The sequence below is a fragment of the Macrotis lagotis genome, chromosome 1, assembly GCF_037893015.1.
Source record: "Macrotis lagotis isolate mMagLag1 chromosome 1, bilby.v1.9.chrom.fasta, whole genome shotgun sequence".
Lineage (NCBI taxonomy): Eukaryota > Metazoa > Chordata > Mammalia > Peramelemorphia > Peramelidae > Macrotis > Macrotis lagotis.
Window position 1 is genome coordinate 505,568,861 of NC_133658.1, and position 115,496 is coordinate 505,684,356.

Here is a 115,496-nt window from a genome sequence, read left to right on the forward strand (position 1 = left end):
AGAGAAGTGTAAATTAAAACAACTCACATCTATTAGATTAAGAGGAAAATGATAAATGTTAGAAGGGATGTGAAAAATTAGGATACTAATGCACTATGGCTAGAACTGTGAAAAGTAATCTGGAATTTTGGAAAGCAACCTGGAATCAGGCCCAAAGAAAGCATACATAGTTCCCTGAATGATTAATCCCATCATTAGTTCTGTTTCCCAAAATAATCAGAGAAAAAGGAAAAGAAAAAAATATGTGTGTGTGTGTGTGTGTGTGTGTGTATAGCAGCTCTCTTTGTGGTAACAATGGAATGGAAACTGAAGGAATATTCATCAAATGAGCAATTTGATTGTGATGTAATACTACTGCGCCATAAGAAATGATGTGGGGAGGGAGGAAGACACACAGTTTGGAACATAAAATATAACCAAAAACATTTAAACAGATTTTTTTCAATCTATTTGATCCACAAATTCCTCCATTGGCCACCTTCAAAAATAGATGTCCTAGTGTGCACTTGGAGTTACCCTTCATGTCTCTGTCAGGAAGTGTGATGAGTAGTATGTTTGTTTCTAAATCTTATGGAATCCTGTTTGATCATTCTGATAATTAGTTTACTCTCCCCATTTATAAAGAAGAGAGTGATAAGGGTTGTGCTTAGCACCATTGCAATACGTGAGATGAAATCTGCATCTATCCTTGTGCCCTTCTATTGCAACAGCCTCATTTCCTCCCTTTTTAATCCATCCTCCACACAGCTGATAAGATTTTCCTAAAGCACAAGTCTGAACAAGACTCTCTATTCAATAAACTCCAATGGTTCCTTGTTGATTTTAGTATAAAATTTGAGGTACTATTGCTTTTAAAGTCCTTTAAAACTTCAACTTACCTTTCCAGCTTGTTAAATATATTGTTTGGCATGTGTGTGTGTGTGTGTGTGTGTGTGTGTGTGTGTGTATGTATGTGCATGTGTATACATGCATACCACTCAAGTAAAATACATTTTAATTTTGAAAAATTGGGGGGTATGATCAGCTGGGGAGATCAGGAAAGGCTTCATTTACATTTAAAAGGTGGTACCTGAGTAGAGTTTTTAAGGAAACAAGGGATTCTAGAAGTAGAAATGATAAAGGGAATTAGATATTTGACAGTACAGAGAGAGACTACAGCTATAGTTGATAAAGTAAGCCTTTCTCTACAATATTCGATAAAATAACCTTCTGGAGGCCAGGGATTTGTTTCATCTTTGTAATTCTACCACTACTATAACGCTAAGCCTACTACTGGATGACATGTGATGCTTGTCAATTAAAAAGTCAAATTCACCTCTCATTCATGATGAAGTACTGAATGGGATTGTGTGGAAGTGCTTAATAAATGCTAACTTCTTTAAAAAAAATTTTTTGAAACGGAAGATGGAAAGGTCTTCCAGGGATTTTTTGGTGATAGAGTAGCTCCCCAAATTTGGGTTGAAGTCATCTACTTTAGAGTATGCTTCTCTGTTCTTTTCTCTACTTTTCCTTGCCCTTTTCCCTCAAACCTAAACTAAATATCTATCTGTAAGGGGTGGAGAGCTGGAGGAAAATAGAATCACTTTTTTCTATTTTTCCTATGTCCTCTGCTGCTCTGTATAGCCGAACACAAAACACTTCATCCTAATTAAGTAGTTAATCTATTTTGCAGATTATCCTTAGAGTGTCAAGAGATAGAGCCTTCCTTCTATCCCTCATTTTCTCCAGTTTCCCCAGCCAGTTTGGCCATATTTTTAGTTGGTTGTGGAAGATAAATAAATGGAAATTAAGATGTTCAGTCATGTTTTACTCTTTATGACCCATTAGGGGGATTTCTTGGCAAAGATAATGAAGTGATTTGCCATTTCCTTCTCCAATTCACTTCACAGATGAGAAAACTGAAGCAAAAAGTATGAAGTGACTTGCCCAGGTTCACACAGCTAGGGAATGTCTGAGGTCAAATTTTACTCTACTCTGCCACCCAGCTCCCCCCCCCAACAGGAAATAATTCTGTATTTTTCATTTGTTTTGAGTCTCTTTTTACCACTGCCAAAAATATATTGTTATGTTTTTATGCTTACTATCACTATATCCTTATTATTTATATTTGAGCCTTCTTTCTTTTATCCTCTGCAACAACTGGCCTTCAGTAGATGAATATACCCTCTTAAGGATGATTATGCTTTATCATTACATATTTGATTTAGACCTGCTTCTCTAAATTGAAATTTGGTATGGCAGAAATTTGGATTAGACCAACATCTCACACCCTATACCAAGATAATATCAAAATGGGTACAGGATTGAGACATAAAAGACAATATTATAAGCAAACTAGGAGATCAAGGAATAGTTTACCTGTCAGATCTATGGAAAGGGGAGCAGTTTATGACCAAGGAAGAGTTGGAGAACATCATTAAAAACAAACTAGATAATTTTGATTACATTAAATTAAAAAGCTTTTGCACAAACAAAACTACTGGAACCAAGATCAAAAGAAATGTAGTAAATTGGGAAACAATTTTTGCAACTAGTATTTCTGACAAGGGACACATTTCTCAACTATATAGAGAACTGAGTCAAATTTATAAAAAAAAAGGTCATTCCCCAATTGATAAATGGTCAAAGAATATGCAGAGGCAGTTTACAGATGAGGAAATCAAAGTGATCCATAGTCATATGAAATATTGCTCTAAATCTTTACTGATTAGAGAAATTCAAATTAAAGAATTTCTGTGGTACCACCTCACACCTCTCAGACTGGTCAATATGACCAGAAAGGACATTGATCAATGTTGGAAGGGATATGGGAAATCTGGGACACTAATACAGTTAGTGGAGCTATGAACTCATCCAACCTTTCTTTTTTTTTATTAAAGATATTATTTGAGTTTTACAATTTCCCCCCAATCTTGCTTCCCTCCCCTATGCCCACCCCACAGATAGCACTCTGTCAGTCTTTACTTTGTTTCCATGTTTTACCTTGATCCAATTTTGGTGTGATGAGAGAGAAATCATGTCCTTAAATAGAATAGAATTCTCAGGGGTAACAAGATCAGACAATAAGATGTTTTTTTTTTTCCAAATTAAAGGGAATAGTCCTTGTAATTTGTTCAAACTCCACAGCTCCTTATCTGGATACGGATGGTACTCTCCTTTGCAGACAGCCCAAAATTGTTCCCAATTGTTGCACTGATGGGATGAGCAAGTCCTTCAAGGTTGAACATCACTCCCATGTTGCTGTTAGGGTGTACGGTGTTTTTCTGGTTCTGCTCATCTCACTCAGCATCAGTTCATGCAAATCCCTCCAGGTGTCCCTGAAATCCCGTCCCTCCTGGTTTCTAATAGAACAGTAGTGTTCCATGACATACATATACCACAGTTTGCTAAGCCATTCCCCAATTGAAGGACATTTACTGGATTTCCAATTCTTTGCCACCACAAATAGGGCTGCTATAAATATTTTTGTACAAGTAATGTTTTTACCCTTTTTCCTCATCTCTTCAGGGTATAGACCCAGTAGTGGTATCGCTGGGTCAAAGGGTAGTCACATTTTTGTTGCCCTTTGGGCATAGTTCCAAATAGCTCTCCAGAAGGGTTCATCCAACCTTTCTGGAGAGCAATTTGGAATTATTCCCAAAGAGCAACAAAAATGTGCATGCCCTTTGATCCAGCGATATCACTACTGGGTCTATACCTTTAAGAGATCATGAAAAAAGGCAAAAACGTCACTTGTACAAAAATGTTCATAGCAGCCCTGTTTGTGCTGGTAAAGAATTGGACATCAAGTGAATGTCCATCAATAGGAGAATGGCTGAACAAATTGTGGCATATGTACATTATGGAACACTATTGCTCTATTAGAAACCAGGAGGGATGGGAATTCAGGGAAGCCTGGATGGATTTGCATGAACTGATGCTGAGTGAGATGAGGAGGACCAGCAAAACATTGTACACCCTAAAAGCAACATGGGGGTGAGAGCAATCTTAATGTACTATCTCATTCCATTAGTGCAACAATTTGGGACAATTTTAGGGTATCTGCAATGGAGAATACCATCTGTATCCAAAGAGAATTTTGCAGCTTAAACAAAGACCAAAGACATTTACCTTTAATTTTTTAAATTATGTAATTTTGCTGTCTCTTTTATTTTTTCCTTAAGGATAGGATTTCTCTGTCAACACATTCAATTTTGATCAATGTATAGCATGGAAACAATGTAAAGACTATCAGACTGCCTTCTGTGGGGGGGAGGGAAGGGATATTGGGGAAAAACTGTAAAATTCAAAAAAAAGAAAGTGAAATTTGGCACATTCACAAAAAAGAACTGCTTTTCTAATTGTGAGATTTGTCATATTCACAAAAACGAACTGCTTTTCTAATTGTGAGTTGCATTTTTTTTTTATTCCAACTCATTCCAACTGTCTTGTCTTCTCTCCACTATTAGCAACATAAATTATTATTGTTATGGAATGCTAATAGTCATGGGGGGGGGATTTAATTCCAACTAATTTTGAGCTTTTTAAGGCTATCCATGCCTCAACCTTCTTAGCTAAACCAATGAGTGCTGCTGCATGATTCATCTAGGTTATAATATGCGTCTCATTCTCCAACTGTATATCAGATAAAATTTTTGGCATTTAGTTTTACCTGAATTAGCATTTTATTATAAATGTATGTTATATCAAAGTCTTAAATCTGATTGTGTTTGTTCTTTCTCTTCATCACTTAGCAAAGTGCTGGTTACATAGCAAACACTCAGTAACTTGGAATCATAGAACTTTCTGAGCAAATAGCATAATGCATATGAAAACATTTCAAAAAGTTGGGGAGTACGAGCAGTATTATTATGGTGATCTAGTTCAAACCCTGTCCCACTCTCAAGAGAAAACTGAGCCCTAAGCAAGGACAGTTCCCTGTCTGAAGCCCCAGTCACACAATTTTTGTAATAAGACTGGGAATCAATAAAATGCAAACATATCTTCCTTCTGTAGGTAGAAGAGAGGTATGGGTGCTGCTGGAGTGAATAAAACACAGACTTATTTTAAAATAGCCAGAGTTGGGGAATTCTCTCAATGGAGAAATTACATGTCTTGGGAGAGGAAGGAAGGAGGTCTGATCACTGGGAGTCAAAGATTGGAAGCAAAACTGGAATCAAAGAATGTACTCTAGGGGGTGGCTAGGTGGCGTAGTGGATAAAGCACAGGCCTTGGAGTCAGGAAGTACCTGGGTTCAAATCCAGTCTCAGACACTTAATAATTACCTAGCTGTGTGGCCTTGGGCAAGCCCACTTAACCCCATTTGCCTTGCAAAATCCTAAGGAAAAAAAAAAAGAATGTACTCTAGCATAATATGGGAAACTTCTGGTAGCAGCTTCAGTTTTATCCAGTGCAGATTTGGTTTTTAAAACTTTTCAGGCTCACTTACAAATCAGCAGCATTCTGTAGCAACATAGGATGGAAAATTAACCTTTCTAGAGAGAGAAAAGAGGGGATCCGAGGGGTGATATTTGCTGTGAAACTGGCAAGTTTTCCTTAGAATGGGAAAACCTTCCCTTTTGAAGAATCATTCTGGGAGGTGACCGACTACTTATAAAACTATCAAGTAAGTCCATTGAGACAAAACTCACATGTCTCTTATTCATAGACAGCAAATAGTTGTTACCACAGTGGCCCTTGCATTGTTTGTAATATTTTATTTCTCCTTCAAGAGTGGTTGAATTACTTCACCTGGTGGTGAAGGGATAATTCCATTTTTTTCCCCTCACATGAAACAATGTATCAGGAAGGCAGTAGTAGAGATACCTGGTCCAACTTTCTCAATTAGACACGAGGCCCAAACAAGTTGGCACTTGCCTCAGGGTGCACACACAGAGACAGGTTCCGAATCCTGGTGCAGCATTTCTCATCATGCCTATTTAGTCTAGCTGAATTTCCAGTTTCTAGTTATCATAATATATTCTATAAATTAACTTATAACTCATACAACCATTCTCACAGGGGTAATCTCTGCAAGATTTTTTCATAATTCAAAATCAGCCCTCATATTTGAAAAAGATTGGAGAGTACCGTCAGGGTTGGATCTAAAATTAGGCAGTCTATGCTTTTTTTTGGGGGGGGGAGGCGGTGCTTGCAAGACAATGGGGTTAAGTGACTTGCCCAAGGTCACACAACTAGTATCAAGTGTCCGAGGTAGAATTTGAATTTAGATCCTCCAGACTCCAAGGAGATGCAGATTAAAGCATCACCGAGGTACCACCTCAAATCCCTCAGACTGGCCAATATGACCAGAAAGGACAATGATCAATGTCCTGGGACACTAATCCATTGTTGGTGGAGCTGTGAACTCATCCAACCTTTCTGGAGAGCAATTTGGAATTCTGCCCAAAGGGCAGTAAAAAATGTGCATGCCCTTTAGCGCTAACCACCGCACCACCTAATGGCCCCTAGAAACCTATGTTAAATTATGTGTACTGGAACCTCCTAAAACCACAAGCCAAGGCTTGACTTTATTATGTTGCTGATTATGTATAGTTAGGGAAGTGATGGAGAAAATGATAATAAAGGAAATTAAACTTAAAGTTGTGAGCTGCGTCTTTAAGCCTCCAGCACTGCGCTGACCCGGCGCCTCCCCCACAGCCTCGCTGCAGGGCGCGAGGGCAAAGGGCGAGGCGGGTCAGAAGCGGCCCCCGGCTGCCCTCCATCGCCCCGCGCCCGGTCTCTGTCCAGCCTTCTCCCGTGGGGGGCAGCAGCGACGAGGCCTCCGCCCAAACCCAACATGGCAGCGCCCGGCGCTTCACAGGAGGGCGCGAGCCTGGGCCACGTGGCAGGGAGCTCTGCGTCCCATTGGCTCCCGGCGGGGGTGCGGCCGAGGAGCCAGCTTTCACGCCCATCCTCTCTTAAAGGAGCCGCGGTCCAACCCGCCGCCCTCCGGCCCGGGCGAGGGGATGACCCGGGCCCATCCTCCGCCCTCGGGTCTGGCTCCGGCAGGACTGCGCCCCGGGGGCCGCCCCGGCCAGCGGAGGCTCGGCAACGAGGGGGCTCACCGCGAGCGGGGCTGAGGCGGTAACCGTGGGAAGGAGCGGGCCCGGCTCGGGGGGCGCCCGCGCCCCTGGCGGAACGTCGAGGCCCGCCGGCCGCCGCCGCTCCCGGCTCCCCGGGGCGCGCTCGCCGCGGCCCGGCCTCAGCCCGCCGGGCTCCGCGGCCCGGGCCGCCGGCCATGGAGGGCGGCGTGCGGGGGCCCCGCGGCCAGGCGGCCGCGGTGGAAGGGGAGGAGGCGGGGGAGGAGGCGGCGCCGCCGGGCTCGGAGGCGACGCGGCGACACTTCTCCCCGCTGGAGGGGGCGGAGGCCCGGGACGAGGGCGGAGGGGACTGGAGCTTCATCGACTGCGAGATGGAGGAGATCGACCTGCAGGACCTGCCCAGCGCCATCATCGCCTGCAGCCTGGAGCCGCGCGTCTTCGCGGACAGCTTGTGTCGGGTGAGGCGGGGGCGCACCTGGCGGCGCGGGGCGGGGCCCTGGGCAGGGGCGGCGGCCGGGCCGGGCCGGGGGCGCGCGAGCCGGCGGGGGCGTGGTGGCCCGGGGCGGCGGGAGAGCTCCAGCCCAGCTCCTCTCCGCGCGGGGCGGGACGCGCAGCCGCCGCCCGGCCCGCCCGGCCCGGCGCTCGCGGGCCTGCCACTGGACGGGACACAGCGGCCCCGGGGAGCCGCGCGACGCCCGTCCGGGAAACGGGCCTGGGGCCGGGCTTGGCGGCCTCCTCTATTGGCGGGACACCTCGCTGGGCACGAGGAAACCAGCCAATCAGCGAGCCGCTGGGTTCATCGGGCTTTCACCAGGAGCGGGGCGTGCGGGGCGGCCTCGGATGCGGCCTCAGACACTTAATGACCTAGCTGGGCGGCCTGGGGCGAGCCGTTTCCTTGATTGGGGGAAAGGGAGCAAATTTCTAAAATGCTTTTGTTCTTCTATTCAGAAACCAATCTCAAGAAACTTGCTATTGTGTTAGAATGATGTCAGTAACAAGCAGAGTACTAAGAAAATTGTTTGTGGTATTTAATATATCAAAAGTTCATTTAAAAACCCTTTTAAAGTCTTTGAAGGCAGAGATTTTCATTTAAGTAATGAATGGTGCTTATTAATTTTTCACATAAAAGTTTTATTTCTATGTATTCAGCTAGATAGAATTTGGGCACTACAATTCTATAAATGGCATTTGCCTTTTGAGACTTTTTTCTTTTTAAAGTGCTCATGTCCCAAAGGACTGGAGTTTTTTCAGTGTGGATTTTAGGTTACATTGACTATCCACAATTTAAATCTGAAGGCTACTTTCTAAAAAAAATTCCCCTGTGGAATAGATCGTGATTCACATCTTACAAGGTTCATGATATTCCAAGATCTTTTACTCCATTTATATTCTGAAATAGAATGTCATCAATACCTAACTTCTGTTGGCCTCATGAGTACCTTGTTTCATGAGCAAAGTCATGCTCTGCACAATGGTTTTGAAATGTAGATTAGTTTATGTCCATAAAGTCATTGCCCTTTTCCCAAGGAGGGAGAGAGAAGTCACGCCTAGAATCTTTTTTGTAATGAGCCAGAATCATGAAAGTGCCAGTTAATCATCCTCTGTAAAATAAGGAAGTTATACTAAAGAATCTTTAAGGTTTTTTTCAGTTCTGACATTCCATGATATATAAAATTGCCTTTTCACTTTTGTAAAGGCAGTTTTACCTCCTTACTTCTGGCATTGGTCTAAATTAACAGGATCTTCAGAATAAGATACTAGAACCTTTTATCACAGTACATCGAGGTAGAGAAACCACAGACCACTTCATTGTTTTGGGTCACTGAACAAAGAGAGTTTATCCATTGGCTAAAATCACCATGGGAAGATCTCTATCTGTCTATCTCCTGATATACTTTTATATATAATAAGATATATTACATATACATATGTATATGACTCGGTCAATGTAAGGGAAGTGTACATATAAATAATCTATTCTATTTGGAGTAATATATTTTAGGTAGTAAAAGCTAATAGATTCATTTCTTGATATTTTGTTTATATGTGTGTGTGTGTGTGTGTGTGTGTGTGTATGATTGATTACATGGAGAAATTTTCAAGTTAGTAGACATTCATTAAGTTCCTATTATATACCAATTACTGTATTAATTAAGCACTGAGTTTACTAAGAAAGACAAGTGTTTGCTCTCAGGTATGCCTGGAATTGGGAGATGAAGTGACTTGTTCAGGGAACAACAAGGAGGCAAGTATCATTGGGTGTTCAGGAAGGACTAGCTCCTCTAATACAAGGACTTGCCACGTTCTTTTCAGGACTGCTCATTCACCTTTGGTGTCCACCTTGACCCAGCTCTCTCCCGTGGCTCCAAAAAACTGTAGCATGTACAGCAGCCACATCTAGATAAAACTGTCAGGACCAGGTGGGCCAGACCAGATTGAGGGTCATCATCAGGCCTCAGACCTGTTGGTGAGTTAGGAGTATGTCTACCCCAGGCATGTGAAGGTTTCCCTGAGTGGATTGGGCAGATGAGAACAATTTGTTCAACACCATGAAGTCAGCTGAAGCAGCAGCTCTGGAGTGAACCCCTGGATCATCCACCATTGCATCCAGGGTCCTTGTTTGTCTGATTTTTGTTTTGCAATTGGATTTTGATGACTGGAAAGAGAGAGTGAGATTGATAGTTTTGTGCAGCTTTGCCCTGCTTATATCCAGTTCATCTGCAAGTCAAGATATCATCCACGATGTCATTGGTCCTCTTCAAAGTGAAAGACAAACAACAATAAATACAACAGTATAAATGCAAGTGTGATTCTTTACATTTTGAGTTCTCTAATCACTTCCGAGGTTTTCTCTCTATTCATTCAACCTTTCCTACCTCATCTAACCCTTCATATATAGCTGCCCAAACTTCTGCCCTGGGGCAAATGATGCTATAAGAACAATACCAAGCTCAATTGTCTTCTGATTTTTATGTCTTTCCTTTAGCATGCAAGATGAAATGAATAACAGTATTTAAAACCATCAATGTCCACTCTTCACTGAGCCTAAAATTCAGTGCATTCATTTTCTCACCTATATCTTTTTGGAGAAAGAATCAAAACAAATTCATTGTTCTCTTCTGAGAATATTTGAGATAGAAAATATTTTAGTCACCTTTAATTAAAAAGATAATATAACTCTGTAAATCAGAATCCCATTAATTTTCTATGCCTTAGATGCAGTTTTCTTGACTAAAACAATTATTATATTTTATATTATATATTTTATTTTATATTATCATATTATATTATATATATATATATATATATATATATGTTCATTGTCAGGTAGGAAACATTGAATGAATAGAGAGAAAACCTCGGAAGTGATTTCAGAACTCAAAATGTTAAGGTTAAGTGCTTGTATTTATACTGTTGTATTTATTGTTGTCTGGCCTTCATTTTGAAGAGGACCAGTGACATCATGGTTTGGTTAATATAATACATGATACTAGTTTATGATTTTGAGTACTTTAATAGCTGCCCTCTATGCATATTACAGTTAAATTTGTGATGTGAAAAAACCCCTGAAATTCTAGTAGCATGTGAACAGCTGGTTAAAATCCAGACATTCTTAGATTCTTTACACCTAGGTTATGTATGAAATATCTGTCAGACCCTCATTTTCCTCCTATTTCTTTTATTTGGGGAAAATTGGAAGAAAGATAAAATTACATTCTTTCCAATTATCATAGGGCTCCAGAATTTAACTGAAAATTTACAGTGTTTTCCACCCCTATATAAGTAAACACCTGTGTTACATAATTGTGAGGAGGAAATGAAATGACTTATGGAAATCACTCTGAACACTTAAAATACTAAAGAAATATGTTAGTGATTATTATTATTATTACCTAATTCAAAATTATTTAAAGAAGAAGTACAGTGTTCTTGTTCTTACATGAATTTTTCCCCTGTCTAAATATTTTGTTTCTTTTATTTTGGCATATCCTGCTCCTGCAATAAAGTAATTAAAACATTAAAAAAGTTCAAAACCTTACAAAAAATGATAGGCATACATTACTATTGTATATAATTTGGAAAACAAATAAAATGTTAAAAGACAGAAAAAACATTAAAAAAGAAAAGAGTAATGATGGTTTAATATGTTGATGGCTATCATTAAACTGTCTAAATCCCAATATTGTTACAAAGGAAAAGTAAGAAAAAAATTAGGCTTTTCAGTCAAATAGAATAGCTAAAACAGAGAATGTTGATTACAGTGTTTGTATTTCTGGCTGTATTCTTTTTTAAAATTGTAGTCAAATGACATACTTTACATTCTTTTTCTTGTACCTCATTGAGGAACCTGCTTTCCTGCCCCTTTAAAATATGTCACTGGTTACAGTAATAGTTATTGTGTATAACAGTTGAAGTAAAATAGAGCCTTTGGTGTACACTTTTTTTTATGCCCCATTGTATAGAAAGCATTTTAAGTGATGAGTCATTCAAAATACAATTCATCTGTGAAAGTGAAGTGTCTTCAGTTTTTTATTTATAAATACTCATACTGAGCAAAATAAGGAGACTATTCTTAATGAGGCAGTCAGTGCTTTGTGTTGTGGTCCTTGAATAGGGCATATGGTAGTGATAGAAAATAAAACTATCTATTTCTATTCTTCCTAGCAAGAGAGAAGCATTTTTCCAAATGCCATATCATGGGGACAACATTAATTAACTTCAAGCTAAGTTCTGACATTTTCAAAGAACAAAATTATGTTTTGGGAGATATTTTATTGAGAAATTACAATGTATTTTAAAGTACTTTTATTTACATTATTTTTGCTTTCCTCTTCCCTGAATTCTCACTGAAATTAACATTGGATTCAGTGTATTGGAGTTAAAATGCCATCAGTGTTTTCACTGAAATTTGTAATTTAATGTTTAGCATTTTTGCTTCAGATCCAGTTTTTCTTATGAAGTTATTTTCTACATATATTTTAGCACTTAATCTTCAGGCAAGTCTAAAGAACCTAAGTGTTATGCTGAAAGTGCAGAGAAAATACCTAATTTTCATGACAATAGTCTCCAAACCTGGGATTTTATGGTAATTTATTTAAAACCCTCTCCAGTAACATTTATGAACAGTATCAGTATTGATTATACCTAAAGTAATAAAGCTACCAGAAAGGATTGTAGGAAACATATTTCAAAGCAGTAAAAAGCAAATGTTGCCATTTGAGCCTTAAACAAGTCCAATATTTTTCCAAAATGATTTCAGAAGATTCAAAGTACCATTCCCATGTAGAATCATTTTCTTAAATCACTTTTAAGTAGGAAAGGCAGTATTGAAACTAAGCAGTGCTTTCACACTTAAAGATTTCTTTCTTTCTGTTTCAGGGATTATTTTGTTAGAATATTAAGACTGGTTAGGTTTTGTTTGATTGGTTTTCATGTTTGAACAGCTGTTTAATTCAAATAGCTCATTGGGTTTTGTCCCTCCTATTTGACTGAATATTTTCACTTTTCTATCAGATGATTTGACACTAAGGATGCTACTAGAATGTGCATTATATGGCTTATTGATTATCAGACAGATCACTTCACCTGTTTAGGTCTCATTTTTCTCATCTTTAAAATGAAGAGATTGGATAATATTGTTGGTCTCTGACATTAATTTTAATGCTGCTGTTCAGTCATTTCAGTCATGTTGACACTTTGTGTTCCCATCTGGAGTTTTCTTGGCAAAGATACTGGAGGGGTTTGCCATTCCCTTCTCCACTTCATTTTAAGATGAGGAAACTGAAGCAAATAGGGTGAAATGACTTGCCCAGGGTCACACAGCTGGTTAAGTGTCTGAAGCCAAAGTTAAATTCAAGTAGAGTAATCTTTCTGACTCCATCCACTGTGCCACATAGCTTTCCTGAATCTATGATCAATGTAAAAACTTCCCATTTCTTCTTTTATTCTAGATTTATTTTTCATCTGATAAATTCATAAAATATTAAAAGCTATTGAGGATCTCAGGTAGCATCTAATTCAACTCCCTAGTTTAGATTTAATAAACCAAAACCAGAGAGATAAAATAATGATCCCAACAATAACATTTGCTTTAAGTGCTGTGAGATTTAAAAATGCGATTTTTGATCCATACTATGACACATACCTATGAGGTAAGTACTAAGAGCAAAAAATTTAAGACAAAAAGAAATACAGATTAAAATTGAAAAGATTAAGAAACATATGCAACAATCAGCTCAGGAAAGGCAAATATGGTAATTGTGATATCCAGTCAAGGTGAATTTAATCTAGAAAGTTAAAAGAAACAATAACATTGTTATTTCATGTTAAAGAAATAAGAAATGATGAAAATCATATGCCCAACATAATTAATACTTAAAAACTAATCCAAATAAAACTCACAGAAATCTAGTAAAAAATTTTAATAGATATTAATACTTTATTACCAAAATGATAGATTAAACCAAAAGATAATATGTTGAATTCTGCAGTTTCTTTATAATTTATTTAGCAAACTAAAATGAACAGATATTTGAGTTAAATGTTTTAAGCTTCTTTAATAAGGCATTGATTTTTAAAAATCTATTTGGATGAATAGGATACTGTGAGTGTATATGTACATTTTTCAGGACCTGTTGGAATAAACTTCCTATTAAGAAACTCCCTCTTGGGACGGCTAGGTGGCGCAGTGGACAAAGCACAGGCCCTGGAGTCAGGAGTACCTGGGTTCAAATCTGGTCTCAGACACTTAATAATTACCTAGCTGTGTGGCCTTGGGCAAGCCACTGAACCCCATTTGCCTTGTAAAGAAAACTAAAAACAAAACAAAACCCTCCCTCTTGAAGTACAGATTAATGACTAATCTGTAATATGTAATTTTAGTTGCCTGGGGCACCAAGAAGTTAATCAGGGTCATTCCTATAGACTGCCCATGGTGGAGAAAGGACTTAAACTCCAGTCTTCCTGAGTGAGGTTAGCACTGAATCTACTCTTTCAATATTCCTTCTTTGGACATGTATATGGTATGAAGACATCCATGTGTCATTCATTGTATTAGACTTGGAAAACTTCAATGACTAGGCATTGTATCTTGAAATAGAATCCCATATTAGTATTCTGCCCAGTAGAGTAAAAAACAAGTCTACACAATGCAAAACATCTCATTGTGAAGTTAGTAAAATTCATTAAGTTATCTGCCTTTACTGAGTTATCCAGTTGTATGAACCGAGCCTTAAGATGATTCAATATGGATTTAAATGAGCCCTAAGATGATTTGATATGGATTTAATTTTTTAATCTAGTGTTTTAGTGTTCCGTTGACACACTTTTTATGTACCCATTTAGAGATTTAAAATGAGCTTGTATTCTAAACTAATACTGTTCTTGGTTTTGTGTCTTTATAATAAGACAGATTAAGAATCAACCTTAAGGAGGTTGGAAAATTGACAAATATGACAAATAAGGAAAGGAAGGAGGATCACTTCATCTCTAGAGCAATAATAATGGAGGTTCCTCCAACTGGGTGGAAGTAGATTCTGTGAAGAGGAGCAGTGAGAAATTTCCCACATTCTTCAGAATCATAATAAGGATACACTAGTGCCAAGAAGACAGAAGTCATAGGAAAAATGAGCCTTTTTCTAGTTATTAGAGATTTGCTGATCATCTTCATATGAGCAATCCAAGTATGGAAAGACTCCTAGATTTTTGACAAACTTGATATTTCTTAATCTTACTGAATAATTTTGAGGCTTATAGTTTGACATCTTAGTCTTCTTTCCTACTTTTTTCTTTATCTTGAAATTCTGATTTTTGTTCATCCACATCAGTGTTTATCAAAAATTTTTTGGTCTCAGGACTCTTCATGCTTAAAAGTTATAGGAGAACACTCCCCCCCAAAAGCTTTTGTTTATGTGAGTTATATTTATTGATATATACCATATTCAAAATTTAAAATTCTTATAAAAATAATTTTAATTTAGAGGATACCCTGAAAGCATCTTGAGGACCCTTAGGAATTTCTGCAAACTTTCAGAATCCTTGCTCTTGATGGATTTTATTATTTAATAAATTTTGACTTAATAACTTTATCAAAATAGCAGGATATAAAATAAATCATAAAAACTATCAGTCTTTTGGTATATTACCAACAAAACTCATCAGGAAGAGGAATAAAAATTCCATTCAAAATAATTACAGAAGATATAAAATATTTGGGAGTCCACTTACCAAGAAATACACTAAAAAAATTATATGAATAAAACTTCAAAATACTAGACCTAAACAATTTGGGTTATTAACTCATTTATGGGTGGGCAATGTCAATATAATAAACATGACAGTGCTCCTAAGTCAAATTATTTATTCATTGCCATTCAAATCAGATAATTAGAGGATTACTTTATAGAGCATGAAAAATAATAATAATATCCTAAAGCGAGGATAGTCTAATATTTAGAACATAAGCTCCTTTCCCCAAGAATAATTGAGTTAGGAACAACTTTCTTCTCAGCAAAGTAAGGAATAAGGTCACCTAGTAAGTAGAAATGTTTTCTATAATTACCTTCCATTTATACTGTATGTGTGTATACATATATGTATATATATATGTGTGTGTGTGTGTGTGTGTGTGTGTGTATGTATATATTTGCATGTTTTTTCTTAAGTTGTGAGCTTCTTTAAGACCAGGGACCATGTTTTTGCCTTTCTTTAAAAGTGCTTAGAATTTTACCTCATACATAATAAGCACTTAACAAATGATTGTTGACTAACCTCTGAATTTGAACTTAAAGCTTTCATTCTCTATCTTTATTTGGTATACACTAAGAATTTTATACTGTGGAACCTAAATGGAATTTTGCTATCATTGGAGAAGGTTCCATAAGATGAGGGAGTTGCTTAATGTGTTTTCTGGTCGAATCAATAAAACTTGACGAACATGCATGTAGTCAAGGTGTTGATGAGATGTTTTGGTTTGATTTTTCTCTTTAATTTGGAAGCCATAGGAAAGAGATAATAGTAGATTTAAGGCTAAGCAGAACCATAATAGGTTTAAATTATCTCTCTGAAAAATGGCATAATCTACATTCTTTTCATAGTTTACATTGATCATTCCTCTATAATTTCTGGTGGCAGAAATTGGTCCTCAATTGTTTTCATAAATTCCTTTTCAAATTGTTCATACATAGCCTATATTCCTGAAAAATTGGACTGTTCCCCAATTTTAATAAATGTTTTCTACTCTGCTGCCTCTAAATCTCTAATGCCACCTTTTCTGTTTGTACTTTTCTCTTTTCCTTTGTTAAAATCTAGTTCATCCTTAAGGCTCTCTTCCTCTTCCTCAGCCTCCCCAATACCTACATAGTTCCTTTTTTATAGCACTCATCTCAAGCTGCCTTTTATTACACTAATTTGTGCTTTTGTTCTTTTCCTTTTTATATTATCAGATTCCTGTGGAATGGGGCCATGTATTACTAATCCTTGTATCTCCTATAATGTCCATTTTTATTGGTAATAGTTCTTTAATATAGAAGAAACTCAACATAATTTTGTTGAGTGAAGCAAAAAGAACTAGATTGTCTGTTACCATATATTGAGGTTTTATATATAATACCAAATTAGAGGTCCCAAAAGATGAACTTTATTACTTTCCTCCATTTTTAAACCAATTTCCCTCTAAAATGCATATCCTTTAAGGATTTTTTCCTACATAAAACACAAATGATTTGCTTTATGATGACTTCTTCCTTCATTTCCTTTTTTTTTTCTTAGAAGTGTTAGCCCAGTAATGCTAAACAGGTCCTGTAGCAAGTATTCAGCATTAGCTCCATTTGCTTCTAGCCCCCTGAGTTGAAGGAAACTATGTAGAAATTCATTCCCATAGCTCCTGTTTTCTCTGTTAAGATGATATATATTCCTTGCCCTTGCTTTCTCCTGCTTCCTAGTTACTATAAACAGAAGACATATTCATGGATTGAATTCCTTAGTGGCTATAATAGTCACACAGGTTGGAAATTTCTTCTCTGAAACTTGAAAATGGGAATTTAGGAACTTGGGAATGAACAGAAATCATCTTTTCTTCTCTATGCTTGCTGCCAAATCTAATGCAAAAAAATTTACAATCTAATGGAAGAGGTTGAAAATTTAAATACAATATCAAAATGTACATTTAAGTACTGTAGCAAAGGGAATATTACAAAACACTGTTGAATAGTAATGCTGATAGCTTACATTTGTATGTCTTTATAGTTCATAAGTGTTTTACGTAATCATGTTTTATACAGTTGTCCTTTGAGATAGGGAGAATAAGTATTATTATTCCCAATTTACATGAGGGCAGCTAGATGGCACAGTGAATAGAGCCTTGGACCTGGAGTCAGGAAGCCTGAGTTAAAATTAAGCCTCAGACACTTACTAGCTGTGTGACCCTGGGCTAGTCACTTAGCCTTCAGGGTGGGTGTGAAGTTGAAATGAAATAACTGTAATGGCATAGTGCCTGGCACATAGTAAGTGCTACATAAATGTGAGTTTTCATTATATGAAGACGTAGGTTCAGATTACAGAATGAAATCTTGGAAAAACATATCCCTCCTTTTCCCAAAAGAAAAGAAAAGAAAAGAAAAATTGTTATGTAGGAAAGAAGGGTTAATATGGTAGTCTGATAAAACAAAATGTTAGAACTGGAAGGAACCTTATAAAATAACTAATCCAACCCCTAATTTTATAGTTAAAGAAATTGCATATAAAAAGGTAGAAAAGACTTCTCCATATAGCTTGTTAATTACAGACAAAAGTCAGTAATCCAGGTCTCCTGATTTATAATCTACTGTTTTTATCACTCTATCACATTTCCTTTTATTTAGTATATGTAAATCATGCTTTACCTCCAAAAAAGCAAAACAGCAAAAAAAGGAAAAAACCTCACCTGCAACAGTAAAAAATAAAATATTATAGAACATTGTTTAAGATAAGGGTTAGATCTGTTCCCCAAAATCAATATTAAAAGATGCCATGTGTCACACCTAGTATACAAGCATCCCTCTGTCAAATACTTTTTAAAAAAATTACATGTAGCTTGTGAGGAGAGGATAAAAGTTCAGTACACACCACTAGGGGGCCAAGTAACTTCATTTATGTTCTGTCCTGAATCCAGTCTGGTAAATTACATTGCTTTTACTTCATCTAATAGGGAAGAAAAGTATAATTTTAGGTGTTAAGGTTATATGAAAGTGTTCTAGGAGCAAAGATGTTATCAAAATCTGCATACAGGTAGAGTTTAGAATTATGTAAGAACCAAAATTATAAGTGATGTGCCAGAATAAAGGAATCCTCTGAGTTTGGTAGGCTACTCCTAGGGGATCCAGTGTAGAATAGAGATCTCATGATACTATAGTTTTGTTAGAAAATGAAAAATAAAGGTAGTTTATATAACTAAAGGAAAGCAAGACAGCTAACTTGACTCCAAACATGTCCCTATATAAATTTTTAATCCATTTACTTAAATGTAGTTTTGGTTATTTTGTGACTTAAATTACTACTTAAGAAAAAAGAAAGTTCAGACAGAGAAAACTCATCTACTGGAGCAAATACTTAATTCAGGGATAATGAGATTTCCCCAGAGCATCTTTGGGAATTAATCAGGTTTTACATAGATTTAATGTTAAGAGCAATAACAAAAACAACAAAATAAACCATCCTCCCCCCACCAAAATAATTGTAGGGGCACTGGGACTTTAGAGAAGCAGTAGGCAATGATGGAAAGTTTTCTCTCACATGGGAGCCTCTGCCCTCAAATAGTCCTGGCATTAACTACTTTCCAGAACTGCATGCTGTCAGTATTTCTCTCTTCTATAGCCAAGATTCTGGTGAACTAATACAGCTCACCACTACTGTTGTTAAGACATCTACTTTTCCAGTGGTTAGTCCAGCCTATGGCCCTCTGGTGGCTATTGGGACCTCCTAAGACTTAAGTCAGCAGATAATGTTGAAGTTCCAAAACCAGAGTAACCTTTGGAACATTTAACTGGGTTAGTTTTCATGAAATAACCTTAGAAAATCTTTCTTTTCTGTTTTAAGTTTAGTTTTAATAGTTATTCAGTCCTTTTATTTATTTATACATATTGGGAGGTTGCATGGTGCAGTGGATAGAGAACTGGTCATGAAGACCTGATTTCAAAACCCACCTCTGACATATGTAGGCTGTGTGACTCTGGGCACCCACCCAATGGTCTAGACAGCTTTCTAACAGTTTAAGTTGCAGAGAAGTTCATTATTAGAGTAAGTTTCCTTGTTTGAGTGTTCCCTTTATCATAGAAATTAGAAGTCCATTTTAGACAGAGACAGACACACACACACACTCACAGACACCTTAGAACATGTATTTAAGTCAAATCTTAATTGAACCCGATCACTTGCATTACTCTGTTTACAGAATGACTTTGCTTTGGGAACCAGCCATAAACCTATAGGAAATGTATTTCTCTAAAGTATTTTCATAAATTTTCCAAGTAGCTATACTTTTTTTTTCCTTTAACCTTCTACCATCTGTCATTTAGTTCTCCTTTACATGTACAGTAATACTATTTATATATCATTTGTTATACAGGAATCTGTGATTTCACTGGTATGGAACAGAGGTATCAAACTCCCATGGGCCAGGGAGCAAAACTCTAAAGAATAGTCCAAGTGAAATAAAAATGTGGTTAGAAAATGCTTGATAAAATAAAAATACAATAAAACATAGATATTTGTTTGACACCAGTGGACCCTAAAACTACTCTTGGGTAAGGAAATTCTCTTTCCCAAATTAGATCAGCAATTATTATCTAAGTTTATAGTCTTAGAAAGTTGCCTGATCCACTGAAACATTAAATGACTTTCCCAGGATCACATCACATAGCTGATAAGGAAGTTTAACCTGATCATTCCAATACCAAGGCTGGCTTTCTATCTACCACACATTTCTGCTTTTCACTTGTTACATCTGATAATTTCTTATTCTTTAAGCACATTTTAATTATTCTGTTCTGTAAAGTGAGCCATGTCTTTCAATAATCTGAATCTATTTTTGCATATTATAGATATATATGTATAAAAATAATAACTGACTTGTTATAGCACTTATTATGTGCCAGGCACTATGCTAAGAACTTTAGGAATATTTCATTTAATCCTCACAAAAATCATAGGTGTTACTATTATTATCTCTATTTTACAGTTGAACAAATTGAAGCAAAATTGAGATTAAGGTTTTTTCCAGTGTCCCATTACCAGTGTCTGAGGCTGGATTTGAACTCAGGTTTCCTGACTCCAGGCCCAGCACTCTATTCACTATACTTAATTGCACTTTCTAATTTAATCTGTTCATACATACATGCATATATGTTTGTATGTATATGTGTATTTATTTGCAGTAAAAAAGGTAGTTGCCATTTTAGCTTGCCTTAAATGTCAAGGATCTCATATTCCTTTTGGTAGCCAACATTACATATACAGAGTAGAGAGGTCATATTTTTGATTGAACTTTTTTCCTAATTCTTTCTTTGAATAACATGATCTTTGCTCTGTAGCTCTATTTGTTAGGTCACACAAGAACCACATCAACAGTGCTAAATAGTCATTCTTGCTACAAGTTTATAGTCACTACATAATTAGTAGTATTGATACTATGTTATTTATATCTGAAACCTGATCAAGAATAAAATAACAATATGTTTTTATAAATATATACTTTCTTCCAAAATATGGACCCAAATATCTGACTCATTTGGGGATTCTATATTTTAAAATTCAGAGATTAAAATAAGCAACATCAAAATCAAAATGTTATTGTAAATCTGACCATATTTTCCCAAGAGCAAATAAAGACATCTTTTAAAGCTTTACAAACAGTTTTGACCCTTTAGAATTATATGTGGTCATTAGCATTGTTTAGTAAAATCAAGTCATCTCTTTGACATGAGCTGTCAAAATAGGGCTTATTTGAGTTAAACATTCTTTTAGTTGACAAAAGTATCTTTGTATATTTATTGTGTGTGTGTATATGTGATATAAGTGTATGTGTGTGTGTTTGTAAATATGCCTCTCATCAATCACAATGTTTGCTCCTTGAGAAGAGGTCCTGTTTTGCTTTTTCCAGTGTCCACATACCTAGTAAGCAACTAATAAAGGACTTATTGATTGATTGAAAAAGAGTCTTGTTTCACTGTTGTCTACTTTTCCCTTTCTCCTCCTCTTTTCATTGTGTTTAGGATTCTTTCACAGGAGAAACACAAAACCTTTCATTTGTACTTGGAGATCTGTTAGATGCCAGACATTCTCTGCCTTATCTAGTCAGGAGGTAAATCCTTATCTTCTTATCACTGAATGCTCTTCTAGTTTTCCATTAGATTGTGCCAGGAAAAATGATCTTCCTCTTGGTTACTCTGGAAGTGGCCTGCTGTGCTTTTATTTAAATAAACCCAACAACAAATCTTTATTTCTATCCCCTTTTATTTGTCAAGCTAATATAATATAAAATAATATAATATAATATAATATAATATAATACTATAATGTAATGTAATATAATATAATAATAATATAATAAATATAATAAGTAATGAGGAAAGAAAAAATATTGTATAAAAAGCTGACCTCAAAGCTTACAAGGTCCTGGATTCAAGTTCTACTTGTGATCTCAGCTGTACCCATGACCAATTAACCTCTTAGTGTTCCAGGCCTCTCTCTAAATCTATAACAGTGAAGACATTTCCCAACTGGAAGCTCCCTATTCTAATGAAATCACAATTCTGAACCAAAAACAAAACATAACATATTGTAGGGACAAGAGTTGGAAGTTGTCATAGGCCAGGACTGTTTTAATACCTAGGTTCAAGATTGGAATGCATTGAGATCTGTATTCTCCATTCTTTTCCTTGTAAGACATTGAAAGTGTCCTTAGAGCTTAATTGACTCATGGTAGGGGAGGGTAGGAGGAATGTTACTGGGGCCTCTGATCATCAGAGAATAAAGCCAAGAGAAGCTATTATAGCTGGGCCCAAGGTTTGATCAGAGAACCATTATCTGTCCAATAATAGTTGTCTAGGGAACAGAATGGAAGGGAATAAACATTTACATCATGCCTACATGCACCAAGCTCACCAAAACAAATATCAGCTCTACAGGAGAAGTGACATCAACCCCTTTTTTTGAGAAACTAGTTGCCTAGGTTCTTACAATAAGTATCTGAGGCTGAATTTGAACTCAGGTCTTCTTGATTCCAGGCCCAACTCTCTGTGTGCTGCACTATCTAGCTACCTCAATAGGAGATTTGTTTATCATAATAGGGAAACGTTATTCAGCCAGCATTCAGCATTGATTGAGTCAAGCACAGCTTCCCTTCCTGATTGTTGCACATAATGGCTCTCTGGTCAAACCTTGCATCTAACTTTACTTTCTCTAGGCTTTGCTCTTTGATAACCAGGAAACTATATCAATACTCTCAGTATTATTCAGTATTATTCCTTTCTCCCTATTTTAGGAGCCAATTAAATTCCAAGGGATAGTTTCAATGTCTTACAAGGAAAAGAACTAGCTACCATAGTAGATAAATAATTTTGGCATCTTCTGATTTTATAAGGTCAGACTATGCCAGTTTAGAGTAGAACCGGTAACTCATTTTGGGATCTGAAGAATGGCTTGGTGAGCTCTGTTATCTTTCTCATCAAAAGGACTTATTCAATAGAAAGTATGAAAATACAATAATAAAAGTAAAACTCTCCAGTTGTATTTGTCTATATTATTTCAAAATGAATTTTTATTGGCATTAGGGGAATATGTCTAACATTTCTTGTCTGTTAAAGAATCTGGATTATTATGTGATTTAAAAAATTTTCAACCTAGTTCCCTGATCATGCTAGCTTTTTACTTACTGCAGATACAGATATTCACAGAGAGACTCTAAATTAATCTTTTCATTAGTTTTAAGACAGTTAGACAAACATATTATTATATTGATTATCAGTAAAAAGCAAGAAATAAATAGGTCTTCAATGTGATTTGCACTTTATTGCTATCAAAGTCCTTTAGAAATCTTTGCATATGACTAAGGGTATTCAAGAGAGAACTCAGGAGGAATAAAATCACATTATACAATAGGGTCCCTTGAAATATATATATATATATATATATATATATATATATATATATATATATAATCATATCCTCTCTCTTATATTTATATTTCAGTCAGCAGTTGAGATACCCTTTGGTATCCCTATCTGTTTCTGTGTTTATGCTGTTATTACAATTAGATGGTGGCTTCAGCTCTTTGTGGTGGCCAGAAAAGAATTATCATTTCCTTTACTTTGTGGTTCTGGGGAATTCTTAGGAAAATGAACCAAAAGATCGATAACAAATGGGCCTAAGGGACAATTTTAATGGCTCTATTTTTTTCAAGAGATAAATCAGGGGAAGAATGATTTCTTACTTGCTCAATATGATGACCCGTCTGCACTTTGGTTTTCTATATGATATATGCTCTGTGACTGTAGCTATTTATGAGAGCAGGAATGTCCCTAGTTTCAATTCCATAATGCATAACAAATGTTAATGGTTTTGGTAAAAATAATTGAGGAATAAGTACAAAATGAACGACATAAAGAGAATATTCTTGTTTTTCTTGCAAGTGCTTAGTCTGGATTAGAGACACTGGATATGGCTTGATGCATAGCCTCTTACAGCCTAGAGTTAAGTTCTCTTTTTTCTGTCCATGGAGTGATTGTGTATTAAGAACTTTGGAGAATCTATTAGGTATTTTTTAACAATCTGCTACAAGACAGAGAGATCGCCTAACAGCTTGATAGTTGAAACACAGGCAAGATTCTTAACCTTACAATCAGCCAAGGTAATTCCAGGATACCTGATATCAAAACAAAAAAAAAATTAGCATCTCTAGAACTCTTCCCTCAGTCAGACTCAATATTGAGGCTCTTCTGAAACACTTTCCCCCAGATTTAGTGTGCTCTGTGGATCTACACTCCTACAACTACAACTAGGTTCCAGTAGTAAGCTTGTCATAGTCAGCCCAAGGATATTTGCTGAGAAGGCATTGAAAGACCAATGGTACCAGAACATTCTCTCTCAGTTGCACACAGCATTAGTGGGATGACTAGACAAACCCTGAGAGTACATTAGTAAAAGTATTACACATTCAAGGAACTCATATGAACAAGGTGACTCTCAACTCCTGAGTTTCAGGGCCTCGACATCCTTTCTCTTCTTGTGGTATCCACTGCTCCTATGTGGTATCTCCCATACCTGGAACCAGTTACACTCTTCAAAATGTCTTCTGTGTTGATTAACTTTGTCAGGATATCTCTTTTATTTTCAGTTTTATTACTCTTCTTTGGTCAGAGAAGAATTTGGTAGGATCCCTTTTCCTATTTTATTAAAATAAGTTTTATGGTATTAGAATTAATTTTTATTTAAATGTTTGAAGAATTCATTAACCGTTTGCTTGGCGTTTATTTCTTTGGAAGTTCATTTGTGATTTAACTTTTTTTTGAGACTGGTTTATTTAAGCTCTTTATTATTTTGTTAATTTGAGCATTTCATATTTTTGTAAATATTCATCCATTTCATTTAGTCTCTAATGTAAGGGGTAGGGTTGTGACTGTCATGTTATTTTGCTTTTATCTATATAAGTTATGTGTGCCCACGTAGTATTGTTTGGATATGACTTGAAGGGAGGCAAGAAAAGCTATTTCCAACAACTGCTTCCCCATACTTCTTGGGGCGGGGGGCGGGGGGGGGGGGGGGGCTTTGATTCCGCCCAGGAAGTAAAGTAGGAGGTTGGAGTCAGAGTTTAGCCATCCCTCTCTCTTCAGTGTGGAGGAAATATCAGGATAGAATTTTATTTATCTACTCCCTTAAATTGTTAATCTAAGGGAAGTCCTTTTTAGGTTCAAGTTACACTTTGATCACTATTCTTTAATGGGAAAGGAGAGTCTTAAGTTATATATCCTGTCATGTAGCAACTTGAGAAAAGGGGACATGATAGAAATTGTCACATCATGTCAACTTTTCTAGTCTTTCTCACTTCATAAACCTGAAGAGCAGTTTGAATTGTTTGTCTTCTCTCTCGATGCTAGAAACCAGAAGAGTCCAAAATCATCCACCCTCTCTCTCCCCCTATCCCTTTCTTTCCCCAACTCTGCTCTGAACTTTAAATAATCAATCTCCATCAGTGAAGTTCAAATAGGGTCACAGTAATAAATTATTTTTATTTCTTTTTTCATTGATACTATAGTCACTTTTATTTTTCTTTCTTTCTAAAAGGCAAATAAGCTAATGGGTTATCAGTTTCATTAAATCCCCCCCCAAAAAAATCTCATTTTATTAATTAATTCTATGGGGCTTTTTGCTTTTGATTATTTTATTTAAAAAATCTTTGAACATAAGAGAAATTAAAGGTTTTTTTCCAAAGCTACCAGGATTACAACCAATCCCTGGCCTATCAAAGGCTAATTCTTCCCTAGTTCTATTAGTTTTGAATAGACCTTTTTTAAAAAAAAAGTTATTTAAGGCAATGAGATTAAGTGACTTGCCTAAGGTCACACAGCTAGGCAATTATTAAGTGTCCAAGACTGGATTTGAACTCAGATTCTCCTGACTTCAGGCACTTACTAGCTGCCCTCCATAGAGCTTCTTAATATGTTATAAAGTGATAATGACTTGTAAAGCCTTCTTATTATACTTCATTTAGGGCCCTAACACTTCATTGTTTTTATATACTCCTTTATTGAAGTATAGAAAGTGTTCAGGGAAGGCTAGTGCCTTTGCTGTGAGGGCTATTGAACCATTTTCAGGACTGCTTTCCACCTTTGTCCTTCTGAGGCATGTAACTCTCACCTGTGGCTCTAAGAAGCTGTAACATGCATACCGGCCACCTTGATAATTAAAGAGTTGCTAAGCCAGATTGAGGGTAACCAAGGAGTCTCAAACCAGTCAGTGAGCTGGGGGGAGGAAGGATGTCTGCCTCAAATGTGAAGACAGTGGCACAACATTGAGCTCATTCTCATAAGTCAGTCAGACGCACAGTAACTTGACTCAATATAGTGACGTCATTTTTTGTCCTTTAAAGAAATTGGGGTCAGTAAGAATCCACTGGAAGGAAAGCACTTGAGGGAGTACCATTATGAACCTCTCCACCCCAGCAGTACATAAACAAAAATATGGCCATCGGCTGACAGAATATAAGTAAGAAGCTTCTCTGATAGAATGCCATTTAAGTCTGGTACTAAGCAGTTGAGGAATATGTAGTTCAGATTCACTGATAGAAAGAGTGGTTTTAGGTAATCTATACATTACAGGCAGAGTTTTATCTATTGTAGCATTGCAGTAGAATGGGAAGCATTATGAGAAGGGTTCTGCCATCATTCTGAGAGTGATCCTACAAAGTTGGCATACAATTTCGGCCTAGCTTTCTCTTCAATCCTATCCAATATTTTTAGGCACCCACTATGAGTCAGGCACTAGGTTAACCTCTAGGGATGCCCTCAAGGAGTTCACAATCAGGACAGTGTTTGGGGTGGAGGAAAGAACCAACCAGGGAGTATCTGGCACAGGATTGTCTTATTTTGTGCAGTAGTAAATGCTAGGTGGAGTGAGTCCTTTGTGAAGAAAAGCATTGGAAGGAGATTGGTATTCCTGAGAGGAGCCTGAGCAAAATGACCAGTCAAGGTGGGGAGTAGCAGAACAGTGATGAGATTAGAGAAGATGTGATTTTCCTGGGAGGTCATACCAAGTAGAATGAGTCAGTCAGACTGGCAAAACAGTCTGGCATGTAATAAATATATTTAGTATTTTTTTCAAGATTCAAGTCATTTCTAGGGAGCCAGATAATTTCTTGTCTATGTTTTTGTATAAATAGTTCCTGAGTTCTGCATGTAACATATATATATATATATATATATATATATATATATATATATATATATATATACATATATATATATAATGTAATTTAAACTTGCAAAGGCATTTTTTAAAAATATTGATGTTCAGGGGCATCTAGGTAGTGCAATAGATAGAGCACTGGCCCTAAAATCAGGAGGACCTAAGTTCAAAGCTGGCCTCAGTAAAACTGTGTGACCTTGGGCAAGTCACTTAACCCCACTGACTTGCAAAATCAAAAAATATATAAAACATATACTAATAGTTTATAAATGGATTAAATTCCACAAATGTCTCTATTGAATACCCTCTCCACTCTTGATTCAAGATAAAGTCTAGGGTTCTGTCTAATTAATAATGCAATTTGATTATCTTAAAGAATCAGGAGGATCTTCTAACCCTACAACTTATACAGTAGTCACAATGACTCCACATTAATGTAGGATCTAGCAAGAGGTGGGGAACCTTTTTCCTGCCTAGGGCCATTTGGATACTTATAATATCATTCTCAGGTTATATTTGGGCAAACATTTAATTAATTCATCTCTTAAAAAGCTACCAGATTTATTGAATATGGAGTCCACCCATGGTTGCTTTGGCAATGCCAGACCAATACAGTCCTTTGACTAGAGGTTCCCTTCCCAGATATAGTAACATTTCCCTTGGAGGAAAAGGTATATTTTCTAACTTTTAGGTGATTTGATAATAAAGGATGGATCCAAATGTAATAATTATTAATCCTTATAAGATCTGAATTCACTGAAAAATATCCTGGGAAAGCTGTTGTTAATATCTTCTTTAGTAAGGCTGTTCTAATTAGAACTTTTCTCCCAGAGATTTCCTAATGATCAGTTAGTGAGAAACTTCATGTTGTCCTCCTTTTCATTTATTCCTAGTCCAGCAGACCCCCTGCATACCCTTATGCAGAAATGCATCTCTATCTGTGTGGGCTAGATCAGTGTCCAGATTGTCAATACCTGTTGGGAGTTCTCCTGCCCAGAAGATGATATCTAGTCTGATGGGTACATGCCAAGAGACAAGAGCATTAGAGGAGGAGATGACTCCTTCAACACCTTTTTCAGTAAAACTGGGACTAGCAAGCATGTTGCCCATGCTAGGTTTGTGGACCTAGAACCAACTCTTATTAGCTGATCAGTGCCCAGGTCTTCTAGGCCTCTTGGTTTTCTAAAGCTTTGTTGGTGGGACTGGCTCTGGTTTCACCTCTCTGCTGATGGAAGATGTCTGTTGATTATGGCATGAAGTTTAAGCTGGAGGTCTCAATTTACCTGGTCCCTCAGGATTCCTATAGTTGTAGTCGAGCCCTACAATTCCATTCTTTGATTGTGCCTTGAAGATAGACAATCGCAAAAACTTAGATATCAAACCCCCAACCCACACTAATATAAATCACCTTATTAGCCAAATCATGTCCTCCATCATCGCTTCTCTCCATTTTCAGGGTGCCCTGAATGTGGATCTCACAGAATTTCAAACAAACCTGATGCTCTATCCCCATATCTATTTCCCTTAGGTCACATATGCTTCACTGATCTCTGTTGAGAAAACCTACCATGAGCAACGGGCCATATCAGAGATCACCAGTGCTTGCTTTGAACTGGCTAACCAGATGCTGCTATTGCCACCAACCAGACAAAGTATTACGTCTAGTTTGTGGATTGATGCCCAACTGGCTTTAAGGTTGGCTTCAATTACCAGTCTCCCACTGTGGTTCCTGGTGGTGACCTGGCCAAGGCACAGTGAGCTGTGTTGAGCAATGCTACAGCTATTGCTGAGGCCTGGGCTTGCCTGAACCAAGCATGCTTTGTCCAATGGTATGTGGTTATGGAGGCATGGGTGGATATGGTTGCCCTGGAAAAGGATTATGAGGAGGTTGGAGTGCTGAGGGGGAAGATGAAGAATATTAACTCGCATGTTATCTTTGTCCTTATACTAGGTCTTTTTTTTCCTGTTCTATGAAAATGTCTTCTATGGTTATTTAAGTTCAATAAAAGTATGATTTTAAGAAAAAAGACTGTCCTAACCAATCAGTCAATCAACAAGAATTTATTAGGTACCTGCTATGTGTCAGACTGTGGGGATGCAAGTACAATGAATGAAATAATGGTGGAAACAAATACATATAAAAATGTAATAGGGGCCTGAAGTATGTCCATACTCCCTGTGATGGCATCTCTTCACATGGGAGATAGTAGGGAACTGGCTCCAGAAAATCATTAAGCTGAATAAGGGAAGTGTCTTGGAGAGACATATTGTGGAGCATGCATAAATATTCTGAAATTGATTTTGGTTGGATAACAATGATTTGAAGTAGAGGCTATTTGAGTTGTTGTAGAGGCATTCAGAGAATTCTTTTAGGTTCAGTTGTAGTTTCTTGGTCTTGGTACCCCTGGGGAAGAATCTTAACAATTGGTGAAGGGGGGATAACCTATAATTGTGATTTCAAAGGTCCAGAGGGCTTCTGAGCACCTCATTGAAGAGTTCAGTGTTGTAACATTGATGCCCTTATTCCCCAGCAAGTAGAGATTTTTGGAAGTGACCATTAGGAATCCAGCCCTAGCCCAGCTGGATTCATTTTTGTGGGATCAATGCTGTTTAGGAACTAAGCTTAAGTTTTGATCATAAATCCCTTTCTCTGAGCCCCAAACATGGGTAATATGTTGTGGAGATTAAGCCCCTAAAATCTTGGGGATGATGTTTGTGTGTTTGCACTTGCTATAGTTTTGATGTAAATCTACCTTTGTAAAAACTAATCTGCTGTTAGGTGGTTAAATGTAGAGGTGAGGATCACTAGAGTAACAAATGGGGTGGGGAATATAGCAAGTGGGGGCTTGAGCCAGCATCAGAAGAGGAACTTTCAAGCTCATTAGGGTACCTGAGAAGCTTGAGAGGAAGATATAATAGACCTGAATAGAAGAGAGTGGGACCAGAGTTAACCCTATACCAAAAATGTATAGGCTTAAATATAAAGTGAATAACAAAGTTACGCAAAACAGTTAAATATAGGAAGTTTGGGAGGGGATACTAGCCGCCAGGGGACAAGAAAAGGCTTTACTGGATTATAGAGGTGGTAAAGGGCATTAAGTATAAGAAAACTGCAAAGATAGGAAGTTGCTGGATTATATAAAGTTTTAAAAGTCATATTTGATCCTGCAAGTAATAGAGAGCTGAAAGGATGTAGTCCAATTAAGTCAAATCATCAAAGATTTTTGCCCTATTAGCAACTACATTTTTATGATCTCTGATCTACAATCAGCAATCATAAAATTGTACATAAAATTACTAGTCAGGGATAAGAGAGTATATGCAAGGGATAAGAGAGTTCTGGTATGGTTAGAGAACTATATATACATATGAAGTTCAAACTACATTCTTGTGTCTTAGGCTTCAAATGTTTCAGAATCCCATCAGACAATATCTCATTGTTAAACAAGTTTGCCAGTGTGTAAGCAACATTGTATTCCAGAGTATAATTTCAGCCTTTATTTCTGTTTCAGTATTTTTCTGTCATTCTGACCTTTTTTTGTCTTCCTGTTCCTTTTCTTTCCTTCTGCTTTCCTTTATTAACAAATTTTGTTTAAAAAAATGGAATATTTAGAGGTCTACATTATCAAATGAATTTCACCTCCAGTTTAATAAAAAAAAGATTTTACATGGATAATGCAGTAATAAGAGTATTAGAAAGATTAATAGAAGAAAGAGCCTAGTTCCTAACTCAGTGTTTGATATTCTGGTAGATTCTGAATAAAAAATTGAATTCTTGACTGCATTTGGGTTGACTAATAATTAATAATCTCTTCCAACATGTGATGCACTCCAGTACAGTTTTTTTTTGCTTTCATTATTTGCCCGCTATTAATTTGTCATGATATATTTAATTTCCAAAAACTCCTGATATCATTTTAAACTATTAGAGCTTTTTTTTATTAGAGCTTTTTTCAACTTATTGGACACCCTATATTATACTCAGCTATAAATAGTGAATTGTATCTGTATAGCATGACTTTTTGTTTAGGGATTAATTCAATTATTTCTACCTGTCAGCTGTGAAATCAGGCTAATGATTAATAGAATGATGCTTAGTAATTTACTTGGCACTCACAGTTTTTATCAGACAATATTGCTATTACTGAGTAAAATGTTCTGCTTCTGTTTAGTTCACTTTATATCAGTTCATGTAAGTTTTTTCTGAAATCATTCTCCTTTTCATTTCTTGTGACACAATAATATTCTATTATAGTTATATACCACAAGTTGGTCAGTCATTCCTTGATTGTTGGACATCCCCTCAATTTGCAATTATTAGCCACCACAAAAAGAATTGTTAAATATATTTTTATACTAATAGGTTCCCCCCTCTTTTTTCCATCTCTTTGAAATACAGACCCAGCAGTGGTATTGCAGGGTATGTATGTACAGTTTTATAACTCTTAGGCATAATTCCCAATTGCTCTCCAGAAAGACTGAATTAATTCACAACTCCACTAATAATTAGTTCCCAATTTTCCCATACCCCCTCTAATATTTATCATTTCCCCTTTTTTATCATGTTGGTAAATTCTTTAAACCCATAACAATCAACAAATTTTAAAAGAATCTCAGTTCTTGAAATATCAACTTAATTGACATAGATTTGGAGGCAATCTAGAAGGGAAGACGTAATTATTTATTTTTGAGGATCATGTTTTTGCTAAGAAAAAACAGATTTCAGTTTAATGACCCTTTCTCCTTTCGAACACTACATCAGACTGACCAACTTTTAACCTTACATCAGTTGTATTAATTAATTAATTAAGGCAGGTTTACCAAATATGTTTCTGATTCAGGATGCCTTATGAAAAATCACACAAACTTATTCTCTGACTGTGATTTTGTGAGCTTTAAGTATTTTTACAATCAGTGCAACTCAGGCCACTTGATGTTTTTAGTACATAGTTCTGTGCCCCTGCCCTATCCCTCCCCCAAAACCCACTTTATTGCTCCTTTCCTTCCCACCATTTCAAAAAAATCTTCACCTGGTCATAAATCTCCTGGAGATAACCTTCTCCAAACTTTGTTAGGCTGTCTATCAGAGCAAAATCCTTGAAACCCATTTCAGTTTTTCTGTATTTGATAGCTTTATCTTAAGTCTCCTGGCACAGCCTTGAAGGAAAGTTACAGGTTCATCTCTATGTCTTAAAGAGATATAGAGGAAGACTTCAGTGCCCAATAAATTAGGTCTTCATGAATTAAATCACATTCTTAATCAATATTCATTAAAATTTCTGAATTTTTGGTAGACCTTGAATATCTGTGTCCTTAATACCCTAACTTTCAGTTACTCTGCTCCAGTAGTTATTTATAAACAAACACAAGAATATAATAATTTTCTTAGTATATTCATACATTAATATTAAATAGGTATTGTTTTCAATATCATTAAGTGAAATTGCCATTAAATAAACATGTTTCTGAAACATTATTGTTCTATTAGAAACCAGGAGGGATGGGAATTTAGGGAAGTCTGGAGGGAGATGAGCAGAACCAGAAAAACACTGTACACCCTAACAGCAACATGGGGGTGATGATCAACCTTGAAGGACTTGCTCGTTCCATCAGTGCAACAATCAGGGACAATTTTGGGATGTCTGCAATGGAGAATACCATCTGTATCCAGATAAAGAACTGTGGAGTTTGAGCAAAGTTCAAGGACTATTCCCTTTAATTTAGAAAAAAACAGATATCTTATTGTCTGATCTTGTTATGTCTCATATTTTTTGTTTGTTCCTTAAGGATATGATTTCTCTCTCATCACACTCAACTTGGATCAATGCATATCATGGAAACAAAGTAAAGACTGGCAGATTGCTTTCTGTGGAGGGGTGGGGGAGGGAAGTAAGATGGGGGGAAATTGTAAAACTCAAAATCTTTAATTAAAAAAGATCAACATGTTTTTATAATCTGGGACTTATTAGGAACTCCCCCTCTTCCCCCCAAGTGTGTGCCACCCCAAAAAGTATTTTATTTATATTTTTAAGTGTTTCTGTCCCTTTGAAATATCCTTCCTTTCCCAAAGTACCCTCCCCTATAACAAAAAATATAGCTAATGGAAACACCACATATTGGCCATGTCTAACAATTTGTACCTTATTTTGCACTTCTCTCTTGAGAGGTGCAGGGTGTTCTGTGAATCCTTTGAAACTGGCTTTCCCTTTTTGTATTCAAGTCCAGCCTTGGGTTGGATTACTTTTGCAGCTGAGGTGACAACTTTCCTCACCAGAGACAATTTAGTGCAGTGGGGAGAGTTCTGGGTTTAGAATTAGGAAGACCTGAGTTTAAATAGCACTTTAGACACTTGATTGCCCTACAGTTCTGGACTTAACTTTCCTGAGCCTAAAATGGAGGTATTACCAACCTCTTAGTGTTGGAAGAGTAAATGAGCTAAAGTGCTTTACAAACCATAAACGTTACATTATCATAAGCCAGTATAAGCCACCCCTAACACTGACCTCTAGCTGTTTCACAAAGAAGATCATCCATCTCAGCTCTAGGCATTTTCTCTAGTTGTCTCCTAAGTCTGGACATTCTCTCTCCTTAGCTCCAATGATTGACCTGACTTCTCTTACATTCCAATTAAAACCACACCTTTTTATTCTAGTATCTTTCCTCTCTCAATTATTTCTATCTTGGTTTTACCTCTGTATTTACATGTTGCCTCTACTGTTAGATTATAAGCTCCTTGAGGATAGGGATTATCTTTTGCCTTTTTTTTTAGTATACCCTGATCTTATTACAATGCCTGACTACTGTCCCCCCTCTCCTGATCTGTCTCCACAAAGGAATTATCACTAATTCTCTCCCATTTTCCATGGTCTTCTTCTTCTTGGCACTATTCCTGAATCGGGGACAGTCAAATGCACCCATGTTAAGAGTGGGCACTATATCTTTGTTTTTGTCTTCCCTGAACTATATGAGTAAAAGGAATGATGACATCTTAAGTTGAAAAATTTTGCTTTCTCTGTGGGCAGTGGGGTCAGAGGAAGAGAGGAAGTGGTGCATTTCACCTCCCAAATTCTCAGTTTCTTCTATAAAATGAGGAAATTGAATTAGATGATTTCTTTTCCTCTCCAAATCCTATGACTGTGCTGTTGTGCCAGCAGGAGTAAGGTAAATAAATTCTTCTTAGTAATCCCTATGAGGAATTAAAATCTTTGTTTTTAACCTTCATAGGCTTTAAAACTTTCTAAAGTTTTGTTTTAGTTAGCTTAATAAGAGTTTTTTTAATAAAGGAGATATTCTACATTGTTGTTTTAATCAGCATAAATGAGACTGAACATTTTTTTAAATATTATAGATATGCTTCTTAAAAGTTCAATACTTTCATAAAATTTAGTATGACATAATCCCCTAGCGAAAGGTAAGGATTCATTGGGGTGATGGAAGAATATAGAAGAGGCTCAGTTATCAAGAAAGCATGTGTCTGTCTGTATAATAACATGATCAGAATGCCATGTTAGCTTTTATTTCTCTGGTTACACATGACCCATGTTTAAATACTTAGGATTTTCTAGCACTTATATTATCAACTGATGTTCTTTGAATCTTTTATGATTTCTTTCCTGGATACCCCTAATTATATCATCTCACCTAGCAATTTGATGAAATAGATCTCAAAACTGGAAGGACTGGATTTCTTTAGTGAAATTTTCCACTGAAGTCAGCAATAGAAAGAGTGGGTTGGTAAGAGAAAATATTTTAAAAGGACATGTTTCAGAGCAAAAGGACAAATTGTAATTGTGAATTTTTATTTTTCTAATTTTTAAGGTATAATTATTTTTTTAGAGTAATACTTAGTCTGCTTCTAAAATTCAGAGGGGAAATGTATTTTTGTTATCACTTCACAGTCTATTTTTAAATTGTAGTTTGGAGTTATAGTTTTTTTTCTAGAATAACTAAGTTTCTACATTGCCTTTGGATTATTAAAATCATCTGGGGGCTAAAGAGGAAAATTGGCAGAGCAGGGTATACTAATTGCTTGAAATAAACCTTGTGATTTTTCTGCTTCTACATACAAATTTATAGTTAATAATAGAATGTTTCCAAGAACACAGGCAATTTCTAAGAACATGGGCAAAAGCTTCAAGCCAACAAATGAATCCTTGTAAGTCTATCCTGAAGAATAACTTAGAGTGATCACCATTCCAAATCAATGTTCATTCTACCTCAGGAAATTCAAAGCTGAGCCATCACTTTACATGTCCTTTATGGAGTAAATTCATGGAGGCAGTCATAGGTTTTATCTTTTATCAGGAATTTAATTTGTCCAGTCAGTCAGCAGACATTAATTAAGAACCTATTATGTGCTAGACAATGTGTCCTCGGGTATTAGAGACAGAAATTCAAAAATCAGATTGAATACAGTATATTCACAGCTGTATAATACAAAATAAATATCCAGTAAATAGAGTGAATGGTGTGGCATTAATAACTACTGCAAATATAAAACCATTACATAATAGAAATTTAAAAGAATGAGACAAAAATGAAGTAAACATCATTTAAAATATCTTTATTTTAATTAATATTAGAAATACTTTTTTGTTTCCACTAAAATGCTAATATTAACCAAAGCAATGTAATTGAATATGCTTTGTTATTTTTGAAAACTTTCATTTAATACTTCATGAAATACCTATTTGAAGGCCCAGTTCTAAGCTCAGTTTATTTCATTACTTGGTTTTAAAAAGTCATCTTAGCAGAAATGATACATCACAAAGATACATAGATCCAAATGGAAGAAATATATCATTGCCTGTGCATAATAAATCATGATATTCATTTTTCAGACCCATCCATCAATTATGCAGAAGTTTTTATTTAAATGTAGCTAGTAAATTTCCTTCTTTTCTGATGTTGGATGTGAGAAAGGATAATTGTACCCAGAGGTAATGTCCCAGTCCCAAACGGTGGTTGTTCTAGTTGGGTTGAATGTTGCTTCAGCACAATCTCTAGGTAGACCCCTGGTTTCTTTAATTTTTGCCTTGATGGTGTTGACTTCTCTTTCTTCTGTGTACAATTTGTGTCCAGAGCATTTTGGATCATGATTGATGAATGTCTGCCCCAAACTAGTAGCTATAGGAGTACTTCACTGCTGCAAAGCAAATATTTACAGAAAATGGGATTTGTTTCTTAAATAAAAATGGGAGAGATGTCTTCATTTTTCCTGTACCATTCCTAGAAAAGCCCCCAACTCCAGCCCTGTGTTTCATATCTCATCCTTTTCCAAGAAGGAAAAAAAAAGCCATTTGTGATAAATGTACATATTTTTCCTCAGGGGCTTTGAGTTTCCTATAGTTTATAGCACTAACAAAAAACTCTAATCAGCTGGTAGTACTTTCCCCTTTAATGTTATATCAAGTTTGTTGGGGGGGGGGGGTTTCTGCACCAAACCAAAATCTAAATAAAATTCAAATGGATTCCCCTGCTACCCCTGCCCAAGCCCTTTGCCTACTCAGTAGTCTCTGCCTTCTCACCTGTTGCTTATAGAGGAAGCTAGCTCTTGCACTCCCTAACAGTTGCACTTTTGCTGCTACAACTGTGTATGCTCCTCTCTGACTTTTTCTTTAACCTGAGAAGAGCCTCCCTAGTTCTCCTTAGGCTATGAAAGAAACCAGCCTATAAGCAGGCCGATGGAGATCAGAAAGTACTTCCTTATGAACAAACTAGGCTTCCTTCCCCAGTCTGTGCTAAGTGTTGTTATCATACGTCCCATCCATCCTTTCATAAGGTGGAAGCTCTAGAAAGGTACCAGGATCTGCCTGATTGTAGCTTTCTCTTTTCCCCACCCCCTCCCTAACCCAGGCAATATGTGGAGCTCTGCTGGAAAGGCTTAGGAAGTGTGCTTTTGTTGATGTGAGTGGGGTTGGGGAGGAATGCATAGAGAGAGAGACAAGGCCGGGTGGAATGACTTCTTGCTTGGAAAGGAGCATATAATTAACTATCCAGCACAATTTTGCCCTAGCCTAGGGTGGGTGAAAGCAGGAGAAGCAGGTAATGGCTAAAGTCAGTGAACATCTATCTTGTTCTCAATTCTGATATTTCTTTGCACAGCCTCATGGATTGTCTTGTGCAATGTACTTGAAAGATCACTGCCCTAGATATTTAAGTTTCTCTTCTAAGTCTCCTTTGATGATATCCCTTAATGCTCATAACAAGACTCATTTTTAAAAAAAAAAAAACCCAACTCATTATTATTTAAAGCTTGAACATTTGAGGTAGTTATTTTTTTGATGTTACAATTATTGCCTTTTTTTCTCTTATGTGCAGCTTGTTTTTCTTTTTTTTTAAGTAGATACTTAATTCATTATATTAGTTTCAAAGCTGTCACAATGAAGGGAATGGTGGATTAGCAGTCAGAAGACCTGAATTCAAATCTTGACTGCCACTTGCTACTCTCGTGAACTTGATTCAAACACTTAATGTCTCTGGGCCTCAGTTTCCTTAACTATAAAATGAAACAGATCGAGAAAAAATATTTCTGAGTTCTCTTCTAGCTCTGACTTTATGTGCCTATGATTCCTCTGAATTGCCTCCTGATATCTTCCCTTGATTTTCTTTCATTGATGCCATTATTTTTCTTTAATTTTTTAGCTATCATTAACTTCAGTTTCCCCTAAAATTCTCCACACCCACAAAATAAGCCTAATTTTTGAAACAAATCAATTTGGTAAAGCAAAGCAAAACTGAATATTAGCCTTAATAACCTATCCCATTGGAACCTTTAATATGTTGCTGCTCCATCAAGAATTGGGAAGCATATTTTAATCATCAGTTCCTTGGAGTCATGGTTGATTATTGCCTTGATCAGAGTTTTTAAATGTTTCATGATGTTTTTCTTTACAATATTGTAGTCATTGTAGTCATTGTTCTTATTGTTCTGCTTCCCCCACTCTACCAAACTGTAGAATTCCTTCTAGATTTCTCTGTCTCTTTCTTTTCCTTCATTTCTTGCATCAAAATATCATCCTATTCTATTTATCTGGGTATATTAATTTCACTTATATTTTTGTTATCATTGAATTAAGTAAAATAGTTTCTAATAATGTCTTTTATCTCCTCTTAATTTATGATAAATTCTTTTTAATTTCTGATGTTAGTAATTTGGTTTTATTCACCCTTTATTCCATTCTTTCCCTCTCAAAAAAAAAAAACCAAACTAGTTTCTAGTTTTATTTTTCAGTTCAATATTTTGTTTTTGTCTTCAACTTTGTTAATCTATTATTTGATTTTCAGAATTTCTTTTTTATATTTAATTTGGAATTTTGTATTTGTTGCTTTTCTAGTTTATTTTAGTTTCATGCTCAGTTCATTGAGCTAGCTGTTCTTCCTTTCTTGTTGATGAAAGAATTTATTGTTATAAATTTTTCTAAGAATTATTTTTAGTTACATATGAAAAGTTTTACTATATTGTTCTTGCAAGTTTCATTATGTTGTAATTGTTTTTAATGAAATTATCTGTTGTTTCTGTGATTTATTCTTTGATCTACAGTTTCTTAGGATTAAGTTGTTTCATAGCCACTTAAGTTTAAATACTTTCTTCAAAGGCACTTTATTTTTAAATGGTCAGTAAAAATGTTTAATATTAATATTAATTTTTCTGGATTTGGTTGAGAATTTTGTACCCCAGCACATTTTTCTTGTAAAGGGGTCATGCAGAGAAGATTTACATATGTATGCATATTCCTTTCATTAATCATGAGATCTATCATATTATGAATCGTCTTACTTTTCTGAAGTTCTGATCCTTAACTTCCTTCTCATCTGTCTTTATGTTAAATTTGTCTAGATCTGAGAGATCATTTTAATATTTATTACCTTTTCCTTCGGGTATTTAATTGTCATGCTATTGAGTGCATATGTAAATTGTTGATAATATTTTTCATTGTTCATTTTTCTTTGTTTAAAGTATAAGGTACTTTACTGTTTATTCCTTTTTATTATGTCTGTTTTTACCATTACCTTGTCATGTTTGCTACCCCAGATTATTTAAATTCACTTAAACATAAAAAAAATTCTACTTAAGTCACATTAGCTCCATGTGAATATTTATGTTTCTGGTGACCAACTGATTGTTGGATACCACTTTAAACAAAACAGAATAATACCATTACTAGTCCCTCCATTTTGTCCTATTGAATTCCTTCAGTGAGTCTTAAACACTTTAGGATTGAGATGAAACCCTTGTCTCTTCTCTGTGCCCCTCCCCATTAGAATGTACCTGCTGTATTATAGCCCTTTCCAGTTGTTCCAGTGTAGTCAAAATTTTTCTCTTAACTCCTATGGTTGTAATTAAAAGTTTCTACTTAAGTCTTCTGAGTCTGAGAGGGTGCTCTTCATCCTAGTGCTGCTGCAGTATTACATACAATTCCCCTAAACAAGTGCTGACTTTCTTGGCTGGCTACCTCTTCCAGTGATTATGACTTTTGGCTTTCTTTTTGAACAGTCTTAGGCTGGTCAGAGGAGCTTGTTAATATTTTGTTTTATTTTTATTGCTTTTTTGATTTTTATTTGATCTGGTGCTTTTTAAAGATCATAGGTGGGAGAGCTGGACTCTATCACCTTTCACGCTGCCATCTTAACTGAATCTCTTCTTTGATATTATTTAAACAGTCTAGTCTGCCAAACATTTATAGATGTTCTTCCAGAAAAAGAATGAGAAATTGGAGTCCAATGCTGGTAAGAATGAAGACACTAGGTTGTCTAGTCACTGGTTTATGAATCTTACCCTTTTCATTTAGGGATATACATATATACATATATACATATATATATATATACATATATATATATATATACTACATACATACATATATAATCAGTGGAATAAAAACACATTAACATCCAGCCTAGTTCTAACAATTATTTTCCTTATGATGATTTTTTAGAGGTATATATGTAGCTGCATCAGGTTGCAACATATATAATTCTCAAAGTTTCAGGAATATGACTGGATAAAAACTTATCAAGTGAGCTGCAGTGATACTTTAACATGAAGCCTGATCTGATTATTCTTTCAATCATATAACCCCAGGCGAGAATGGATTCATATTTTCCACTGCTGACAGTAGCCAGTTTACATATCAGCCTGGAACCTCAGCAAGATGGAAGGAAGGCCACATCATTCTTTCCATTAGAATTGACCCTAACTTGCTTAGTATCAAGCCCAAGTGCCAGCAGCCTTAACCATAGAAAAACAGCTGTTCTGACTGCAGATCAACTTCATTTTTCAGCACACAGAAGTTAGACTCTTGCATTTTTCAAAGCTGAACTCTCACACCCTTGAAAACAAACAAGGTCTTCTTCCTCCTGTGCCCTTGTGCCAGCTTTTCTTTCAGAGAACTGTAGAATATAGAGGGAGCTCTAGAAATCTTCTCATCCAGGGACTTCTCTCATTCTGTAGATGAAGAAATTGAAACTCAGAGAGGTAAAGTAATTTACCTAGGGTTACCCAGCTAGCAAATAGTAGAGCTGAGCCTCAAAAAGTCTTAGGAGACTAAGTCCAGCATTCTTTCCACCATACTGCCTTGTTTTATTTTGAGCTGTTGACATAAATGTAAGTGTAAGCATTTGGGGTCTGAAGGTAATATTATCTTTGTGTCACCATCATCCCTTGGTCCTTGTAGCATTGACACATGAAGCTGTCAAACTCCATATTGACAAGGACTTTGGTATAGTTATCCTGGCCAACATCCTAAAGAAGCTGGCCAGCTGTCATCACACCCATTTTACAAAGAAGGAAACCAAAGTTAAAATTACTTTGCCCAAGGTCATATGTCCCTGTCCATTTCCTCACTTCTCCTATTTTAGGAATACTTCTGACAGATTAGACCCCATTTTGGGAATTGAGAAAGGACCTTTTTTGGAACATATGATTCATTTGTTTTGTCCTGTAATTATTCATTAGCAAGTGAATAGTGTCTGAGTAATACAACAGGATTGTGTCTTGGTATTTGGAACCACATTGAACTGTTCATTACCATTTGTTAAAGAAGCAATGTCAGAGTCAAAAATTTTTAAAGGTTGATTGTCCTTCAAAAGTTACCTGGTACAACTTTGGTCTCTCCCTCTACTTTTTTTTCCCTTTAACAAACCAGGAAATTGAAACCCAAGATAATTAGATAACTTGCCAAAGTCACACTGCTATTTCTGGCAAACTCAGGACCAGAACCCATCTGAGTTTTTGGATATCTTTTAAGATTGGAATATTAAACAAATCTGCATCAGAGGAGGTATGAACCTCCTGACACAAGTCCAGCTCAGGAGGCTGGGCTAGGACTGGTCTAGACACCCAACTTAGGCCCCAACAAATCTTGTATTTTCATATTTATGAAACTTGATTATTCTTATTGGTAGCCAACATAGCTACCAATTAACATAATGAACACTCAAAACTTGACCTCATCTAAAAAAATTAGGCACACATGTATATAATTTGGGACTAGCTTTTGAAGAATTTTTCCTACTTACTAACTTGTAAAAATTCACTTATTTGTATCATTTATCCTATTGTATCAATGAGTTAGATTCCTTATAAATTGTCTTCAGGACATTTTCTTATGTTTTAAACTTCAGAATCCCTATTAATATGAGTTAATTGTAAGTATATATCATTCTCAATTTGCTGTTTAAATATAGTTTCATTAATATAGTCAGTGGATTATTTTCATGCAAAAGTCTTCTTAATTCTCCTTTAGTTTGAGAATATTTACAGGCTTCTTTGATATTAAATGAAACTGTCCCTTAAGAACTTGATTGTGCCTCAGCTATTTACCTCTCAGCAAAGTCAGCTTTTTGGTTTGTTAAAAAGTTAGATAATTGGTTAGAAGGTTCAGGAATAGTTTTGAAGCCCAGCTCTTGTGTGATCTACCTCCCTATTTGATCATATAGTCAAGAAACCTGAAGAATGGTACCATACAAGAATGAACCTGCAAAGTACCTGTAGTTTATTATTTTGTTCACCTGCCAGATACAACTTAAATTTGAAGCCCTTGTAGAGAATTAGTAAAGTAATTGTAAAATCTTAGAACTTAAGAACTGAGTTCTTCTAAAGTAAATTCCATCTTCTTTTCTTTCTCCCATCTCTTGCTGTCCTTGCTCCCTACTCTTTAATGTCATTTCATTAACCTAGGAAGATATTATGGTCAAATGGAATGACCCCTGTACTGAGTCAGGAAATCTGCCTACTTTAAGTCCTTGATCTTGTCACTGACCAGTGGTGTGCTGTCAATAAATTACTCAGAGCCTCAGTGTTTCATCTTTTAAATGGGAAGAAGACTACGCTGGTTAGCCCACAGGTTGTTGTGAAGATGAAATGAAATAATGAACCATAGAGAATTTTGCAATTGTAAATGTCAGTTTGCTTGTAGGCTAGCCAGCAGCAACACTGGCTTGGACTGTGATTCCCAAACTTCTGCTACACTGTCATTTTGACCTTTTAGAGCTCACAAGGTGGTACCTGTCACTATTACATACCACCTAAAATAGGAAAAATAGACAAATGAGACAGAAACACGTCAAGACCACATGTCCTGGGGCCATTATCATGGTAACTTTTGGGGAAATTAAAAAGACTGACCTGAGAGCCCTCTCCCTACCAGGGACTAGATGCCCCTTAGACAGGAATGAGGGAGTGTCTGCACCCCAGGTTCTATCCATCTCTTAGTTCTTTGGTTAGCAGACCAAAGCCATTTACAGAATTCATACTGTGTAGGAATATAGCCCTTCCATTGTATGTTATTTCTCTTTTTTGAAAGCAGTTTCTCCAGTCTCTTACATATGTACATTGCATCAGCCAAGTTTGTTGCACCCTAGCCTCTCCATTATATATGTACTTGCATTTTTAACATGTTCTCCTCCACATAACCTTTTATCAAATCTATTCTTTTTGAATAAGATATACTCTTCCAGAGCCATCTTATAATTTTTAGTCACAGCTTATCAAATTTCTAATAACCTATAATTTACTGCCTTTCCTTAAAATCTCTCATCACCTTGATTATTATACAGATTGTACACATTTTTAAACTAGCATCAGAAGCTATCAGTTTTTATTGCTTGATTTCTTTTAAATTATCTTCCTAGTTCTGTCTTCTGATACTCTTCTTTCTCTGGTATCTGGCTAGAAAGATACAAGTGGACATGGTTTTCCTTCATTCTGCTTTTCAACTTAAAGACCTCAAAATTATTCATTTTGAACTTAAATGCAAAAAGACCCCCCCAAAAGAGAACATTTTCATATACACAGCACAATATAGAAAGCCTCAATTTTCCATTTTCCATTGTTTATAAACGTTTTTGAAAAACTATATAACACTACATGTCATTTTCAAAACTACCCTGCTTTCTGTGCTTCCTTCTAAGTTTTCTTTTGTTTTCTACTATGCACTTTTCATTTTTCCTCCCTTTCTCTCTCCCTTCCTCCTGTAGAAAAGACTACCATTAGATGCAAATATGTATATATGTATATAAAACCATACTATACATCTACTTAGCAGTTCTTTTTCTGGAGGTAGATAACATCTTCATAGGTCCTTTGTAGTTTATTTGAGTATTCATAATAATCAGAATTAGGTGTTCAAAGTTGTTCTTAGAACAGCATTGCTCTTGATGTGTACAACATTCTTATATTGAACTATTTCACTGCCCTTTTCAATCTTTATTTTATGCAAGTATTTCCATGTTTTTCTAAAATAAACATGTTCAAGACAATTCTAAAAGATTTGTGATGGAAAGTGCCATTCACATCCAGAGAAAGAACTATGCAATCTAAATGCAGTTCAAAATATACTGTTCTCACTTTTTTTAAAATTGGTTTTATGTGTTTTTTATTTCTCATAGTTTTCCCCCTTTTGTTCTGATTCTTTCACAGCATGAGTAATATGTTTGTACATATTAGTATATGTACATATGTTTTCACAATATAATTGTACATATATATCCTATATCAGATTACTCATTGTCATGGGAAGGGGGATGAAAGGGAGGCAGAAAAATGCAGAACCCAAAATTTTACCAAAAAAGTCATCATTGAAAACTATCTTTACATGTAAATGGAAAAAATATTAATTTAAATTTATAAAGAAATAAAAGAAAAATCAACCTGTTCATCATTTCTTATAGCACAATGATATTCTGTCACAATCATATACCATAACTTGTTTAGCCATTCCCCAACTCACAGGCATTCCCTCAGTTAACAGTTCTTTTGCTACCATGAAGAGAATTGCCATAAATATTTGAGAGCATTTGAGTTCTTTTCTTTTTTCCATAATCAGTTTAGGAAACAGACCTGATAGCGTTAGTGCTTGTTCAAAGGGTATACACAGTATTATAACTCTTTGGGCATTAATTCCAGACTGTTTTCCAAAATGGTTGTATCCATTTACAATTCCACCAAGAGTGAATTAATGCCCCAGTTTTCCCAATCCCTCATACAGTTTTTTAGATTCCTCTAGAAGTATCATTTTTTTCTTGCTCAAATCACACACATATACAAAATGAGTAGTGTTTGTTAGGTTGCAGTAGTTTCTTGAGGATCTCTTTCTCATTCCAGATGCACACCAATAGAAGCTTACTGTCACAACTAGTAACAAGTGAAAAGGGAAGACAGGAGAATCAGGTAAAACTGTTGAGACTGATTTTCCCTCCTCATCCCCTGCTGCTTTCATAGTTTCAGGACTGTTTTTGTAGGCAATAGCTTGAGCTCAGTTCAATCTTCTGACCACAACTCATATTCTTGTGATGCAATTGCTAGAACAGTCACTGACTCTGAAATGTCTTGGGTGTCTTAAATACTGAATCAATCAGTCATCTAGCCTTTATTCAGAGACAGGAGTCTTCCCTACTGGATATAAATGGTAAGAAAGGGGTTGGGAGAATGGTATAGAGAAGCAGGAAGTTTTTCTTTTTTTAATCCCCTAAACTATTCTTCATTATTATTCACAAAAAACACCCATGAGAACTTCAAAAAACTATTTTCCCAGCAGAGTCTAGAGAGTAAGGAAGAATATTTACACAATTCACACACATATTTACATAATACTATGTAACTTATAAAGTATGTACCCTTCCACCACCTTCTCAACTCATTATCCTTATTATTTAGTTAAGAAAACTGAGACCCAGAATGACTGAACTAGGACATGGATTCACAGCTCACATAAATCAAGAGTTGAACTCAGATCTTCTGACTCTGAATCCATTCAGTCCTATGCATTTCTGTTGCTGTTTTCTGTTCTGCAGTAGTAACAGATAGAAACTGAATGCAGTCGTTCATGGCAGGAGAAAGGGTAAATCAACAAATAACTGGGACCAATGAAAAGAAGAGAAGCCCAGACAAAAATGCCCTAAATTGCACCTCAGGAAAGCTTCAGTTCCCTACAGCTTCTTATTTCCTGACTACTTAGCTCTACCCCAAAGTAAACAACATAATGTATGCCTAGTCTAAGAAGAAAATGGTGTCTCCACAGCCTCAAAGTCATCTCTGTAAAGACAGATGTTTTCTTAAAAATCTAAGTTGGAAGTATAAAATGTATTTTGCTGGAATTTATGTTCCATTATGTTATGGTTAGATTATCTTATCTAATACTGTTACTATACAATACTTCAATCATTTAATATTTAAGCACTATTTTGTGGAAGACACTGTTCCCTGTGTTTGGTACTAAACATATAAATACCAAAGATAAAATAGTCCCTACTCTCAAGGGGAGATCACATATAAATATGTCTGTGTGTAAGAGAGGAGGGATTTGGTTCCTTTCCTCATTTCAGCTGATAAGAGTCAGAGGATGAGTAGAATTGATTTGATAAAAAGATGTTAACACCCTGTGATTGTTTTATGAGGATGCCTTCCCACCCTACACACACACACACACACACACACACACACACACACACACACACACACACGACTGAGTTGCAAAACTGGATGTAATAAAGAATTTCCTCCACTGTGGGACTTCATCCTGTGATATATTTGAATCCCTTGTTTTTGCAGGGACCACACCACAGAGATTCTCCATTCAAAATTCTCCTTATATGCTGGAGAGAATTGCTGGGGGTTTTTTTTTCATTTTAGACTGTAAAAAACTATCAGGTTTTACTAACTATACTGTTAAACAGATAGATTTCTGGTATTTTTCTAAGTCACATTAGATTCTTCTGAGATAATTTATGCAGTTTAATGTGTTAATAATCTGCTGTACTGCTAGGTACATTATAAGAATTACAACTAATCCGAAGAGTATGGATGTTGCATTCCTAGAGTACTCATTATTTTTTCTTTTTTTTTTTGTAAGGCAGTGGGATTAAGTGATTTGCCCAAGATCACACAGTTAGGTAATTATTAAGTATCTGAGGCCAAATTTGAACTCAAGTCCTCCTGACTCCAGGGCCTGTGCTCTATCCACTGTGCCACCTAGGTGACCCTCCTAGAATACTCATTCTTGGCAAATTAGTCTAGCTCACTGTGGAAGAGAATTCACATTTTTTTCTCTTTACTTTTAAGAAGACCTGAACTGCTTATCTTATTATGACAAGTCCAGAAAATTTAAGTAAAGCTTTTATGGACTGTAGGTCCATAGTGTAAGATTTCTGCAATGACTTACAAATTCTTGTCAACCTCCAGTGCTTAGTCTGTTTTTGTGATTCCCTACATTTCTGGGATCTCTCTATTTATTAAGTTAGCTGCTTCTCCTAGTAAAGGATGAATTTGAATCACGGTTAAATTCCCTGGGTTTCAAGAATTCCTAGAGAAATTTCGGATGCTATATATGCTACAAGAATCCGAAGGGGAATTTTTAATAGAAAGGATTGAACCAGACCTGTACATGTAAGTATTGTAATAGTGTATCTTAGGGGAAGCAGAAAAGGGAAAGGGTGAGTACTCTAGCCCTCCCTGAACCTAGCAAGTCTAGGCTCTTTTTACACAAGCACCAAGTAACTGAAAATAAATTTGTATTTTATTAATCACAATAGCATTTACTTAAGTTTAAAAGCTAGTTTTATATATATATTTGTGTGTGTGTGTGTGTGTATACATATATATATGTGTGTGTGTGTGTGTGTGTGTGTGTGTGGGTGTGAGACATTGTTCACAAAAGGAATGTACAAAAATCTTGATAAGAAATGTTTTCTTTATTATATTGTCATAATTTCCTGAGAAAATAAAGGCCAAGGGGGCAGCTAGGTGGCATAGTGGATAAAGCACCAGCTTTGGAGTCAGGAGTACCTGGGTTCAAATCCGACCTCAGACACTTAATAATTACCTAGCTGTGTGGCCTTGGGCAAGCCACTTAACCCCATTTGCCTTGCAAAAAAAAAGAAAAGAAAAGAAAGGCCATTATTGGCAATGGACTCCTTTTTTTCCTATGTATTATATAGGAAACCTTTTGACTTTATTCCCTCATTTTCTTTTCCTTTAGAGAATAAAATCTCTGACACTGAAATGCTCCATCTTCTCAACAAGGCCAACCTGTTGACTTGTATTCTTGATCCCCTCTTTTTCCCAATTATTTAAATCTTCTGTAGCAGATTAGCTCATAATCCATCTCCCCTCAATCTTTAATCAGTTTCTTCATATCTACTAGTTCATTCATTGTTCCCTAACATACCCAGATCTCCTTTATCCTTAAACACCCCTTTACCCCTACCATCTCCCCTCTCCCCTCTCCCCTTAAGCTATTTTCCTATATTTCTCATCTCTTTTACAAACACCTCACAAAAACCATATGTGAATGAATGAATGAGAATTTATTGCAAGTTTAATGTGTGCTAATCTCTGGGTATATAAATAGCAAGACAGTCCTTGCTGTCAAGGAGTTCATATTCTTAGAGTTGAGACTGCATTTAAGGGACTCGGCTTTCAGGACAGATATCTAGGCTCTGTGGTCATTAATGTGCAGCAATAAAGTGATGGCAAAGCTCCTAGTTTATCCCTTTGTTTATTAGGAAGTCCACATTGCTTAGTCCCAAGGTCCCCACTCTGTAGGGCAACTACTCCCACAGCCTTGTACAGGTAGGAAGCAGATCATAGGTGGGGAAAGCTGTTTCTGTAGCAGTTGCTGCTCTCTTCCCCTGAGCGGCAGAGACAGCTGAGAAGGAGGAAAAGAAGCAGTGTTTGTAACTGGTAAACATTCTGGAGCACCACCACTGCTGCTGCAGACATCTAAGTAGGATGTTAGGGTGCTAGACTCCTAATGGTATTCATTTGAAATATTATCTTAATAATAGTTAGGATTTTGTGGTAGCATGTTGATATAAGCCTAATTGGGTTTCCTGGTCTGAAGCTCAGCTCTTGTTCTCATCAGTCATAATTTTTTAAGGTAACTATACACTCATTGCCTCCACTTCTCCTCTCACTTCTTGTAATAAAACTATTCAGTAGTCAGTTAGATGTAGATACTTTGGAAATATGGACAGAGATCTGACCATTTTCAAACCCTTGTCTAAACAATCCATTTCATATAATAGTCTTAATACTTCTTCCCCTTAGAGCAGTTTCTCTCAATGGACGCTACCATTCAAAGGAGTTCAGCTATGAGCTGAGCAACTGAAAGTATTGAGACATGAGATAGTGGAAGTCCACCAAGGCCACTGAGCCTTCTAGTAACCACGAGTTCAGCACACTATAGTCAGTTACAGATCATCCAGATGTGGTCCTCAGTCTTTCAAATGGACTTCACAGCTCTTCTGATAGATGCAAGTTTCTGAAATCTCTCTTCATGCAGAGGGGCACAATAAAAAGCACATTGCATATGCCTGACCTCCAATATATGGGCAACTGAATTAAGCCTTGTTCTATTGCTGTAGATGTCACTCTATAGAATCAGTTTCTTAGAGAAACAACTCCTTTTTAAGAAAAACCTCACTTAATATGTGGCAATATGTGGCTATTTCAACATCATTCTAAAGAAATCTCTATTTGGTAGATAAAAATTAAATGTGTCAGATGATGTTAATGCTACATTGCCATCTTTAACTTCTACAGTTTCTGGTCAGGCAAGGCACCTTTTTAGCTTCTTAATTACAACATACTTAGCCTGGTAAACTGTAATCTCAGAGTTAATGAAGGAATTAGAGGCTACTTAAGGTCAGGATGTATAACCCGTTCTTAATTAAAATTATAGTCTTTATATAGCAGGATTTTTGGATGGGTTTAGAGGAGGGAAAGATAGGGAACTCTATCAAATAACTTATGTCTTTGGTTTTGTTTCTATAACCAGTGGCAAAGGTGTCTAGATAACAAGATTGAATTCTGATGGGAAGTGACTATCATAGGACAGGTGGCTTGCTTAAGTGCTAAAGTAGAAGTACTGTCTTTCTAGTATGTGTGTAGAGATTATTTTTTTATATGGGAAATCTAAAGTCAAAAGTCTAAAAGCACTGACTAGATTTCTAGAATATGCCAGTCTAAATTGTTATGCATGTTTTTCTACTTAGGCAGATCTGCCAAACCCTTGCTAATCTCAGCTTTGGGATAGACTACCTACCCATCAAGTGGAATTTGATGAATTTGTACAAACTGAATATCAAATAGTTTCAAAGGACAGTTAATTCATTTCCTGGACACTGTGTAATAGATAAGGTCTTCCATGCTGAATTGCAGTAGGATGGCCTATAGTTCTAGTTTTTTTCCCTAATTTACTAGCATGTAATAAGAAAATAGGAGAAAGATGCCTAAATGAATCAGGATAGTCTCTGTCTCTCTGTCTCTGTCTCTCACACATACATACATACATACATACATTCACATATACACTGGTCATGTCTAAAAATGCATGTCTTTTTCTGAGTTTTAAATTCATCAGTTATCAAGAGATGAGTAGCATATTTTATCTTCATTCTTTTAGACTCGTGGTTTAGCATTTTGTTGTTTAAAGTTCTAAATACTTTCAAACAACTTTTGTCATTGTTTAAATTATCCTATTTCTGCTCATTTATCTCTGCCTTAGTTCCTAAAGGTCTTCACACTTTCTTCTGAAATTGTCCATTTCATCATTTCTTTTTTCTTTCTTTTGAAGGCAGTCAAAGTTAAGTGATTTGCCCAGGGTCACACAGTTAGGTCTTCCTGAGTCCAAAACTCTTTTTCACTGAACTACCTAGCTGCACCACACCATTTCTTATGTCAGGATACTATTCCATCATATTCATAGCCAAGGCAGCTAAGTGGATAGTACATTGAGTGCTGGAATTGGGATCTGGAAGACCTAAATTTGAATCCTGCTTCAAGTACTTATAAGTTATGTGACCTAGGCAAGTCACTTAACCTGTTTTAGCTTCATTCTTTATCTATAAAATGAGGATAATAAAAGTTTTCCTCATTCTTTGAATTTTGGGGGGGAAGGGTAACATATGTGCATATATTTTTTTAAAAAAAGATTTCTCTATATGTGTATAGATTATATACATGGTTTGTTCATCCTACGTAAGCCGTTTAGATGTGTTGCTTATTTTATATATATACCTCACTAATATTTCTGTACATATCCATTATAAACCTCCCCCATTCCTCTCTTCTTTTCACAGTTTGAAAAGTTCTTAAGAGATGGAAATTTCCTGGAACTAGCTTTAAATTAATTTCCTAAATAATAAATTATTCCAAAATATTTTTAAAGTTTTGTAAGTTTAAGAATATTTTATAAGTAGATCTTATGAAAACCTTAGAGTTTTCCTTTGGCATTTTCCAGGGCAATAAAGACTTAAGGTTTAAATCTCAAAGTTGATTTGCAATTATCTCACAAATAGTTACAGTTAATTTTGGGAAGGAAGTTATATTATTTCATAATAATGTTTCTTTTGAACTTTTAGTAATTTAAATTTGGTAGCTTTCTTACTCTTGAATATTTAATTTCTGACTACATGGTACAGAATTGGTGATTCATAGGACCATAAATGTAATTTTTTTAAAAGTCACTGGATATCAATTATGATAGAATTTTTGTAGATATATCTGTGCTTTCTTCTTGTTTTAAAATCCTATGATCTCTCCAAATTTAAGCATTTCATTAAGAAAATGTTCCAAGTTAGGTTTTTAAGGAAGTATTGATTCATCCTTGAGCCCACTTTCTGGCATCCAAGATTGGAATTTTTTTATCTAAGCTAGACTTTGTTAACCCTAGCATATTTTTCCCATTACATACCAGCATTATTATCTTTTAAGAATTTTCGTGGTATTGCACAAGCATTTTTGTTAAACATTTTTCTTTATGTAAAGTACTGTGTTCTTTGATAGTGATACAAAGACACACATACATCAAGATGAAAACTAGTCATATCTAAACTAGAAGTTGGACAGAGACAGGAAAAAAAGCATGAAGTAGTCCTTTTACAAAAGTTTAATTTACCATGAGGCATAAACATTTTTATCTGTTTTGAATTTTTCATCTGGTTTGACTATAATAGATTTTAGTTAAAATTTTCTGGGATATATAATATTATCCCGACTATTTCACATTTCTTGTGAGCACTAAAAGATATAATAAATATGAAATAACTTTGAAAATTATCAAATTTTCATCTTAAAAGTATCATCATGCTATATTTATGAAGATTTAAGGAAACACCTTAGAGCCTTTCAAATTCATATGAACTATTGCTAGTTGTTTCCTAAAGGGCTGTAACAAGACACACCTCCAATGTATTTAATCAGCTAAAGATAGCAAAGAAAGAATCTTCAGCCCAGATACAGCACTAATTCAGTTGAGAATAGCCTTTTCTGCCCTAAGTTGACCATACTGGTCTGCCAGACTGAAACTTGAGGGAAGAGCTAATAATTCCTGTACCTGGAATTTTGTAATTGCCAAATTTTGTAATTTGATGATCAGAAGTTACATTAATGGTTTGGAGCCCTAGTCCCTTGATCCAGTGAATCTCAAATATGGTTTCAGTATCTTTTAAGGGAAAAAAATCCCTAACATTCCTGGGGTAGTGCCTTAGGATATTGTTTCTACAGCAAGGACTAATAGATTAAGGGCAATACAAGCCAATAGAGGCTTCAAAGTTAGATATGATGCTTTCCCTTTGAATAGAGAGGGGAAAAGAATAGAGAATTTGAAAGAATAAGTCCTAGGAAAATATAGTTGTTTTTGTTATTGTCATTTCTGTTGTCTGACTCTCCATTACCTCATTTGGGGTATTCTTGGCAAAGATACTGGCATTTTCTTCCCCAGCTCATTTTATAAATGGGGAACTGAAGCAAACAGGTTAATTAACTTGCCTCCCAGCTAGTAAGTCTAAAGCTAAATTTTGAACTCAGATCCTACTGACTCCAGGGCCAGCACTTGATCCACTGTACCACTTAGCTATCCCAGTTTAAAAAAAAAGTCCTAGGAAATTATGGTAGGCGCAGTGGATAGAGCACTGACCCTGGAGTCTGGAGTACCTGAGTTCAAATCCGGCCTCAGACACTTCATAATTTCCTAGCTGTGTGGCCTTGGGCAAGGCACTTAACCTTGTTTGCCTTGCAAAAAAAAAAAAACCTAAAAAAATTATGGCACAAAATTTAATCTCTTCCAAATTGTTGTCATTGTATATGTAAAGTATACAAATAACTTACCTCTCCCCAGCCTAATGTATTATTATGGACATGTCCTGGATTTAGCTTGAATATATATTGTGTGACCATAGCAAATCACTTAAACTCTCTGAGCTTCAGTTTTCTCATTTGTAAAATGGGAATAATGATTCCTCTACTAGTTGTGAGGAAATTTGTTTCTAACTTTGTAGGAATATAAGAAACATGGGACACTGATTCATTGTTGTTGGAGTTGTGAACTGATCCATCCTTTCTGGAGAACAATTTGCAACTATCCCCAAAATGCATAACCTTTGATCCAGCAATACCCACTACTTACTAGGCCTGTATCCTAAAGAGATCAAAAAAGGGGAAAAGATCCACATGTACAAAAATATTCATAGCAGCTCTTTTGCTGGTGGCAAAGAATTGGAAACTGAGGAATGACTGAACAAGTGTGGTTTATGAATGTAATAGGATATTATTGTATGGGAAATTATGAGCAGGCAAATTCCAGGCAAAACCTGGAAAAACATACATGAACTGATACTGAGTGAAATTAGCAGAACCAGGAGATTATTACACATTAACCTTTCTCAATAATACAATGATCAAAGACAATTCTAAAAGACTCATGATGAAAAATGCCATCCACATACAGAGATAGATCCATGGAGTCTGAATATAGATCACAAAGCATATATTTTTGTTTTTAAAATTTGTTTTTTTCTTTCTCATGGTTTTTCTCTTTTGTTCTCATTATTTCACAACATGACTACTGTGGAAATATATTTAACATTATTGTGCACATAGAACCTATATCATATTATCTGCTATCTAAGAAAGGGGGTAGGGAAGAGTGAAAGGGAGAAAAACTATACAAAAATTAATCTTGAAAAACAACTTTATGTATATTTGGAAAAAGAAGGAAGGAAGGAAAAGGAAGGAGGTGCTGAGGGTCCAGGCTCTGCAGGGTCCTTGGAACCTGACAGGAGGGCTAGAGTCGGCAAAATGAGTTGAGTCAACACAGGGGTAAAGGCAGGAGCAGGTTGACTGACTGTCAGCTGCTTGGATTTATTTTTATAGTCTCAGAATCATGTATGCTTCAAGCAAGCAAGCTAAGATCATTTCCTTGGTTACAAAAGTGTACAATTTTCATCATCAATCATATAATTCATGTAGTTACAAGTTTTAATCATGTGATTATAAGTTTAAGTAATAATCATATAGTTAATTGATTTCTTATCCCTACTCAGACCATGATGACCTCAACCTATCTGTTACCTTATTTATTACTACATTGTATAATTGTTCATTCATTTTAAGTTATTAATTAAGCAGTTTTTTAATGGAAAGTTTTTCATATCTTTTGTGTAAGTAATGTTTTTTGATACACTTCCTTAACAATCTATAGTGAGGGTCTTTATGCTTGTCCACCCATCTGTTAACTCTTACAATAACCAATTTTTCTTTCAGGCCTTGTTGCTAGAAACCACAGTTTCTGTGACTTTTTTATTCTTTCCCATGAAACTAAGGCTTCTAGAGTTCACATATTGGTCACCTATACTAACTATTCTCTCACCATCTTTATCATATATTCCTGTGTATGATAAGGGGGGGCAAAATTATTAATTTCCCTGGAATTCTATCTGACCCATCTTGTATCTGTTTTCCCTGTATATATTCTGGCATCTCCTTGGAATTCCCAGTGTTGGGTTTTCCAGAGATTTCATAATGTTGAAGCCTTTTGTATGCCTCAGGGAGAGGCAGTCCTGCTAAATTTGGACAGAGTTTACAATCTGTTTTATTCAAGGAATTTTTCTGAAATCCTTCCTTTATAGTTATTCCACTATTAGGGTGAGTAAATATTGCAATCAATAATAAACCTATAAATATTGGTATGCATGAAATCCCTATATATTGAAGAAGGAAATGTTGTTTCATCAGGCAGTGTGATTGCCTTGAGTCTTCTTGCTGTGACTGTGTCAAGCAGCTTAGAGACCCTGGCTCCCAACAAGGAGGAAAGAAAAAAAGAAATTAGTTTCTAACTCAGAAGAACTATAAAAATGTGACTTGAGTAGCACTGATTAGCAGCAGCTGCTTAGGCCACAGGTTTTAAGAGCTGCTATCCATCAGTTGTAGAAGTTAATAGCAGTATTGAGTTGACAGTTGATTTATAGGACAAGTACAGGTTAAAACCTGAATTTTAATATGGAAAAGTTTGAATCAGCATTTGTACTAGGTTAACTCTTACCATATAAGAAATTATTTCATATAATTCTTACCATATAAGAAAATTCCAATTATCAAAGTTTTCTATGAAGTGAGAGAGTATAAAGGAAAAAGTACTATATTTGGAATCAGAAAACCTGAGTTTAAATTCTAGCCTTGGGGTTGACTGAAACATTTATTAAGCATCTACTATATTCTAAGCAGTATGCTAGGTGCAGGGATACACAGAAATGCAAGTCCCTGTCCTCAAGAACCTTATATTCTACCAACTTTTGATATTCAAAAATAAGTACAAAATATATTCGAAGTAATGGAGGAAAGGGAGGAGGCATGAGACACAATATGCCTCATATAGAAACTGGAACTTGAGCTAAGCTTTGAAGGGAACTAGATATTCTAATAGTGAGAAATGAAGAGGAAGTCTTCAGAGGCAGAGGACTCAGATGGTATCAAGTCATTGAGATGGGACATGGATAGTTTATGAAGAACAGCAAGTGAACCAGATTGTTGGGAACCTATAATTAATTAAGAATTAATGAATAACACACCTAAAAAAGGTAGAATGAAACTAGATTGGGAAGGGTTTTAAATCCAACAGTATTTTATATGTTAAGCTCTTGATCACTGAAGCTTTTTGAGCAATTGAGTGACATGGTCACAGTTACCTTAGGAGTATCCCTATCCTACTCAGATACCCAATGTGGCATACAGATGATTCTGTGTTCTCAGACCCTGAGTAGTGAAATACAGACTTGAAAATGGGATTTTTTTTCTAAAGATCAGCTTAGTTAAATTCAGAAAATTATGTGGCCACTAACTAATGAATTCTTTTTGTCACAGTAGCTTATTAAATTAAGGCATAGAGGGATTGTGATTTATGTTATTTGGGCCAAATTAATGCACCCCCAGAGCATTTTAAAGTAAGATGAGGATGGTGATAAGTCATGTAGATGCTGGAATTAGGATGAATGACTTGCATAAGGAAACACTGGCAAGTTGCTTTCCCATGACAGTTGTGTCAGAGACATATAAGACAATTTCCTCATCTAGAAAATTAGAAACTTTGTATAAAAATGTTCTCTTATGTTCCCACAGGACCTGTATGTTTAATAACACTGAATTCTAGAGATAGCAGAAGTTTGACATGAAAAATGAGTGTCCTTTTTATGATGATATGACTATGTTCAGTTTATTGTATTTGTCTTTTGGATTGGCCTAAATTTATGCTGATGGAAAACAAGTTGCCTTTTAGTTGTACTGTAGAACCTATATGGAAACAAAGGAGCCCCACAAACATAGAATAGTTAATGGAGTGAATTAAGGCAGAGTTGCTTAACTAGAATTTCCAAGAAACACAATATTCATGCCAGAAGGAACTGAAACTGATGTCATTGAAGAGCTAACAATCACTTGATAGGCCTTTTGTTAAAGTAGAAATTTAGCCAAAATGTATAATGGAAACTAAGGCAATAGACAGGTTTTTGTTGAGGTCTTTTCTCTGCATGATTTAACAGAAAACATGAGCCTGGGAGATTTTAAAGCAACCCATGTTTGAAAGAGAATTTAGAGGTAGAAGGATTCTTATATAACTATTTCATCCAACATTATCTCCCCCCCTAACCGCACCCCTAGTTTTATAGAGGAACAAACCAGGGCCTTATTTGATAAATCAGGAGCTGGAATTAAAGCAGACTTAATCTCTAAATGAATTCTTGGATTAAAGGGTAAAGTTCAAGAAATCCTGCCCATTCAAGATAAGAATGATTCCATAGGTAAATCCACACATACTATATATACTGTTCAGAAAGGTTTTATTAAGGGAATGAACTCATTAGGGAATGTTACCAGAGAGATTGGGAAACATTCTGTGGTTTCTGGATTTAATTAATCAGTTACTGAAGCTTTAAAGTACCAGTAAGTTAGTAGTAAGGCCTTTAGACTCTGTCTGCCTTTGGCTGAAGGGCTGACTCAATCTACTCCCAAGTATTCGAAGTGACAAACTTAATTTTGAAGGTTTCCTGAATTATAATTCCCTCTAGCCTAACTTCCTACATCTAGATTATTCAGAAAGCTGACTTTTTCAAAAAAAGGAAATTAAACAGTATTACTCCAAGAAAATTCTTTGGAAGTACCTAAATAGTCAAACCAAATGAAAGAGAGTAAATTAAATATTTAAATTTAATTAAATTGTCTTTAATTACACTCTTGGAAGAAAATAAAATGACTTTGTATTCTTGTTTATAGTATGTTAAAGCAGCATATAAAGCAAACAGTTTATATCATTTTTATGATTATTAATTTTGATGCTAAAAAAATTTACCCTCTTGACCTCTTTGTTTCCTAATATTAAAAAAAAAAAAGAATATGTTTGCAGAGATTTAGCTCATAATGTTTCCTATACAATTTTACTTTTCTTGAACTTTCCTTTCTAGGCTGTTTAGATAACCCTGTTTTCCCATTAGTCACCCCTATATTTTCATTGTACTCCCTAAACTGATGCATCATTCTTCTCACAGAACAACAAGGGTCTTTCTGAAATAATAATGTTTTTAATATATTATTTTTCTTTTCTTATCATTTCAACTGTATTTTCTTCTAGTTCATTCTGAATGAAGTATAGTAAATAATTCATTAATTAATTAAAAGATACAAAACAATTTCCTTGTAAACCCATTCTCTTCCTTTGTGCTAAACATTACAAAAATCTTCCTTTGAACTTGCATTGTTTTCCAAAAATTAAAATCTCATAATGTTGCCTTTCTAGGTCTATCTGTAAGACAAGTAATCTGTATTTATTTTTCTTGAAATATCAGGAAGGGGAAAGAGAAACTCTTCATCATCTCTGCTGTTGATTAACTAAATTGTGGAGCTTCTTGGATCTTAAATTCTTCAGTGGGTGCTTATAAGTAGTTAATTCTGATTTGAGACTAAAGAGATTATTCCATGTTCTTTGACATTTAAGAAGCAAAAATAGAAGAAAAAAAGATTCATGTTGAGGCCATGTGTACAGTGCAAAGTGTGGAATTTCGAGGCAGAGCACTCTTTAGTTACAAACTTATCTCAGCTGCACGCTACTTTTGTGACCTTGGGCAAATCACTTGACCTCTCAAGTCATCCTTAACAAAAAAAAAGATTTGACTTAAAGGCTTCTTCTTCTGCCTCAAAACCTATGATGTTATGATGTTCTCTAAGCTATGTCTATTATGGATCCTTTAAAGGTGACATATACATATATATATATATATATATATATATATATATATATATATATATATATCCACCTATATGTGCACATTTATATGGCACTTCATATTTTACAAGGCAGTTTCATCTTATTTGATACCAGAAATAATCTTCTGAGTTGGGTAGCATGGATCTTATTACTCCTTTTAGAAAATGAGAAAATGTGAGACCAAAAAAGATTAAATGACTCAGCCAAAAATCACTGGTAAATGGCAGAATTAAAACTGTTCTTCTGAATGTCCATTGTTCTCTCCCTTTTCAGTTTTCCTTTTACTTATTTTCTTCATTAAAATGTAAGCTCCTTTAGAGCAAGAGATTGTCTTTCTTTCAACTTATTTTGAATTCTTAGTGCTTAGCACAGTCCCTGGCAATTATATATATTCTTAGTAACTGATTATTTTCTTTAAGATTTCTTGAAATATGATATCTAGACTCATTTTTTGTTTGGTTGGTTTTTGTTAAGTGTGTTCATATCCAGTGATTCTTAATTTGTTTCCCCTCAATCTATTTTCCAGGTCACCTTACATTTGCTTTTATATTTTTAGTCCTTTGACTGTCTTTTAATATTTCGTGTGGCCCTGTGGAGTCATTGGTTTCTATTTGGTTCATTTGAATTTTGGAGGACTTTTTTACTAGGGCAAGATTTAAACTACTTATGCCAAACTGTTAATTTTCTTTCCAATTTTTTCTTTCATAACTCTCATTTCTTTTCCAATTTTTCTCAAATACTTTCATTCTATTTATAAAACCATTTTTTAAACTCTTGTTTCATCTTTTCCAGGAATCTGGAAAATAGTTGTGTTTATGCCTAAGCTGTGTTTTTCTCTGAGACTTTTCTTGTTGATATTTCTTCTTCTGGTTTGTGTCTTTGAGCTTTCCTGCCACCATAATGTCTCCTTATGAAGGAACTATTCATTATTTGCTTGGTTTTGGCCTATTCTTCTGGTCTACTAGACTATTGGCCTACTTCCTGGCTTTAAACTTGATGTTAATATTGTGTTCTGTGGCACTTCTGTAGGAAAAACATGGGCTGGTCTTGTGGGGATATTGAATATTGTATTATTCCAGATCTCAGGGATAGGCTGGGAATCTGCAAGTTTTCAGTGATCTCAGTCATCTGCTCCCAGACAAAGACTGTTTGCTGCCCTTGGCCTGAACTCTTCAAGTTCTTAAACTGGGTCTTGGTCTGAATAACAATGGATCTGCTGGACTCAGCCCCTTGTCTTCCAGCTAGGAAGTTCTATTAATTTAGTGGTGGCATTGCAGCTTCCCCTTTGATCTGCTAGTTTTAGCCCTGGTTAGTCTTCTGAATGCTGGACTGGATATCAGATCAGATCCTGTTCAGCTACTGTAGTCAGGACCATCTCACCACTGCTCCAGGCTCCTCCTTGTCCATGCCCAGGTCCCCTCCTCAGAACTGATTGGTGGGCAACAAACCCAGAGCAAGTCTCTTTTGGAGTGCCTTGAATGGGTCTGGAGCTTCCCCGCTGTGGGTCTACAGCATCCCCTTGCTCTGGAGTTCATCCTATGTTGAACGAGACTGGACAAATGACTCACTGATTTTTTTTTTCTCTTACTTCCTGATAATATCCAGTCTGGTGTATTTTCTAGATTGTTTGGATGAGTTTTGTGGAGAGGGACATCATTGTACTGCTTTCATCTATCTTTAGTGTTGTTGACTGGTTATTGACTGACTGATGTTAAGTTATATATGTATATATATATATATATATATATATATATATATATATATATATATATATATATCATACTCCTATTCAACTAAATTTAACTATTCTCAGAGGTTAAGGAATGCCAGACAGGATTAGCACAGGGCTTTTCATTAAGTTAGGCTTCTCAAAAATGGTTTATTGAAAATTAAATTTATGAATTAAAATCTTTTGTTTTTTTTCCATCAGGTTTGATTAGAATATTATAAACAATAGTTACTGCTTCTTACACTTCTCTCCCCTACTCCTCAACACCTTCTTGTGTTTCTACATGGTCATGGTTTGTGGTTCATCAATAGAGAGGTGGGGTTTTTTGGGGGGGTTTTTTAGGTTTTTGCAAGGCAAATGGGGTTAAGTGGCTTGCCCAAGGCCACACAGCTAGGTAATTATTAAGTGTCTGAGGCTGGATTTGAACTCAAGTACTCCTGACTCCAGGGCCAGTGCTCTATCCACTGTGCCACCTGGCCGCCCCAGAGAGGTGGTTTTAATTCTGGAATTGTTCTGGAAGCCTTAGGATTCTTAGAAAGCTACATTTCAGTCTCGATTAAAAGTTCCCAATCTAGGGTTCATGAACTTTAAAAAAAATTGATGAAAATATTTCAGTTTAACTGGTTTTCAGTGTAATCTTATGTATTTTATACATTTAAAAAATTCTGAGAAATGGATTCATAGGTTTCACCAGACTGCCTAAGTGTTCAATGACACCAAAAACTGATTTGGAACTCTTTTATCTGGATGGTCAGCATTTTACTGTACTCTGGTTTGTAACTTAGTCCATATCGTTTTCCCCATAAAAACTAATGAACCTTGCTTATTGTAAATTTAATTTTTTGTTTCTGTACTACCCATGAAAAGTATAATAGCTTTATGTTTTCAATATGGCAATGTGATATGTTGGTTTTTAAATGACTCCAAAATTTAAATAGCACTATGAAATATTTGTTGGTTTGCATCTCATCGTATGGTCTGATTTGGTATTATCTATAGATTTGAGAAGGAAATACTTTAGTATAATTCTGACTGCACACTGGAAGACAAAATACTTTTTCTATCTGTACTACTGTCACTCTAATGACTTTGGCATATCACAAGATTCCCTTCAGTCTTTTCATCAGTTCAATGAAAACAGAACAGTTACCACCTTGAAACAAGCTATAAAAGCACTGAGTTTTAGTTTCCTGTAGATAATGCCATATAGATTACATTCCTTGGAGATGGTCTATAAAAGAAATTAAATATGAAGTAATAATACTTGATAATAATTTCAGAAGATGTTGTCCAAGTAAAGTAAGGGCTCCATCAGTATAAGGGTATGAAATTTTTTACTAGCAATAAAAGCATACTTTTCAACATGGCCCTTACGTTCTTTGTGTAATATTAAGTATGTCTTATCATTAGGGCTTTTGACTCTTGTAGTGAACATTCTAATAATGTTCATCATCACTATCTGGGACTTTTATAAATGTGTATTCGTTCAAGTAATGCTTGTTCATCCTTTGAAGGTAAGTTGTGTCTCTCTAGAAATAATTTCAAAATGCTTTGGAATTTTCCTAGGGTATTTTGCCATTTTGACAACACCTTATAAGAAGTAAACATTTCCAAAAGAGATCAGTTGAATTCGTGTAGTATTGGAGTATGTTGTGTATTATGAGAGGACTTAATATTTCAAAAATCAAGATTAAATTGTATTTTCTCTATTAATGGGTTATTCCAAAACAGCTTCTCACCATCCTTATTACTTTCATAAAAAAGAATAAAAGGTTATTTTTACTTTGAGATGTTTGATGTGTATTGTATAGCATTTCTCAAGGATTTTTATTATGATTATAATTATTATAGTTATTATGTCAGCCCTTTTTTCCCTATCACTTTGTTCCTTTTTTCTAAATTGTTTTCCTAAATATTGCATTTCTGTTTTTTCCAATTAATAATTCAAAAGAAAATTGGACAGTGGTCTCTAATTAAAAATATAGAATCCAGAAACAGGGATTCATTTTGTTCATCTAAATCTTATGCGGTGCTTAATCTTTATCTAAGTTTAGGTTTAAGATTCAAAAATACCCAGCACTTTTATTATCTGTACATTTTACATATGGAATAACCTTCATCTGAATTATTCCAGACAGCAAAAAAGAAGGATATGGTCATGAGTCACATATGGAAAACTACACCATGGAATGAATTAGTCAGAGATGTTTCAGTGAACAGCATAAGCTGTCAGGAAATTGTTGCTTTCCATTTCTTTTTAAATGCTGGAAATCCTGTGGGTAACAACTGGAGACCTAAATTCTTATTTACTTTTATTTTTCACTCAAGATAAAAGTAAAACATATTTTGGAGCAAGCGTTCTCAAGTTCCTTTTAGTAATTTCACATCACAATATGCAGTTTTAATTTTATTGTATGGTCTTCTTTAAGGAGTTTTCAAACCTCCACCCCCAGTTCTTCAGGGAATCTCGTCTTGAGCTTTAATAACTTTTGAGAAACAAAATCTTCAGTACAGAGGGGCAAGTATTGCCTTTGTTGTCACAAATGTTTACAGAAATATTCACCTTCTCCAATACCTGCAGCTTGTTAAAAAATCTCCAAATAGAGGACTGTATATGGCTAAGTTTAGAAAACTATTTATCTGTGTTGAATTACATGTGAATACTAGAGAAAGTAGCTGACTTGACCTGGGTTCCAGTTTTGTCACAAACTAGATGTGTAACCTTGGGCCTGTTAGATAAGGGTGTTGTACTCAGTTATGTCTAATGGACTTTTCACTGTAATATTCTCTTATTGATCTTTGACTCTAGTGGTCCAGACTTAGGAAGAACTTTCCAATTTAATTATTTTGTAATTTTTTTTGGGTGCAGATTGGTTATTTTTTCTCAATTGCACTATCATGAAGGTATCTGATTTTTATGCTTAAAAGCTAGTGATCTTACTTAAGTTTTTGACATTTGAATGTATCTTTCATTTTAATAAATTCATGCAGTTTCATGATTGCTTATCAAGTTTGTCTTTTAAAAACTTTTTCTAATTTTAATTGTTTTTAATTTCCATTTTACTAATCTCAGCTTAATCATTTTTCCCCTTTTGCTATTTTTTTATCAGTGAATTGTTTTACTTTTCTTCTAAAGTACTAAAATACAGGCTCAATCCTATTTAATTCAAGAAATATTTGTGAAGCACTCACTATACAAGGCAGTGAGAACACAAATATAAAATGGGTGGACTGGCATATAGGGACCATTCCCTGGAACATGAAGTAGCCTGCTTCTGACCACATATGACTGAGCAATTAAGAGCTAATGGTTGGGGCGGCTAGGTGACGTAGGGGATAAAGCACCGGCCCTGGAGTCAGGAGTACCTGGGTTCAAATCCGGTCTCAGACACTTAATAATTACCTAGCCGTGTGGCCTTGGGCAAGCCACTTAACCCTGTTTGCCTTGCAAAAACCTTAAAAAAAAGAGCTAATGGTTTAGGGGATTGCAATGGGAGATGGTGAAAGTTCTTTCTGCTGGACTGTAATTCATTGGTTATAGAAAAGATTGCCTCTTCTTCATTCCTGTCCTGTTGGCTGAAAAGCATGATGACTACTTTGACCTGCTTTCTGAGAACCCTAAAGGGTTCTAGCTGCTATGTAGCCATGAAAATTTTTCTTTCTCTTGGAGTTTGTTCTTTCATGACTTTGGGCCAATGAGTATACCAAAATGAGAGTTTGTAGGAAAACTGGCAAGTCCTGAGGGCCTTGTAGGGTGGCACCTGCAGTGTTCCTATTGCAGGGAAAAGGATCTTCATTAGGAGCAGACACATCCAAAGCAAAAATGGATAAAGAAAGAGGCCCCTGCAGGGAGCATGACCCTCTTTTTTGGAGAAAAGTGCTGACCATGGACTCAAAAAAGGAACCAGAGCTAAAGCAACTATTCCATATTCTATGAAGGAAGAAATGTCTTCCAAGAGAAGAAGTGCCTATATGCCTAATATATATATATATATATATATATATATATATATATATATATATATATATATATATATATATATATATATTATACACACACTTTACAACCTTTTAACTCTAGGTTTGAGCCTCTTCCCTTGGTTACTTTGTATATTTGAAGAAAGGGTGAGCCCCAAGTTTGGGGGTGAAGTATCAGGTTCAACCATTTCTTATTATACCATTTCAACAAATCTGTTTGCTAAAAGTTAATTGAGTCGAACAGTTGATTAGTAAATAAAGTAATTTGTAGCAGAAGTAAACAATTATGCAATAAAATCTGAGGAAGTAGCCACCTCCTGGGAAGTCCAAACCACAAATGCAAGTTTGTGTTTTAAGGGAGTAGTTACACAAAGATAAAATTACAATGGCCTACCCTCAAGGAGTTTAGATTCTATTACAACATGGATAAGTTAATTCATACTCATTTCACAAAGCAGAGAGTGCTGACAACTCTGACCTTGTATATAGGAGAAAATTGTGCTTGATTCTAAGCAGTGGAGCTTAGGAGAAAGGGCATAACAGATAGAAAGAATAACCTATGTAGAGACATGAAATAGAAGTGGAAAATGTAATGTTATGTATGAAGAACAGCCAATTGAGGCTAATTTGACTGCAACAAAGAATAGGAGAAGGATAGTTATGTGGTATGAATAGAAATGTGGACTGGAATCATGTCTTCAGAAGATTGATATAAAAACATGCTTCTGATGTTGGAAGAGACAGAAGAAAGTAGAAGGTGGAATTAGACAAATGTTTTCAGTCCAGTTCATTAAATTGATTTGTTCTGCTTAAGTGTATATTTGTTCCAAGGGAAGGCTTCTTTTGGTGACCTGGGGAATAGGGAGTGTGTGATGATAATAATGCCCCCCAAAAAGAATATCAATGACAATTTTAAAGTACAAGATGAAAACAGAAATTCAATAGGAGACTTAGACAAGTAGGACAATCATGTTACTATTATTTTAACCTTAAGATTTACTTTTTAAAATAGTATATAATAATCATTTATAATTTATAGTCTTCCTTTCTGTTCTTTATTTATTGAAATATTCATATGGATATTTGTTAAGTTCATAATTTTAAAAAAAAATTTAAATGAAAAAAAGTTAGTGGGAGCCATATTTTGCATGAATTTAAATTCTGGGCTAAGAGGTTTGTATTTTAGCCTATAGGCAATAGGAAGCCAAAAATATTTTTGAGTAGGTGAATGACATAGTAAAATCTATGGCTTTGTTAGATTTGGGGAAGAAGAAACTGAAATTACCCTCTGATGTCAATATGTGTATTCAATACTATAATCATGCCTCTAAGTACTGTTTTTTAGGTTTCCCTAAGGTATTGATTTGTAGAATCTCAAATTGTGGTTATTGTTGAGGTTATCTATTATTGTCCCTTTAAGCTAAAAGTTTCTTTTTTCTCGTTGGACTACAACTTTTACTTAGAGTTAGGCACTTTTCTTCAGGACCCTTTTTATGTTTAGGAGAACAACAGAGGAATGAAGACCTGGTATTTGAGGTATCAGACTAAATTCATTAAGACATAGCTAGTAGTGGTCCCTAAATTGTTTTTAGTAGAATGGGGTGCTTTCTGTACTACCTCAGATTTTTCCACTCTCTTGAAAAGATGTGGTACTTAAGAGAATTATCTAAACTCAGAGTTGTCAAGGATCTCCAGAGTCATTTAGACCAACTCATTCCTTCTCCAAAAATTCCTTTTAGGGCGGCATCCCTCCACAAGTGTTTATTTTCCCTGTGCTTGAAGATCTCTAGCAAAAGGGAGTCCACTATTATCTGAGACAACCCTTTTTTTAGTTCTACCAAGATTTTCCTTATTAAACACCAAAAACTACTTCTCTACAATATCCACCCATGTGAGATCATGCAGAATAAGTCTAATCTTTCTTCCATTTTTAAAAAAAAACCCTTCAGATCCTTACTCTTTGCCATTTGTCCTGATTCTTCACTGAAGTAGGTGTCCAATTTACCTCAAATACAAAACACCTTCATATAGGGTCACTGAAAATCTTTATTATCTCCCTATTTCTTCTAGAGAATCTAGAAGGGGACCTTAAAGACTACCTGATAGATCTACCCTTCAGATTAAATACAAACAATACTTATCAGTCAGTCAACAAGAATTTAAGTGCATACTATGTGTCAGACACTATGGAGATATAAAGAAATGTTAAAAAAAATGGCACTCCTCTCAAGGAGCAAACAATCAAATGTAGAAGACATGTAAACAACTATGAGCACACAAGCTGTATATGGAATATTGGAAAGGGACTCCCTCATCTCAGAGGGAAGGCACTAAAGTTAAGGAAGATTGGGAAAGGCTTTTTTTTTTTTCAGAAGATTGAGCCTTAGCTTAGTCTTTAAGGACACAAGGAGATAAGGAGGGAGAACATTCCAAACATGGGGGATAGCAGTGACAATGAGAATTAAGAGATGGACTGTCTTGTGAGAGGAATAGCAAGGAGGGTGGTGTAACTGGTTGTAGAGTACTTGGAAAAGAGTAAGGTATGAAGAGGGAAGATGATGAAAGGCTATAAAAGCTCAACTGAAGATTTTCTATTTGACCCTGGAGGGATACCTTGGAATTGATTGATTAGAAAGGTGCTCTGGTCAGACTTGCACTTTAGGAAGATCAATTTGACACCTGAGTAAAGGTTAGACTGGTAGGGAGAGATGAGGCAGGGAGACCAATCGGCAGGCTATTGCAGTAGGTCAAATGTGACTTAATAAAGCCTGCACCAGGAGAGGGTAGTGTTAGAACAAATAAAGGGCAGTATGTGGAAGATGTTAACAACAACAACAAAAGCCAAGGCATGGAATTGAGAATATAACTTAAGTATGAACTTAGATGACTGGAAAGATAATGGTACTCTCCACAGTAAAAGAAAAGTTAGGACAAGGGGAGCATTTCGAGGAGAAAATGTAAAGAACTAAGTTTAAGATATCTGCAGAACATCCAGTTTAAAATGACCAGTTGGCACTTGGAAATGTGAGACTGAAATTGAGGAGAGAATTTGGGTCTGAGAATCATTTACATCGAGATGATAACTGACTCCATGGAAGTTAATGAAATCACCAAGGAAAATAGTTGAAAGGTAGAAAGAGGACTCCGAATTTATGGGCTTGATTTGCATAAACATTCATCAAAGGAAACTGAAGAAGGTTCAGATAGGAGATTTGTCAGAGAGAGAGAGTGACAGAGAGAGACAGAATCCGATAAACACTGCATTCACTTTTTTTAAAATAAAAATCTCTTAATATTTTCCTTTATCCTAATTCCTCATACTGAAAATAACTAACCTGTAAGCATGTTTAACACAAATGTGGATGTACAATATTAACCTGACTGTTCGCTGTTGAGGGGAGGAAGTGTAGGAAGGGAAGGTGGAAGGGAATTTTGTAACTTAAAAATATACATAGGGGGCGGCTAGGTGGAGCAGTGAATAAAGCACCAGCCCTGGAGTCAGGAGTACCTGGGTTCAAATCTGGTCTCAGACACTTAATAATTACCTAGCTGTGTGGCCTTGGGCAAGCCACTTAACCCTGTTTGCCTTGCAAAAAAAAAAAACCTAAAAAAAAAACAAAAAATATATACATATGCATAAGGATGAATGTTAAAAACCTTCATAACATGTATTTGGAAAAATAAAATAGCAATTAAAAAGAGAGGGACAGAGACAGACAGATACCTTTATGTAATACTAGTTCTTTTCATTCTATAAATGAAAGTTATGGAGAATAAATTATTTTTCCAGGGTCAAAAAAGAAGCAGCAGAGCTAAAGCTCAAACCAATATTTCTATTTGTAGGCCACTGCTCTTTCCACCACACCTTGTATTCTCTCATCATAGTTTTTGCCTATTTTCCCCTAGTTTCTAAATACAAGAAGTGATTTATAAGTTTTCAAAAATAATGTTGAAATATAAAAGAATACAATGTTAATGGTTTCAGGATGCTGTCTTTAAAAAAAAACCTTTTCAAATGGAGTTGAATAAAAGTAGTTCAGGAGGAAAAAATAATAGTTTACATATGTAGAAAATCAAACTAATCCTGAGAGGATTAGAGAGTTAGACTCAATGTCAGAAGGATCTGATTTCAAACCCAATCTTTTACAAGGATTGACCATAGATCCCTAAGTCAATCACTTAATCTCTCAATGCCCAAGCATCAGTTGATGAGTAGATGCAGATCTGCATCAGGAAGAAATTTCCCTACTCTAATTAAAGAGCAGGTTAGAACCCCAAAAGTATATAGAATTGAATGAATGTAGTTTTGGGGTTTTTCCCCTTCTAGTTTAACAAACTGAGTTTTGTAATGAGTTTAAAAAATTGCTAAGTCAGAAAGAGAGGACACCCTGTCTTTGCCCTTACTCTTCAGAAATAGATTAATTCTCTAATTGGTTATTTCATTATTGAGGAATTTGCAAACTGTTAATGGACATCATTAATTTAAAAATCATAGAGGAGATGATTCATCATTTGTCATCCTTCCCCCAAGTAAAAAACTATTTTAGATATTTTCTGAAATGGTAAATTTGCATGTATTTTCCTAATAGAAGATAACCAGCAGAAATGAAGTAGACCGTATTCTTTATTTGATGAGGAACATTTCAGATGTATGGTTAAAAATATAATGAAATGAATAAGTTTCTGGCATTTTATGATGAATTTCTCATACTATAATGAGCTCCTTTGAAAGCTTTTCATCTATTTTTAGGGGGTTTTTTAAGGACAGAGAAATACTGCTAAAAATTATGTTTTCAAAAAACTCATATTAATGTCAAAGAACTACTAAACTTACTTTATTTTATTGTACATAATATAATATCATATTACTATATTCAGTGTGTGTAGTATGTGTATGTGAACAGGGTTTTCATAACTTGTTATTTAATGACAGGTCATTACTTTGGTATGTGGGGCTCCCTCTAAACATCCATTGTACCCATAAGCACATACTTGGAGATGGAAATAGTCTTGAAGTAGTAGCTTAAGCCACAGTTCAGTTAACTGGAATTATCATTATATAGGCTTCATGGTTTCTCCAAATACTACTCTATAAAATCCTCAAGGCAAGTTGTAATTATGCAGTTCTGCTTTTGCTAGGAGTGTGTATGTATGTATGCATGTATCCTTTTGGTAGTAAGAATTTCAACTGAGGGAGGCCAGTTTTTTCTTGCAGTCCTTTTCTAGTGCCTGAGTCAGGATCAAAGAAATCAATCAGCAACTGTCTAAGGCATATCTTGGCATACTCAAACCATTTTGTAGTTCTTATCCTTTTTATAAAAAACTGCACCTTCTCCTTCATTTTATTAGAGAAGAAATGAGAGAGTTTGAATTTATCTAAATTTATCCAGCATTGTAGCAAATAATAGCATAGTTACAACTGTCTTCTAAAAGGAAGGTTTCATTCCAGAAAAAGAAAAGTGATTAAAAGGACTCTTCTGAATAGCTACATTTTGTAAATGAAAGTTAATCCAGGTGAGATTTTGAACTAGAGCATATCTTTGTCATTCCTTGATGTATTTTAAGTCTCCTCATCTTGCCTCTTAGAATCCCTAGCCTCTTTGAAGTTGTAGCTTAAGTGCCACTTCAGGTCTACTTAGTGTGTTCTAATTTCCCAGATATTAACGCTTCTGTTCCATAAAATTACTTCATATTTTTAATGTACTTTACATTTACTTTTTCTATGTACATGTTCTCTTACTTTATCACTTCACCCCAGAATAGAAGTTTCTTAAGGACAGAGACTGTTAATTTTTTTTGTGGCCCATCACAGGTTTAAATTTAAAAGTTAATGACTTTTTATAGACAATATTTACAAAGAACTGTTAAGGTTTTTTTTCTTTTTAAAAAAAAGGACATTTCTTCCTTCAATTGGAGAATGGCTTGACAAACTGTGGTATATGTATGTCATGGAACACTATTGTTCTATTAGAAACCAGGAGGGATGGAAATTCAGAGAAACCTGGAAGGATTAGCATGAACTGCTGCTGAGTGAAATGAACAGAACCAGAAAAACACTGTACACTCTAATAGCAACATGGGGGCGATGATCAACTTTGATGGACTCGCTCATTCCATCAGTGCAACAATCAGGGACAATTTGGGGCTATCTGCAATGGAGAATACCATCTGTATCCAGAGAAAGAAATGTGGAGTTTGAACACATTGAACAAAGATGATTCCCTTCAGTTTTGGGGGGGGCGGCTGTTATCTCATTATGTAATTTTGCTATTTCTTATACTTTATTTTTATTCTTTAAGGATATGATTTCTCTCTCCTCACATTCAGCTTAGATCAATGTAAAGACTAATGTAATAGACTAACTTCTATGGTGGGGTCGGGGGAGGGAAGCAAGAATGGGGGGAAATTGTAAAATTCAGAAAACTCAAAATAAATAAAATCTTTCTAGGGGAAAAAAAGGACATTTCTTGAATTCTGAACAACCAAGACATTCTTAAACCTCTAACTAGCATGCATATGTGTGAATTACCATGATTACGATTGCTTGTTAGTTGACCTTTTTAAAAGTTTTAAATGTCACCACAATAGATATATCTCTAAAAGAAGATAATATGCAAAATAAGTCCAATTTGTGCTTTAAGACAACAGATTTATGAGCCATATTGACATTTTTCTGGTCCCATTTCAGTTGACTTCATTGATTGAGATCAGTAAAAATTCTCACCAAAAGGTTCTTACTGAAAACAGTATGAGTATGACAGCATGGAGTCTATGATTCAGAAAAACTTGTAAAGGTTTCTATAATATACCTCATAGTATATTTGTGGAATACACAGAGGCAAAAGTTATTATTTGAATTAAAGAATGGTGAACTAGAACTCTTTTCCTGTTTTCTGTATCATCATCATCATTATTATTATTGTTATTATTATTATTATTATTATTATTTGCCACAATGCATCATTCTGTTCTTTTTAACCTTCTGAAATGTTTTTATTAGCACCAAAATGTTAGACTTAATCATCTTTATATGTTATTTCACTCAGATTAAAGTATCAAGATATTGTATAATAGGAAGAGCACTATATTTAGAGTCAGGTGATTTGAGCTCAAATAATCAGCTCTTGCCTTTCTTACTCCTGGGATCCTGAGCAAGTCACTTAACCATTTGTAAAATAAAGATGTTCAGTGGACTCAACATCCATTGATTCTTCAACAAATATTTGCATAAATTTCATTTTCCAAGTGGTTAGTAGAACATTAGAACCAAGACTAGAACATACATTTTTCAGGTTACCATTATATTACCCCTAAATTAGAGAATATAATCTCATATGATTTATTTTATTTTCCTAAACTATAAAGAAGATAACAGTGAAATATAGAATAAACTTAAGCAGCATCTTAGTATAATAAAAAGAATACTAAACGTGAAATCAGGAAAAGCCTAAATTGATTCAAATCAGCCCTCTAATAAGTTACTTAATCTCTAGGAAATTGTAATCTTACCAATAAAAATGAGGATATTAATACTTGTATTTACTTTATAGAGTTGTTGAGTAAAAACAAATGTGATATATTGAGGGGTGGGTGTGTTTGCGCCCACGTGTGTGTGTGTGTGTGTGTGTGTGTGTGTGTGTGTGTGTGTTTGTGTTTGTATTAGCTCTGAAAGGCTGAATTTCTAGTATATTGTTCATAAGTCCCACTGTTTCCCATTAAGATCAGTCAACCAGATAACTGTTTTTAGAAAAGGTATTCCCTAAATCACAGAATAAGAACAATTACTACAAAACATTTCTCTAAAAATCGGAGGCATACCGTCCTGCAAATAAACACAGAGTCAGTAAGGAACTTGAGCACAAATTCAAAACAATAGTAATCAGGTACACTACTTCAGGGAACACACAGCAAGTGGGGTAGCTCATAGCTCTAATTACTGGAAGTCCTTTCCTTAGACCATTGTTGCCATCCCTCTCCAATCCAAGGGGTCACACTCCTTGAAACTACTTTCTTCTTTGAATGACTTTTTGTGTGTTTGTCTGCATTGTGTATTTGTTTGCTCCTAGTTGTTTGTGTTGTCTCCTACCAGTAACTTGACCAGTCAGGGCTAGGGTAGGAGGAGGTGTAGGGGAAGGGGAAGGAAAGAGAAATTGGCAGAGAAAAGCTCTCCCAGGTCAACTAGGTAGCACAGTGAATAGAGCATCGACCCTGGAGTCAGGAAGACCTGAGTTCAAATCCAACCTCAAACATTTAATGCCTAGCTATCTGACCTTGGGCAAGTCACTTTAGCCCCATTACCTTACCAAAACCAAAAAAGAAAAATCAAAAACAAAACAAAACAAACAGAATGAGAAAAGTTTTCCCCTCATCTTGTAGAGAAGTTTAAAAAGGATAATTATTTCATTTCCAACTAAAATCCACCAAATTGGCATTTTTCCACTACTAGACTAACTTGGTTTAAGTTCATTCATTACAGAACTGTTTTGTTTATACATAGACCCAGAATTATATCTGATCATTTATGCTAATTAAGATACTTTTTTGTGGCATCATCTGTCTTCATCTAATAATTAATGTATTTTAATTCTCTTAAATTAAGGATTGTTCACATCTTGTTTAATTTCAGGTGTCTTAAGCCTTTGTGATTAGTTGATGATGGGAGTAGATGTGCAAAATCCTAAAGTAATATGTAAATATAAGATTTATTGTTGATATTATTAAATTTCTCTAGTTTTCTTCAAGTAGGATTATAGTTTCATTTTTTAGGTTATTTTTGATTGTAAGCCTCCATCCTTTGACTTCAGAAATCTTACTCCAAGCTCTCCATTCCTTAATAATAGTAGCTGCTAAATACTATGTAATCATGACTGGCATCAACAAATATTTGCATATCCAAGTGGTTATCATTATTAATAGAATTATTACAATAACTTCTTCAATTTTAAGGAATCTGTCAGCTGATTATTAAATTCTTATAACTGTTCTCCAGTGCTGTGACTCCAAGTTTTCTATTCTTGTTGAATATAGAGAGGGAGGAATCAGTGAATTTAGCTTTCCTGTTGCTAATTCCATAGTACTAAAGTAAAAAATTGAGTTGTTTGGGTTTAATTGCTTTTCCATACAGTGTCTCATCTAAGCTGTTTTTCTCTAAATATAGAGGACTATTCCTCATTCAGATCTCTTATCCATATGCCTATGTTTAATCAATTATGTGTTGAAAGTCACTAAAAGGACTTCAGCAAAGGACACGCAAATGGAAACTTCTTATTAGTGTCTTGTTCCTTTCATCATCTCATTCTTCTTTTTTTTGGAATGAGGTTCAAATAACAATGGCCATTTTCATTATTAAAGCATCTACTATGTTCCTAGATCTGTGTTGAGTGTGGTGTATATAAAGTAGGAGGAGAAGTCAAAAAACAGCCCCTCACCCTCCAGTGCAGTCTATTGGAGATGTGAAGAAAGCCAGGGAAACTAGGAAGTAGACATAAGAGAGAGAGTTCCAGGTTTGGGGGACTGCAAGTGCATGTGCTTAGAGTTGGGCCAGAGATAAGATGGACAAGTGAGGAAGCACTGGCCTAACACACCTTCTGCAGGACCTACAAAACTCATCAGACCAAATTCTAATCAGGAAAACCAAAAGAAAATTACAATGATTTATTTTTCAAACCTCAGGCTTCTTATGGAGACAGGGTTAGTCAGGAGCCTTCAAAGTGATAGGGAGCATTCTTGGGCAGCTAGGTGGTACAGTGGATAGAGCACTGGCCCTGGATTCAGGAGGACCTGAGTTCAAATTTGGCCTCAGACACTTAATAATTACCTAGCTGTGTCACTTAACCCCATTTGCCTTGCAAAAAGTGGGGGGGGGGAGTATTCTTATACCCAAGGATAGAAAGAGAGCCAAGATGTATGAAATACCAAGTCAGAAAAGAGATCCCAGGACCTGAACTAGTGTTGGACAAACTTAACTATGTGATTCTGAACTCAACAATAGAATGTCAACCCAATTCTAGCTTTTGGCCCAGTGAATAACTACAGTGAAATAACCAGGACAGGAGTTCCAAACCAAAGAGGAGCTAACATAACAGTTCAGTTATTCTGAACCTTCAGAACCTCTCAGAAGGCTAATAGTGACAGAGTCCAGGAGCAGTCTACTGAAATTCTACCCCTATTATATTCAAGCTGCATGGAGCTTTCAAAATAGAATGACTTAGAAGGGGAGCTCAAAGTAAGATGGGAAGCAGCTGGAAACAATTCCTATACCCTGGAGATGCCAGTCATGATTACACAGTATTTAGCAGCTACTATCATTAAGGAATGACGAGCTTGGAGTAAGATTTCTAAAGTCAAAGGATGGAGGCTTATAATCAAAAATAACCTAACAAATGAAACTGAGTATAATACTACTTGAAGAAGAAGACTAGAGAAATTAAGGTGTGATAAATAAATCTGAGGATCAATGATGTGATCACCAAGGGAAATAGTGCATAGAAAGCAGAGGGCCCAGGACAGAAGCTAGTAGAATATGGGCATTACCTAAATGAAAATTCAGCAAAGTAAATAGTCCAAGCAGAAATCCTGAATATATCATTTTTATTTAATGTTATATGAATAGTTGCATAGGTAGATAAAATATTTGTTCTTGTGTTGAATAAAAATATTAGCATGTAAATTGATCTTCTGTAGGCTCACTGAAAGCATCTTTAATAGAACCTCAGCAACAGATGAAACCACAGAGAAGATGTATACCCCACTCTCTCCCCATATTATTTTGAGCTCCTCATCTAAGTCTTTCTATTTTGAAAGCTTTCTGCTTCACATAGCTTGAATATTATAAATATTTGGTGTGGAAACACCAAATAGTAGTCTGAAATCCTTTCTCCCACTAAAATGAAAAGCTTTATTAATCTTTATTAAGTAGAAGATTTAATGCTACAGTTGTAATATCCTGTTGTAAAGTCCTTAGACTCATCTTGATTCTATAATCAAAAAAAGGTTTACATTGTCTTGTGACCAAATTAAGAGGGGAAACATCTTTTGATTAATTCAGTTAACTGTTCACCTCTGACACTGAAAAGGCAACATTAAAGCGGTAGTGATGTTTCATGAAATATATGTATTCTTTGATGGATCCAACCTTCCTCCCATTGTTCTTCATGTGACAACTGCATATGTGCTCCTATGTACAGTTTTTAGAAGTGTTAACAGGATAGGGTAGTGAGCCATTGCCTAGATGCATTTCCACCATGTAAATAAATACTCCTTCACTATTGGAATTAATATCAAAGGGTTTATAATTTTCCTTTTGTATAATTCTCATTTTGTAAGTACTTGGTTTCCAACAAGAGACCTGTCATAATATCTTAGAATTGGATCTATTACCATCTTATGTCTGAGATGTGTTTTCCATTGTTTTCTCCCGTCCATATTCCCAACAAACATATCATATCTTGAAAATGTCAGTGGTTAAGCTGTTTGTAAAATCATAGTGAATATTTAAAATAAATAAACATGTTTTCCCTATACCCTAAAGCTTTCAAGTTCCCAAGAAGAAACTCAGGTGGAGGGAGGGGATGCAGGACTCCCACCTTGGGAGGGAAAGAAACAATCAGTAGCACACTTAATGTTCCCACATACCTAGGTCCAGTTGACCAAAATAACCTATCCCCCAGTTGTTCACATTTTCCTGAAATCATCTTGCTCATCATTTCTTATAGCACAGTTAATGTTCCATCACAATCATCCACACAAAAAATACAAATATTTTTGTATAAAACAGTCCTTTTCCCTTTTGTTTTTTATCCTACTCAGTGTTGCTCGTCTTTGGAGATAAGTAATCTCCAAAAGAACTTCTCAGAGAGCATGACCAGTGCCAGAAGCTTGAGCCTAAGGCATGCCCACCTGATTTGCCAGAACATACAGCATGACCATAAAGCATGTTGCTCGTATAATGAAAATCTGAATTGAAAGGGAAACATCTATTCTGCAATCTCATGGAGTATTTTAAGCAGAGATGTGCTGGAGCCCACTTTTGTTGATGTTGTCTATAGTTTCAGTTGGCCCTATTTGGAATTTCTTGGCAAAGATACTCTGGAGTATTTTGGCATTTCTCCATCTCATTTTACAGATGAATAAACTGAGGCAAACAGGCTTAAATAATTTGCTCAAGGTCACCCAGCTAGTAAGTCTGAAGCTGCGCAGAAAGATGTCTTCCTGACTAGGCTTGGCCCTTTATCAGCTATGCCTAGCTGACTTTCAGCAATTGTTAGATTTTCAATGTGAGCATTTTCACCAGGACTTGATTTATTGTTTTGGTAATTGTCCAGACTTAAGAAAGTGAGAGAGAAAATGTGAATAATGCAGATTAAACTTAAAAGTCTTTCTTGTTTCCTTTTTTTTATGGAGTCAGTTATTAAACATTTACCAGCATAGCACTGGTTTCAAGTAGTTAAACTTTTTTTTAAATATTAGACTCCTAGAAGAGCATATATGATGGATTACTGTTCCATGCTTTAAGTATTTGTAAGCTTAAGAATTTTTTGTATTTTAAACATTTCTTTTTTATGATGGAGGAAATAAATAACTGTTCTATGCCTAATCTATTTTGCATGCTGCTGATCCCTTTTGGGGAAATCTTAGCCATGAACCATTTCTAAGATTTGTTTAAAGATACTTTTTCCCAGGGTTGTGCTCTGTGGTGGGATCATAATGATTCAGAAATCCTGGCCTAAAAGGTTAGAACTAAACTCAGCCTGCTTGAATTTAGAGTTCCCTACTAATGAGAGAGGAAGGCCCTACCCCCTTAGTGGCATGTCTTTGCATAATAATAACCAGGAAGATTGAACTTATAATTTTCTCCACTTTTTTTCCTTTCCGAGTAGTACATTTAAATTAAGAATTTCTGATGGATAAAACTACATACACCTTTCCTATTTCCCTTCCCAAAAGGAAAAACACAATTATTCCATGCAACATTGTTTTTTTAATATCTGAAATGGAATTATACAGTTTCTTGTGAAATATATACCTCAGGGAATATTCCATTGTTGTAACTAAATTGTTCTTGTTACAGTTTTACCCTCTGACCTGTAATACTGTATTTAGATGTGTTGGGGGAGGGGTTAATCCTTTTTATTTTTATATGAAGGACTAATTAAACTAAAAAAAATTAAATCTCATTTTAAACTAGATAATTATTCTTCATCTAATATTTACAACAATTTTAAAATAAAGGGCATATATAATTCTTACAAAGGGCCACTCTTTTACTAAATGTGAATATAGAGAGTAAATGGAGTTTTATATGAAGAGGCGCATTTTGTGGTTATTTTACTTAAATTGAAAATTAATAATGCCTTTTAAAATAAATGGGAATATTTTCTTGGTCAGAAAATATCTGTAAATAAAAATACTGTGATTCTACAAATATCAGTAACATTTTTCTAGTATTTTTTATTTACGAGCAGTTTTTTCCATTGCTTAAATGAAATATTCATAGTGTGGTAGTACTCAAAACTTTTAATCTCAGGACCCCTTTATATTATTAAAAATTATTGAGGAACATATCTCCTCTCACAAAGAGTAGTTTTGCTTATGGGAGTTACAGCTATCATTTATGATGTTAGATATTAAAACTGACTTTTTTAATTATTGATTTATTTGAAAAATAAAATGATAAATGTATAATATATAATTGTAATCAATGTATATAGTATTCTTTTGGTTGTCTAATACCTTTCTAAATTTCTTTATAATTCTCTTTTTATTATAATTTTAGTGAGTAATATTCCATTATATTATTGTATCAAATTTTATTCAGCCAGTCACCAACTTTTGGATTTTTAGGTTATTTTTAGTTCTTTGAAATTACAAAAAATGTTGTACATATTATGTTACATATAGTAATATCCAGGACCCTACCTATAATGCTCATAACTTTACTCTGTCTCAGACTTTCCCCATATTTAGTCTGTTACCAAGTTCTATTGTTTTTACCTTCATTATCCTTCATTTATACCCTTATCTCTTCTGACTGTGCCACCCCACTGGTAAAGGCTCTTATCACCTCACACCTAGGCTACTGCATGTAGTAGCTTGTTCATTCATCTCATTGCTTTAATTCTCTAACCTCTACAGCCCATTCTCATTCTAGAGCTTGTTTAACCAGGTCACCGTGGACTGAGAAAACTCCAATAGTTTCTTATCACCCCCAGATGAAATATAAATTTCTCAAATTCCTCTGGCATCTGAAGCTCTAAATAACCTGCCATTCTTTCCCCACATTTCCAATCTTCTTATATCACAAACTCTGTATTCCAATGACATTGCCTCATTGTTGCTCCTCACACAGGTTATTCCATCTACCAATTCTGGGCATTTTCATTGGCTGTGCCCCATTCTCTCTGTCCTCATCTCTACTTGGCTTCCCTGACTTTCTTCAAATCCCTGCAAAAACCCTACTTCTCTTAGAAGCTTTTCCTTATCACCCTTAAATGTGAATGTGTCTGCTCTGTTAATTATCTCCAACTTAACCCTGTATATATAGTATGTTTATATATAGCTACTTGTATATTGTCTACCCTATTTGGACTCCTTAAGAGCAGGGACTTTTTGTTTTGCCTTTGTATCCCAAGCAGTTAATATAATGCTGGATATATAGTAGGCACTTAATAAATGCTTGCTTGTTAACTAAATATCTGTAGTATAGGCTATAATAATGACTGTTATAAAGGTGGTAATATTTTTGTATTATTCTGATGATTAGCATAAAGTACTAAATTTGGAAGTCATGAGACCTAGGTTCTAATCCCAGCTCAACAATTAAAACTGTCTAGGCATGGGAAGATCCTAACTTAAACCTGAGACTGTATCTTCATCTGTAAAATAGAAATAATACTTGCACTACTTAAAATACAGGCTAGCTTGAAGGAAGGCATTTCATAAAACTTAAAGGAAGGTACTGTAGTATGTTATTGCTACACATAAGGCTTTGGGTGATTTTAATTTTCTATAATGATTTATTTTATCAATCTAAATATCTCACAGAATCTGAGAAGTAGAGTGGACCTTGGAGGCCAAATACTCCAAAACCTAAATGACCAGAAATCTTTTCCACATTATAATTAACAAGTGGACATTATACCAGTCCTTACTCAAAGGTTCCAATAAGGAGGAACCCATTTCCTTTGGAGACATTCCTTTGCACTTTCAACAAATCTAATGTTTGACAATTTTTCCTTACATCAAATCTGAATGTATTCCCTTGTGCCTTCCTTTCTTTACTTCTACTGCCTGGAATCAAGTAAAAGAAATGTGTTTCCTCTTTTACATTACAGGTTTTCAAATATTTGAAAAACAAATATTAGATTCCCTCTTTAAATTTTCTCTTCTCTTGATGAAATATCTTCCTTCCTTCAATTAATCCTCATCTTATCACCTTGAAGTCACCTAATTTCACAATTGCAAAGGAAGCTATGAGCACCATTATAATGGTTCCCCTTTGAGTAAAAAGTATCAGAGCAAGTCCCAAGCCCTGCTGATTCACAGGAATGGAAAAACTGAGGGGGGAGGAATACAGTCAGTCATATCTTTCTTGATAGTTCTAGTCATAAGTGATTAAGGTTAAATATTAATAGCAGTATCTATATTTTCTAAAGGAAAAACACCAAAAGTCTCCTTGAATAGACAATATCTAAACACTATTACCACTAACCCTGGGTTTAGTCTCCAGATAAGTTTTTAGTTTCATTTCCCCATAATAGCTACCACTAATCCTCCCTGTGGGATTATTATTTTGTAAACTATTGGAAAGAATGAATTGTCAATTCTTTGCCATTAATTTTCAACTATATTATCATAATTATTTTTCTAGAGATTAAAGGTTAATCCAAAGTACATTGGATTGTTATGTGTTTACATTTGATTTTATGTCTTTTATGTTTTGATAAGAAATATACTGACTTTTTGTATAATTTGTAAGCAGAATTAAATTGAAGAACCTGTGGATGTAATAAAAATGCTACCTATTTATTTCTGATATGGCAGAAGCTATTTGACAGCCTCCAAAAATGAGTGTGAATTCAAATTACACTTAGAGTTAATAAGAGCAAACTTCTTAAAACCCAGGATTCTTCCATTTAAGTCTCGGTACTATCTGAACCTAGTACTGCACCTGTCACATAGAAGCCATTCATTGCTATTTGCTGGATAAAAGGGTTTCATTTAGATTCCAGAAATGAAAAAAGGTCATCCTACTTTTTCCCTTGCTTCATCACCTGCTTAACTTTTAGTAACTTATCAATTTGTGTCCAGGGATGTATCTGAAATATACCAGTGAAATAAAATAACAAGTCTGCCCTCTCGAGGCTGGTTTTCCTACCTTTTTGATTGTGTAAGATTCACTCCGAGACAGATATAAAGCTTTTTTTGCCTATAATATTGCCTCTGACTGATGAACTACTACTGATATTTTGACCCTGATTCAAGTGCTACATCTCTCTGAACCTTGCCTGATCTCTCCTCTTCACCACAGCTCCTATCTCACTTTTCACCACTTTGGACCTCATCCCCCTTTCCATCTCTTTTATGTACTTATTAGAGAATTCTGTTTTGTCATAGTTATCTGTGTATAGGTCATATCCCTCCCTAGACTCTGGGCCCTACAAGAGCAAGGACTTTATCTTGTCTTAACTTTGGATAGTACCTAGCTTCTAGGGCAGTGCTTTAAGATTCAGGTTTGGGCTAGCTTTAGCATGGAAAATAGACCATCAGACTTAAACTTAAAGGAAGTGACTTTACCTGTAAATGAGTCAGTTTGGGTTTCTTGGAGCTATCCAGGTGTTTCTGGTTTCATGAGACTCAGATCAAAAACAAATGCCAAGTTTAGCTGAACAAGAAGGCCTAGTGAACGCACATCCATTGTCCCCTCTTCTTGTTCCCTTAATGCTAATAATGTGTAATGGAAAAAGAATAGTATTGTATTTGGAGCCATTGTCTGGGTTTGAATCCCAGCTTTACAATTTATACTGCCAGTGGAAGGAAGCAGCATGTGGAAAAAAATAGAGAAAGCCCTGGATTTGAATCCTAGCTGATGTTTATTACTTATGTAACCTTGGATAAATCATATCCCCTCTTTGGGCTTCAGTTCCCTGGTCTATAAAATAAAGAAGTTAGACTGAATGACTTCTGAGGTCCCTTCCAGCTACTAATCCTATGATCCATTTACACTGGCTGGATCCACTAACTGACACAGCTATAATAGTTTAACTAAACAGAGTAGAGTGATTCCAGGAAGAGATATGCTAAAAAGAGCAAATAGCCAGGCCCAATTTAGGATTGCTTTAGCTCAAGTCATCTCTGAATAAATGGATTTCTAATCTAACAGGATTAAACAGGATCAATCAACATCACTAGGTGACTCCCAAGTCTTGTGAGCAAGGCCTAAATCAGGCCAGTCCAACAATTTAGATTACAATTTAAAATGCAGTAAGGCATTATGGATCATAAAATGTAATTAAAATTAGTTTTTCTAGTAGGAAATTAAGATGAAATTTAAAAGGACACTTAATTATGATAAAATACAACTCCCCTTCTCCAAAGTAAGGATAGCAAATAATCAGCTAGATCAGGAAAGCATTCCCAAAGGGAAGCAAGAACTCAGGTAGAGTTTCTGACACAAGTTTCTCTTCAAACCAAGTCTTATATACTTGAAGAAGCATTTTAAAAAATCATGGCTCCCTTCCTTCACAGAGCCAGTTCAGTTTATTGATTCCAAAATTATTGCCCTGCATATAGAATGCTGGACACGGCTACCCATAGAAAAGAGGTCAGAAGGAGCAAGGGGACAAGATTGAAAGAGGAGAGAGAATAAAGAACTATGGAAGTGGTCCCAAAAGGACTACAAACATGTCCTACCACAGTATTGTACACCATAACCTAGGAACAATAATCCATAGGAACAATAATACAATACAGTCTCATCAAATGACAAAACCATTCACTATTCACATAAAACCAACACAACTCCTACCACACCTTATTTTATCTCTTCATTCCAGTTTAAGGTAATCCAGGGGTATATTTATATAACCCCAATTAATTTAATAAAATTTCAGCATTTCTCAAATCAGCTAAGTCCAGAGTCCCTAACAGTGTTGATCACATTTATTTAATAAATGGAAAAGTTCTTTAATCTTCTTGGGTCAAAACAAATAAAAGATGATGATGATGTTTGTCCTTCATTCTCTTTTTTTGCAAGGCAAAAAAAATGGCTAGTCTAAGGTCACACAGCTAGGTAATTATAAGTGACTAAGTCAGATTTAAACTCAGGTCCTCCTTATTCCAGGGCCAGTGCTCTATCCACTGAACACCTAGCTGCCCCTTTGCCCTTCATTCTCAAAGACCAAGACATCAGGGAGGTGATGGGGGACATACTCATGAATTGAATTTGAGTGAGAGGGGTGCTATGCTAAATCATCTGCCTCACTTTCTCCTCTGGAGCCATGTGGGTTCAACAGCCAATTATGAATCGGGACAGATAAAGAAAGCCCAGGATGTGAGGGCAGTTAGATTTAAGTAAATTGTCCAAGGACCCACAGCTAGTAAATGGCAAATCTGAGATCAGATTTGAACTTGGGTCTTCCTGACTCCAGGGCTGGTGCTCACTACCTGCCCCAAATAAATCAAAAGAATCAAATAAAAAAATCAAAGTATCAAATAAATATTGATAATAAATTTATCAACAAGTAAATCAATAATAAAACAAATATCTTTATAATGATTTAACTGAGAGAATAGGCAACTAGGTGAAGCAATAGATAAAATATCGAACATAGAAGCATTGTCATAAGTTCAAGAACATTCTCAGACACCTATCAGCTGTATGACCCTGGACAAATCACTTAACCCTGTTTGCCTCAGTTCCTCATCTCTGAAATGAGTGATAAGGAAATGGCCAAGAAAATCCAAATAGGATGACTGAAATAACCTAACAACAAGAACAACACCTCTGACCATTCCAGTTATTATACAAGATTTCACTTCTCGAAAGTTTCCCACTATACAATTCATTCAGGACAGCAAATAAGTTTTCTTTTCAAGATAAAAAATAGATCAGTTCCATCAAGAAGAAAAAAAAAAGACTTCATCTTCGTTTTCTCTGTTTCCTCCAGCTTCTTTCAAGTCATGACAGTAAACAATCTTTCCAGCTTTTCTCAATGAAAACTACCATCTCCTTAATATAGCATATAAATGTTTTTTACATTTGACTGTTAAAGTTACCATAACTCTAACTATAGGCTCTATATAAAGAGAATTTTGAAATATATGTTTACACAGGTATGCCTACTTTTCTAGTTTCAGAATCATTAATTATCCTTATGATTTGCCTTTGGCTATTTTTTTTTCATCTTAAACATTCCGTGGACAGTTGGTTCCAATAAGTTACAGAAGAGTGGGTAACCTTTGCCAACTAAGGAACGGTTGAGGTAATAAGGAAACTTGAAAACAGGAATTCAAACTATGATTAATGGGATTAGAAACAACAAAGAACTTAACAAACAAGGCAAAATCTTAAATGTTGTCCAGTCTTAAGGTGGAAATTAGTCTTTTTTTTTAAACTGGGGAGAAAATGTAATTTAGCACTTTTATTGATGAAACTATTTTTTAGTTTCTTCTATTGGTCATTTCCTTATCCCTTTGGTCTATTGTATTATACCATGGACTTTTCAACATTATTAGTACTCAGTTTATATCTCTCTAGATCCCATTATTGACCTTATGAGAAAAAGTTATGACACAGCATATTTCTTCTTTATAATCTCAGCAGTGGAGAGAATGCTGCCTTACCTAATAATGGAAGAATATACTAACAGCATTGCTCCATTAACTCAGAAGTTGAAAGTTCATATAAAATTAAAGTTGTCGTAGCTTTGTAATTAAGTGCAATAGGTGACAGATTCTCTTTGTTATTAATGCCATGTGTCATTGTCCTTCATACACAACTCATTCTTAAGGTTAGGGGTGGGAGAGAGGGCAGGAGCAGGAAAGATTGCTTCATTCTTTACACAGTTTAAGTTTGCAAATCGAAGTCAAAACTTTTTTTTTTCCTTTTGGTCAATTAATTTGTGCATATGTTCTCAGCCCACAGCATATTTTTGAGGTAGAGTTATAAACTCCTTGTGCTTTATAATGGAAGAACTGAGGTAACCTTAATTGAGTTGTAGGAATGTTGTAATAGGAATGATGGAGTTCAACATAAACCTCAGTTTTTCCTTGTTGCTACTCTGAAAATAACCCCTCCAAAACTTCTTAATGAAAATATATTTGAAGTGACATTTTTCAAGTTTAAGAAAGTACATCAAAGGTATTTGTGATTTTAGTAATTCAGATTTTTTTAAAAAAAAATATCAAACTTTCAGTTTTCTTCTGAAGCTTTTAGATAACTAAAACATTTTAAGGGGTACCTGTTTTTTGTTTTGAAGTATTTGGGAGGATTGGCAGTTATCCTTGGCTTTTTATTTTTGATTCTGTTTTCCACTCTACTGAGGACATTAATATGTGACTCCAAAAGTTGTAATGGCATGGTTCTATTACAATGGAAATTCCCAATCTCAAATTATTTAAATCATACTCATAAACAAGAACAAAGCATTTACCTGACTGTCTGAGTAGTAGTGCCAGGAGGCAATGGGACATGTACTCAGCTTGTAGAGGATCAGGGCTCTGGCAGGAAGCTCTCTAGCTAGATCGAGTTCAGGCAAAGCTAGCTTGCTGATCCTAACACTCCCATTTCTCCATGAGACAGACACAGGTACAGCAAATTGAAGTCATTCTTTCTACCCCAGACCTTCATTTCTTCTCTAGCAGCAAAACCTAAAGGATTTAGCTTCATCCCACCTCCAGGCTCTTCCTCTTAATAGCTCTTTGTTGAACCTTTTTGTGATTTCTGGTTTGGACCCTGCTTTTCCTTCAAATATTAACCTCTTGCCCTGAGCTTTTCAGGTACTGAATTTGTCTACTTGTAAAGCCCTAAAGTTCCTTACACCTAGATACACAGAAACTTCTTGGTAGTCCCTTGTTACTCCATTCCTCCAATAAGTCTGATTAGTTCCATGAACCCTAATTAATCATACCCCCTTGATTCCATGACCAATACTTTGTTGGGGTGTTTTACAAATGACAGAATCAGAGTCAACTTTAGAATTGAATTCATATCAGTGGTGATACAAGGTACCTTAGAGATCACCTAATCCAACCCCTCTTTTTTACCTTTTAAATTTGTATCTTTATTCTTCACAGGCTAGTGACAGGACACATCAAAGTTTTATGTCTAAAAGCTAAGGAATAAATCATCAGGAAAGAGATCTGATGGACTGAATGAATGATGATTCTGAATTAAAAATGATTGTGTATTCAGTGACTGTTCACACATAACCATTGTATTAGTTGGAGCAGTCTGAAAGAATCACAGAATAAACGAACCAGAGGGGACTTTAATCATCAATGAAGCCAAATTCTTTATTTAATAGGTGAATATAAACTGAGTCCTAGAAAGGTTAAATGATTTAATCCTTTGAGACAGCTAGTTACTGGCAGGGCCAAGACTAAAGCTTCATCCTGCTGACTCTCAGGTCACTGGGGGTTGGGGGAGGGGGATTAGATTAAAGGCCTTCATCTCCACTCTCCATCTTCACTTCCTGGAAGGCTCTCCCTCCTCCTATCAGATTCTTGGCTTCCTCCAGATTTCAACTAAAACTTATTTTCTGCAGAAAGCCTTTCCCAGCCCTCCTAGTCTTTGTGCCTTCCCTCTGAAATAACATCCAGTTTACCTTGTCTGTGTCTCATTCATACATGGTAAGCTGTTTAGGTGTTAGAAATTCCTGGAGTGGGGACCATTTTTGGCCTTTCTTTGTATCCCCAGCACTTAGCACTCAGTGAAACTTTAATAATTGCTTGTTGATTTGACTTCAGGGAAAGCAAAGAGAATAAGGGTTGACAAGGTGCCTGTTTGTGTACCAAACACTGTGCTGAGCACTTTTTACAAATATGATCTCTTGTGATCTTCATAACTCTTCGAGATCAGTATTAGGAGTATCCCCATTTTACAGTTAACTAAGGCAAACAGAGGTTAAGTGACTTGTTTAGGGTCACAAAGCTAGTTAGTGTCTGAGGTTGTGTTTGCATTTATGTCTTCCTGAGTCCAGGCCTGGAATTCTTGTCTGTTGCACTGCCAGTGAATAGACCAATGGCCTAGAGACATCTCTTCAATAATTCCTAGGCATGACTTAGAGCTGTGCTCTCTCTCACAAAAGAGGCTGAATAGGGTCTCTTCAAAAAGATACTAACTATACCATAAATATTTTTGAGACAGTCATTTATTTTACATAAAAGAAGCTCTTAAAGAAAAAAAAAGACTTAAGTGCATATTAGCATACACTTAAAACATAATGCTTTTATTTATACTCCATTATTAATAAACTAAGACTAAAACACAATACTATTACTATTCTTTTATAATGCTCCATAATACTCTTCCAGATAGTCAATACTGGCGAATCCAAGATATATATCTTCTATCTATCCAGGAATTCATAACTTAATATGTGGCTCAAAAATAATTTAATGGCATGGTTTTGTTATTGTGGTGGTCCATTCCTCCTCTGAGAAAGGTATCATTGTAGGGAGCAACTGTACTGGGAAAATGGGCCCCAAATCAGAGACTCTGATCTCTTGAGCCACCAAGGCTGGAAGCATCCATCTCTTGAGACAACACTATTCTACCATCTGTGGCCCAGAAAAGAAATAGTGAGTAGAAGACTTGAGATCCAGTTGCCAGCTCCCCTAGGTCAAGCTCAAGTTCTCACTGACATTGGCAAATAGCTTAATAACTGCTGCTAAGGAACCCAAAAAAGAAAAATCCTCTCCCTTCCTTTCTGGAAGTCCAAAAAAGATGTGACAGTCTCTACACTCAAAAGAAACAGAGACTACTGGATCCCTCCTTTCATTGATTGTTTTCCAATTATCCTGAATATGACTTGTTTGAACATAGTTGTTTGCATGTAGTCTCCTTCATTATACTGTGTGCTTTTTGACAACAGGGTCTGTTTTTACCTTTTTTTTTTGAATCTCTAGCTTTCAACAAAGTGCCTGGCACATTGTTTAATAAAATCTTTGCTGATTGATTGACTTATTTCTTCATCTACCTGGCACAGTTGCCAGTCATCTTTTGGCGCTACCTTGTAGTCACAAGGATCAGGACACCAACCAGAAGCCTCTGGTTGAACATGTCCTTTAGCTAGAGGTCGGAACAGCACAGAAGGGCCCCTTGCTCCATGGGAAGTGTTCTAATCCAGTCCCCTACTACAAGGTCATTGTTAAGATTTTTCAGTGATACTTTGTAGACAGTTTGTGACCAATCAGGACTAGTAATTGAAAGTTAGGACTTTAAAGGCAACAGTTCATCCAAAACTAGATCAAACTGACCTGTTATTGAAAGGTTTTTGGTTAATTGGTTATTTAAGCCTTATTTAAGAAGTATGTCCTTATAATGATAATTAAAAAATCATAAAGTAGAATATCATTTCATTTGTTTTGTGTATGTCATCAAACATTTAAAAACTAAAAATTTAAGTTGATTCTTGTTATTTTACATGCTATTCCTCAAGCTTAGAGGAAAGAAAGTAGAATTTCCTATGACTCTTATTCTCATATACTTTTCTTATTCTCTGACCATCAATCCTGACTACCTTTTTTTTTTCTATCTCCTTTTGAGGATAGAAAACTGGACCAGAGATGGAATATGTTAAAGGCTAAATTTGCTGTGTGACCTTGTGTCATTTTACACCTCTTGGACATCAACTCTTAACTTACAGATGAGGAATTTGGACCAGAAAATCCTCTTTTGGCTTTTAAGGTTTTATTGTTTCTCCACATAACAGAAAGAAAGGAGAGAAAGAAAAAAGAGAAGATTGTGGAGTGGGTGGAAGACATTCCAGAGCCATTCCCATCCAATCAGAAAGGGTGGAATGAAATTAAAGGCTTCCAAAAAAAGAATTGGAATGCCTTTCCACCTCCTTCCACCCCACCCCAAGCCCTAAATCTTTGTCCAGGTTAAGCAGCTGAATCTTGGCAATGGAATAGCAAGTTCTTCAACAATAGACAATCTAATAAGTTGTCCCCAGCAACCTCAAAGAATAACATTGGCTATAGGTATTAATATGTTCATTATTTTTCAGCAGCTTTTAAAGTATGTACATTTAGATCTTTTCAGATCAAAAGTGATGATTAATTGGCATAGCAAAGTTTATATAGTGTACTTCTTATATAACTACATAATTTGACATTCGGTCAAACTACATCACTTTTAAACATCTGTTTAGTAAGATTACGGTTTGACTTTTTTGTCTTGTTTGATTTTTAAACTACTCACAAGTTTTAAGAATTCTTCAAAATTCATCTTTAAATTTACATTCTAATTGCTACCATCACCTTTCCTTTACTTTGAAAGCCCAAATACCATTCTGTGCTTCACTTGAAAAAGGTTTTAAAAACAATCTGCTTGCAGAAAAGTTGTAAAAAGAAAATGGAATGATTGTTAAGGACCCAGAAAGAGAAGTACTTGAATAGCCCTTTGAATTGGCAAAATATTTAGCATTTTGACAAGAATTCAGGCTTTTGAAATGGGAAGCAGCAAAGAATCTAACTATCCTAGTATGTTCACCCAGGCTTGTGTATATTCTTACATGGAAAAAAAATCCATCTGAACTTTGGTCTTCAAGTTAAAGGCTGTACATTGTTTTTCTCTACTTTCTCTTTAAAAACATGATCTCCATGCTTTGTAAGAAAGAAGTCTTATTGTATGATATATATATTCATATATAAATTTGTGATATACATAAGATATATAAATGTGATATATGTATATAGGTATTTATAAATAAATATATATGTCTCTAGGAGCAGCATATGTTTAGATTTCAGGGAATAAGCATGATCAGGCTTAAAGTTTTCAAAAGAAATTCTTCAGCTCCTTTTAAGAAATAAAATTTGAAGGACCTTTTTTCTTAATAAAACATTGAAACACAGCTTAATGAACAGTAATTGGGACATTTGCCAATCAGTAGTTAAATGAGAAAAATTATTTTTCAAAATTAATTTTACTGTTAGATTTATTAAGACAATTGTAAATCTTTCCATTAATCTCCCAATTTGAAATTTTCATCAAGTTTTTCAGGAAGCACAAAGATCAAAAATGCTGAGATTTGTTTCCAAGTTTCCAAGAGCCTTGAAATTTCCCTAAGGGTAATTACTGTTTACTGCTATAGACCTTCGTCCTTTTCTGCAGTAACATTTTCCATCTTAGGGAGAGTCATCCCATTCAAGTGAGGAGCATGTTGTCTGAGCACTGAATGGAATTACTACCAATGGAAACTATTCTGCAAGAGGAGTTGATAAAGCAGCTGCTGTGCAAACCTCAGCTGTTTTTTCCATCCTCCCAAAGCAAAGTTAATTAGCATAGGGAAAGTGACTAATGTGCTGACGTCACCTCTTTCCAGTCCAGGCTTACATTTTGTCCCAGGCTGCCTGTAAGCATGCAGGACTTTATTCAGGAATTTGCTGTCCCTTACTGGATACTCGGAAAGCTACTCCTTTTTTCCCCCAAGGGGCCAGACTGCTTTCCTTTATAAATGCTCTCTAACTGAAAGCTTTAAAAAGTATTCTACTGGGGACTTTACCTCTCTCCTCTCTAGCTACCATTAGCAGTTAAAAAAAGAGGCAAGATGCATTTTAGAAACTTTAACTACAGTTTTAGCTCCTTGATTGCCTGTATTGCACACAGTGATGTCTTCGGTGAAAGTGAAACCAGGGTAAGACTTCCAAAATTAATGTGACATAAAAGTTTAGCTCTGAGGCTTTTGGCTAATAGGCATTGATTGTGTATCTTTGTTACCTTGTGGATTTTAAGAGTTTAAGATAATTTTATTTTTTTAATTTGAAAATTACAACTGAGGCAAAATGAGATTTTTGAGGGAAATGTGTGTTCTCTTTGGTTTGAATCAAACCAGAAATTAGCATTGTATCTATGAATACTTTACAAAAGAGAGTAAACTTTCCTCAGAACTGTGTGGTGAGAGGTGGGATAGAACTCTTACATGAAATAGTATTGACAGTCTGAAGAGAGCAAATTATTTGAATTTTTGTTGAAATATAACCAACAGGATCTTTGTTTTGTTTTGTCTTGAATACAACTTCTATGTCTAGTTTCTAAGAATGAAGAAATAATAGTAAAATCTAAAAAATACAATAAATCATTGAAGTGTGGAGTCTGAATGCCTTCCTAAAAAGCATACCTTGCTAGTGAATAAAAGTGTTGCTAACTAATGAATTGCAGAGAAATTATTCACCAAATGGAAACTAAGAAATTTTTGTCACTTTATAGTTTTTTTCTTTCTAGTTTGCCTTTTAATGTTTCTTAAAATCTAGTTAGCTGTTCTTGAATACTTCAGTATTATATATGAATCCTGAAGGGTTAATGTAATTTTCCTCCTTAAAAAAGAGAATAAGCACTTTAATGGCAGCATCTTTTATAACAATAACAACAAAATTATTCTTCATTTATTATTTGCAAGGCATTGTGCAAGGAGCTGGGGGTAAAGACAAAATTAATTGTAACCTCGCTTACAATCCACTGGAAGGGTACAAATAAAATTATTACAGAAGGGGAAACTATTAGGGAGAGAATAGTAACAACTGGGAAAATGAGGGAAAGTTTGGCCTGGCTATTCCACTTACTGTATGACTTTAGCCAAGTCACTTATCTTCCTGAGCCTCAGTTTCCTCATATGCAAACATGAAAATTGTTCATGTTTTTAATCATCTATCAATTGGAGAATGACTCTTAATTTTTATAAATTTGGCTCATCTTTCTATATTTTTGAGAGATGAGACCTTCACCAGAAAAACTTGCTTTAAGTTTTTTTCATAATTATGATTGCTAACATATTCCTTCATTCTATTTCCTCCCTATTTATTCAATACTATCTTCTTCCACCCTCTTTCCTCAAAGTATTTTACTTCTGATTATTGCTTTTCTCAATCCACCCTCCCTTTTATGAGCACCCCTCCTTTCTCTTATCCCTTTTCCTTCCTACTTTCCTGTAGAGTACGGTAGATCTCTACCCAGCTGAGTGTGTTATCCTCTTTGAGCCAATTCTGAGAAAAGTAAGGTTCAGGTGGTCTCTTCAGCCTCTCCCAACATCCTCTCCACTGTAATAGCTCTTGATCCACTATATTCCTCTTTTTCTCCACTTAATTTTATTTTAAAAGATATCATCCCATCACACATTCAACTCACTACCTGTGATTTTTGTTATATATACTTTACAATTGCCCTAATAATGAGAAAGTACTATCATCTTCTCATGTAGAAATGTAAAAAGTTTTGCCTTATTGATAAGTCCCTTATGATTTCCCATTCCTGTTTACCTTTTTATTCTTCTCTTGATTCTTGTATTTGGAAGTCAGATTTCTATTCAGCTCTAGTCTTTTCATCAGAAATGCTTCAAAATCCTCAATTCCATTGAATGTCCATTTTTTTTTCCTCTGAAGGATTATACTTAGTTTTTCTGGGTAGGTGATTCTTGGTTATAATACTAAGTCCTTTGTTCTCTGGAAAATCATATTTCAAGCCCTCCAGTCCTTTAATATAGAAGCTACTAAATCTTGTGTTATCCTGATTAAGACTCAGCAATATTTGAATTGTTTCTGTTTTTGCAATATTTTTGTCCTTAACTTGGGAGTTCTGGAATTTAGCTATAATATGCTTGGGAGTTTTCATCTTGCTCATTTCCCCAGTCTATTTCTTGTTTTTTTAATTCTTTACTAAAGTGGGACCCTGCTTCCAGGGTGTAGGATGTACTGTCCCAAGCTTCAAGAGTTTTGTGTAGCAGTTTTCAGAGATACTTCTATAGACATGTAAGTTTTCAGTTTTTCCAAGTTGGTACTATTTAAGGAGTATTGTGTTGGCTGCTCTCCTGGTCTGTGCTCTAGTCTTGTGAATGACCATAATTACTCTTTTCTGTCCTGGAACTGTGCTGAGAATCCTTGTTCCAATGCAGCCCTGCCCCGCCCCCTGAACTGCAATCTGGATCTGAATATGAGCAGAACAACAGAGTGTCCCAATGCCAACAAAGAGACCCCCATAAGTTCCTTCTAACTCCCTTATCAACTGTGGGGTACAGAAGCAACCACTGCAGCTGCTGATTCATTCCATCCCAAGGCCTGCCCCGGGTTTGCTGGTTTGCACTGGACTGTATTCCATTCTCACCCTATTATGACAGACTTTTTTTCACTAATTTTAAAATTGAATTGAGCTGAAAAATTGTTTCACCCCATTCTTTTGAGGGTTCATTCACTCCTGGGTTTGTTTCATGGAACTATTTAAGGATATTCTTACCTAAGCTCTATAAATATTTAGATTTTAGAAATACTATGATTGAGGATTCAACAGCTATCTGCTTGGATAGCCATAGGACTGAAACTAGAAGCTAAACCTCTCCCCCCCCCCACCACACCCAATAGGAGAGGGTAGTAGAGATATAAGGAAGGCAGCTACTAGCCAAGTAGAGCTCTCCTCTAGCAAGGCAGTCTTGGGAAGGGCAAGAACTACAATTCCTCCCCAACCCTCCAGTATACTTTCCTCATTCTCTTTCTCTGATGTCATTTCTTCCTCAGGATATATTTCCTGCCCTTCCCTCCTTTAGAACAGGTAAGGTCAGAGCTTCCAGCCTGAGTAAGAACTTTCCAAGAAGACAAACATTGGTGAATCCCTGTAGAGTACAATTTTTAATTGCTTAAAAAATTATGGCTTGAGAAAGCAGAGTCATTTATATATCTTGTTCATGCCTTGCAAAAATTGTCATGATCATCTACAAAGAAAAAAGTTGGTTCATTTAATGGAATAGTAATGATAAAATTCCTAGAAAATATATATATATATATACACCCTCTAAGAATTTATAGTTTGCTTTGATCATAAATCATTTATCATGACTTATTTTTAATAAGTCACCTCTTATTAATTGCCATAAGTTCAATAGTAATTAAACAGTCATGATATCCATTGATGAGATCTTGTGAAATTACAGATTAACTAAGCCCACCTTCTAAAACCAATATATCAAACAAAGAACCCAACTATTTTACATTATTTTAAAACCTTTATTGAGTGAAAGGAAAAAATAGACAAATTATTATTTTCCTCTATTGTATTATAAATACTATTTCACTGACTTGTTTTTAACTTAGTTTCCATCAAAATGAATTTTAGATTAACATTATTATTTTTTAAGCCATACATAAAATTGTTCTCTACATTTGGATGATACCGATATAAAAATGGTAATTTCTTCAAATTGTCATTCTACATATTTCCACATAAAATAAGTAGAAATGAGCCTTAAACATGAGTTTTTTTACTTAACCAAGTATAGTTTGAAAATATATTCTGAAAGTCAATAAACTTAAACTCCATCAAATTAAGGAAATTAAAGAATTTCAGCACAGATTAGAAAATACCTTGTTCCAGTTTCCCCAGGGGGTGTCAGGAAGGGATGAAAGAGACCAATCACAAGGTTGCCATGTCAATTCTTATTAGGGGACTGTGTATTAAAGATTCTATATAGATGGGCTGAGTTTTTTATATGCATTCAATTTTCTAAGGAAGAGAACATGAAAAACTTGCTGAGATCTAATAACTGTTCTTTTTTGTCACTTTTTCAGGCCAAATTTGAATCTCTCTTTAGAACTTATGACAAAGACATCACATTTCAATATTTTAAGAGCTTCAAACGAGTACGAATAAACTTCAGTAACCCACTGTCTGCAGCAGATGCCCGGCTGCAGCTTCATAAAACCGAATTTCTTGGAAAGGAAATGAAATTATATTTTGCTCAGGTAAGTTGGAATAAGTAGGAGTATTCTTCTAAAAACGTGATCTCTTTATTTATACCCCCTTTTCAACATTTATAGAAAAGCCTAAATATGCAAACTGATATTAACAAAATAAGATCATATTTGTCATATTTGTTTATATGCACCCTCGATTTTTTTTATGCTTTCAGATGTTGTTATTGTTAAAAAAAAAAAACATTCACATATAGGGAGTACTGTGATTTGGTTGCTTTTGGGAAGTGGTGTAAAGATACTATCTCCAGTAAGATCTACCTTACCCTTTTCAATCTCACTGAGATGATTTGCATGGCAACCTGGAGGATTATGGAGAGATGAAAAAATTCTCATTCCAGCCCCACAGTCCTTTTTAATTTGCTAAGTTCAATATAATTTGAAAGGATATCAGACTTACAGCCAAGGAAAATGAAGGAAATTAAAAGGAACTTCAGAACATAATTTAAATGAGTTTAAACAAAGGAATTCTAAACAATCAAAGAATAGGAGCAAAAGATAGATTCAAACATTCCTAAGGCCTTCTGGATCTAATTATTTTGACTTGGTTGACTGAGGTTTGTTTAAAAAAAATGCTAATGATAACTGAGATACTAAAGGCCTAGCCAACCCTATAGATTCTATGGTGAAGAAACTATATCACACCCGAAGGTCAGTCAGACTCGAGAGCATTAGCAGCCAAGTTAAGAGGCTTCAACTCTGAGAAAGCATAGGAAAAAACTGCAGATGAAGAAACCCCTGACAATCAGCAGAGACCCTCCCAGAGAGTAGGTGACGATGTTACACAAGAGGGAGAGAAATTGTTCTCATCAAAGCTATAGGTGTACCCCTCTGTGTGTGTTCACTGGTCATTTGTGGGGGGGGGGGGCACATGCATGTAGAACACTGGTGGCTCCTACTCTGACACTGCAGAATCTCTAAAGTTCTCTTATAACACTGTCACTCTCCCAGTTCCTGAGCTGTTTTGCTGAATAACTGCTGCCCTCTGCTGACAAATCAGCTTCAGGAGAAAGTCTAGCACCAAATGGCAACCTTTGCCCTACTTTCCACCAACATAGTGCTATTTTATGCTTAGTCATGCTTTTAATCTTTTTTCATTCTTTCATTTAAATCATGTCACACATCTCTACAGTCTTCATATTTGCTATAGCTTCTGTTATAATGAGGCAGCTAAGTGGAAGGCTTGGAGTCTAGAAGATTCATGTTCCTGAATTCAAATTTGGCCTCAGATACTTGTTAGCTCTATGACCCCAAGCTAGGCATGTAAGCCTGTTTGCCTCAGTTCCTCATCTGTAAATGACCTGAAGAAGGAAATGACAAACCAAAGAGTTGGACACTACTGAAAAACAACACACCAGTATGATGCATTAATATTACAATTATGTTCATTTCTTACAATGTGCTCAACTATTCCCTGATCATTAGACATCCAGATTGTTTCCAATGTTTTTTGGAATTACAAGAATGTTGCTTAGATCATTTTTGCATAAATCATTTTGGGACTATTAATAACATCTTTTAATTATAGTTCAAATAATAGTTTCATTGAATCCAAGTATTAAGCAGCATTCCTTTTTTTTCTTACTCTACATTTAAAGGAAGAAATCTGTTCCAGAAAAAATATGAGTTATATTCATTTACATAACTAGTATTCATATATATATATATATGAATGTATAAATAAAACTAGTATTCATATCTATATAAATAAAGCCTGGCAGTTATATACATGTATGTGTATCTATACATCAAAAAGTTTAAAGGACAGCTAGGTGGCGCAGTGGATAGAACACTGGCCTTGGAGTTGGGAGTACCTGAGTTCAAATCCAACCTCAGACACTTAATAATTACCTAGTTGTGTGGCCTTGGGCAAGCCACTTAACCCCATCGCCTTGAAAAATCTAGAAAAAAAAAGTTTAGCTATTAGTTCGAGTTTCAATCCTTAGAGTCAGCTGGCCTAACCATGAAAAAGGTCATGCTCAAAACAAGTAGTGTGTATATATATATTTTAGTTTTTGTAAGGCAATGGGGCCTGACTCTAGGGCCAGTGTTCAATCTACTGTGCCTAGCAACCCCAACAAGAGTATATTTTTAATAAATTTTAAATTTTTCCTGCATAGCACACTATTTTGGGAGACAGTCATGAGTTCCCCATTCAACACTATTAAGAAGGTTTGTCATTATGACTTTGGTAAGCACAAGAAGGACTAATAATTAAGTCAAAAACCTAATAGGTTTTTAATATTTTTTAGCTTTGTTAAACCTTTTCTAAGTTACAAAGATGTATGTATTTTCACTTTTTTCATTAAAATTTTCATTTTCACTAAATTTTTCATTTAGACTGCATATATCGTGGGTTAGTGTTATTACTGTAACCTGAGATCTAAGAAATTGAAGTGACTTACCCAGGGTCATATAACCTATATGGAGGTATTATCATCAAATCTTTTCTATTGACACCTTCTTTTCATATTCTCTTTTGCCAGTCTCTGAAAAAATCCTTCTGTATAGGTCAACAGTCTAGATCCCAGTTCATCTGACATCTAGTCCAATGCATTTCCATTTACTACTTCTTGATTTTATTTTTAAACTTCAGGAAGTCCATGAACTTAAGGAACTTAGGAAAAAAATATTCATTTTCACTAATCTGTAATGAAAATTTATCATTTAGCATTTTCTCCCATTATGAATGTAGTTAACAACATAAATCTTTTTCTGAGAAAGTCAATAAGGAAATAAAATTGATATACGGAAGCTATAAGAGGAAAAGTTTTGGAAATATTCCTATTAAATTAAAGGAAAAATATTAGTAAAAGTTTTCTGTCTTCCTAATTACATCAATTATTTCACTGGATTGTGATTGGTTTCAATGGGGCTCTAGAAATGGGTTTTTAGTAGAGGACTCTTAGCTAATATAAACAAGCTTTAAAATGTCAAGTCTCTCCAGACATAATGCTAGTGATACTTTCTCTTCATCAAATTAGGAGTCACTCTACCTCTTGATCAAGGGTTCCAAACAACCTTGGTTCTTTGCGTCAGATTTCCCTCTCATCATCTTTTAGACCATTACCCCCTTACCATCTTATTTGTTGAAACTTCATCTTCAATTCTTGTGGATGTTTATTTTAAATATTTGCTAACTTATTCTTTTTCCATTTTTCTTGTTCTCCCAGAAAGTAGACTTTTCAAAATGCCTACCAAAATCTTTACCAACTTTTTCATATCTACCAGCATCCTATTTAAAAGTAATATAACTTAAAGATGTTAATAGCCAGAAAAAAAGATTTATTTGTACAAATACTATTTTAAACATTGTCTTTGTAATGATGTAATAAATAGCTGTAAGCCTCAGTAACCTAAAACACAGAACCAATGTAACAAGTAATGTAAAAGATTGGACTGAAATTGAACTTCTAGTCCTACCTCTGCAGCTAACCCATGTGGGATAGTGAACAAATCTGAGTTTCTTCATGTATAAATTTAGAAACTTAGACTATGATTTCTCTGAGGTTCCACTAATCCTAAAAATTTCCAAAATATTGAAAATGGTTCCCTGATTGCGGCAAGATTACCAAAGCTCCTCCAGAGGCACTTAACCTGGAGTTCAGAGGTCCATGAACTTAAGGAACTTAGGAAAAAATATTCATTTTCACTAATCTCTAATGAAAATGTATCATTTAGCATTTTCTCCCATTATGAATGTAGTTAACAACATAAATCTTTTTCTGAGAAAGTCAATAAGCATACTAATGTGAATAAAATTGATTAAGAACTACTGACTACCTGGTCAGCTTTACTGACTGACAGGATACTCTACGTGTAGACTCTTTAAAAAGTTGCATATATTTAGTAATGTAATTATATAGTATTGATATACATTGTCTCATATATCCATAATAAACCTTTGTAGATGATAGTGCAAGGTAATGAATATTTTTCCTCATTTATTATCATGTCCATATCTCTGAACCTAAGATTTGGAAACTGGAGCTCAGAGGATTTCAGTGGTTTACCCAAAGTCATACAGCTAATTAAGTAATATGACTTGTTTAAGGATCTTTTTTCCCTGACCATGGTAAGATCACTTTAGAATTAGTCCTAGATTCACTAGTGTTTTTGTGTCTGAGCCTTTTTTTTTCAATTTCACAACTGTCTTTTTGGGCATTTTGGTTCTATTTAATAATTTACAGTACAATGAAAGAGCCTTGTTCATATGCTTTAATTGCTTGCTGTTGAATCCTTCTGAAAATGTTTATATTGATGTCCTTTTCTCTTTAGACTTTGCACATAGGAAGCTCACACCTGGCTCCGCCTAATCCAGACAAACAGTTTTTGATTTCTCCTCCTGCCTCTCCACCTGTTGGCTGGAAACAAGTGGAAGATGCTACTCCAGTCATTAATTATGACCTTTTATATGCTATCTCCAAGTTAGGGCCAGGTAAGGACCATTCTTATGACAAATATAACAATGGTAGTGGTCTGGGGGAGAGAAGCAAAGGATTGTGAGGGGTGGAGGAGGGTGTGAAGATGTTAAAAGTCAATCAGCACCTCATCACCTTTTTTATTTCATATGATTTAAACTAAACACATTTTTATTCTTCCTTAGAACTGTTTTTTTTTGTTTTGTTCTACTCTGAGTTCACTTTGGTATAACAAGCAATTGTTATAGGCTTAATGTTTTTCTTTTTTCATTGGAAGCTTCAGGGGGATGTGGAAGTGGAAGAGAAGAAAAAAAATTTTAACTGGAAAAAGTAATTTATTAAAGTCCCTGGTGTATTTTGAGCTCTGTGCCAGGCATTGGATCTTATCTTTAGTTTTTTAATTCCCTTCTAGTGGTCATCTATATCATATACCTGCTTCTTAACCTTATGTGATGAACAGAGTTAAGCTAGAAAGATGGTGACTCCTAGGGATGATAAAAAAAAAAAGTAGATTTTGAACTAGAAAGGACCTTTGAAGTGGTCTAACTGAAACTCCTTCTTTACAAATGAAAAGCCTGAGTTTCATAAAGATTAAATTAATTGTCCAGTGTCATCCAGGTAGTTAATCGGGTCTCAGGTTCTCTGATTCTAGATACCATGCTATGAACCAAGGCAAAGCACCATCAAAATAGAGCACTAACTGAGACTCCCATCACTAAACTTACTTTGGAGACCCAGTGTAGTACTTTAGACCTACTAGTGGAGCTTTATATTGTACCCAGAGTGGAAAAAAAAGGTTTTGAAAGGCCAAATGGAATTAAAACAGTTTGCTGGAAAGTGAAACTATATCTCCTGAAGAAGATGTAATTACTGCATTCAGTAATAGAATGATTGGATTTTTTGATCCAGCTTGCATGTCAACTTCAATTCTTTGGCACTAGAAAATAGGAATTCTTAAATTTATTTAAAATTTTTTTTAATGCGGGGTGACTAGGTGGTGCAGAGCACCGGCCTTGGAGTCAGGAGTACCTGGGTTCAAATCCGACCTCAGACACTTAATAATTACCTAGCCATGTGGCCTTGGGCAAGCCACTTAACCCCATTGCCTTGAAAAATCTAAAAAAAAAAATTAATAGAAATAAACATATTTCAGTATAATTAATTTGCTTTATATTCCATGTATTTTATTTTACACATTTAGAAATATTCTGAGAACATGTCTATAGTGCTTCAGAGGGTTCATTATACACACAAAAAGATTTAATCCCTGGTCTAACTGTGAAAAATATCCATCTCCCTACATTTATTCAGCTCTGCTTAGCAACTTAATCAAATTGTTGTGTACTCTAAGCTGGCTGCATTTCCATTTACTACTTCTTGATTTTATTTTTAAACTTGTTAGGGGCATTTCTAAGATGTCTTGTAATTGTTTTCCACCCCCAGGTGAAAAATATGAATTACATGCAGCAACTGACACCACTCCCAGTGTGGTGGTCCATGTATGTGAGAGCGACCAGGAAAATGAGGAGGAGGATGAAACTGATGGAATGAAGAAACCCAAACCAAAAATTATTCAGACCAGAAGACCAGAGTACACTCCTATTCATTTAAGCTGAACTGATATAATGGCATAGATGAATTCCAAACCACTGTTCATTCATAGGGAGTAATCTTTTTACTGTGGAAATGTCAGGTCACAGTTTTTGTGGAGGCAACAAAGACAGGTGACTGCGGCCAGATTTCCAGTTCGTGTTGCTGAGAAGAGAATCAAGGAACTCCCGTCTCCTTGTTCTCAGTGCTGCACATCAGTTAGTGTTCATGGAGCCCTAGAATGGCCTTATGCCCATCACTGAGTTAATGATGATCAGACATTTGGGAAAGAATTGAAACAGCCAGTAAGTGACACTTGTTGTTTTTTTTTTTTCAGGTGAACGGTTTTGGTTTTGGTTTTGTCTTTTTTTCTGTTTGTTTCAGAGAAAAGATGATCACAAGTGTGAGAAGTTTTTTATGTTGCTACATAATCTACAGTGATAGAATTTATCATCTGGTGGGCAATAGTCATTGTGTGGAATACCTAGTACAGTAGCATTGTTAAAAAAAAATAGTGTGGGAAGTTGGAAAGTTTTCTTTTTCCTTGTGTTTTCTTATTTTGTGCATGTGTAGTTAGTTACTGATTTTCCAAACTAACTTTTGTGTCAGTCTCTTATCTTCTTTGTTTTTTACATTTTGAGAAAACAGATAGTATTTATTGCCCTTCCAGATCCTCATCCTCTGTTTTCAATGACATTCAATTTACAGCTGGAATGCATTCACAGACATCTTACTTGATGCCGTATGTAATTGTACTTTCCAAAAGATAGTGATCTGGATTTTAACATTCATGTGTGGGATTTAGCCTGAAGAATTAAGAAAATAGCATTTTAATTGCACAATTTAGCAAGTGGGTGGTCTTAGTTTGGGTATTTTTTGGTTGGGATTTGGTTTATTTAATGTTTGTTAAAATATGAATGCTAGCTTTAGGTCTACTTGGGAAATATTGGCGTGGACATTTTGATTTTCTTTCCACTGAAATATGAAAATAAACTTGTAAATAAAGCTGTTAACATATATTCATAGCTGTGTATAACTGGGTGAAAATATGGCAATGGGAGACTATTGCAAAGCATAAGTACTTTCCTGTGTATCTGTATATTGTAGAAAATATTGTTAAAATATTTTTAACAGAGTTTGGATTCAAAGTATGTGAAGTGAATAGTATATGTGTGATTATAAAAGAGGGATGCAGTGCCTTTCCCCAAATTTCAAATGGAATTCTACACATCATTTTTTTCCTAGTTACAATGTGTATGTCCAGTAAATAAGTATTACATTTTGGACTTATAATGCCATAGCAAAGTGTTTCAAGTTGACATACTTAATGCCAAATAACAATGCATGCTTCAGAAATTTGAAATATAGTTTCCTTGAAAGAACAGTTTAGAAGCTACTCTTTTAGTTACTCTGATCAAGAATATAGTTGAATGCTCTCAGAATTCTGTTTACAGCACACCAGAAGGAAAAACCACCATTATGTAGCTGTTCAAGTATTTCTAGTTATGTGGTTTTTTAATTGGAGAATCTAACCTTAAAGCATCATTTTTTAATGGTATTCTATAATAAATTGGCACAATATGTTCTTTGTGCAAACAATTTCTTTTCTCTGTTTTATTTGGGTAATATCAATCTTGCACTCCAAATACATTATAAATCAAACTAAGTTTCCAGTGCAAAAGCCAAACAGTATGCAAAAAATACATCAAATACTGACATATTCGGTGCAATGGGAAGTTAATTTCATTTTTAATTCCTTTCTATTAACCTATACTTTCAATAAAAACAAATAAATGAAGCTGTCATACAATTATAAAGATCAAGAAACTTGGCCACGGAGAAGAGTTGAGGTAATGCACTCCTTTTCCTTCTTTGCATAAATGTAGGCCTACCTTGTAGAATACTGCACATATTATCAGACTCAGTTGATACTTTTTAATCTTTTTTTTTAATCCCATGCTACAAGGGATGGTTCATTTGGTAAAAGAGGAGGAGGGAGGGAATTCAGAAATTCATTCAGAAATGAATGTGAAATAAAAACAAGTAAACTAAGATATTTTTTGAATCTATATTTTCAAAGACAATTGTGATTTCATAGCAAGTCTACACACATACACACACACACACACACACACACACACACACACAGACAAATTCCTTCATCCTTAGCTTCTCTGATGCAGTTTCCTTATTAAAAGCCCCAGATATGCAGTTTGACCTCATCTAAGAACACACTAATCAGCATGCTGCTGATCAGAGAGTTTCCTTGAGAAGGTAAGGGAAATGCATCTACCAAAAGTGAAAAGAACCATAGAATCTTTGCTGTATATTCTTGCTGTGTTTAGCTAAAGTATATCTACTTTGTTAAATGTTTACTGAATAATGATGGCCTCATTTTGTCCCAAAATTGAACTTGAACTCAGAGACTACTGTCATTAGATACATAATCTCCCATAGCAACCTGAAATGGACCCACCCAGGAAACTACATTCTAAATCAATCAACCAATGTGACAATTTACATGGGAGAGCAAAGTAGAATCTGAGATCCTCTATAGTAATCCATAAGCCTACTTAAGACTTAATAAAGAAAAATTACTTTTGCAAAGTCACTTTTCCTCTTTGCTTAAAAAATTGTCTCCTGTAGCAACAAGTAAAACCCATAAAACATTTTTCCACTGCCTTTAAAAAGAAAAGTTGCTTGTCACATAGAATAAATACCTACCATTGAGTAAAGAAGTTTTATTTTGCGTGTCTATCCCTTCTCAAATCAGATTTGTATTCATGAAACATTTTTTCCTAAATAAAAATGAAATCTAAATTTTACAAAATTGCTTCTACTAACTAGGTTCATTTCTAACAATTTTTTTTCACCTAATATAGGAAGGAAACAATAGTTTCCATTTGACTTTGATGTCTTTGTGTCAATCCTTTGTAGAAGTTCTAAGCATTTTTTAAGGTCCTAGGACTTAGATGTCTCCATTTTGGTTAACAGAGAATGAGTATAGGGGCGGCTAGGTGGCACAGTGGATAGAGCACAGGCCCTGGAGTCAGTAGTTCCTGGGTTCAAATCTGGCCTCAGACACTTAATAATTACCTAGCTGTGTGGCCTTCGGCAAGCCACTTAACCCCATTGCCTTGCAAAAAAAGAAAACCCTAAAAAAAATAATAATAACAAAGAATGAGTATGGAGTGAAAAACAAAATTGCAGGTACTAAGTGCTCTTTTTAAAAACATTAATATTTGTTGTTCAGTCATGTCCAAGTCTTCCTAACCCCAAAGACACTGGAGTGATTTGTCATTTTCTTCTCCAGTATGTCCCCATAGGGGTTGTGACTTGCCCAGGGTGTAGTAAGAGTCTGAAGCCAGACTTGAACTCAGAAAAAATGAATCTTTATGAATCTAGACCCAGCACTTGATTTACTATATCACCTTGAATCTTTCTTCAGCCCAGTGCTCTATCCACTTCCCTCCTAAACTGCCCCCAATATATTATATAGTGTTAAATGCATCAATATGAAGTGCTATTTGGAAAACAAAATAAACTCTTTCATGCTAACATTCCCTCTGGTTCATTGCCCCAAATTGCACTTGGAGGTTTAGGGTGATTGCTTATTTTTTTTTCAGATTTTTCCATTTGAATGTTATGAAAAGAGTGCTTCAAACTCAGTTTACAATGGTAAAGAGGTGTATTTATCAAAAACGCATGTGACAAAACTCCATTGGAGGAATTTTGGCTTTTTTTTCTTTTCTCCCTTCATAGAATCTTAATGAAGTTGGACAGTCTACTCTGTTGAGCATGTCACTCCATGCCAGGTTCTGATAATCTGTGCCATATATCATAGCACTTCTGTTCCCCACAACAGGTCATTCTCCCAAAAGTTGTCACTCCGTGGCTCCTCTGGGAAATGTGACTATTGCTTCCTGTGAACATTGCTATTGCCACTATTCAGTTTCAATTGCTAAGGGAACTTCTGGTGGGATCTCTTTATTTTAGTCACATTAAGATCAGGAAAGAACAGGCAGAGACACTCATGTATTTACAGCTGCTATGGGAAGAGACCTGGAACCTTTCTCTCAACCATCTCTTAGGGAACCCAAAATAGTCCTATCTCCTTGCATTTACAAATCAAAGAGTGTTGTATTATTCCTTTTGTGTACTCACTCAGTTCTAACTCAGGAATCCCTTAATCACCAATTCTTTTGATTCTACAGCTAATTAGAAGACTTCAGCATCACATAGTATAATTCCTCAGTCATATATGGCTCTCAACTGGGTCCTAAAGGTTTTATTTAGCTATTGAAACCAAACATGGAATATCTGTGCATGCCCTATTAATCCATCAAGAAAGGCAAATATGAGCATTTCCCAAACTCTATTACAAAAGTAATCTAGAAACATAATTTTATTTTGCTGTAAAGGATCTATCTAGATGGTTTCTTGACTGGATTGTTATATATTATTAGGATTATTTTCCTTTGAAATTGAAAGTACTAAAAGTTTTAATTAAATTTAGTGCTTTAATTAAAATTGATCAAAACTCCCCCAACCCCATCATTGACCCTGAAGAATTTAATTTAACAAGGGAACCAAGGTCATCTAATGGAATGGAATATTAATATGAATAAAAGTTTTATTAAATGATTTGTTTTTCTAAATTCCTTTTCACTTTTCATTTTAAGCTGAAAGCTCATAATGAAGGCTTTTACAAAACCTCAGGTCTATCATATCTAGATCATTCTAGATCTAAGGTATAAAGATTGCCGAGAGGCTTAGAAGACTTATAGAGAGAAGAATCCACTAAAGGTACATGCCAAAAGGGTTTTGGAAATCAGACATCTGTGGAAAAATTTTTTATTGGGACCTAGAACTTAAAACTTCTACCCTTTCACTTTGAAACACATATACAAATTCTTGTAAACTTTCTGCAAAAGTAGTCACTATTCTGGCACTTCACACAAAGGAGAACAAGCAAGAAAATCTATCTTATTTCCTAACCAATATCATCCCATAAATATCTAATAGTAGTTGGGCATTGCAGCCATTTGAAAGTTAGCTATTTTAGGGCACCAGCCCTGGAGTCAGGAGTACCTGAGTTCAAATGCAGCCTCAGACACTTAATAATTACGTAGCTGTGTGGCCTTGGGCAAGCCACATAACCCCATTGCCTTGCAAAAAAAAAAATCTAAAAATTTTTTTTAAATTAAAAAAAGTTAGCTATTTTGTCTTACATACCTCCCACCAATTATAAGTTCCTTCATTGTGACTCTCTAGGGCATTATCATGAATGTGACTTTCCACCCCTCATGGAAAGGGTTTCCTTGAACTTTTTCTCCAAAAAAAAAAAAACCCCAAAATGGAGAGGGTCATTGTCTGACTCCAACCACTTAAATGAATTTAGAAAATTTCTCCTTCCTAAATTTCTATCACTTTATCACCTCGATTTAGCTAATACTTTGCCTAGGGGGAACCATGACAATTCAGATTAATGTTGACTTAATCATTTTTTCTCCTTTGGGAGAGTTATAATACTAAACATAAGTAAAATCTCTTTGATTCACTTGAACCCCAACCAAGAGGCATAGGAAAGTCCTTAGAGTTTCCTTTTCTGCCTTTATTTCCTCAGGATGATCATAGTCTGTCACCATACTACTTCTTTTAATCTCCTCAGAGACAAATTCATTTGTATTGAATAATATCTTATTGAAAACTGGTTTCTTTTTAAGAATGCTTGGCCAAAAGAAAGAGGAAGGGAAGAAGGAAGGAAGGAAAGAAAGGAAGGCAGGGAGGAAATGAAGGGAAGGGAAGGAAACAGGGAGGCTCCTGCAGAAAACCAGTGCAAAATATGAAATGGGGGAAGTAAGAGTTTCACCATTGCTGTTCTTAGCAGCAATTTCTCTCAAGTTTTCAGACATAGCAGTATACAGTAGCAATGGTAGCCATGGTGCTTCTCTTCTGGACTCCATCTCCCATTTATGTACTCACAGAGAGTTCCAGCCCTACCTTGAATTAATTTCCCACCTCACCAATCTCCCATGAAATTTCTGTTCTCTCATTCCATTCATGTGAAAAGAAAACGAAATTGTCTTTTTCAATAACCACAACTTTGTGGTTTCCAGAGTCAGGTAAATAGAACACCAGAATTTTTGCTCTTCCAGTGAATTCTATCTCCAGTGGCCTGCCACATGGTCAGAAATTGTATAGACCTTGCAAAATCAGCTACAGTACACTTGTCATGTGGAATTAGATATTGCTGAACCAAATAATCATCAACCCTTAAGAGAACATGGATAATTGATTCAGAGTCCCAAGCAGTAATAATCATGGGCCATTTAGAGCAAATATATGCCAACAATACATGCAATAAGGAATAAAAGTATAAAGCATCATTTGACAAGTATCTTCTATGACTAAAGGTCTAAGTTACACATAAGCTTCATTGCAAACATATAGTTTGGCCTAGTAGTACATACATATTCCAAGTACACAGAAAATATTCATAACAGCAAAAATAAATCAGTAGGCCTATAGAAAAAGTAGGTAATGTGCCTACAAATAAACCTAAAATGAAACTATGCATAGTTAAAAGTAGATGCATAAAAATGAATGCAAATAAAAAATAAAATAGAAACATACTCAAAATATACAGTAATGAAGACATTCATCAGTGGACATATGCAATTATATTCAATGCTTATATCACAAGAGTAAAAATGAGCATCATCAATCTGGCTATATCGATAACCATTTGTTCATTTTCCCATGTAATTTTATATTTGTCTTGTCAGAGATAAAGGAGACATAACTGACCTATGTGACTTAACTGGCATTATTAGCTGGTCATTTTCCTAATCATAATTATTGTCCTTCATTCCTATACCTGAACCTGAAGAGAACCTAGGTGAGCTTATCATGTCACTATGTTATATGTCTTTCATTAGAAAATGTATTACACCTAGGTTTAGTCTTCCTTATTTTGAATGGATTATTATATTACAGTACAGTCTTCCCTTGAAACATCTGCTCCTTGTGGTGCAATGGATAGAGTACCAGCCCTGGAGTCAGGAGTACCTGAGTTCAAATCTAGCCTCAGACACTTAATTACCTAGCTGTGTGACCTTGGGCAAGCCACTTAACCCCATTGCCTTGCCAAAAAAAAAAAATCAAAACCTAAAAAAAAAATATACTTCTGAACAATTGTCTGGTCAGAACATCTTTGCATATCTAGCAGGCTTTTTTGCCAGATTGTCCAATAGTCCCTACTTGCTCATCAGGGAGGTTAGTGAGTTCAGCTACAGGCAATAAGTTGTTGCAAGTGAATTGTCTTTAAAAAAGCCCCAACAAACTTCTGGGACTATTTTGTAAGCAAGCAAGGTGACTGGCGTCTACCAACTAGGTAGATTATAGTAGTTTTCAAATGATTACTAAGTTTGTTCCATAAACACAAAGACTTCTCAGCAAAACCTTCCCTTATTGAAAGTTTTGACGACAAATGCAGGTATTATACTGCCATTTGTGTGTCTATACTCTTTTGAACTAAAGTTTGAAACTTAATGTTTATTTTCTCTTATCTTTTCTTTCAGCCAAGATATGTACTAGTTTATCTGCAATCCCTTTGTAAGCAGTGCATACAAAAACACAAATCAATGGTTAACCATGTATGCACAACTAAACTTTAGCAGTTCATGTAGTATCATTCCTGATGGAATTGCACTGTGCACTAGGAAAATCACACATTGACTCCACAGTATCCCTAATGTGTTTGAAAATGTACAGCTGAAACACTAAGGCAGTAGGTCCCCTTGAAAGTGGTGAGGTGTGTCTAGATATTGTAATGTCAGGCAAAGTTAAAATTTCTTTGAATACTGTGCTTACAAAGTCTTGAACGTGCTCCAGTGAATCCTGAAAGAAACCAAAGATTGAAAAATAATTTCCCCATAACATTTTAGCAATCATTGAAACTTTTTGGCTCCTGCCACAGGCATATACCTGTAAATACTTTATAAAAAATGTTCTTAATATTTTGGGGGGGGAATAAAAAGTCAATAGAGCCAAACTCTGTTCAACAGTACTTATATGCTATCAAAATGAAGCACTCTTTGGCAGTACTTTTTCTTTACATGTAAAAAGCAGAGCTTTCAGGCCTCATATTGAAATCTGCAGACTTCTTGAACCCAAATATGTTTCTTACTAGGTCTAAGTTTCTTGTTACATAAAACCTAAGTCTTCATAAAATATATCAACCATAGAATAAAATCAACTAGCATTTATTAATAGTCTATGTGCCAAGCCAAGTAGCAGCAGTAGCTTCCTAATACATGTGTGGGATCAATGACAGATCATTAGAATATCCTGTTGTAAATTTTTTTCCACAATTATTAGAACTTTGTAATTCCTAAATAGCAAGATGCATTCTGGGGCTGAGTTCCATTCTTTTGGAAACCCTCCCTTCTCAGCTTGTAACATTTCTCTTGTTCTTTCATAAGCCATCTCCTCCCCCAACAGTCATCCACAGACAATTGAAGCAAAGAGAGTTGGTCCAATGAAGTGAGATTCATACACAAAGATGACATACTGACTGATGGGAATCCCAAACTTTCAACTATACCATCATTTGCTTGTAGCCCAGTTATGCATGGTCTTTGCTTCTCCTTTAAATATTGTAATAGTTTAATGTCAAATAACCTCCAAGACAGGGCATCTGCATCCACATCCACATTAGTTTTCCCTGTGCAGTTAGATATGTTGAATTCATATTTTATTAATGTTGCTGAGTTATCTCTATCAAGCAGCATCTAACTTGGCACTGGTTGGAATATAACAGTAGAGTTTTGCCAATTGATACTTACAACTTCTCTCCATATGCATAGTTAACAATACTATAATATTTGGGGACTTCACTGTAGCCCTTTCAAAGCTAGACAAATCTAACAAAAATACAAACAAGAAAGGAATTAAGGACCAAAACATAACTTAAGAGAAGTTAAATATAATAGATTTCAGGATATTAGTAAATGGGAGTAAAAAGTAAATGTATTTATTTTTCATGAAAACTATAAAAACTGACTTTTAATAGGGCATAAAAATGTCATACAAATACAGAAAGGCAGAAATCTTAAACACATCTTTTATTAAATAAAATATAATAGTAAATATTATTGTATTATTATAAAACATTTGAATAAAATATTCAAATTTAAATGGAAAAATGAAGACTTAATCCTAAAGAATCAATGAAAAATTGTAGAAACAATAGATAACATCAGTATCTCTGGTAAGAAAACCCCAAATGGGGTCATGAAGAGTTAGACTTGATTGATCAACAGGTGTATATGAATGTAATGGATTATTAATGTACTTTAAGAAATGATAGAAAGGATGGTAAAATTTGTTAACTGATGCAGTTAAAGGTGCAGAACCACACAAACAAAATGACCACAATATTGTAAGGAGAAATGATTTCAAAAACTAAAAAAAGTACTGATCAATATAATGAGCAATCCCAACTTCATAAGTCTGTGGATGAAGCATGCTTCCCACCTTGTGGATTTCATTTGTGTATAGTCTTCTCCCATTTGATGCTTAAACTTCTTGAGGGTAGGGACTAGCTTTCTTTTTTGATTTGTATCCCCAGTGCCTGTGGATCTGTTGACTAGAGGTATAGGGTGAGACATATTTTCAGATACAGTCCAGATAATTGAAGTGTCTTACACTAATATGTGTATGTATGTTTACATACATATATGTGTATATGTACACATATCCAGACTATATCTACACATATATCTTGTTCCAGGTTTAAAATTTATTTTCTGAAGTCTTTATTTCTTCTTTCTGTTCAGGTTGTCTATGGTCTACTGTCATACAGACTGATGATAATATTGCCCCTATTTTTTACCTCTGTTGGTCTCCATCCAATATATATGTTCCTCCTTCTGGTTCTTGAATTTCCTCACATCAGTTTATCTTGTTCCCTATATTATCTTATTTACATCAGAAAAGGGCCTAATCTCTCCATGTCCAATGAAACTTATAATAAGATCAAATTTGTCACTTGCATTAAGATATCTAGGTCACCTTGTTTATAATACTTTGTTCATTTGTATATAAAATTCTGAAGCCATAAATATTATTATTAACTCTTTTCTTCTTTGTCTCCTGTTAGCATGAGAATATCTCTTTTTACTATTCATCATCTTACATCATAACCACTCTGTATAGTATAATATTTAATTTTCTCCATCTTTACCTCTTCCTTTTCAATATAATTCTTGTGTTCACTGAATTCCATCTGTCATCTTTCTTTTTAATTTTTAGTTCATCCAGAAATCCAAAACCCATTCTCAGATTTCTTCTCATTTTTTAAATTATGGACTAGAAAATTATCAATAAACATGAACATTTTCACATATCAAGAAGAAAAAGAAGATAATATGTGAGACCAATGAAACTATTACATGGAGCATATAATATATATATATATATATATATATATATATATATACAAATAGACTCATTATCTTTGACCCTAACTGTCCCACCCCTCACATACATATTATACCTATTATTATAAAGGGCAACACCATCCTTCCAGTCCCCAGGCTTACAGCCCAGGAGTTGTCTGGGATTTCTCTCTCTCTCTCTCTCTCTCTCTCTCTCTCTCTCTCTCTCTCTCTCTCTCTCTCTCTCTCTCTCTCTCTCTCTCTCTCTCTCTCTCCTCTTCAATCTACTGACACCAGCCTCCTGACTGTTTTAAAAAGAAGACATTCACATTCAATCTCTTGACTCTAAGCATTTTAACTGGTTGTTTCCCACGCCTGAGACACTCTCCTTTCTCAATTCCACCTTCTGATCTCCCAAATAAAATCCCATCTTTTACAGGTAACCTTCCCCAATTCCACTTAATTCTTATACCTTCTCTCTATTAATTATTTCTCATTTATCCTGTGTATAGCTTGTTTTGTATATATTCGTTTGCATGTAAGCCCCTTGAGAGCAGAAAATACAATTTAGAATTTAATGTGACCCACCTCAGAATAACATTTTATCAATGGAAGGTCAAAGTATGATAGAGTTGACTCAATAATAAAAATAAGATGGGAAGTATTACATTCTTGTGTTAGTTATGAAATTCTTTACCTTCAGATCTGAGTGCCACCAAAAAACTAAAACAAAACAAACAAATACTCAGTTCAGTAATTTTAAAGACAAAAATTGTTCTACTTATGCAATATATGAAAAAATTCTGCTTTTGATCATATAATAGGTCAATGTAGAATGTTTACACATGCACATCAAGTATCTAGGCTCCTGGAATCAGATCGCCCAGGATCTTCCATATAGATCCATTATCTTAGATGGTCTAAGCATATGTCAAAAACTTAGATGAGGGGAGGCTAGGTGGCACAGTGGATAGAGCACCAGCCCTGGAGTCAGGAGTGCCTGAGTTCAAATCCAGCCTCAGACACTTAATAATTACCTAGCTGTGTGGCCTTGGGCAAGCCACTTAATCCGATTTGCCTTAACAAAAACCTAAAAAAAATAGATGAAATATACGGTGCCATCAAGTATTGAGATTAGATTTGTTTTTCTTACCCCCTTAGGACAACTAGAAGTAATATAGGGAGAAGAAAACTGTTCAAAAGTTGGAATAAGAATTCTTGGATTCAAATTCTTATTCTGTTACTTAGTAACTGTGTGCCTTTAAAAAAACTTAATCTCTTGAAGCCTTGGTTTCCTTATTTGTAAAATTATGAACCAGGAATAGAGGACCACCAAGGTCTCTTCAAACAATCAAATCTATGATAGATGGCAGAGAAGCAGCTTTTGATCATTTTCCTAACAATTAGAATTGACTAAAAATGGAACTGGCTATTTCAAAAAATAATAAGTTCTTCATTATTGAAGGTTTTTAAGGACACATGTTAGGGATTTCTGTTCCAGTATAGTTTTAACTTAACTAAAGCACCTGTGATCTATCCTCTATATCTCAGATTCTGAGATTCTATATATAACAAAAGTATTATCAAATCATCTGTCATTAACTTATATCACTTTAATTTGAGCCCTAGAATCAAAGCCTTAGATTCTTTTCAATTTATGTTTATTAGAAAAGAATAATAGACAATAGGCATTCAATAAATATTTGTTGATAGAAGGAATTCATACTCTGAGGAAGGCATAGTAAGGTCAGCCTATGTTTTGGACTATTCTTTCTGAATAACAGAACAAGGTGAGATCATATCATAGTAGGTAAGAGGCATAATTCATATGAGTTCCAGACAACAGGAGCTTTATGCTATGCATAGTAAGTCTTTGACTATTCAACAGCAGGAAAAAAAATTGAGTAGGGAGAGAACAAAACCAGTCTAAATAGATTCCAGTCTGGTTCACAACATTGCTTTACCCTTCTTTGTTCAATCTGGAGGAAAATTTTCCATTGAAAGATACAACCATATCTAAGATCAACTGCCTCCCCCATTCTCCCCATAGGCAAGAAGCTACCTGACTCAATATTCCATTTATACTCCTACCTAGAAACATAGTTACTTGAGATGGTGTGCCAATCAGTTCATTCTTTAATTATGGATATTGTATGAAACAGAATATACTTCTGTAAAGTCTTGGGGATATAATTGCAGTAGAAAGTATGCTGAATCTGGAATTAGAGCTTCCTGTCTATATGATTTAGGAAATTTGATTACCTTCTCCAAGCTTCTGAGCCCCAAAGTGAGGCTCAAGGAAGTTAAATGACTTGCCCAAGATCACGCAGTAGTGAGCATCAGAGACAAAATTTGAATCAAGTCCTTTGAATTCTATCTTCAATACTCTTTCTCTATAACTAGTCAACCATTTTTAAGTTCTCTTATAGTTTAAAAATAATTGTTGAGGAATTAAGGCAAAAACAAAAGTTCAATTTTTCCCAAACATCTAAAAGGTGATATGTTTTTAATGCTAGGGTTTTGTGCTACTTTACTTGGGTTTTACATTAACCAATTTCTTGGAAGTTGCTATCATATCCTTCACAGTTTTCATTGGTGTTACTGTGAATTAGTTCATATGTATCTCTGATTCCATTGCTTTCAAGTGATTGCCCATCTATCAGCCCAAGTACTTTCCTTTTATTATTCTCTTCCCCTGCTACCTCTTCATTACTTCAGGAATTTTGTAAGACTAAAACTAAAAGTGTTTTGATTAGCTTTAGTATAGATGGAGTCTTTCCATCTGATGGGATTACAATTCTAAACCAAAATCAAAGAGAGACAGACAAATACAGAGAGACAAAGAACAGATAGACATAAAGACAACAGACCCAAGAGACAGAGACAAAGACAGAGACAGAGATCAGCACAGAGACAGACAGAGATAGAAATAGACACAGAGTTAGCAAAAGAGACAGACAGAAAGGCAAGCAGACAAACAGATCAAAATGCTGGCTTTTTTAGTCCATATCCTTCTGAAGAACATGTAAGATGCCCTTGTATCAGTAACAACACACACACACACACACACACACACACACACACACACACACACATGCATATACACAGAAACCTCACAAAGTATGTTCTCTAATGCAGTGATCTATTTTCTTTAGTAGTGACAAAAACAAAACAAAATTAACCTAAACATAAACCTCTAAGAAGAGTATATTTACTTATGTGTAAATTGTATAATATTCTATTCTACTGTTAACTATACTGTAAAGTAAAAAAATAGGCATTAAAACAAGATAAGGATAAAATCATATTTGATATTGGAGTCAGTAGGGAACTACTGAGGTTATTTAAAGGGAGAGGGTGACATAGTTGGGTCTGTACTTTTGGAAAATTACTTTCTCCCATAATTTGGGTTAAATATTGGAACAAAATGAGACATTCATAGTTTATTCAACCATTAGCAAAATGAGATTTACTTAGCCATAAGTAAAGAAAAATTGAATGTGGATAGACATTGAGGTCACTTAGAGTTAATTCAACCGAACAATACTCCCTTGCCTGAGCTGTCCATTGCTTCCCACTTGTCAAGTATCAGAAAAGATACCTGAATTTTCTCATGGCTGTTTTATACTCAATGACCAGAAAGTGATGTAAGCAGACTGAGCCATTAGTCTCTTGCACCAAGCAAGTCTCAAGGATGACCTCAATACCTTTTAAGAAAAATTGGCCTAGGGGCAGCTAGGTGGCATAGCGGATAAAGCAACGGCCCTGGAGTCCGGAGTACCTGGGTTCAAATCCAGTCTCAGACACTTAATAATTACCTAGCTGTGTGGCCCTTAACCCCGTTTGCCTTGTAAAAAAAATTGGCCTAATTAGCATGGAAGTAGAGCTGAAGATATTGCTCCTACCACAGATGGGTAGGAGGCAGGGGTATAATTTTAAAAAGAATAATGATGATGATGATGATGATGATGATGATGATAATGATGATGATGATGATGATGATGATGATGATGATGATGATGATGATGATGATGATGGTGATGATGAGAGCTAAGTGGCAGAATAGATCATTGAGTTTGCAGTCAGGAAGACAAGCTCAAATTTGATCTCAGACATTTACTAACTGTGTAACTTTGGGCAAGTTATGTAACCTGTTTTCCTTAGCTTCCTTATCTATAAAATATAGGGGAATAAATAGCACCTACCACCCCAGGTCATTGTGAGAAGCAGGTAAGATAATAATTGTACAGCAACTGGCACATAGTAAACTCTATGACAATGTTAGCCATTGATATTATTTTATCATTGACACCAGCACAATTGTTACTGTGGGTACTTTGATGGGCTGACTTCCAACCCAGAAAGGGAGATTTCTGGATCACACATACCTTGCGGCCAAATGATAGTCCTTAGCCCTCAGAGAAAGATCATGGCCCCCATGAATGAAGATCTCTGCTCTAATATACTTATAACAAAGATCGCATTTTAGCAATTTTGTTTTTTGTTTATTGTGATGATTGAGTGATTATTATCTTTTGTTACTGAAGAAGATCGCGACATGAACTGAATGGTGAATTGACATGAACATGGTGATGATTAAAGTGAGGGGAGTGTTGTGCAGAGATTTCCTTCTCACTGCCTTTTCAGAACCATTTCACCTCATGGTCTGTTGAATAGGAAACAGCACTTCTGGTGATGGCCTGAATGTTGTGGGGGTAGGCATTCTGGATGTGATTCCCTCCCATATTAGGAAGGCACCCCGCCATTACAATGGTACTGAATACTGATAATGCAGTATATCCAAACCTGTCTCTCATTGTAAATTTCTTAAGGACAATGATAGTGTCTTACCTAAACATTATTTTAAAAGGAAATAACTTTAAAACACTTAAATCAATGTAATGACCAACTATGATTCCAGAAATCTGATGATTAAAGCATTCTTCTCCCCATGTGACAAAGGTTTCCATTCTCTCAGCCCAATAATACATTTTTGTCCTTCGTTGAATGTCTCAGTAGGCTTTTTTTAAATGTATTCTTGCCTTGAATGGTTCCTGTATCTACAGTGAGATAAGAAGGGAGCCCCTGGACACCAGGGGAAAGACAGTACACAAATCTGAATCATCCCCTTGACTAGCAAGAGAAACCATGAGTGTATTGTTATATTCAGGACTTATGAATCCCAAGTGAGAACTCCTTTGGCTACTGAGGAAATGCAATAAGGGATTAAATAATTACACTTTTTTCTTGAAGTGTTGACTCTCTACCCATTTTTTAAAAGCTACTTTATCCAGGAAGCTTTCTTTAATCTCCCAGGTGATGACTACTTTCTCCACTTGAACTTCACATAGAGATTAAACCTATACTTTCATTGGCATTGAGAAATTGCA

The 115,496-nt window shown here is 35.4% G+C and overlaps 1 protein-coding gene across 3 annotated transcripts; it reads left to right on the forward strand.

The window, feature by feature from the left end:
• Positions 1–7,316: 7,316 nt before the first annotated feature.
• Positions 7,317–100,885, forward strand: RCAN1 (regulator of calcineurin 1). Of its 3 annotated transcripts, none has more exons than XM_074214034.1 (4): positions 7,317–7,480; positions 93,471–93,644; positions 97,932–98,091; positions 99,518–100,885. In XM_074214034.1, exons 1-4 carry the CDS (start codon positions 7,394–7,396, stop codon positions 99,688–99,690), a joined length of 594 nt encoding a protein of 197 aa, XP_074070135.1. In that variant the 5' UTR covers positions 7,317–7,393; the 3' UTR covers positions 99,691–100,885. The 3 variants fall into 3 exon arrangements, with proteins under 3 accessions (XP_074070135.1, XP_074070137.1, XP_074070136.1); XM_074214036.1 differs by lacking the exon at positions 7,317–7,480 and adding an exon at positions 32,854–34,118; XM_074214035.1 differs by lacking the exon at positions 7,317–7,480 and adding an exon at positions 88,625–89,557.
• The last annotated feature ends 14,611 nt before the right edge of the window (positions 100,886–115,496 follow it).

Excerpts from the sequence above, each read along its gene's own strand:
- RCAN1 (XM_074214034.1), top strand. The coding sequence starts at position 7,394 with ATGGAGGAGATCGACCTGCAGGACCTGCCCAGCGCCATCATCGCCTGC. Across the intron at positions 7,481-93,470 it reads TCGCGGACAGCTTGTGTCGG|GCCAAATTTGAATCTCTCTT; the intron begins GTGAGGCGGGGG and ends TCACTTTTTCAG. Across the intron at positions 93,645-97,931 it reads TGAAATTATATTTTGCTCAG|ACTTTGCACATAGGAAGCTC; the intron begins GTAAGTTGGAAT and ends TTTTCTCTTTAG.